Genomic DNA, 116928 nt, shown 5'->3' with positions numbered 1-116928 from the left:
TTGTGTCACTGACGTCCATCTCTATTTGTTTAGATGATGACATCAATTTCTTCACTTCAGGACCTACACTTCTCCTTCTCCCCCCTGATTTAGTCAGTTTTAGCATTGCTTTAATCATTTCTTTGAACTCTTCAGATTCCAATTTCCTTCATCTTTCAGTACATTTAAACAATTTTAAACATTACTTCAGCCATTGTAACATTTATTCAGCTTTCAGCCTCAAAATTTTGATTTTCCACCTCAACTTGTCATTCAGCCATTAGGCCATTAAACCACATTTACACAAATGTTATTCAGAAAATGGAATTTCTTTCCTCCATATTTTAGACACTTAGTTAATGCGTTAGCCGCAAAATTGTCAACATGATGTCATACAATGTCACATTGGCAACATCTTATCACAAATTTGTTTGTTTCTAGAGTTGCAGCTAATACTTCTTCTTACTTAATTCCCTTTGTTGATTAACTTGCTGACATCTTCAAATGTTTTGTTGAAGCAACAGTCCAATATTTAGTTTTCATTTAGAAAAATCAGATAGAAACAAGAGTGTGCAATCTTCAAGCAGACAGCTGTTGTTGTTTTTGATCAGAAATTACCCAAAAGATCAATCACTGGTCAAAATGGTTGCATGTCAACTTAAGAAACCACTGTCCTCATTGCTCACTTCTTGACCACCAGATGGTGTCAGAGTACTGCTTAGACTGAGTTGAGTTGCATATTTCTGTACTCATCACACCTCCCCCTTGATTCCCTCTCAACACTTACAGACTCTTTCTTTTTCTCTCTTGCTGTCTGAAACAACCCACATGCTTTTTGACTGAGGAGAATATTGCATAATCATGGAGTGATGCTGTGACATCTATTCAATTCTAATCTAAACTGACTGTGGATTGCCCAACGATCAAGCTGCCTCTCAGGCTGATTCAAAGCTACTAGTGCTCTAAATCTAAATCAGTGATGGATTATCAAGCAAAAGGTCATGTGCAGGCTAGAAAAGCACACACACACACACAGATAAACAAACAAACAAAGACATGCACTTTTCCATTGCTTATTGGGGCCAGAGTCTTTCCAGTGCAGTTCACTTCGCAAGAACCAGAGGAAGAGGAACACAGCAAAAATATATAGCTCTTAAAAAAGAGAAAGAGAGCGTTGAAGAGTACATGGGAGAGAGAGAGAGGTCATAGAGACAAGAGGATAGTGAGGGAGAAAGAGAAGGGCAGACAGAATGTGTATCTAGGGGAGTTGATGTTGGGGGTGTTGAGGACATAAAATCGAGTCCATTCTTGCTTTATGTCCTCTGGATTCATTGCTTATTTATCAGTTGTTATATAGAGACAGAGATGGTGGGGATGAAAAATTCAGACAGGAGGCATGGACTTTTCTCCTTTTAGAAATCAAAGATTATATACACTGGGCAGTAATAGCTCCTGCATGCAATCGTGTGTGCAAGACAGATTTGTCGAGAATGGCTGCTTTTCTCTAACTGTGACACAGCAATAATCCCATGTTACTCGACCACAGATTCTGAATGCATGATATACAGCAGTTCAGAGAGTTTTGGTAACTGTTAAAATAATTTTTTTTTCCAGTTTTGAAAAATGTCCTAATCTCCCTGCTGTAATGTTAGGGATTGTTGTTTTATAAATTGTCATACGTTGTGCATATGTTTGTGAAGTGAGTCCTGTTTACTATAGCATCCTATAGCATCCTAATGTACAACCACACTTTCAAACTTTTTGCTGTCTGTGTTTAATTTGGGCAGTCTGGGTGATGTCCATATCCGCATCATTACAGAAAATTGTGTACTTGAACTGTATAAAAGAGCTGCTGAATGAAGACAATTATTATATATAATTATGTTATGCTCTCAACTTGCAATCTACAAGTTGTTTTTTTTTTTTTTTTACAATTACAATCGTAAAACCACAAGTCTCAGTAATAATATTAATGCATCCATTCTACTGAAGTATCTCAGGATGTCATGACAGTTTGACAGTGAGCCAGGGCCCTGAAACTGAAGCAGCTAAAATAAATTAAGCCTTTACTCATTTTTATTCACCACCAATGTATTTCCTGTGACACCAAAATCTCTACAGTGAAGAATGTGTATGGTGGGTATAAAAGTGTCTGTGTGAACTGCTTAGGGTACCTTTGCAGTGGGTATTTTTCAGTAATGAAGCCTGCATTGAATCCCAAATTGATTTACATAAAAGCAAAAAATAACAACAACATGAATGTTACTTCTGAAACTCTCTGTGGAAGGCAATGAAGTGTGTTCAGAATCTCTGGTAATTTAGAGCAAATTGACTTGAAATTGAGTTACTGTAGTCAGATTTTGGCTGACTGTCAAACACAAATTAACTACAATTGCCAATTTCAACATGGTCCTATATTCGCAGTGAAGAGCATTAAAACAGCATATTAGCAGCCACAATGCCTTTTTCATTGAATTAATATATTGCTATTCCACAATGCTTGAGCATGAAAAAGTATGTTTTGTCTCTTAATTTTTAAGTGAGTCAGATTAGAATTATTGATGTGAGAACAGACATGAGTAGTGAGAAAGTGAAGTAAGGGAATGAGTGGTCGGACTAGGCCAGACTGTTGAAAGAGCAGCACAACAAGGGGAAAGTAGAATAGGGATAGGAAGCTTTGGTTTGTAATATTAGTTGGAAAGCCCCCTATATATCATGTTCATAATTCATGGAAACCAAGCTGCTCCTCCGTGCTGCATCTAAACTCCATTGCTGGGGAATTACGGTCAAGACCCATAAAACACATGCACACACAAACACACACACACTCACACACACAGCACATAATACTGGAAATGAGGGAAAAGACTGTAAGGGATGCAGTGGATGGACAGTGAAAGTGAGCACACAGCTACAGGGTGTTAGGGGAGATGAGAAGGATGATTCAAAGCATGTCATGAAACATCAATACACCTCTAAAGGCCATGCTGCCAGCTCTGCTCACACTGCGGGTGATTATGCCCCTAAATAATTCATTTAGCCTAAGCAAGTGCTTATTCATAGAAAACACGGTGAAAACACTTCATGCAAAAGACCAGAAGACAGACAAAAGTACACTTGAAAGATGTTTACTCCTGATATGCATGCATGCTAGGAGTAAGAAAGTTCAAATGTTAATTTGCGTCAGATTGTTTTAGTTAAAAGGCTTATGTCAGCACTGATGGACGGATACGGTCTTTTTTCACCAAACTGGTAGACATCTTTCTCAACATCTGCATGATACTGATTCCGACACTCTTTGATGCATGCTAAATTTGTTCTGGGCCTGAAAAGGTGATGTAATGTACTTTGTAAAACTGTATTTCTGTCTTGTCTGAGAAGATCATAAAAGCTGGATACAAAATGACACCTTCACTGACACCTTACTCCTGCAACTTATATTTCCAGCCTTCAGTGGTTTTACAGGGGGGTATCACAATACGACAGCATAGTGGTTGGTGTTGTTGCCCCACAACAAGAAGGTGGGTTCTTTCAGTGTGGAGTTTACATGTTCTTCCCGTGCCTGTGTGGGTTTCCTTCCACCGTCCCAAGACATCACATTTGGGTTAACTGGTGACTCTAAATTGTCTGTAGGTCTGAGTGTGAGTGGTTGTTGGTCTCTGTCTGTCTTTGTGTGTTGGCCCTGTGATGGATTGGTGGCCTGTCCAGGGCGACCCTACCCTCACCCAGTGTGAACTGGGACTGGCTCAAGCGCCCTGCAACCCGGAAACAGCTAAGCGGTTGAAGATGAAAATGGAATGAATGAAATTACACAGGCTGTAAAGAGAACAAACAAATACATTTTGAACCAGTTTATTTTGTGGGCGGAATGCTAGTGTGACAGTAATTCCCTGTTACGGTACTGGCAATTCATGTGGAAATCAGTGGGAGTTTGAATATATCCACATCAAAGGGAATCCATCATAATCTGAAAGGATTTTTGTTGTTTTTGAAGTGGTGCTGTTGTATTAATGCCATCGCAAAATGGCTATTCATGTCTCTGCCAGGGAGGCCTCGGTTGATATCAGCTCCTCTACGCCTCTATCTGTCTGTGTGTTCTGGGGTATGTGCTATTTCCAATTCATTAGCTCTGACTCATCTGTCTAATAACTACCTCTATTTCCTCTCTGAAATAGCGTTCTGTTGTTTGTCTGTTGTATGATTAGTTGCCTTTCCTCTTTGACTCACTTGGTTTATTGTCAGAATAAAGCTCCCTGTTTTCACCGTTGAGCCTTCCGGTGATCATCTCCTTACGTCTGTCAGAGTGGTCTATCATCACACTTGAGTTGAGCTTCCCATTCTTGTTTATTTTTCTTACCGGTTTGCGGTTTTCCCATATCAACTTTTTATCCTTATATTTACTTTTATCCCATTTTCAGCGTACAGTACAGGCCAAAAGTTTGGACACACCCTCTCATTCAAATGAATAGGAAAGTCTGTCCAAACCATTGGCCTGTACTGTAAGTTTCATCAACATGAAATAGCTAACATATGCACAAAATAAAGCAAAATTAAATGCTGTTTTCATTCTGGAATGAGACAAAATTTTCTTGCAAAAAAAAAAACAGTCTGCTACTGCTACTGTAATAAGTTAAAGCAAACTACTCAAACTTTCATGTCTAACAACAATTTTATCACAGACTTTGCAACAATGCAAAACCCAGGGAAAATACATTTCATTGGACTCCTGGAGCCCACCCAGAGAACCAGAGAAAAATGTTGTATGTAGGAAATGTTGCAACTCTGATGTTTGTGGTTCGGTAGTCTGAGCTAGCTGTTGTTTATAGGCAGTTTACAGTTCACTAAATAACATAATCCAGGATGATGCACCATGCTTCTAGCTGAAATCACTGTTCACCACTTGGCAGCCATCTGACAAATGTTCCTGCCCGGGGAATACACATCTTCATAAGAGCAAATGTCCATTGATTACCATGAGTCCTCACCATAGACATTTAATCACTTTAAACATTCAAAACAAATCTGTAAAATGCCTGAACTGATAGAATAACTTCCCCTAAGTTTGTACATGAATTTTGAAGCGCTTGATGTGTACAGCAACTATAAAACAGATCAGAATGATTTTCACACCATTTTATTAGCAACAATGTGTCTGTTAGTTATACATTAGAAACAAGGACAGAAATATTTCTGCTGTACTGTACTGAGTCTGAAAAAACAGCTGGCTCATAAATCAAGTAATTCAAATACTTTAGGTAAAAGCAACACTGCATTTGAATATACACTGGTAATAATAATAATAATAATATATTTCTCTCATAATTCTTTATGGCACTAAACTTTCTGTGCAACTGTAACATAGTTTCAGTTTCAAAAATAAGGAAAGCATAGCGTTGAGAACTATCTCTAGTGTATCTGCAGGAAAGCACGTGTCACAAGAGGAAAAACATAAGTCAGTTACTGTGTCACCCTTTTGGAAAATAAAAGAGATGATTACTGATAAAATCAGCAGAGAAACTGAAAGAGACAGCAAGAGAGAGGCAGACAGTCAACAGCATTTATCTAAGAGGAACAATCCACTTTTAAACTCCTCACACAACCACCAGTAGAGAATTTCATTCATCAAATGTGTGTCCTGTGTTCATAAAACTCAGTTGCTGCTCCTCCAGTCAGAATATCAGCCCAGCAGCCAAAACACTCAGCCAAGTACAGAAAACAATCCAAACAAGGAGCTCTTGGCGTACAGTACAGGCCAAAAGTTTGGACACACCTTCTCATTCAAATGAATAGGAAAGTGTGTCCAAACTTTTGGCCTGTACTGTACCTTAGAACAAGAAAAAACATTCCTCAGTCCAACGAGTCACGATAAGAGAGACACTGCAGTGTATGCTATGGCCCGTTAAATATTTATAGACATGGCTTCAAAGTCGAATACATTTTTTGCCCATGAATCCATAGATCAACAAATCGGAGACAACGAAAGGAATGCAGTGAAGAGTTCACGAACTGAAACGTCAGTGAAGAACTAGAACAAGTATCACATTTGTAAAGTTAAAAGTGTTGCCATAAAAACCTTTTGCCTCTGACAGCCAATTACATCTTGAGCCTGTGTCACGGCATTATAATAAACATTTCTAATACTTTTGCGCACTCAGTTTGAGTTTGCATTATCAATGTTTGAGTTATTCTTTGCATCACCATGAATTTAGGGTAAAGTGGAACATGGAGACTTAATCTCAGAATTCACCCCTTACAATAATTGTTAAAAATGTTATTGCAACCCACCACTGGTTTCAGCATATTTAGGGATAATAGATAGTATTCAATTGTATGGAATATGAATTCTAGTATAACAATTGATTAAGTTATACACACACACACACACACACACATGCATGCAGGCACGCTCACACATATGCACACAAATGCAAGAACCTGGCCCCCTTTGGCACTTAGTCCACCCTACCCACAGGAACACAGAGGCTGTTGTCTGTTTATGTGTTCACTACTGTATATACACTTTGTGTTGTCAGTCTTCTGTCAAACTGGAGAGCTCTATGAAAGGATGTGGGGAAACAACCAGGGATTTTTACGTCTTCTGTAAGCCCTTTTTGTCTTAAAATATTATGGCCTAAGTTAAGTCTATCTAAAATGCCTGTGGGTGGCAGCTAAAACATGACATCCGTTGGCATTCGTTCTCTGGTCTTTCCACTGGTGGTGATTGACATTTATAATCTCTATTATCTGTGGATGGAGGAACAGACAGAACATCCCATCATAGAAGAGGGAAACATTGGATGTCTCCTAATCATATTTATATATATATACACATATATATGTGTGTGTATATATATATATATATATATATATATATATATATATTTTTTTTTTTTTTTTTTTAAGCAGCTATGGCAGAGAGAAAATCCCTGCCGATTATATCATTTTGACATGGCAGGAATCTGTCTGTTTTTTAGGCCATTGGTAGGAGAGTCCAGGGGGAGTAGGACTAAACTAATTTTTTATCAAATTCCATTTTTGTTGAAAAAGAAAAAGAACTATTCAAAACAATTTCATGTCATTGACAATTTAACATTTTTTAAATATTTATAGTCGTATATACACCCAAGTGTGAGGTCCTCGACCTGAGCGTAGTACTTTTGAAAATGCTGTCCTGAGAGCCATACGAGTCCTCCATTCTGCAAGGGATGACTAGAAGAATGAGACAAGACCACATTGAATAAGACTAGACTGGACTAAACTGGCCAGGATGACATAAACAAAGTCTGACTCAAGGTCAGTCCAGCCTAGGCCTTTCCATTCCAGTTAAACAGAATCCTAAACCAAGTTTCAACTCCACACAGCTAAACATCAGTGCTGATGCTACAGCTGCGTGTGAACATGTCCCTCATGGTGACTGAACGGGCGAGGTTTGGTTTGCGATAGTTTGAAATGTTCACAGGCACTGGCAGGTCCAGATCTTGTTGCTGGACGCTGCGGTAGCTGATCCGGTCACCTCCATTCCTCAACCCATCTGATTGGTGGTGGATCTGCGGCTGAGGCGGCTGGAGGTAGAAAGGCAGCTCATAGTGTGTACAGGATGGACAGAAGGTCTGTGAACGTGTCAGTTTCCTTGCCAGTGGAGGGGTAGAGAAAAGGGCAGGGCCATTAGGGATAGAGGAGGCGGCGGCTGTTGCCGCCACAATGTTGTGATTGGAGTGGACAGGTGGGATACGGGATGTAACTGCAAAGTCTGGCTCCTCCTCCTCCGACTCGGACTCTTCCTTCTTACAGCAGTAATACTGATAATAGGATGAGATAAAACAAATAAAGACACCATTAATATATCTGCACATCTATCAACAATGCCACTACCTATGGTTTGCATACTATAGACAGAAATTAGATTTACTCAATGCTATAATGTCTCTCAAAATCTAACTCCACTTTCCTCTATAAAGTGTTGAAGCCTTTAACACATCTGACTGCAGAACTGATCAGTATTTGTTGCATCAGACCAGTATGAAGCCATCATTTGAAGATTGAGTTTCATTTTACTCTGAAATATAAGAATTATTAGAAGTCTAGAAGTCTTCAGGTCTGAGCAGAACAGATTATCAGCTTGTTGTAATATTCTTCTTTTAACCATGAAACCATATTTTTGATCTTAACATTCAACAAGATTATTTCTTATCTTAAATTATTTCTGGTATAATTTTCCACTAAAAACTAAAAATAAATCCCACTTTATAATTTTTAATATTCTAAGCATATTTTTCCACTGTGAGATTAGGCAGGAATTTGAATTTCTGTGATGAGATTTTTATTAAGGTCCCTCAAGGAAAAAGTATGTGTAAATTTATTAAAATATGTCTAGAAATATTAACATATGCCTAGACTTACAGAAAGTGGTGAAATTCCTAGCTGCTAGTTGTCGAGAGTTAAATTTAGTGTAGATAAAATGTAAAGAAATAGCAGCATTTTATGATTGAGACATGAACACAATAACAAGAGGAAAACCGGTGTCATACATATTTTCTCTAGCTTGATGTGATGTGAATCACAGTATTTAAAATGCGCATGATGGTAGCGAAATTTCAGTCTTTCTTAGGCCTGTTGTTAAAAGCCTCTCAATTGTTTCGTGTGAGTCTGATTTGTGTGGTTGACTTTTTGGGCTTTGATGTCCTGAGGTCCTACTTGTACAATGCAGTGTGCTGAACTAAATGTAAATCGGCATCATATGACGTTTATAATGACAATGCTGACTGTCTTTGCCAGTTATATACAGTATCAAGTTTTCAAGTCTGTGTTCCAGACTTTCTTCCACTTCAGTCATGAAGTTTAAAAAAATGACTTTGATTTATGATTGATGTTACCATCATTATTTTTTGTTTGAGGATGAATTGAAAGGGAGAACAATCATCTAAACTAATTATTTTTGGCACATCGCTACCTTCATTTTTCAGAGCTGGAGATTGTAAAATTGAAAATGTACCAAACTGTACAGTTAATAAAAAGCATATATACATTCAGAAAGCCCAAGTAATTTTCATTTCACACAAGAAAGTGGGAAGGGAAAACGTGTTAACGCTCAGCTTGCATCAGCATATCTGCCACAGTGTCTCCGGTCTGAAGCAAGTCTTCTCTAGAAATTTTCTTAAAGTTCAGTTAATCTACTCTTTGATCCTTATCTCACATTAGTTGGGTAACACATTTACTTTCCTACTGAGGAAATTCCATCCTGTTACACTTCTCAAGCCATCTTTATCGTTTTCAGATAACTGGCCTTAGTCAAGGGCTCTGTATCGAGTCAGAATAAAATGAAAATGGCCAGGTGAGACAAACGGATTCGTGTTTTTATGCTTGACAAACTTGTGTCAGGTTGAAACTTAATACAAATAACACCACCAGAGAACATTCCTGCAGTTTGTGAATTGCGATTCTATGATGTGGATTTGTTTCTATTTTACATCATAACCTTTATCTTACATTGGACAAAACCCTCCAGCTGCTTTGACAGCAGTGAAGCAGTCACTCCCTTTTGAACATGGAAAAAGTTCAACATTTTGGCGAATATGCTTATACACTTTTATGGCTGAGGTCAATGAGATGATGGATAGGGTTTCAACCCATCTTTTATAGATCACTAATAACCATAAATATGGCAATACACTCTTTTAGGGATGATTATTTGAAGTGTACGTTTCCAGAGTTCCTGCTGCTAATTTGGTGGTGCTTTAGTGACCTTGCAGATGAATGGTACCCATATTAACTTTGACATTTTACCTAAAAGTGACACTTTAGCAATATGATTAAATGGTTAAATGGCTGGAACTCAATCGTTAAGAGAGTCACTCAATATTCACCCTTGTGAATCCCTAATACTCTTGAACAGGCTCTTGAAGTCCTCCAAAAACCATTACTGCCCAAATAGTATGACAGTCTATCACTGACTCTGGATGTGATAGTGAATGCAGCTGTGGAGAGCAATAAATAAATAAATAAATAGCATTCTCTATTTAAAATAACAGACTTAGCCAATTCTGCAACCTTGGCAGTTGTGCAGAAGCAGAAAGCCACTCGACACAGAAACTAAGATATTTTGTTGAAAGAAAGATTTTATCATGCATTGTAACTGTGTCAAAAACACAGTGAAAGATTAAAAAGCTGCTGCACAGCCATTTAATACAATGCTATGACTATCAGCAACTAGACAAGGTTATCACTTACCTGCAGCTCCGAAAACTCAAAGAGAAAAGCCCTGAATGTAACAAGCCTGAATGCAGCATCTGGCCTCACCTGCAGTCTGCAGTAGCACAGTACTGCAATGATAAGGAGTAATATAACTGTAGCAAGAATTCCACCGGTGATGACCACTGTCCCGGCTGTCATTCGAATGGCTCTCCATCAACACCCTGCAGAGAGGGAGAGGAGGGAGAAAAGACAGGCAAGGGAAGGAGGCAGGAGCAAAGGATGGTAGGGAATGAGTGAATGGCCAAATGAAGAAGAAGAAAGCACACAATTCATCTGTACAGTGGCTTCATTAAATAGATTATAACTGTGTATCATCATCTCAATGGTGCTTATTGAATTATCCGGCAGTTAGAAGACATGTAATCGAATCATCCTACAAACGCTGTTCATAATATAGACGGGATGTCAGCCTGGATTACACAGAAAAACAAGAGGTATGAGAAAAAAGATGAGATATTGAAATGACAGGAGAGCTAAGATGTAAATGGATGGTGGGAGTGAAGAGAGTGGAGAGGATAGAAATAAAGATGGAATGAGCAATGAACTGACACAGAGCAAACAGGAGAAAAAGATGTTGAGATGAACTGAGCAAAAGCAAGTGATAGCAAGTGATTTGATGAATCGAAATTTCACGGGATGATGCACGATGGAGGGGATGGTAAACTGATTTATAGGGGTGACACGCAAATCAAGGGCCTATGGAAATTAAGAAAAGTGGATGGGAGAAAGAGGAAATTGAAGAAGGGATGATGAGAAATTAATAAAAACACTGATTGCATAACTAGAAGGTGAATAGAAGAGTAATAGAATAAATATGAGAAGCAATTTCCTTATATTTAGGTTTATGAAACATACATGAAAACATGGTTGAATAAATCAAATCAGTTTATTTATATCGCACTTTACACACAGAGCAGGTCTAGACCAAACTCTTTATGGAGTTGTTCAACTTCCTTTAAGAGGCAGAAACCTTGGGCAGAACCAGGCTCAGGGATGTTTCCAGACATAGAGTAATACAGAACCGCATATACCAAAACATTCAATGAGCACGTGGAGAGGATGTCTTGCTTAGCAGTTGTCTCTTTGCATCTGATGCATTGGATGTCAGGAACACAGCCAGTACGTGCCAGCCAGTATTGATGCATGAAGACAGTGAATGTTTTCGGACACCCCTGAAGGTTTTTCAAAGTCAGAATGAAACAGCATTTTTACAGCATCGCTTCCTTAATTGGATTCCCCACCTGGTGAACACTGGATTAGGTGAAGTATAGACCAAAGGAATCTCATATGAAGAAGAGAAAAATATGAGGGTGCCAGCTGTGATTCAACAATGAGCAGAAAGAAAGGTTAGAGAATGGGCTAAAGCACAGAAAGAGATAACGACCTTTGTTGCATTATTCAGTGGGAAACAGCTGGGTGGGTGAACTCTGACCTTAAATCAGAGGTCAAAACAAAGACATGTTGAAATGTGACGCTGAGCTTTGAGTTCATTCTGAAAGCAGAATCATATAAAGTTACTGTCTGCAGTATATCTATCGTGTCCATTTGATTGTTTCCTTTGTTAACTAATTTGATTTGCATTTCTATATAATATTTCTATATAATATATAATAATATAATATAAGTAGTGTAATGTAGCGGTGGATTTGTTATCTGAGGCACTACCTTTCTTATCAACCATAATTTATATGAGAAACACAGGGAAATGTTGTCAAACAGTGGTTTCACATGTTGGATAGTAAAACATGGGGGGTTAATGCTGCAGTCCAGAATAAGAACATTTTAAGCAGTAAGATTGACTTGAGGCTGCACTGACCCCATTCTCAGTTTCGTAGATCAATGGTTTTCTTTAATTACCTCTTTTTGGTCTCTACAGCAGCTGGATTACCATAAGATGATTTAGGCCTACAGGCTGTGAATATTAATTTTGCCCCTTGTAAGTATTGTACATTAATCACAGAACATTTGTCACCGAGATTGCCAAAAGTATGTCCTTGATTTTTTTTTTTTTTTTTTGTTGTAAAGTAATAAAGTGGCAGCAATTCATTCAACTGTCATGCAAACTTCACTGGAAGACATAATACAGACAGGAGGTAACAGCAACGTTGCATTCCATCTTTAAAGCTTTTGATGAGGCGCCAAAATTTAATGCTGAACTTGCAAAGTTTCTTCCTAACTTGCAAGTAAACAGCTGTGGCTCATTTTGGCTGCGTAGTTAAACATATAAAATAGCTTCTTCAAACAGGAGCACCATTCCTATAGAGAATCCTGCATGGTCAGGTGTGGTATGCTTGGTTGGCTAATGACATTTAAATCACATTAAAATTTAATACATTCAACTACACAATTTTCTAATATCGCTGCAGCAAAATCTGCACTGCACTAAAAATGGGATCATTATTGATCTTATTCTTTTAACATTCCCTGGAGTATTTATGGAAAAAAAAAATTACAAATCAATAATGCCTCAAGAACTCAAGGTTTTTCTTTTCATACTTTTTAGTCCTTTTTCTATATTTTCAAATTATATAGTATATGGTTTTGAAAAAACAGAAATAACTTCAATGCAAAACTGCCATCAAACTTTGATAAAAAATTCTACAAAATTCTGGATTCTTTTAATATTTTGATGACATATAATTTTTGGTGCAACAATATGACCCTGAATTGTCTGTCATGTCGTCTTGCTGTAGTAACTCGCGTTTCTTACAATTTCTTACAAAATACTTTATTTGTGGCTCTTTGCACAGTTGTCACCACTGTCACTTCTGAAGAAAAGAGAAAAACTAAGAAAATAGAAAAAGCTGTCTCTCAGTTTCCGAGATAAGTCACGTCTCTATAATTTTGAGGAAAAACCCTGCGGATACTTCAGCGAAGTGGGTGTAGACCTTCTCCCTTCATTACAGCCACAATCTGGAAGTGTCATAGGACAACACAATCTCACTGCAATGTTGATAATTGCCTGAAACTAAAAATAGGCCAGCAGCCTTGTTGCTAAGCTATGACTCAATGGTGCAAGCCATTATCAGCACCAAGCACGCAGCTTAACTGTGACATGGACACACCCTAAAATAGAACTACAGGGAAAAAAAGAAAATTCATTCATGCTGACTTCATCACACAAAATATGGTGATGGGAGAAACAGCAGAAATGCTCTGCTATAAATGCTGTAATGCTACGGATACAGTGACGGTTCCACACCCCAGGCAAACAAAGCTCTCCATCAGCTGTGCTGTCGGCATGCACTTCACTGCAAGACAATGTGTGCTACCCACTAATTGACCGACAACTTTGACATTCTGACCCTGAAAAGCATCCGAAGAACGCTGAATTCCTTTGTGGGTAACTTTTCTAAACCATGGTAGCTTTCATGCTGATATGCCCCTCCAGAGATGCTCAATACAGTTAGAATGGATCAGACCGTGTCTACAGCAGCCATCAGCCCTGTCTACAAACGCAGCTGCCCTCCCCTCAAACTGCAATACAGCTGGACCCTAATCCAATCTGCAGGCCACACAGTCCACCAACCAAACCAACATAAAAGAACAACAAGAACAGAGCACATTGGCCCTAAAGGATTACACATACATTCAGGATGGATGTCAGCAGATCAAGTCTTTGCTTAGTGAGTTATCGCTTTATTAAATATTAATAAGCTTTCTATTGACAACTCAGGATGTAAATGGGAATAAATTAATCTTATGTTATCAGTGGATCAAATGACTCTGTAGGTAAAATGTGAAAGATCTCACAGGTACTGACAGAAAAACATCCCTCAGTAACTCTACATTTCCCCTCAGCTCTATGGAGAGTTTTAATGTGTTCCAGCTTCATTTTTATGGTCCACAAGTTCACTGTTTTGGTTTACACTCCATGCTCTTATCATTGTTGTTCCCGACCGCAGCAGGCAGCTGTTTTCAGAGAAAAAGCTTTGGGAAAGCCCACTGTGCACTACCTCCCCAGCACATCAGACAGACGGCGAAGAAAGTGGAAGATTAATCTGCTAAAGAGCCTGCTATTTTTCTGGAGTTGCTAGGGACTACAATGAACACTGGTACCAGTACATGGTAATGCTTCTGGTGCTGATATTGCAAACAGACATACACGAGCAAACAAGCAAGAAATGACTGTGTTCATGCAGATGACATTTCAAAACTTCTGGGCTATTTCATTTCTATCTATATTATTTAACACACTCAGAACAGAATTTCCAGTGCAGTTGTGTTTTAATGTTGCCTTCAAGACAATCTTTAACATGTATAGCCATTAATATCTGGAATCTATAAATATACACGTTTATTTCAGAAATATAACTGCTAGATACAACATAATTGTGGAGTTCACTGTTGACTGGGGGTAGCCTTTAAAGAAATAACACAGTTAAAGTAAGAGCTGTGTGTGAGAACAGCCTCGGAATATAGGCAATAACCATGGGACCAGGTGGAAAATGTCTTATATGTCGTACCACTAACTTTGGATATACATTTCTCTACAAGACAGATATCATTAAACAAAACTCCCAGTTTTGTTCAGAACAGTTCTTTTAACCTTTAAAAACGTTCTGAGAATAATCTTTTTTGCAGCTGCTGAAGCAGTAAGAATTATAATTTTTCCTGAATATGACGGTATAGCATTTGTGTTATGACTAATGTTTATAATTTATAATTATTTATAATCATAAATTATAATGTTTCAATAACATGAACCCAGGGAGATTTGACAGGAACACAATCCGAAAAACATATGCATTACAGTTGTGAGTTTAATTTAGTTCAGATCTGTTCTTTGTTCCTATAGGACCTGTCACTTTCACTAAGATCAGTGAACCTCATTACAAAACTGTCTGGCCATGTAAAGTACACTCTGTACAAACTTAAAGGGAATCAGCTGAAAAGCAAGAAATCTAATCTAAAAAAACCCAACACAGCAAGACTAAGACTAAACTTGACTGTCCTCTAAGGGAAATTTGTCTTTGGCACTGTACGAAATGCCTGATGATTATGTCTGGTGATAATGTGATAATGGTGATCATGTATATGCATTACTTTTATAAACAAAAACAAACACAAAACTATCTTGATTTATAACTGGCATCAAATGTGTCATATATATAGATTGTTGTTGGGGTTTTAACCAGATTTTGCTTATATTGTGTATTTATACATCTCTAGATGAGGAGGGAGAAGAAGGCTGTTGTTACTTGCTGATGGCTGCCGTCTCACAATTGCATCAACACTTGTGTTGAATATGGTCGACGTGCATTCCGAAACCACATCCAGAGGTGGTTCGGCCAGTCAGATCGCTATCCATCCCTCAAAGCATCTTTTATATGGTCGAGCACTATCCAATTGCAATTTGATCACCAAAAATGTTTTATAATGGCAGATGTGAATTGGCTAAACGTCTTGACAAGCTTACAACCACCATTATGCACACAACTAACGGCACAGGAAAAGTCAATACCCATGTGTACACACACAGTGTCTTCACCGTCCTCACACATAGACGCGTACAGGCAGCATTAATCATTGTGCAGAGTAGGGAGACGGTGTGTGTCTCCTGGGGCTCCCTCAATCAGATCAGTGTGTGAGGGATGTGTTGCAGTAATGTGACAAACAGTGTTAATTATTTAGCCACACACACGTAAACACGAGACTCCATTGTGAAATAGTACTGGAGGCAGGCAAACTTGTCCGCTCAGCTCCTTTTGCTGGTATTCGTCCACAGAAATGACAAGTGGGTTAGGGTGAAAGAAGAGCAGCAGAGGGCACACACACTCACACTCACACTCACGCACACAGACACACACACAAACACAAACACAAAAACACACAAGCACTCAAATGCAATAATTTTAGTACTGGCTAACATGCTCAGACAGTGGGCTTTGGAATAAATTGCCATGCTGCGATGAAACATGGCAGGGATCACAGCAGAGGTTCTGCTAGGAATAATGGCTGTTGACAGGTTTTCAATTCAACAGGGGAGAAGTACACAGTAGGTGGTGGGTTTGAGTCATATTCAAGGGACAATAACGTGCCCTGAGAACAATGGAATGAGCTTTGTTACAACTGCAGCCATCAAAGTACAATTTCACTGCACACACACGTTTCGAGCCATTTAAAAAAGACACAGACACGGGCACACAACAGTTCTTGAAGCAGATAAGACAATCTGTGATGAAAAAATGTATTCAGTAAAAAAGCTCCACATCTGCAAACACAAAGGACACTCTGACCAAAGTGTCATCATGAAGTCTGTTTGATTACAGCTTTTTGTCCTCCATTAGTCATTTTTTTCCATCTCATGAACTGTACAATCAGTGATACCTAAAATCTTTTGGCAGCTTACATAATATCCACCTACTATTTCATCTGAGGACATTAAAATTAAGTCAGATTTTCACTATTCAACATGAATCACATCCACCATCATTTAGGAAGTACTGATGTGCAGTACATACTGTACCATCATGAAGATATTGAAGCGACACTCTGATGAATGAAAACAACCCATACCACACTAATGCGAGGTTGTTCTGACCCTGAGTGTGGCATCACTTCACTTTCCCTCTGAGGCTCTTTGCTCACCCTGAACCAATATAAAATGTCACAACACGCACAAAACTTCCTTTGCTGCTGTTTCATTGTGTCTCTGCAGCTGGACTGACCTCCAAGAATAACGGCAACACAGAGATAGCCTCAGGCAAAGCTCACAACCTCATCATCGTGGTGAGAGGCAATGAGCAACTTGGCTGCTGCACAACTCTGACCTTGAATTGGCCATGGGGCCAGCCTAAAGGGTGTCAAGGGAGAGAGAGCAAAGAGAGTCTGGGGTTGTTGGCAGAGGAAAGATAAACTGGTTTCAGCCATGACCTAAGCAAGACATAGTTTTTATCACTCTCATGTGTCCTCACATTACATAGGCAACGTTCCCTTAATTAGTGCGCCTCTGTGAACAATATATCATAGAAATGGCCCTTGGCCGGTATGAATATAGCACCATGAGGACATTTAAAAAAAAAAAAAAAACTTAACTATGACTTGGGGGTCTTAATTTAATTATACGAAATGTCTCTCATCCATCTGAATGACCTTGCTGAGTTGTTTGCCCAGTTCATATTGCATGCTGACATAAACCTCCCATTTTTAAAGGAGGAAATCTCAGATGAAAGGAAAATATTGTTTAAAATTGACTTTTTTGATCTTTCTTTTAAAACTCTCTCAGGTATAAATCTAAATCAGATTACTATGCATAAGCATGGAAAATCAATATGGGCCTACTGTAAATGTCACCTGTGTTCACCTTATTCCACAAAGGAAGCAGTTCACTGAAGTATTTTATAATGAAATGCAGCAGATCATGAATAGTTAATGCTTACCATGTCCATCAGGTAAAGGCTGACACCATGTCCAAACAATGTAAGAGCAACAGTTTCCTGTCTGTTTGTTGTCGTTTGATTTGTTTGTTTTTTTCAAATACAGATGGAGAAAGAACTAGTAAAAGAAATTATCTTTAACTCTCAAATCATCTCAAAATAATTACATATAATTACAATTGTCAGTCACTGCTTTTGCCACTGCTTTTCCTGCTCCTCCCCTCTGAAATGCAATGCTCTACTCACTGCTGTGCAAATAATACCACCTGTCTGTGTGCAACAGGCTGTAATCTTGGCACCAGTAGGAGCTGAGGTTGGCGCAGAGATACTACACATCTTTGAATCTCACTGTTGATGGACTGCTAACAGTTCTTTGCCCTGAGACGATGTGAGTGATGCAAGCAGTGAAAAGCTATCCGCTAGTGGACTTCAACTCTTATCATTAAAATATCTGGCACGTCGAACAAGTTCAAGCTTTTTAAGGTTTGGTGTATTGTTGTATTCCTCACTTTCGGTCTTAAGTAAAAAGCTAAATTCATCAATTACATACACAGAGCTCATACGTTGGTCTTAGATTTAAAGACCCAAATAGGTCAATGGGAATTTGGATACATAAATTTATCTTGATGGACTGCTGCAGGGAACAATTGACGCCCCAAACAAAAACGATAGTTGTTGGATTTTGAGGTATTTTACCCGTTATAGGTCTTATACAGTACAGGCCAAAAGTTTGGACACACCTTCTCGTTCAAATGAATATGAAAGTGTGTCCAAACTTTTGGCCTGTACTGTAAGTCTGATGCATACTATCTCACTGACAGCACGTTGCTGCTGATACAACATGCTCAATCAGCCGCTGATGAGGCATGACTAGTGCCAGCAGTGCTGAACACACAGTGGCACAAGGATATAGCTCAGAGGCACAAGATGGATCAACAGCAGCTTGGTTTGACAGGAAACCACTGCAACCGGCACTTTTAGAAAAACAAATTTTCCTGATAGTATAGACCAAACTTTTGTGCATATTTGTGCGTGTAGCTCCTTTTTTTCCAAGTCATAGAGGAGGCAAGCGCCCCTAGAGCTTTGAGTCTGTGTACAAGGACCTGAATGCAATCTTTTACATGTAGAGAAAGAACGAGATTTGACAACGTGGCGCAAACAACTGTGCCTTTTTCTAACTCACACTTAATCACCAAATTCATTCACACACCTCAAGCAAATTGATCATAATAACACAAGCAGGAGTTTCTGTTTCTGTTTAGTGCAGCATAAATACAGCAGGCAAGAGCAGAGCTATCGCACAGTGAAGTCTCGTGGACACTGTAGAAATGAACTGCTGCTTGTGATAAAGCATCAGCCTGTTGATAAGTAGTTATCAACACTCATCTTAAAGAATAACAACAATCATAACGAAAGTCACAAGCCAAATCGCAGCCCATTTCCCTCACCTTCAGCAATGCAATCTTTGTATTTGTGTGTGAGCAGTTGTTTCTATTCTAACACTGGGCAGGACACTCTGTACCCCATTAGGACCCCTTGGTGTGAAAAATGTTAGCCATGCAAACACACCAGCCGAGCAGATTCTGAGGTGAATCTCCCTCTATGACAGGTTAATATATTAATGCAAAATACTCAAAAATACAGACATTGGGTAAGGACACACACACACAACTCTGCCCTCTGGTTACATGGTCCCAGGATTATTCACTGCCCTCAAATAAATTTTATTCTTTTTCCTCTTCCTGAATTAGATAAGACACCATTAAATTACATTTGCTCCTTGACACTTCACAATGAGATCTTTCCAATTTTAGCCTTTTTTCCTTACTCTCCCTCTTCTCCCCAGGCAACAGCGTGGTATGTAGATTTTAAGCCCTGGGATGGGGACCAGTTATCTTAGTAGGTTTGAGCTTCCTTGGGTAACATGATGTGGCAGCTTTGACAGTAATGTGTGACACCCAACAACCCTTCAATGCCACCTGCTGCATTCAAGCAGATTAAGTTCAGATAAAATCTTGCATTGCAAAAAAAATAATAATAAAAAAAAAAAATTCTCAGTTCTCTCTCCCTCTTAGGCACACTCCTCAGTCCTTCCATCCTTCAGTGTCATTAATTCACCTTCAACACCGGATCCAGCTATCCTTCCTTTCTCCAAGTTTGGAGCCAGTCAGCTCAGAAACGCAACTATCCACAGGAGGTCAACTCAGTTCACAGGTAATGGCAGCTTTCCTCATCCATCTTGTTTACTGCTGTTTGTGCAAATCTCGTCTTGTGAACAGCTGCCATGAGTGGTCACCCCCAGCGTGTGATCATCTGTCAGCTTGTAAGACAGTCATGTGGGGCCAAAAAACAAGTATTAATCCATGTAAGTATAATATTTTTACAGCATTTCTGTATTTTTAAGGTGAATTGAGATTTAGGGCGACGCTCTATAAAAATCTGTTCTTCTAAATCAGAGGACTGCTACCACCATCTGTCAGAGGAGAGAAGAATGAAAGACAAGATGCTGTTTTTAGCAGACCGTGTGTGACTGTGTGTGAGTCCTTAGCTCATGTTAAGTCAAGGGCATGTAACCTGATCAGTCATAACGTTCTCAGATTGGATCATGAATATTTAATCCGATATTCAATCTAGAATTGTGCATTAAAATGCTGAGCATTGAGCACCTACAGTGTACAGAGACAGAGACACACACAGTAAATGTAGTGAAACAAGAGGTGGTACAATGAAGGTCAGGTCGCACAATGGTATGATAACGTGATTATCACAGCACTCCCTGCAACTTAACCATACTTGCTGTGGTTAATGCACACATTTGACAAAGATGGGGAGGAGAAGAGTCAGTTTCTTCTTTGTTTGTGGAAGCAAACTTTACCAGAGTCAAGCATTTTTTAGAAATGCTTTAGAGCCCTGCTGTTGAATCTTTACCTCTTTGTGTCAAAAAGCTTCCTGTGTGAGCACCAGCCTCTCCTTCTTCATCATTTCATAGGTTCATCCAGTGTTTGGCACTCTGCCTGATGTCATTCATTTTTTGTCATCTATCCCTTTCTTCAGTTTTCAGCTCTACCTGCTCTCATGCTTTCCGTTTTCATGTGGTCTGTCTGTTTATTTTGTATTTCCTTCCATTCGCTTTGCTGTCTATGTCTGCCACTCTGCTCTCCACAACTTTCACTCCCTCTGTCTGTTTAGCAGATGTAAAGCCGCCTGTAGGAACGCAGGCAGGTCTTTGTTTTTTGAGCAGTAGTGCCACTCATGAGCAAAGACAGTGCATCTGACACAGAGGTGGATAGATCCTGCTGTGTTTCACTTTGCATATTCAAAGCAGGGTTTCTCAGGCACACATGCTATTTACAAGAAGTTACTCAGCTCAGAAGAGTCTCAGGAGAGTGGGAAATTACTACGCATCTGAGGCACTGATGAAATCATCATACTGCGGTGACATGGAGCAAAATGCACTGTGGAAATGTTGTCTACTGCTACACCCTAAAATGCACACATACACAATATTGTATATTAAAAAGAGTACTTTGCATTCTTCAGAAAGTTCTTTTGCGCATTTTCTTACTCAACCTGAACAGGACAGTGGATATTCTCCCTCTGATTGTCCCCTGACCTGCTCTAGTGTCCAGTGTCAGCATTATTTTAGTGATACTGGATGGAGGCCATGAAGCTCAGTGAGTGCAGTTTATAGGTTACCTACTCCAAGAAGGTGCACAGCAGAAAACACTTAATCTACATTAAGCACATAATGCAGCCGTCTTCGACAGAGCTCAGCTTCATACCTTGTACCGTTAGCTAAATGGGCTTAAATTAAAGTTAACACTTATTCTCCTGGAGTGTAGCAGGTGTGTACTTTACATGGCCAGACAGTTTTGTAATGAGGTTCACTGATCTTAGTGACAGTGACAGGTCCTATAGGAACAAAAAAACTGCCCATTCAAAATTTACTGATTTGAATAATTGGTCAGCATACCTCAAGCTGATTCTTCGCTGTTATATCACCATCACTCTTTCAGGAGTGTCATAATTTAAAAGGCTGCAAAAATAAATGATTATAGAGTGTGGGCCGTTACTGACAGTAGAAAGAATAAAAAAAAAAGGTAAACAATAGCATTTGTTGTTTTTGTTTTTTCAAACGACAAAGACCTCTTGTGACTACACAAAATTATCATGTGATGTTCTACCATCGCTAAAGGCCTGTATGCTTCAACGCAAATACTTTTCAGATGGTTGAACAGCACCTGAAATCTGTTTTCTAGCACCAGATTGGAGCAGGCTGCGTTTGACATTTTCTATAACTCTCCGAGACCAGTGGTCTGACATTTACACCCACTTCATGCAGTGACTGGCAAAGGTGTGATTTTTCTCTTAAGTCCTGTTTTTTCAATTATATGATTATAGGGAATTTTAAATAACAATCACATTAGCCCCATCCTTTTGTTATGACAGCAGGTTTTTCACTCCACTTTGGATTGTGGCCACTCATTACAATTATGATCTGCTCACATGGCACGTGGCATGAATTGGTTCTTTTGGAACAAACCCTGGTGCAACCGTCAGATTCCCATCCCTTTTGTACCAAGTGCCTATTTCTGGAAAATGAATAAAACAATAACACTGAAAAAGGATTTTTTGGGCAGCAAGTAGTAATGCTAATTGGTAAACTTTCTTGAAATGTGAACAATGCTTTATGTTTGTCATGATTCAATTGTGACAAACATAACATAATAGACTGCTCCCATCCCTGTTAAACATCATAGGAAGGAGATTTTTGCCTGGACAAATTTTATCCTTTTGCGTGCACAGTAAGTGACATAAAGAGCGAATCAGAGAGAGAGAGTCAATAAAACATCGCATGTGGGAGACTTCCTGTGTTTCCAGTATTTTGTTTGCTGTATCTGTTTACATTAGCCTCCAAAAGTCTAAGGGTCGATACAGGAGCGGCACAACACATATAACTACATTTTGGAAGCAATAAAGGAGGTAGGTATGGCAAGAAATGTCCAAGATGAAAGGAACATAGGATGATGGAGATTAGCAACAGTCACGAAAGAACACAGGCATGGTAAGAGAGGAGAGGAAAATGTAGAAATAAGTGACCCACAAAGAAGAAGAGTAGGCAGCAGAGGGCACCTTTGAGAGGATAGATGGGCACATGTCTTCCATGAGATGTGAAGATAATTGAAGGTAATGTGTTAAAAGCTCAAGGCTGATGGTTGCTTGATTGTTAACACTAATGGTCAGTGCTAAAGAAGCAGTGCGTATAAATGTGCAAACAGGTCCTTGGTTACCATGGCAACGGAGCTATCACAGAATGACATTTTACCATTGGCTTTTCTGTTGTTTTGAGTGGGCGGCTTATGCTTATAAGCTCTGGTCTGGTTGTTGTTACTTGCTACTTGAACAAACTTTTCCCACCTAACGTGATAAAAGCGCGGCACAATGCAGTCTGGCAGAAATGCAGAGATGCATAATAAGATTAGAGACATCACATCATTCAATTTTTGGATGAGAAACGTTCATCCCATGCTCATGCTTACTGCCACAAAGTGCAACGCGACCTTGCTGAGCTATCTTGTTCTTAAATTCTTTTCGCTTCATCACTTTCCAAAAGCAGCATGTTGACGTTTGCAACTTTTCAGGCTCAGATTTAATATTGTGCAGCTACACTTGTTGATCCTGTACTGAGCTCATAGGCTTTGAGGACACACAGGTGTGCCGGCCTGTGCAAATAAAATAATATATATTTTTAAAATTCGCTTTACATATTTAATGCTGAGATTTGTGGACAAAGCAACAATATGGTGGATTAAAAAAACATAACATGGACAATGACTTGTGCTTAAATGTGTTATTGATGAACTTGGAACCCAAGAAAAACATAAGCAGCAACCTTGAGTCCACAGGAGATCCACTGGCACTTTGTTACCAGATATAAATACAATTAAATGAACAAAATCAGCTACATTAATTTAATACCCCATGTTGTTTTGGTGTGAATATTCTGTGAATTATAAATGCAATCTATGATTTCCAGACTGAAGTTTCACTCAAATTCTAGTAATTAAAATTTCAACACCATGACATAAATGTAACATAACTGTGAAGTCAGTCTAATGATGTCATCCTGTCTTCAGAACACAGCAATTTATGCTCTTTATACCTATAGGAATGAAGGTGAAAACAACTGAAAACATGGCCTATAGTGGAAGCAAAAAAAAAAAAAAAAAAAAATTATATTAATAATTTCATTACACGGAAAAAGACTATTTCTGCTTACCGTGTAATTAATACAATTATTGACACCATTCTATCATATGTGTATGTTAATTCATCCAGGAAGGACACGTAGAGTGAAGCAGTATGTTTTCCCCTGCTGCTGTTTCTGCTCAGCCTCTTCCTGTCTCTCTCCCCCCCCCCACCGTCTCCATTCTACTCCTTGGAATGAGCTTCAGCTTTTTTTTTACAATCACTCATTGGGATGAGGCCAACTGGCCAAATGACTTGTGCGCATGTGTGTGTGTGCATGCTGGTCATTTTGGTGTCTGTGCATGAGCATAATGTGTGAGCATGTCAGGGTGTAGATGTGAGGGGGAGGGGAGGAGAGACGGGTGGAGGAAGGGAGGAACGGGTGGTGACTGTTTAACATGATCACGGAGCAGCCGTATTCCCTTCCCCCAGTCTCCATCCATCCACTCCACCTCTCCTCTTCCCTCTTTATCTCGACCACACCGGATTTATCATAATTTCCTCTCCCACTAGTGTATTTTAAAAGTAATTAGGTTAATAGGTGAGTACTTACAATGCCTTGAAAAAAAGGGCGGTAATGCTGCCTCTGTAATTGTATTCACCCTTTGACTGCCAATGTTTAACCCCCCCATCCCGCTCCTCTTCACACCTTCATCTTGCATGCTTTTCCATCCTACTCATCTGCTTGTCCTTCAACTCTCTCTCTCCTCTCTCCTACTGTAATGTCTTGAGCGGCTGCTAGAGCAGCAGCAGCAGTTAGCAGACAAGTAGCACACAGTCACTTATAGTCATGCTGCAAGGGGGACTTGAATCTGTGTGTGTGTGTGTGTATGTGAGAGAGTGTGTATGCAGGAGTATGACTGCTCTTCCAGGGGGCCAAGATTGTTACAAGGGTCACTGATGGAGTCACCATAGGAACACAAGCCCCTCCTTGTCTTTCATTGTTGCTGGCCCTCTGAAAGCACAGTATGCGTGTGAAGCATGTGTGTATGTGTGTGTTCATTTTCAGTTCAGACCATGAATGTAGTTGGTGCTCTCTAGGTTGAGTCTAGGTATTATGATAGATGACGACAGTACTGACATCATAATTGAATCCACTGTAGCTGAATGAACAGCATGTACAGCAGAGGATACCGAGGTATCAAAGACCGGTGGTCCTCTTTCCTGCTGGCTAATTCAGGGAAAACCTCCATGAAGCTTCTAAGGCTGGTGCTGGGCTGCTGTATTACTCTGCTGAAGGGGCGAACACCATCTGTCCAAAAGATTTTCCCTCACTTTCTGTTTTGATGATGACGGTGGAGCGCTCCAAAATATCCCACAGGTGTTTAGTTAGTTGGCTTGAGATATGGTGACTTTACTGTCAGTGCCCCCAAATGTCCCGTACAGATACGTACAGTCCCGTACAGACTTTTTTCCCCCTTAAATTTGTCAAACCTCTGCATGTGCCAGTTTAATTACATTTTGGGACGTGGTAAGATTTCATTCTTATTACGTGGCTGGGGATAAAGTGAAGAATTTGCATATGAAATCACACAAAGCACATCGGAGGCAAATTAATGTTATATATTCCAGCCATTCTGGATGCTGTCACTACTTTGATACTTTCAAACGGGTCAGTTACCAGTCTGGGCAGGGGGAAATAGAGCCTTTACTGGGAAACATTCAGGTTTTGCCACAATTTTCAAGTCCACCCTTCCACTGTAATACCAAAAAATACCTCTGCTGGCAAGAGGGGAAGGTATCTGATGATAAAATTTTCCTGACTACACGTGTGGGTGCTTTTTTCTGTTGGTTGACTGTTACCTCATCCACCACAGTGTTTCCAGAACATCCAGTAAGGGGTGGATTGCTTCATGTGTGTTCCTTTTCCAAAATATTTTTGACATTTAACCGCATTTAGTGGAATGCCTTTCATGTCTCACAGCTATATAATGCTTCTCAGGATGCATTTCCAATGCCTATGAATATTTGGAGCAAGCCGTTTGGATTAGACCACGGCTAACAGTTGGTGACAGCAGCTCTGGCTCCAAAGCCATGCTGTTTTGCCAGCATGTGGCAAGCCAGCCGGCCAACAAGTCAGTCATACAATACAAAAGCAGCCAACCTTTTCGTCACCTTTACCAATTTCCCTTTGTATAATTCAACCTGCCTAGCACCATGGTTGTATGTAAAGCATGTTTCAGTTAAGGCTCCTGCATACACACTGTGTAACATATATGAATGTTCTGCATGCAGACTATGATCAATTATACATGTTCGGGGTGAAATGGGAGGAAGAGAAGCAGAGTTCTCCATCCATAAAACAAGTCTCACTCTGTCCATGGTGCTGAAATCCAAAAATTCTATCCATGTATCTATCTTTGAACAAGCAGACAACAGACAAATTCTCAATTCTGCCCACGGCATGACTTGACAAGCACACACATCAGTTTCGCTTCCTTTAAAGCCAAAAGCCAGTAGAGACATGAATAAGAACGATGAAACAAAACCAGGCAACGTATGAATGTCAGTCTTTCTAAAACGGTGGGAAATCTTTACCTTCAGAAATAAGAGGAATTCGCCGGGTCACATCTAAGGTAGTGGTGGCTCCTCGGAGCACAGGTCCCGACCTCTGCTGGTTTTGGCTGGTGTGGACCTCAGTCAGAGGACAATGAGAGCCGCTACAAAGAAAGTCCCCAGTGTCATTAAAGTAAAACAAACACAAAAAGGCAGCTTGGGTGCCCACTATAGAAAAACAGAGGGGATTCAAAATAAACTCCCCCGAACTTGATCCTGTGTGGTTGTTAATTAAAAAGAAAACAGCAGATTCGTCCTTTTGCAAAATGTCCACGTCAAATAAATGATTTCTACACTACTTTTCCCGGCACTGCCTTCTCATTCGCATGCAAGACATTTTCTTTGTAAAAATCCAGACTCACAGGAAGAGGGGGGAAAAAAATCCACAGAAGAAAAAAAAAAAAAAAAAATCACCGGGATCCGCGGCTAAGGATAAGGAGGACGGTGTGTTGGGAGCAATCAGTCTGCCTCATGCACACAGTTTCATCCACCGCCCGGCTGGAGTTGTTTGAACAGCAGAGACTGGTTAACCAACGCTGGCCGCAAAATAAAACACTCCTACGCAATCATCATCATCATCATCATCATCACCACCATCGTCATCATCAGCCTCGGCAGCGTGTGTGCTGGAGGAGGAAGAGGAGAAGACGGGATGATCGAAAATCTCGACATCCCCATTTCAACAACCAGGTTTCCCACCGTCAGAGGAGGTCGAGGTCAGGTGCCGGTTTGTAGTTGTGGTCGAGGTTACGCGGCCAATCTGCTCTGTTCTTGGTTTTGTTTTTTTTTGCGTGCACGACTCCTTTTTTCTATTCTCTCTCTCTCACCCTATATATCTACCTCCTCCCTCTCCCGCATGTGTCCCTCAATGCGTCCTACGTTATGCGAGGAAAACAAAAAAACAAGATGACCAGCCGCTCGAAAGGGCTACAAAGTGTCTGCAGCTGGCAAGCGCCACCAAATAAATGGAACTATAGGCTGTATCTGATGCACGGATGCTGGCCCTCTGTGTGACTGCTGATTCCTGCAGAGGGATGCACGGCACTGCGCGGAGACGAGTGAGATGCGCTTGAAATCCAGAGAGGTGGTTCTCCGTGCCAACGGACTCAGTGAGTAAGTGCAGCCTGCGAGATGGCGCTTTAGTCACAGAGCCAGATTGGTTATGGGTACGAGAGAGAGAAAGGGAGAAAGGGAGAGAGAGAGAGAGAGAGGCTAGATGAGGATCTGGTTGGAAAATGTTGTAATGTGGACAAAACGTATTTGAACTGCTCATAAGCTCCACAGTTATGCAGACTCTCATCCAAGCTGCATATAACGTGTCAAAAAAAAAAAAAAAAAAAAGTCCCCATTAACCTACAAGTCTGTGGAGATAACAGAGACTGTACAACGGCAATGTGCTTAAGAGGCAGAGGGAGTATGTGTGTGCGTTTCCTTAAACACACTCTGCCAAATATCACCAGCAGCCATCACACAGCCCACTGTAGCCGAAACCTGAAAGCCAACCTTCACCGTGTCCTATTATGTTGGACACTAGAGGCGACTGCAGCATTTAAAGCAGATTCATTGAACATCCCACTTATGGTCACAGCAGTTTATCACCCAAACTATATGAATATGTGACAGCAAACTCTATAAAGATAATTAAAAGAATTATACCTGTCCCCTGCCCGGGGTTCAGCCAAGGTTTAAAAAACAACCCAGCCCCCTGTCTGGAACAAAGCGTCCATTAAATTCAATTAGGACAACGGACTCAGGATCATTTTTCTCTGTCCTTCCATTCTGCCACTGTCCCCCTGCTTCCTGACTACAAGCCCTATTAGGAAACCTACTATGGATGTGAAAGGCTGTTTTCCAACTTGTTACAATGTGTGATGTGATCCATGCGCTCTTTGCCTCTCTTTGTGCCACAGCACTTCGTTCTTATCAGCCCCTTAACCTGCACTGTTTCTCCTCCGTCTCACTCGCTCTCTCTCCTCTCCTGTCTCAAACTCCTTCGCTCATCGTCTCCTCTAATTATCCAGTCTACCCCGATAACTGCTCACTTCTTCCATTCAGATCAGGCAAGGAGCCAGTTTGAGGGAACGCTAAGAGCAGCAGAGTTGAGTTTTTCTTGTATTCATTACTCAAACTCACAGAAGTGGAGATTTAGGCACTTTGTATGTATGTGCAGCGTTGAAATATTCATATTAGAAGGAAATGAGATGGTTGGATTGATGTTGAGGTGAGTTCTGCTTCTATTCACTTCCTCGTTCTCTTTGTGTGTGTGTGTGTGTGTGTGCACATGCAATCAGGATGAAATGTATCAAAGTGGCTGAAATTCAGATTACTTCATATTCATAGCTTTTTTTTTTTTTTTTTTTTTTTGGTCAAAATAAAATAAGGTTTGATACCAGAATCTAAACTAAGATTTCACAAATTACAGTCCATGAGTTAATGTTAACAACTGCACAATTTATTGCCACTCAGTGATTCAGTGGACACTGCCTACAGAACCAAACTCTTGTAACCAACGGGCTGCTATATTTTAGTAGGTTTGAGCAAACTTGTTAGAAATATGTGTGACTGATGCTAAAGTAGGACTATGCACCATCCTCTCTCAGTTCAATCCACACTACGCTTTTATTTTTACAGCTTTACTTCGTCTGGCTGGTATAACCAGTAAACGTGGTGACTGCATCAGTTAACTGAACCAAACTCGAGATATTGCCGTACTCATATTACTTAAATTTTCAGTTTTTTCAGTCATATATAAAAATCTTATATAGGCTTGTTAAAGTGCAACATAAATTTAAGCAGAGCTTTCATCTTTAGCAAAAAAATTCAAGTTCATCTAATAATACAAATTTTAACCAAAGTCCCAGAAACTTGGAAAAATAAAAGCAAATGAATACTGATATCAAACATGGAGTTGCTTCATCAACAGTTGGTGGTGCCACTGAACCTACTGGTGAAGAACAGGATCATGGAATTAAAATTGTTTCATTCAAACTTAAAATGCTGGAAAACAAAGTGGAAAGTATCAGAAATGCAAATTCTGAATTATGTGGCTCATGCAATGATCTAGTTGCTCCATTTTAATGTTTCGAAGTAAAATCATGTTTCATCAATCACTACAAACTGACTGGCATGCTTTTATTTCTACAGGTTGGTTGTTACGTCTCTGCTCATATAAAACTGTCATGTATACGCTCTGGATCAATTGGAGCATAACTTGCTGGCTATTTTGTTCTATTCCTGTTCTTGCATGTGTCTGCCCCAAACTGACTGCAATGCATGATGATGAAGTTTTGGGGAGTAATATCTGTCTTGTTGCAGGCAGGATAATGTCACATACACCCCCAGGCATCTTGCATAAACACAACCGCGATGTGATTACGCAAAGGCCCATCGTTCTCTCCCTAAATCTGTTCCTCCCCCACCCATCCCCCACGCTAGCCCCTTCTCTCTTCTCTCTTTCCCCGAGGATCCCCGACGACTTTGCAGCATCTCGTCTCATTCTTTTGCTGACACATCAGGAGCAGCTGCAGAAAGATAAGTGTGCATGTAAGGGAAATGAGAAGGCAGGAGAGGAGTGAGTGAATGTGAGAGTGGGCGATCAGTAATAACAGAGAGCAACGTGACAAAGGGCGGGGGGCCGACTTGTTAAGAGATGCAAAAGTGCGATGGTGTAAAAGATAAAAAGAAACTCTTATTGTTCAGATACACAGACACATATAGAGAGACAGACACGATTACAGAGCCTCACGTGATTGCCATTAGAAGGACACACGGATCTCTGTTGGCCTCAGGGACTCTTTATTGCATTAACTGATATAATACCAGCCTTTCTGCTCTGCTCCCTCTCTGTTTTCTGTTAATATCCAAACATTTCTGTCTATGACGCTCCCCCGGAAATCGGTATTCAGTCTTTTGAGATTATGTACAAAAGCTAATCTAACGCACACAGAATTGACAATCACCTCGAAATGCATTTCTAGAAGGGTTTTCCTTCAAATTCAACGAATCCGTCCTATATTAGAAGAAATGTGCGAAATGTACATGAAGTGATACATGACAGTGTTTCTGAAGCACATCTGCGCATCACAGCAACATGGTGCACATTTTACCTATAATTGCTTTGTGTCAAGGTGCTTTCTTTAGCAAAGTCTTGGTGGCGGCAGGCCAAATGTGTGCAGGTTTTAATTCAAACCCAAACCAGCCAAAGCTGATGAACGCCATTCAGGAGAAGAAGTCGTCATCATAGTCACCTGCAGCTGTAAGTAAACCTCCAGTGTGTTGGCTCCCTGTAGTCATTAGACATCTTACATTTTTTCTAATGATGGATTCGTTCTGCTTTGTTGAATATACCCATGTATTTAATTTTGTAAAGAACTCAGTGACATTCATTTTGAGTGCGAACAACTTTTTTTTTTTTTTGCATCACAGTTTATGGAGACATTTATCCCTAGAATAAATGTTTTCATCTGTGCGGATAAAGCGTGTACTTTTGGGAATGAAAGTAAACGAGATGTCCTCTGCCTGTTTGGAGACAGTTGTCAAGGTGAATCTGTCCTCCCCATTTATGTTATTGAACTCCAACTTTTACTGCTTAGCAAAATCTCCTTGCCACCTCCTTAAAAGTACAAGAAGTAATTTTTCTGGCACTGGTAATATAACATGTAAATGTTCCTCGGATCGTGTAAAACTATAAACAGGGAGCGAAGGTTATTACTGTAGATAAAGTGCATAAATAAATTTGAGTAATTACGTCTCCTTGTGTGTGTGTCTGTTGTCTCACTGAGCTCATCGGCACTGTCAAAGCCTAACAAAGATTAACCCCAACCTTTCTATGCGCAAGTCCTGGAAACAAGAAAGCAGGAGGTGCATGCTTGAGTATGTTTTCTACAGCAGTTAATGTTCATAAACTGAAAGTGTAACGTCACCAGGTCTTTGGAGATGTTGACATTTCCAGCTGGTGGAAGGAGGGAGAGCTGCTTTCACTGGAGTTGCCTGACTGGATCTCACCTTATGACTGTGTGGGTATGAAAAAACTACTTGATTGAAAGGCTCCTCACTCTCCTGTCAGCTCCTGGTTTCCACTACAGCCTCAATGTTGAGTGGGTTAAAGAAGACACAGTGACAGCATAGTGGATCTAAAGATTTGGTGTTCGCTTATTTTTCCACATGACGTGGGCACTGGAAGCAAAAACAGAAGAAAGAATATATATATATACTAAATGAAGCAGGGCTTGAAACTCATTTGTTTACAAAGGTAACTATCATTTTCAATACTGAACTTGAGTTCTTGCAACCTGTGGAGTCGCCCCCTGATGGTCATTAGATAGAATGAAGGTTTAATGTTCTTCGTATATGAAAATGGACCTGCTTCATGTGTAATGAAAAATTATAAATACAGTTTAACCAAGATAGCTGATTTATATGGAGAAATCTTAGAGATACTTAAAGTCCAAAACGGGTTGAAAATAAATTGAAAGGGAAGAGAAATTGAACACACAAAAGTATTAATGCAATTGTTTTGTTTAGTAAACCCGACTGGTTCTGTGCAAAAGTGTAACAAACAAACAAACAAACAAACCAAAAAAAAAAAAAAAACAAAAAAAAAAACAAGAAGAAGTAAAGACAAGAAGACAAGGTTTTCTAGGAGCATACATGAAAGGCAATTTTCTTTAACTCACATCAAGATATTGATTCAAAGAATCAAGGTCCCAGAGACCCGGCCCTGGCCTGTTCCAGCATATTTCTATCAGAGTTGCCCTGTAATAGGTTCGGGAAAAAAAAAAAAAAATCTGAACCATAGAAAAAAAAATATAGACCTGCAGTTAAACTAGATAGGCACTGATCCATGCCACCTATGACAACCCTGCTGAACTCTCCATCAAACTTTGATTAATTCCGAAATGTGTGTAGATGGTATTGAAAGGCCAAAGAGCAGTATTTCACAAATCTATTTTGGCCACTCACCCATTTTTTTTTTTTTTTGCAAACGCACAGACAGACACAAACATACACGCCGTTCCAGCAGGGATGTGCTAACCTTTTAAGCCAGCCTGAATGTGTCTCTTTAGCTTTTTGAAAGCCGTAATTGACAGTTTGATTAGGTCCTCTGCAGCCTTGGGCAGTGGCTTTAGGAAAGGGCCAAACGCATTGCTGTGTTTACACCTCCACAAGTGCTTGGTGACCTCTAAATTTGCTTGGAATCAAATACCCGAAAAAGAGAAATATAGTACTTGGAATACATTATGTTAGCAAATATACAAGGTAATGTATGTTGCATGGTCACGCAACAAAAACTGACAGGGACAGAACAAACAATTAAGTTTGGTTAGAGGAAACTGATAGTGATGATGTCCATGGCTGAATTTGGATCACTTAGTGGCTGGCAGATGTGCAGAATCATGGTCGACCCTAGGGGCTTAAAGAATACAATCCAATTTTCCTCAACAAACATAATACTATTAGGCTAGATAAAAGCAGACAACTCAGAAGGGAGGAGTCTCTTAAAAGCCAGTTGAGGGGATAAGAGAGAAAGAGACAGAACAGTCGTTTTGGGAAAGGAGACAATACCCACAAGTGCTTGGAAGAAGAGAAGCCTAGAGATTGTAACCAAAAGAGAGTCAAAGTTTCCAAAGAATTAGGTCCCGAGAGGAAAGAAAACACACAAGGAATAGAACAAACAACCTCACCTGATTGCTGCAAGAGAGATAATGAGTCGACTGTGGCCAAAAAGAAGAGCAGAGCTGGCGAGGCATTAGACACAGCTGAGTTTGGAGAGTTACAGCTTATACACCTACAGCGTTGTCAGGAAAAACTTTTTGGACCTAACTGCAAACCGACTCTGGCAGTTGAGACAAAACAAGTGACAAAACAAGTTTTCCACCACTACTCTGAAGTTGTCTGAGATCTGTCAGTGGGGTTATGAGGGTGTTAAATAGAAACGTTCGTCTTCAGGACGTCACTATCTTGTACCTCACCGCTCTGGCTGCTCTGATGGTCATCTTGGTGGCATCATATCAGGCACCCATTCATGCTGTCGATGTTTTCAGCCTTGAATCAAGCCCCTCCAGCCCTCTCCCACCTCTCCCCATGCCTTTCCGTGTGCCCCTTGACCCCCGTGGGTATCTTCAGTTTGCCTGGAACGTCAGCTACGCCAACCAAGAGGTCTACATGTCACTGAAGGTGAGAGAGATCCAACACGGTGTGGTCCTGGGGATGTCTGATCGTGGGGAGCTGACAAATGCTGACCTGGTGGTGCTTTGGGACTCTGGGACAAAGAGCTATTTTGGGGTAAGTAAGAATCAGAATTGTATTTTTTGTCTCATCCGTCTTCCAAGCGACTGAATTTTAAATACATTGTGTTGAATTTCTAAGAAAATCTGACTGACACAACGGTTGTTTTTTTTTTCTAAAAAGATGTTTCTAAACATAAATAGGAAAATTGTTAATCTTTTCCTTTGTGCTCAGTTGTCAAATAAATTAAAAGAAAGTCTTTAAAAAGTGGAGGTCTCCCACGTTTTCCTGTTCCTCGTTGGTCTGTAGTCCCTGGGGTGTGTGATTGCTGATTTTGCACGAGGAGCCAGATGAGAGTTTGCTTCGTGTTCTCATAGCCACAAAGGATGTTATCTGCTCTTGCAAATTGGAAATCACTCAAACTGCACTAACAGCTGCAGTTAATCTGGGAATCATTAGCAGATAGTTGCATAGGAAAATGTAATCATTTGTTGATTAAGATGTGTAAAATGCCTTATTTTCATTTCGCCATCAATGACTTAACATATCCAATTTAGCTTTCTCATTCTGAAAAAAATCACTAATCATTTCACTTTTCTTTTTTGAAAGAAAACAATCTTGCTATTAATATTCCTTTTGTCTTCCTTTTCATCTGTGTGCATCAATTATAAATCACACAGTATTGCCGTCAACTGATATCAAATACTGTGTTCGTGGAGTTAAAAAAAAAAATAAAAAAATATATGGTCGATGGAGTCCACAAAACAGATATACATTGCAGAAATCACATTGCTTTGACATTTATTGTTGACTGACATCCCATGAATGGAAAATGCATTTCATAAAGAAAACTTTTGTTCTTCTACTTTTTTAAAGGTAACTTTTTTTGAAATATATAAATCGCAACAAAGAAAATCTTTGCCATGATTCCAAAGGGGCATCTTGAGTCAGTCCTCACAGGCAATTGATATCACGAAGAAAAGAAAATTTCTGAAGTTAGGTAATTGGTTTGTTTTCAGTTGTTTGTTTGTTTGTTTGTTTGTTTCTTTCTTTGCATTGATTAGCAAGAAACAGTTATGTAATGTGTGAAAAGTCTGTAGCAGGAAGGAGAAGATGGCTTATTGATAATCAGGAGTATGATCTAGTTCAGCCTTGTTCGCCTTTAGTTACTCAAATGCTGCTGTAGCACATCCCTGCTGTTTAAATTCTCAAACACTCATATCAATGTAAAGTATTTTCTTCTTAAAATGATCTCCCCCTGCTCTGGAACTCTTCTCCTTCCCTTGTTCCGTCGGTCTTACTTCCCTCAGGAAGGACAAATTATCAGCACAGGAAAGGTCGCTGCTGTACTCAGTTATCGCTTTCTGTCTTTGTCTGTCTCTGTCTCATTCACCTTCACACACATACAGCTTTTTCTTAAAAAGCCAAGAAGCCAGGAATATTTCAGATATGCTCCGTAGTTCATGGCCTCCTAAAATCCCTTTATATCAAGCAACTTGAATGGCTAGTTGTGAGCGCATATATACATATATACATAAACACACACACACACACACACACACACACACACACACATACATATATATATATATTATTTCTAAAGATCCCCAGTAGATACTTTATCAAAACTGCTGGCTTAAAAATATTTGCCATTCGTGCAGAACAGTTACATAATAGGGACAGAAAGGGAGACAGAAATAAAGAGAGCGATCTCAGGTGCTATTCTGGACAGATAGAATGTGAGAAACATAACACAGACAGACTGAGCCATCGCAAAGCCTCCTGGCAGCAACGTAGAATCATGTACTCTGGGTTGAGAGGGTTTCAAAGTAGAGACAAACGCACCGATACCTTTTTATTAGCTGCATCATAACCCGAGCCACCAATAAATAAAACACTGCAACTGTAAAAATTATTATATGTTTGGTCAGGTCAGGTCATTATTTTACTCCAGTCTTATTGTTCATTCACATACTAAATTCTAAAACTTGAATCTGAACATGCTCTTTTGCATGGAAAAGAGGTTCAATGGAATTCATTGAGTAACGGTTTTAATGATGAATATATCACAATCAGCTCACACATCCCTAACTTGTTTTTATGATGGAAATTAGATGACTTTGACTGTTTCTACAAACATTAGTCACCACCAATTTAATGACCCATTTCAAATGATGACTAAATGAAATAGATAAAACATGCCAACTGGCTCTTAAGTGCTCTCTTGTCTCAGTTTGGTATTTATTCTATGTGCATATTTTCAATGTATCATATTGTGCGTTTGGTTTCCTCCAGGATGCATGGAGTGACAGTGAGGGTCACGTTTCACTGGACAGCCAGCAGGACTACGAGTTCATTGAAGCCGAACAGAAAGCTGATGGTTTCTACCTGCTCTTCAAACGGCCATTCAGCACCTGTGATCCCAGAGACTACCTCATTGAGGTGTGCAATTTTGGTTCACACTGTGTTTGTCTTTGTATCAGAGGATAATGTGTGACGTAGGGGGGACATAAGAAGTTGGGACATTTTCTCAGACTTCTCTTTGCCACCCGTGGGGTCACCCTCTGATCGTTATTAGATAGATGAAGGTTAAAAAAAACAGCTGAACTGTCTTGTTGGACTGGGAAAGAGGTTTCCGTGCAGGCATGTGTGTAGCCTAAAGCGCATCATACTGTAGTGGACTTTTACTCTGTGTGAACATGGGTGTCCATGTGTGTCTGTGCTGTGATATTTTTATTGCTATCTCACAGACACCTAATAGTTTAAAATGCTCAGAAATTTGGGATCATCAACACAAGTGCAACATTCATCATCATGGCTTTGGTTTCCATGGTACCGCATGAGTAGTTGCAGACAGAAAAACCAATAAAAATCACTATGACGACACATTCCATTTCTCTGTGTTTGCCTTAGTGGAGACCTCAGCCAAATAATAATCACAAATGATGATTCATCTTCTGAAACCCTCAGCCTTGCTGTTCATGTTGTAATTAGTAATTAGAATTACACATCCGCTCTGCAGCCATCCAACTTGTTACCTTTATTTTTTGTTTTGATTGCTCAGGAGGGAACTGTGCACATCATCTACGGCTTCTTGGACCAACCACTTGCCTCGCTCGAACAGCTGAACCTCTCCCGGATACACACAGGGATACAGAGAGTGCTGATGCTGCGCCCTGATACGCCGTCACCCACTCTGCCGCCAGATGTCCAGATGCTGGATGTCGTGGCACCAAATGTCATCATACCAAATCAAGAGACCACCTACTGGTGCTTCATCCAGAAGCTGCCTGAAAACATGCCCAAGAACCATATTGTCATGGTATGAACGTCTTAGAAAATGGAAACATTTACTTGCACAGTGTGGAGTGATCGTTTTAGATCGAGGTCCCGCACAGGCTGCTTCTTGCTTGTCAGCCAAACACAACATGGGACGTATTGTCATTGTGAGAGAAAAACAGAAATCAAAGAGAAAGGAGAACTTATAACAAACATGCTAACTCACATCCTTGTTTTTTCACTACGGGGTTTAGGTTCAGGTTCAGAACAAAGAGCAGGATAAGCTAGATAGTCTGAGGTAATAACAGCAATTGCGGGTTGTTGATGTTGTTGTTGTTGTTGTTTTGTTTCTTTTTTTTTTTAGCAGTAATAACATCTTAAAGAATGTCTGTCTCTTTTTCACTTCTTTCTTCTTCTGTGTGTGTTCCTGTCAGTACGAGTCAGTGATAACACCAGGTAACGAAGCCATTGTGCATCACATAGAGGTGTTTGAGTGTTCTCCGGATGTCCGCGCTGTTCCAGACTACAGCGGCTCCTGCGATGACAAGATGAAGCCGGGGAAACTCAACTTCTGCCGCCATGTGCTGGCTGCATGGGCTATGGGCGCTGAGGTATGATGTGATTGAACCATCAAAACAAAGAGGCATTAGCCCAAATGCCAGCAGAGCAGACTAAACAGATACATGTACATAGTCACATCTTGATAATAACAGGTGTCTAATTGAAAGCCACAGTCGAAATTAAACTTGATTCAGGTCCAGTGGTTGAAACTATTATGAGATAAACAGAAAACATTGCAAAGATGATCCCACACGTAGCACAGAACTATTCAGAGCGCTGAGACGGTCTGTATGTGGGAGGCAAACTTTTACAAACTACTTACACGGGCACTCAAAGACACAGATGAACATGAATGAATTCTCGTGTGCATGCACCATGGCAACAGAGAGCAAAGGGTTACATCATGGCTCTACTCTTTTCACACCTTTTAGGATTTTGTAAAATGTCATTTACTGAAATTGCACTTGAAAAAACTGAACCAGTCATTCAGTCAGTCATTGATCAGGTACTAAATCATCCCCACTTACATTCTATGGCTACCATCCAGCTGGCTGACTAAGCAGGTAAGCAGCCTGCAAGTCACATAAAGCAAAGAGGACAAGGAAGCATGAGCCTGTCACCATATTTCTGTGCTCTGCTCTGCACTGTATCACAGCCAGCGCAGCCCCACTCTGATTGGATTATCTGCCAGCCAAACAAAAACAAGCTGGATGCCTTCTGCGAGCTGTGAGCTGTGAAGACAAGATTAGGTGGGAAGTATTCAGGCCTCTTTCGTCACCTCTTAATAGTGTTGTTTCATTCTCTCCAGCACCACATCAGAAGGTAAACGTGACTTTACAAAAAACACAAAACAAAGGAACAAAAGGAAAGTAAGAGTATGTAAAGTCGAGGAAGTTTGAAAGAAGACAAAGCAATAATGTATGATGTTATCCTCACAGCCAGGTCAGAGGAAAATAGGTGTATGTGTGTTCGTATTTGTGGAGGAGAAAGCTATTTTCTAAGGATCGCACCACTAAACATAAGATCCAGATTACATAAAGCAATTCTTTCTTACATTTCAAACTATATAAGGGGAAATTACTCAATGTTGGCCTCTCTCAGAGTTAGGTGAAGACTCAGATGATGAATCCAGATTTAATAAAGATTTCCATGATGACGGGATGGTTTGAAGCCCACAGGGCCAGAGGTGATTCAGAGATTATTACTTTCTTTCTGTGAAGAACAAAACAATTCAGAAAGCATAGGATGAAAGAGAAGGAGGGCTTTCTGCTTTCTCCTCCTCACAAGTTGACAACTGGCAGCCCGGTGGGTGTATCTTTATGAGAACACAGGCCATAGTCCCAACAACCCCAAAGAAGTCTGAGATTTAAATACATGTGTTCGTGTCTGTTTCCATTTTAAATTCTGTGGGTGGTTTGCAGTTTGTGTGTTGGCATCTTGCTACTTTCAGAACCATGCTATTAATTAATCAATGCAGTTTTGGCAAGAAGGTGAATAAGACATGATATAATAATAACAAAACTATGGGAGAAGAGCGCATCATAAAGTGGACACAAAGAGTGTGTGTCAGTCATGTGTGTTGCAAATCTTTGTAATACAATTTTTTAATCACATCAACATCAAACTTCCTCCTTAGGAAGTTTTAGAAACACCTGTTAAGACTTTAGAAAGGAGAAATATTCCTTCAAAACTTCACATGATCATCGGTGCGTCACCTTTTTTGTTATGCTCTAACAATGTCCACCATGAGCAGAATGGGCAGTGAGACATTTGAACGTTTCTTGCCTCTGGACACTCGCCCTTTAAAGTTTGACTTTGTGATTGCATTTCAGTACCATTTGCTTACAACAACGCTGAAATGCACAAGTGATTTCTGCACTCTGAACTGTTGGACTTTGACCTTGAATCAAAGTGTTTTAGAAATGACAACAAAGCACATCCTGTGCATATCATGAGAGCATTAAATCTGAAAAAGGGGTTTACTCAGCAGCCTAAAATCACATCTATACAATATATGAAGAGTCTTTGCTACAACTTCAAAGCAGCCCTGCAAAAGTGAGCGGAATAATGAATCGGGTGTAATCAGTGAATGTGTGTGTGTTTCTTTGCAGGCTTTTTACTACCCCCCCGATGCAGGGCTGCCTATGGGTGGACCAGGATCCTCAAGGTTCCTTCGTCTGGAGGTCCATTACCACAACCCCCTCCTGATATCTGGTAAATGCAGTGCATATGAAACCAAACGCACCAACGTGCACACATACACACGCTTTCTCTGCAGACACACAAACACGGAAGCTGCGGAATTGTCTCTGTCTTGCTCCAAGAGCCCAAGGCTTATCTTCAACAGAGCGATTCATTTAAAATTTTTCAGATACACTTTTTGATCTCGGCTGTGAAAGTCACTACAGACTTTACTTTTCTCATCCTGATTTGACCTTACGAAACCATCACCTAAATTACCATCCTCTAATTCTCTGCACATCTTTCTGGTTTAGGAGTTGTTTTCTGTTAAGATTTCATAGATCCTCTTACATCCTCCTTCAGAATCCCCTGAGCTAAGGGTTTGCAACAATTTGCCCAACATCTCAACCCCTAAAACCAAAGCCTGATAGTAACAACTGCACACTAGTGTGTCCAGTGATTGATTTGAGTTTGTTTAAAATCATTTAGAAGCATTTTAAGTCTTCGTTAGATTCCCAGCAGGACCTGTGAACTAAGCATCTGGGTCTCCAGGGAACCTCATTGATTTGAATTTTTAAACCAAAATGACCTCTTACCACCTCAGTAAATATTTACAGGCCGCAGTGATGTTTGAGCTTAATATGCTTAAAAACTATCTGTCTGCTGTCTTTCGTGGTCTATGCATGGTAAATGACGGATGATTCAAAATGTGGCAGCACGTGCGCGGATATAGAGCCCATATGCGAAACTCATTACGCTTATGTAATTCTTCTCTGACATTATAATCCCGCTGTGCTTTCTGTCTTCTATAAATGTTCAATTTGTTCCTCTAGAAGAAGAGCAGCAACCAAAATAAACCGATTTAGTCAAAGGCAATTCCGGCTCTTGTGTATTTATGTGATCAACAGACTGAATGCTTAATGTTTTTCAAATTCCATGATGCACACAGGTCATCATGACTCATCGGGGATACGGTTATATTACACCCCTAGCCTGAGGCGCTACGATGCAGGGATCATGGAGCTGGGCCTGGTTTATACTCCAGTCATGGCTATTCCGCCCAAACAACACACCTTCTACCTCAGTGGGTACTGCACTGCCAAGTGCACCCAGACTGTACGTATAAAAGAAATTCTTATACTATAATGATACTATGATATTTATGCTTTAAATGTTTTGAGAGAAATGCTAGGATATCAGCTGCAGACATACATACATATATGCACACAATTTTATAGATTTTCTTTTTTATTCTATGGTGGTGAAAGCTAAAAAACAAAACTAAAAAAAAAGAACCACACAGGAAAAAAAAAAAAAAAAAAATCTTTTTCAGTTTGTGTGCCTGTTTCATCAATCTAGGCTTTGCCACAAGGAGGAATCTATATATTTGCCTCTCAGCTGCACACCCACTTGGCAGGCAATGGGGTGAGGACAGTTTTGGTGAGGGAAGGCAGAGAGCTGGAGGTGGTCCAGGAGGACCAGCACTTCAGTACACACTATCAGGTAAGAAAAAGCAGGGTCGCTTTACCCAGATGACCTCACTACTGTGATCTGCCTTTGTGAGTTGTATCTTTTAGGCTATTGTATTAGACGGCATAAAAGTGAGTTTTACCACTCTTCACTGAGCTGTGAGCCACTGGGGAAGAAATATCAAGAAATGACTGATGCTGCCTCACTCGACCACATCTTTTAATATAAAAACCCTTCTATGACAGTTAAGATTTATTAGGTTTAGTCTTTTATTTTGCACTGGGTGAGCAACATTAGTTGTGCACACACAAGTTGAATATTGCAAGCAAAGGCTTCGGTGCTGGTCAGAGGTTGACTTGTTACAGAAGAATGTGTTTCAATATTGTTTATGACATTGGCAAAGGGACTGGCATTGAAGGTGTTCGGTAGATGTGGGCAAAAAGAAGTAGAGCTACGCCCGCCCAGGGAAAAAAAAAAGCCCTATATTCTCAATATGAAAAAATCCCTTGAACCAATGGTCTTTCATTGTTGAAAGACCATTGGTTCAAGGGATTTTTAAAGAAAGGCAAAATAATTCCCTAAAGCAGCTAGGCATTGTTAGGAATATATGGCCTATTTGGAGCCATACAGACATCGTACTGTGGCAGCTTTTACTCAACATGAAAAACAGAGCCATGTTGTGCATATTGAAGGAACACTGGGCAACATTTTTGGCTCATTTATGTTTTTAACTGTTTTTTGTCCGTGATAGAAGCTCGGTGGCACAGAGGAATGAGAAATATTATTAACTCTATCTGACCTTTGTGGTTCCAAAAGCAGGAAGCAGTTAATGAATGATTAAAATGAATTATAAATCTTTTGTCTTACAAATTAAGAAGTACCTAAACACTTCCATAATTAGGCTATCCCGTGTTCTTTGAAATTTTCCTGACATCATTATTGACCTGACTGTACTTTATAGAATTACAGTGATAAACATCAGATCTCAGGATGAGCCAAAAAAACAAAAAAACTTAAGTCGATCAACATCAAACTTGACAAACAAAATTAACATTGCAGAGAGACAGCAGCTGACATCTGTTGTGTTTTATGTATATGCATTATCCTGAGGCAGATCGACTCTCACAAACAAACACACGGTATGGTGGAGGACATCTGTTGCTCATGTCAGACAACTCTGAGCGTACCTGGGCATTGTTGTTCGAACCCTGCAGCCTCATTAGGCCATTTCACGCACATCAAATGGGAGCTGCCCCTCAGCCCGAAGGAAACACGCCAGAGTTTTATCTCAGCGTGGTGTGTAATAAGGGTATTTTACACAAAGTGTTCTGTTCTGCAAAAAATTATGATGCTAGAGAGGGACATGCAGAGGAGAAACACAGTCTAGTGGAAACAAGGAATTATATTTTTGAGGAATAGGAACAACAAATCACTGTCAGTCACAGATGACAGCGTCAGATGCAGGCCTTTCATGTCCAAACGTAGGAGGAAAAGATCCCAGGAATCCTAAAAATTGATGTTGGATGTATTTTCCCATTAATGTTGTCTCTCTCTTATAATTTCTCTTCTAGACGATCCGAGTTCTGAGAAAAATGGTGAATGTTTTACCCGTAAGTATAAAAAAAGACAACATTGCCTGCATTTTTAAAGGCAATGATGTTTTGATGGTTTTGCTTTCCCTTACAGGTTTACATTCACACTAAAAAGTTATACTATTCTGTAAACTCCTGAACTGTCCCTGATGTATTTTTACCCTCCGTTTCTTATTTCTTATTTAAGTATGTAAATAAAATATGATACTGCTGAATAAGGTGCTTAAACAGGTGCTGTGACAGACAACAAGAACGGTCAGGACAATCCATAGCAGCTAAATTTCCCAAAGCCACTTCATGTTTAACAGCAGACCACTCGTTTAAATTATTTCTTTTTTGTCAGCAAATTTAAATAATCTTCGGCTAATTTTTTAATCTCACAATATGCTGATGTGTTTGCGCTTGATCCTGCAGGGTGACGTCCTCATAACCAAGTGCACTTACAACACTGAAGATAGGAGCAAGCCCACAGTGGTAAACAACACACTATCAACATACAATACTTGTTTCCGCTTTGTTCCCATTGAGCACTGCTGACAAATTGATATTGAAAAGAAACTTTCAACTCACCATGCTTTATCTTTCATACCCCTCTCAGGGAGGGTTTGGCATCATGGAAGAGATGTGTGTCAACTATGTTCATTACTACCCTCGAACTCACCTGGAGCTCTGCAAAAGCCACGTCGACCCAGGATACCTGCAGAAATACTTCAATTTCATTAACAGGTAGCGCATGGAGTAAATTGTTTTCTGCCTCTTACTGAAATCATTTAATTGTCTCTCTTGTTAATTTAACGATTTTTCAGTCACCCCCCGCCGCCCCATCATCATCCAAAGAAGTGATGATTGCTTCTTTTTAATCTCAAGGAACAGATACCTTGTCCTTTTGCAATGAAACTGTGTCATCCTAACATCGTTCCGAGCTACTTTTTTCCAATCTTTTCCTGCTTTTTCAATCTCACTTAGTTACCTCTCTTTTATCAACTCCTCCTCAACCTCGATCTCTATCTATCCTCCCTCCAGGTTCCAGGGAAGTGATCTGTGTGTGTGTGGTGAGGTCAGTGTGACGGAGCAGTATTCTCAGTTACAGTGGGACACATTTACTGGAGAAGTGCTTGACTCTCTTTATAACACAGCCCCCATCTCTATGCACTGCAACCAGTCCACAGCACGTCTCTTTCCGGTGAGCATCCAGCCGTTCACTCACTCTCTATCACACGCACATACGCAACGCAGGATGCTCAGATCAGAGCAAATAAATTAAATCCAGTGCAAAACTATGAATAAGCGTTGATCAAGGCTTTTCAGAAACAACTTCCTCTTTGATTTGCAGTTTTTTAAGTCCACAAATGGTCAAATACAGCTGCATTACTCCGATTTCAGTGTTAAAGAAAATACAAGAGCGTAACCAAAAAGAAATAGTAACTAATTTCAGGCTACATGAAAACAAGTATGCAATTTAAAAGATCAGGCCAATTAAAACATATAGAGATCCTGATTTCATGTTAAGTGGATTCATTTATTACAATGTTATTAACATTAACAGGCGTAGCTCGAGTTAATGGCTGTTCTGGCTGCTCTTGGAAATAGCTTTAGCCATTGTTGACACAAGAGGCTGACCTCAGAGCAGGATGCTGCATTACAAAGTACCAAGACAGTCTTACTGGGCCTGAGGTAGCTGGTTAGCATGCTAACTTAGTAGTAGAGTAGAAGTAGAAGAGAAGACGTGACCTAAATCGAGGTAATCCTTGAATCAGATAGCTTTTGGTACTTTTGGTAAGGAAAGGAATGAACTTTCACAGTTGCAGATGCAGCGATAGCAAAAATTAGGTGTCATGTCATCATAAAACTTAACATGGGACCTCATTACTTTTATTAAGAAGCATCTTGAGAAAATAGGTTTTCAAGGCCTTTAAGCTCACCATTACTTGGTGGCCTTTAAAAAAAGAATACATTTTGAAACGCTGACCATTAATGGTGCCACCACTGGAGGGCATTTTAAAGGCAACCATTTTCAAGATTGCAGGGGAAACCATGCATGAAATAAACTCAAAAAGTGATGCAGCAGTCCAGCTTCAAGTCAACCTCCAGCCTTTGTTATTCCAATACTCCATGTAGAGTAGTAGTAACCTTTGTAAGGGATGATAAGCAATGCATCTGCAGACTTACAACTAACAGGCAAGAAAAATAGGGAGGTTCAGCAAAGACAACTTAAGGCCAAAAGCCACCATCTTCCAGCAGCAGCCACCTACTCTCCCTCTACGCAGAAATGATGGCCTGTTACTTCAACAGCCTGATCTGATGGGAGTCCACCGCCTGCTAAGGTTAGTGGAGGGTGTGCTAGAGAGGCAGAAAGATCATGCAATATTAAAGCAATATTACGATGTTTTTTAGCGAGTGTTGACATTTAAATGTAGCTCTCAGCACACAGAGACACACACAGGCAGACAAAACTCGACCAGCTATCTAACACAGGACAGAACATTTCACCCTCCCCTTATTTGAAAGTATCTTGCGGAAGACCTCTTTTTACTATCAATATACAGTATGATCAAACTATCTTCAACAACATTGTTGTACATCATAACAAAAACCACAGGGGGCCACCGCAATAAAATCTACAGTATTTGGGACAAAACCACACATTGTAAAAAAGCTTGTATTTTGTCGTAATTTTAAGTGATAAAAAAGTGATAAATTAAAAGGCTCCGTGGCACAAACATGTAAATACTGACAAACAGCAGTGTATAAAAGAGTGGAAAGCTGCCAAGTCTTTTTAGCCTTAAATAAAAACCCAAAACAGTGCTCATTAGTACGTTTTCGAAGCTGCACAACAATTATATAAATCTGTTTTCTAAATATCAAGGACCATACTGTTTTTTTATCATTCTTTGAATTTTTTGGGGGGACCCAACAACACGCCATGCCAACTACATCTTATATATTTGTTTCTCCAGGGAGAGTGGGACAAACAGCCTGTACCGGTGGTGACCACCGTGCTTGAAAAACCTCGATATCCCTGCGAGGGAGGAGCTGTATCCAGCAGCCAGCCGCTCACACCACCAGTCTGAACTCAGTCAGGGGCTTGGCAGTACCTAGCTGGGGGCAAAATACACACGATCCTGTAACTTGGCAGAAATGTCATTTTTTTCATGTCCATGTTTGAGGACAGTTGACATCCTTTCATTTGTGTTTTTTGACACCTGCCTAATTGTATGTTTTATAATCATTTACTGTTAGTGTTCTTATGAGCAAACAGAAGTTGATAAAAATCCTAAACAAATGGCAAGCTTCAAAGCAACAGAGATGGCCCTTATTTCTGACACTTGAGATTTGGGACCACTGGGGAATTGTGATATATTAAATCTTTGTGTTGTGTTTTGTTCTCTATTACTCTGTTGATGATGACAAAATGATAAAGATATGCATTATAATGTCATTTGGTGAATAATTGTATTCTATAGTAAACTCTATAATGAATGACTTATTAGGAAATCTTTGTATTTATTTGAAAAGTTATTTGAATTCTTTCTATTACTATTGTTAATCGCTGTAATTTACACTACATACTTTGTTGCCCTCATCATTTTTGTGTGTGTGTTAAATAATAATTGTCACAAAACTTAGAAGTTAGAAGTTAGAAAGACATTTATTTATACATTAATAACTTTGGGCTGAGTCTATCTTAACAACACTTAACATCGTTACATCCTGCCACTGATTCATCATTTTGCTGAAAAATGCAGCAATGAGAAATGTAAACCTTTTGCATTTTACCTGCTTTAATTATCACCTAGGTATTTGTTTTGATAATCTTCACATTGCTCTCTGGGAAGGAAAAAAGTTCAACAAACAGTGTGAAGGAAAACCTTTAAGAACCACTATGGATAGGGTTTATCAGTCTGTTTCACATTTCCCATATAAATCTTGTTATTAACCTGAGCTACTCCTGAAAACAACATTTTCAATGATTAATGGCCTTCTGGGCAGGATCAATGAATCATTCTGCATTAGTAAACATTTTGTGCCGAACAAGAAGCAGCACACATCCGAGATGTGAGTAGTGGTTATGCGCACAACTGCTTTTTGGCTTCTGCTTGCTAGGTGTGTTTGATTGGCTTGTTTTTCTTTGGCCAGAAAAGCACTAATTTGAGTAGATGTAAGCACAGGTGGAAAGTATAATCCATAATCAAATTACTTGTTAAGTGTCATGAAACAGAAACAGAAAAAGTTGATTTGTAAACAAAAAATGAACAGAGCATATTAATTACCTAATGTACCAGTACCACCTGCATTAAAGGCATGAATCGGATACCAATTTAATAATTTCTGTTTTTGCTCTTCAAGTCACATTTTTGTGTGCGTGTGTGTGTGTAAAACACAATTCATATTAGGTTTCTAAAGCACTGTCCTACTATACAATTAACCATTCTACAACACTGAACTTGTAAGATTTCAAAGCTGTGAACCTAACTTGAATTGCTCTACTCTGAAGTAAGTACACAAATTGTTCAGTTTGATTTAACAGCACAAGACAAATGGGAGCTCTTCAGCAGACAAAGAGTTAACAGATAGGCTCATTAAAGAGCAATGTGTCAGTTTAAACACAAAGCCAAGAACACTGAGTTTGCAAACAGCAGTGAGTGTGGATTAAAACTTGGAAAGCTCAGCAACATGGGGACAGACCAGGAAACTGAGGGGTTGTATCTGTTATAAAAGCAGCTTTCCGATAACTGTTCTCTCTTTCTGTCACTCTTCTTCAGCTGTGTTTTCTCCCTGGCTGGCACATTGTGCCTCAGGGTGTTTCTTGCTTTCCCTCCAACTCTGATAAACACTCGGACTATCTGCTTCAGATTTAGATGTGGCACGAGTAATTTAAACTCTCTTTAGTCATTATTATCAGCATGAACATCAGTCACTGTAATCTGGCTCTGTATGGCGAGCGTGCAGCTGAAAATACTCGTGTTCCCATTTAACGTACTGTGGCCTCATAGGATAAATAAGGAAGGAAATATTACTGCACTACATTATTACAGCACTTTCATAACATATAATAACAGCTAGTTTATAATAAGGTTTAGTTTGATAATTAGAGATTCTGGCCACCAACGGAGAATTGATTAAATTGTCCTTGAGTAACACACAAACATGTCATGGTGACTTTTAAACACGTTCGTAGGGTTGTGAGGCAACAGTTGTATATTCTAGCTACTAGCACTCCTTTTAACTTCATTTGATTCATGGAAAGAAGACAAACTGATTTCTTTGCCTTGTAGTTTTACTACTAGTCTTACCCAGAGTGGTCATAAAAATGACCAACAACAAAGCACCTTATCTTGACTCAGATTTTAGACCATCCATAATATACAACATTTGTAATGAGCATATCCACCGTATCATAATCCTAACCTGCATGAAAAAAAAGATGTTGGTTTCTGTTTAAACATTTATTGTCCTGTTCAAACATAGATGCCTTTGACTCGTTTATTCTCATGGTCAAATGGAGATTTGAGGTGGGCCTTGGCCTTGTACGTCACTCCCATCCTCTCCAGGGTAAACTCACCACTCTTTATGAAATCAGCACTCACCTGATAAGGAAAGGAAGAGAGTTACAGGACTAAAAACACTATGAGAAAGAAATGAAGGGACATGAATTAAAGAGCAAGGAGGAGGACATTCAACTTTTTGGAGATGAGGAGCCAGTGGAAATTCAAACAGAAAGAAAATTTAACCATCTCTTAATCCATGTTCTTTGTAAAAGTTGCCTTCTCTAATGTTTTTTTTCTCCCTATTTCCCCATGTTAAACAATTTAAAGGGAACACCACTGTAGTTAAAGACTCAGAAACAAAGCTGCCTTCAAACATCTACGTGACACCAGGAAAGCAAGCACTTTACACACTTCAGTCATCTGAGACCCAAATTCAGATTTGGCTGTGTTGATTGTTCCACTGCAATCCACAAATTTATTGGAAACCCTGTGGCATGCTGATTTCAAATGTTCATTTCAATGTTCATCATACCGTGCACTATTGTTCATTAAATAACAAGCATTTCATTTGTTTTCAATGTCCCTGTGTTAATTCTTCACTGATTTTTCTCCCTCTGGTATTCTTTTTAGCATTAAGCATATGTATTTTACAAAACTCAGAGTCGTTACACAAAAAGGCCTGTTGCATTCATTTTTTCACCCTACATATAATTGTTAGTTTGTGGGTCATAGCAAAAAAAAAAACACAGCAACATTAAGGTAAAATTAGCAATGCAGGAGAGGGAAGTGTGCATGGACGTTGCACAGTAACCGACAGTCTCACATCACATATTCTGCCCCACTTATGGAAGTTATGGAACTTATGCAAGTTTAAGAGGTTCCATCTGCAGTTTTACTGTTGCTCTTAGAAAACTAGTCTTCAATGGAACATTATTATTTGGCAATCCACAATTAACAACCAATACACTATAGCCACTTATTTTCAATAAGCACTGAGAACTTGGTCTGGCAGGCAGTGTAGTCAGGGTAGAAGTTTTAAATGGGGTACTCATTTTCTTGGTTACCACTAAGTCTCAGAAAAGTGAAATAGAGATAATTGTAATGAGCACACATTGCATGTACACACAACACATATACACTAAAGTGTGTCTACTAAGCAGATACTCAGAAACAAAGATCTGATCTAAATATTTCACAGAGGGGTTGTTCAATTTTTTTTTGGTTATGAAAAAAAAATTGCCTTAAGTACATAACTTCAATCAAGTTTGTCTTTTGGTTTTTGTCATCTTTCTGTCTGATGTTCCATCATCTGTTATGGTCTGTGCCTCAGTTTTGTCATCAGGAGAGCAACACACAGAAACACTGCGAACTGGCTGATGCATCTAACCAGCTCGCATTCATGAACTTTGATGGTAAAAAACAAACCACTAACTATTTACTTACCACTCCTCCATCAGGGCTACGGATATATCCATAACCCATGGTTTTGTCAATGAAGAAGCCATAATCAGCACGCCGTAGGTTACCAACAGGAACTCCATTACGGAAAATGGCCTCCAGACCAAACATTGGTACTTTCCTTTAAGTGGGACAGAGAAGGGAAAATTTGGGGTAAACCAAAGTTTTATAGTATCCACTCAGCCCATTTGAGCATGTAATGCTCCAGCTGACTATTAAATATTGATTATGTCAGATTTTCACTAGAAAGGAAATGGTGGAATTAGATCTGAGAATCTACAACGTAAACTATTAATGCCTCATATGTTTCTGGACAAACAGCATAAAAGAAAATGGCTATTGTTTCTGAAAATTCTGTTTGTGAAAATCACAGCAAGGAAATATGATAATATTGCATCAAACTGCTTCTCCACCACGCTTGCAAGAACATCTGTGGCTCAGCTATTCAAACCATATACATGAAAATAAATCTGTTTTACATTTACTCCCTGCACATTTGGCAAATGCATTGATAATCTATCTTCCCTTCTGAGTACCACTTTAATAGTAGCAACAATCTATTGGAGGAACAACTGGCACCATTAGAGGTTTTATTTAAGAAAGTGGTCTTTTAAAATTCCCCACAATATCTGAATCTGCTGTTTTCTTTGTCCATACAGATTTTTTTCTGGTCAACAAAAAATGTCAGGGCAGAGTCTGAACTGACTCGTCAATGGTGAAGCAGACGATGCGCCTCTTTAGCCCCTCCTTCTTCTGTTTCTCCAGCCTGTCACGGCCCTGGAACGGGATTGAACTCTTGAGTTTGCAGGTGAAGGCAAGCCCCGCCTCCAATGGTGTGTCATCAGGACGAAGATCAGCGTGCCAATGTCTGTACCCTATTAAAGAGGAGTGATTAAGAGCCAGACTCACTGAGCAAAAAAAATTGTTAGTATTGTGTCTTTCTCCTGGATTTTTGAGCGTTTAATGAACACAGACACTTTCTATTCTTATCTTGATTTTACATTAATATCACTGGAGGTTCATAAGGTTCATTTAGTTTCATCACTGGCTACATTTCAATTAAATTGTAAAATGAGCTGCGTTCGGATTATTTTTTGTGACTTGAAGGTTACCTTTCTCTATGCTGAGTGAGTCGATGGCTCTGTAGCCTGAGTTGATGATGCCATGCTTTACACCAGCAGCCATGACTGCCTGGTAGACTGGAAGGCAAGAGTCTTTGGGAATGTGCAGTTCCCATCCAAGCTCTCCCACAAATGACAGACGCATAGCCCGTACCTGGTTGAGAGAGGACATAGACAGGAAGCTTAGAGATCTGACAGAAAACTGCACAGAACCAAGGCGCAAAGCCCCTGATTGTGCATGCTCACACACATACACAAATAAAACACCCGTTCCAATTTTCTGAGAAGATATTTACTTGTCATCCATTTTAATACAAACTATGTTTTCCATGTGCTGCTGCTGCAGAAGGGAGAGGAGCAAACGGCAAAAAAGCAGGATGAGAGAATGAGTTGATCCAAGGATAAGATTAGGCTCACAACAGAGGAGAGTGGGCAAGTGCAATCTTGGTTTTAGAAATGAATGTTGTGTCCAAAGTGCTTTAAATCCTGAAAGAGATAAAAACCTAAAGCTTCTCTAGGTGAGAGGTGGAAGTGAAGGAACGAGAGAAATGATGGAGTAAGGTGACAGAGAAAAAGAATAGAAAAGGATACAGCGAAAGTGGACAGATTGAGGTATATATCTGAAAAGCTTTCCAACAACCTCTACCATTCTTTCACTACTTCTATCTCTCTATCTTAGAGAGGGAAAAAATGAAAATTCAGATACACAATGCTTATGCTTTAGTTTTACAGGACAAAGCGCACTCAGCTGCTTCGCTCACATTAATATGGCAGACAAGTCAGCCAGCATGATGGCAGGAGGAGAATATGCCAGATTATGCAGCATGTTGTAACAGCTAGACTTTGGTTCGAAATTATGCCATATAGGCATTACAGGTTATAGGTTAACACCCCAGACTGACATGCACCAGAATGGTGAGGATGCAAAAGGTACACATGAAAATGAAAGTATGGAGAAGAAGAAAAGAAACTTAAGGAAGGGAATGAAAAATGTTAAAAATAAATAAATAAATAAATAAAAAATTTCTTCCAACAGTTTCCCCAGTGGGATGCTGTGACAGCCAGGCCATCTGGCCAGCTCGGGATCATCCTGGGCCCCATATGTACACCATGAAACTCTTGGGAAGACAGTACATGTAAGCTTGTGCTTGTTCACAGCAGACAATCAACCAGATACATAGGCGACAAAGTCTAACGCACAGAAATACATGGATGCCTCACGCACACTGCCACCCATAGATTTGCCAGGCAAACATCAAACATAGAGACACAATACAGAATCCAACACGCAGGCCGGTACACTTGCCTACACTGGCGAGAGAGAGAGTCTAATGAGCTTTGTGGAGAGCAGAGGGCAGAGTGAGAGCTCTGTTCTCGCAGCAGTGCAGCCATTAAAATGTCACCCAGACAAGGCCAGCAACCAGCTGGAATGCAGCACAAGCGATTCACATACACGCACGCACACACAAACACCCCTGGAGGGCTGTGAGAAGACGATGACCGCAGTCTCTGAAGTGTTGCTGTGTTGATGCATGTGCTGGTGCAACATGCTCTTTTTGATTTGAGGTCAGAAACCCTATAGAGGTCAACTCGGGAAGCTTAGAGCGAGCCGAGAATTATTGTTACTGTTATCATAAATGTATAAATATATGAGTTCCCCAGTTCCCACATGCAACAGCACAATTAATTTTGCTTTGATTTTAGAGTTTCTGGACCTAAGAGGCAGTAATGGAAAGAGATGTAGTGGAAAAAGATATAGAAAATCTGCAAAAAATTGGACAACTTTGACATCAAAGGCAGTCACAACAATGCCTTGAGACATGCCATCTGTTCCACACACACACAGTCTATGATCTCTGTTGACTGAACGTTTGAAATAATAAACCAGTTTCACTCAGCATGTGATTTGCATAGAAATACTTAAGATTAAGATTTTAGGTTATTGTGAAGCTGAGAACGGTACCACATCCAGTTACTGCAGAAAGTTGCATCAAGCAAGTGTGTGTTCCCACCTGATGTCCTGCTGCATTGACAACTTTGTGGGTAGAGAAGGGGAATGCTTCGTTGCTCAGGTCTCTGTCTAATACCTCCTGAAGCACCTCTCGACTGCACAGAAAGCAAAAACACAAAAACTGCGTAAGTTATTTAAAAGAAGTCACTACTTATTTTTTTTAATACTTTCAGTTGGTAACTGGTGCGCTTTTTACATCAGTTACATTACATTACAGGTTATACTGCAACTATGAGAAATATTCTTTTTATCTTTATCTTAAATATTTAGAGAAATTATTATGCCAATCTTCAGCAGTATTTGTTACATTTGCTGTAAAAATATACTCTCTCTACTTCTCCCACAAACACACACACACACACTAAAATCAATATTACATAAAGATGAGTCAACAGAAAAAACAACTATGTTTAGCTTACATTGGTACTTGTATTTAAGTGAGTGGGCAGGTAGAGAATACAATGCGTGAGGCTTTTTCTAGAAGATATTTTTGTAAGTGCGGCAAAGAGCCAGGGTTAAAGATATTTGGGGAAGGGTTCGGGTTACATTTGTGTATATTTGTGTAGGTAGGTGTCCTTTTTCTTTTTTTTCTAAAAGGAAGTTGACGTAGTTGCAGTTACATGCAGATTTAAGGATGCAAGCAATGACTAAAACACGAAAAAAAAACCATTGTCTGCAAAAGCATGTCTGCACATGTGTATGTGGGGTGTATGTGTTGTGATAGGCTGATCAATTCTATATGCCGTTCTCCAATTTCTGTCCACCCTCAAGCAAAGTTGTGTTCACCGAACTTTAAAGGGCAAGAATGAGGACAATTCTGCCTGAGTTTGTTTCTGAATGTTTTCTTTCTCTGTGTGTGTATGTGTGTGTTTGTGTGTGTGTGTGTATATATATGTATATATAGAGAGAGAGAGATTAGGCATTTATTTTTCCTTCACTTTCCACTTAAATATGGCTTTCAGCTTTGACACGCACACACCTTGCAGGATATGGATAAACTAAGCAAGCACCAGTTTCACGTTTTGGAGCATGTTGCCAAGCTGTGTGAGAGAGAATCTACACGCTCACTGACTCTCCTACCCACAGTATTTGAAAGACATTTTTGAGAAGGTAAATACAGAGAAATGCATTTTGATAAATCACTCCTCAAGCTTTGAAGAGGTGTATTTCCTATATAAGAACCAAACATTGGAGGGCTGATTTTCTGCCCTCATATGTGGCAGAAACAGTCAGAAGGAGCTGAGAATCATTTCATTGCTGTGCGAAGAGACACCACACACACACACACACACACACACACACACAGAAAGAAAACATTCAGAAGCATACACAGGCAGAAGCCGAGAGCACTTTAGGTGCTCATGAAAACTCAAGAAGCTCCATAATCAATTCTTTTGTGTTTGTGTGTCGGCAGACATACACACATTCAAGCACACACAAACATCTACTGGTGATGCACTGATCTCTGTTTCGGTGTAAGCATTAAAAGCAATGGGGATAGAAACACGACAAAAGGGGAAAAGAACACTGGAAAAAAGGTGGAGTGAGGAGAGAAAAAGATGATACATAACATTGACAGAGATGTGAGGTCTGAGGGAAAAGCAAACTTAAGTGAAAACAAAATAAGAAAGCTTCAAAGAGAAGAAACCAACTAAACCCACACACAAGACAGAGTGGCCTAACGCTGCTGCTTTTAAGAGGGAAGCACAAAGATGGAGGGTGGTGAGGTGCGGAGGAGAAGAGCTGAGAAGGGAGGAAGAGATAAATCAGGGGTTCAGAGAATGAGATTGCTAAGTGGTAAAGGGGGCCTGGATCATTTACTCAGCAAAGAACAAGGGATAACTGTGGGAAGCAAGAATGAACAAGCATGGACTTTCCTTCCTGTGCTCAAATGTGAACCATATAGTTTCTCATCCTTAGATGAAGAAATCAATAGATGAATGTTCTGGAAGAAAAAAGGAATACTGTGGTATTCCAATAGTTACATAATTCAAGTAAAAGTTTAAGTCAAGCTTGTTTTGACATTTTCAAAGAAAATTCCCAGAAAATCAAAACCACAAAACCATGGGCCTAAAATCTGATAAATTCAATAAATTGCTTAATCAGATTATTTGACTTTGAGTCCTTTGCAGTATTTACCCCAGGGAGTGAGTATGGTAGACGGTGCAGTGGAAGAGATGCAACATTATTCATATTGAATGTACCTTACTTGTGTGTCAAGTGAAATGAAGAGCTTCTGGTTTAATTTAAACCAGTATGTACTTGCTCTTTTGTGAAATTACACCTTTGTTTGGATCTAAAGCTGGCTCTAGAGTTTAGTTTTGTTTTTTTTTTTAATAGTTGCACAAGGTTTGAGACATCTAGAATTTAACCATAGTGCAGATTCATATAAAAGTCTAAGTTTCTTTTCCACACGATGTTTCATGTTTTTAAAAGGATGGATCCAACTAGTTTTAGATAATAGTAACTGGTCTTGCCAGGTACAATTTAAACTCTCTAAATTGTTTCTGAGACTGCAACTGCATCTTCTCTGGGAAATCTTGATCATCCTAACTTTGATGCAAATTTTATGTAATTGGATCATTCACAGCATCAAGAAACAGCCAATGGCCACATCAATTTGCAGAATTAACCTTGAATTGTCGCGTTACCAGTGGCCAGTGGCCAAGTCTTCAGAATTGCCACTTAACCTGCTCTTATTGATCCAACAGCTCATCTTTTCAGTTTCCCCACTTTCTATGTGCCGAATGTGAATCATAATCCATCTTCACTGGTCAGTTACCTTCTTCTTTTCTCCCCTGCTCTTCACCAATCTCATTCTGAGTGACTGTCTATTTATTCATAATGTCCTTCCCTCCATTTTTCTTTATCCCACCTCTTTGGTCCCTGGATACTGATCATCCCCATGTTCTCAGAGTGGTCTGTCAGTTGGCAGCGGAAACCTTGGTCCTGAAAAACTGTTCTAATGTGGTTCCAGTTGTGTTCTGCAACAGCACCTCCAATGGCCAGGTAATACACATCACCTGGAGCAAAGGTGGGAGAAGGGGAAAAAAAAGATTGATGGGTGTGGGACAGAAACAATGACACAACAGACACAAATAGAAGACTGTTTTGCTGAATGTTGTCACACTAATTGATAGCGACACAAAAATACAAAAAAGAAACAATGACAGAGATTATGAAATATTGGCTAAATAAGATGAATCGATCATCTTATCTTTTGATTCTATTTGAATCTATTTATTAGTTTTTGGGCTTTTTGGAATAATGAAAAAGCATAGGAAGGGAGTAACAGTGTAGTTGCAAATGACGGATGATGGAATGTAACAGTTAAAAACAACAAGGAAATAATAAAAGAGGAAGGGCAACATTCAGCGCAACACATTTAACAATATAACAGATAAATATAAAAACATAGTTTGATACCATTGGATTCTGGTGCCAGGGGCAGGTTGGCAGCACCAGGCTCCAGTCTGCTCACTGTCAGGTCAGCTTCCACCCCTCCTCTTTTATTCAGCATGCAGGTGTACACAGTGGAGCCTGAAACAGACACATAAACAACTCATTCTCGCAGTATAATTTGTAGGCCAATTAAACTCTCTCTCTAGTCTTTTATAATAGAGTTAGCTGAAATCTTGAAAAAAACAAAAACAAAAGGAACCTAAACCTGAGGTCAATCTCTTGTTTGCAACTGACTGGCTGGGAGCGATCTAGTTTCTGTTTTATGTGCCTGTGTGTGTGTGTGTCTTTTCCTGCACCAAATGTATGATTAGAAAATACAAATTTTAAATACCCACAAGTCTACTTACACCTCATTCACAAGCTTGTGAAAGAACGATTCTAAATCTCTGTCTCCTAGGGCAACACATGCCCTGACGACATGCAAACCTTGTCTTACTAAGCAATAGTTGCCAAGGAAACGATTGAAATGTGAACCCAATTAGAAACTAACGACTAACACATAACAAGGATATTCATAACAAAGACCTCCTCAAAATAATTTACCAGTCAAATGTAAATCAAATCTACAACTACTTACAAGAAACATTATGTGATGACATTACTTTCATCCATTGGCTGAAGGAACTGATGGCTGCAGTGAAATGCTAACATGTGATTGTCACTTAATCATCTTTCATCAGACTGATCTATTGATATAGTTTTATTTGTCACAGGTATCAAAGAGGATAGTGTCTAAATTTGTCACTAATACATGAAATTGCCAGCTAGACCATTAAATATTCTCTGAGCATTCTCAAGAACTACCACTATGCTCTGGTAAAGAGAGACAAAAATGATAAAGTGTAAGGTTGGATAATGTGTCATCTACCATGCTGAAAAGGTTTTGTGAACAACTTCATACGGCCGTTTGATGACAGCAGGTGATCTCAGTGTTAGGAAAAAAAAAGGAGGCTACAGAAATTGATCAAATTTATTTCAACAGTATGCACATTTCTTGTGTAGAAAAAATGTTCGGATGCACTTTCCCACCCACTTGAATAGGTTTATAAAACTGCGTACAAGTTTTATAAAGTATTATAAAGTTTGTTGTCGATATTTTGTTTCTGAATTGTTGAATAGAAACGAGTTATTCCACATTGGAGGTTTCCAAGCAAGAGAAAATACTGGACAAATGTGACATAAAAGTGGTGGGTTTTATGACCGGATTGAATGGTGGATCATCCAAAAAGTTACCGAACAAGAAAAAGAAAAAAGACACAAGCAAGACTCTTCTGTAAACCACCCTGTTTCTCTCATGTACTGGCATCTTTTATAGTGCCCCTGTCCATCTATCTGTCCACTTCATTCTGTCAATTCTTTTTCCCCATCTGTGTGTGCTGAAGCACACACGTGTGTGTGTGTGTGTGTGTGTTTCCATTAGCAGCAATCAGACTGACCTGGCTTCTTGTTGACATCAGCAGTGAACAGCCAATCAGCTGCCTTCTTGGCATCTGGTCCAGTGAGATAGAACTTTCCAAAGTAGGACATGTCAAACACAGCCACACCATGTCTACATGAGAGGCACTCACTCTTAATCTATATTTAAAAAAACAATCACAACACACTCCGATTAACAGAGACTGGGACATGATATAAAAACCTGAAATACAATTTTTGCCATATCTTAGATAACTACATGTCATTTTGTGCTAAAAAGAGACAGGTACTTAAATGAGCATTGGTCAATTCAAGCAAATACATTTACACTTGATTATCTTACCACATCATGATGTGGAGGGAAGTCAAAGGTGTATTCTTTCCCCAGCAGTTCATTGTATTTGTAGTTCACATTTTTCCCTGTGTCATAAGCCCCATAGTAATCATAATCCTTAACCTTTACAAGAGCAGAGGGAAAAAAATAGTTAGAGACTAGTTCATCATGATTGCTTGTCAAATATAGGGAAGGATAAAGCACTGAACTTTTTTTCCTGTCTGTATCTGTAAAGCACTTTGAATTACCCTGGTTACGAATTGCGCTCTATAAATAAACTTACCTTGCCTGGACTTGACACTGCGTCAGTATTGTCGATTGAAAAAAATTTAAATTCTGGACTGTTTTGGTGTTTACTGTGTTTGGCCAAGAGGTTATAGGTGCAAATAAATCATCTGTGTGCATCTGGTTGTGTAAATGGGTCTTACAGGAGCAAGGCCGTCTTTGTTGAACCAGCCAGGTCTCTCCCAACCATGTCTCTCCTGGAACACGCAGCCCTGCTCCATCAGCACCTGAAACAAACAAAGGCAATTTGGTGCAGGCCAAGTAGAGTAGGTTTATCAGAGCTCTCTGTAAACTGCTGTCTTGTGCAATACGAAACAAAGTTAAAAACTTAGCAATTAAGATTAACCGAACCAAAGAACATAGTGGGGCTGAAATGGTCCAAAGAGCTGCAGAGTGAACCGATTAAAATTTGTTTTTGTGTCACTACATTGAAATCTTTCACAGTTTAACTATTTGATCCAATGCTAATATGAAAGGTAATCACTAGTTCTGCTTAAAACCCTATTATGATACAATAATACATAATAATTTGCTTTCCTCAATCTTAAACCATGGAGGCCGCTCTGTTGCAAATATAGTATGCTTGTTAATTTTTGATCTTTTGAACAGTGCTGAAATAAGATATTTCAGTGCTCACCATCCTCCTCCTTAAAATTGACAGTCGCCCACAGGAGGTAGGTATGTTTTGCTTTGCTCCCTCCTAGCAGGCAGCTAGCTGTCTCTTGCCAAAACTTCCCACACTGCGCTATATTTAGCATCAGTGCTAACCGAGGTGGATAAAATGTGTGAGCAGCAATGTCAGAGATGGCCTATTTGGGCTACCAAATAAGCTCCTCAAAGTACTTACATGGGGAATGCTTTCTTGGCCAATCAAACCACGCAAGTACCTCTTAGCCATACCACATTACGTAAGGGAGACGGAACCAATACGATGAACAAAAGCTCATTTCAAATACAATAATTAGTCTTTTCCGCTGTTTTTCCTTCTTTGCTCTGCCACCCCTGCATTTATCTGAGGCATTCCAACAGCAGGTGGTTGCTAGGTGATGGTCCTCGACAGCTGATTAGCAGGGCTCTAATGGTTCTTGTAGCTGAGAGTCAACTTGCTCTCTCAGGAACTGTGCTCATGTTTGAAATTAAGTCTGACCACCTGAAGGTAGGGTCTTTTAAATGCTCGAACACTGTAGTCGTCCAGCAGGCAATCTGATGTCACATTATAATGATCATAACGCTGGTAATAGCTGAACTAGCACTTGTAATTGTGCACATTAAAGATACCTCAAAAAGTGGCATTATGTTCTGATATGGGGAGGAAAATCTTTTTAAAGAACTGACATGGACAGAAGCGGCACAATGTTGCTAATCTGTGCTCATTAACAAATGGTGTGGGTGTATTGTATCAAAATCTTCCTCCCTGGCACGCTGGCATGTTGTTCTCAACAGGTGGAGCTCTGTTTATAATTCGTAGGAGTGAACCCCCTCAATCAATAGTCATACTTTACTGTTAAAAATTGAATTCCCACTTGCATTTCTGTCATGGAAAGACTAAATCAATCCAAAACATTTAAAAAGGATACCCTCCTTTCATTCCAATGCTCATTCAGTCTAAAAAAAAAGCCCTGAGGAAATCTGTTTAATTATGCAGGAAAAGTGTCAAGAAGTTTAATATAATGAGCTCTAAGAAATCCATATACATGACCTACAAAATACATTGACAACACTTTCAATGTAATTTGTGCAATAGAAATCAGTTCTGAAGGAATACCTGCATATGTGACTGGGAATAGAAATTGCAGTTAAACTTTTAACAGTAAACATTCAAAAGGTAGGTAGGAAGACTGCAACAGGAAAATACGGTCATTAAAGTGGGTCATTAATAAATATGGTCCTGTAACACTGCTCAATGATAGCAACACTGGTTTTCTATATATTCCATATATATAAAATGAATATATATAATTTGTATTCAGGATAAAAAAATGACAACCAATTTTAAAACTAATGCAATAACTCCACTAAGAGTGTTTCTGGTTATTTGATTGTTCTCCAAACTCATTGGTGTTCTTAACCAAATTTATCGTTAGACATCCTTTATTTAAAATATGAAAATATGTCTAATAGTTTGAAAGGTTACTAATCAGTGAATTATTCATTCATGATAACTGTCATTGCTTTTCATTATCCTTTATTTAGTAGTAGCTGTAAAGAAAAAGAAAGGGAGATTTCTTTGGATGAAACCTTTGCTGGCCAAACTTAAAATGACTCTTCAAACAAGTTAAATTGGTCCGACTAACTCACAGAGGAAATACAGTGCATTTAGGTTGTTTAATTGAAGTCCTTGACAAACATTCTGTTTAACTGTCTGCGCTGTAGATCAAAACGCTTGTTATACCTGATGGAAAGGGTCTTTCCTCATGTTTCTGCTGGCCAGCGGCTCATCAAAAGGGAACACCACAGAGTAGTTTTTAGCATACGACTCATGGCTCCTCTCTCTGATCCAGCGTTTATTGTCTGTCAGTGAGTTATGGAAACGCCTGAGACGAGAGAAAGACAAATTCAAAAGATGACCATTAAAAGTCATCTGGGCTTCATTATTGTTCTGGCTCCTGGTGTGCTAGTAAAATCTGAAGATCAAAAACATGTTCACCTTTTTAGAGTCACATCAGACCTATGAAACTTCCTGGCTGTAACTGTCGGTGCTTATGGCCTCTGCCTGATTTTGATACAGTCTTTGTGTGGACTGACATACCTAATGTCATATCCATACATATCCTTTTCAGGACGGCCATGTATGATCCAGTGAGCCAGCTCTCGACCACATCCACCCCCTAGCATCATACCTGACAGAAAAAGGATGGCACAGAAACAGTTGTAAAAACCCAATCACTTATGGAAAACACATTAAATACAGCTGAGGAAGTTAGTTAATTATTTATTTTGCAAATTAATCATTATTATTCATGCTAGTTTTAACATCATCAGCTCTTACTTAAAAAAAAAAAAAAAAAAAAACTATATATACTTTTCAATTAAATATCATTGCGCTTTGGTCTGGGGTTACTGGTAAGTCTGTCTTTCATTGATTAATTGCTCAGTTGATTAATTTTTCAAAGCAAAAAATTCTCATCAAATGTTCCCAGAGGACACAGCACTAGTTTAGGACAGTAACTTCATTGGAGGATCAATAAAACTAATTAATGTACAAAAATATACAACTACTTGTCGAACAAGAGAGGAGAGGAAAAGAGAAGTTCTTGTCCTGTGCCACAGCCTCTATATGTCATTTGTCTGGCCTATAGGGCATTGCTTGAACGTTTGTTCCATCACTTGACCCCTGCTCATGGCTGCCCAAAAGCAACTTAATTTCATCAGCTGCACCCATTGACTGCTAAATTTTGTTTATTTCAACTCAACTAAAAAACCTGGCAGTTCAATATTTTATTAATTGAGTCCCAAAACTGCTGGATTAATTAGCTGCTCCATTTTAGCAGCCTCCTTCTTGTGTTCTATTGCTGGTAATTTGCATACATTATATGTCTAGGTGTGTGTGTGTGTGTGTGTGTGTGTGTGTGTGTGTACACATGCACATCTGCATGGGTGTGCACATATACACATCACTGTGAGCTGCTGTGAGCACAATGTCAATACGCAGCGTTTTCGACGAGTGTGTCCTTGCGTCCCTCCTTCACCCCTCTATCTCTACCTCGCAAAACAGCCGTTTTCCCTGCGTGGCTTCACTCATCTATGGACACTGTCACTCTGGGTCAAACCTGAGTGGACGTTTGAACGGCAGGTGGAATGGGTGGATTGATGAGTGCAGTGATGGAGAGGGAGGAAGGGGAGCTGAGGGTGATCCAGCGCTCCCTAGATCAGGTTGATGTGTGAGCATATACCTGCATTTGAACCCTCTTGCTCAGGCTTCCCCTCTTTCACTTTCTATTGTCAATTTGGCATTCCTTCAGTTCTTTTCTGCATTGCTCTCAAAATGTCTTTAGATATCTCCCCTTGCTGTACTTGAATGTGATGTAAGACCAATGTTAAAATGAACTGCAATTCTGTTCTGACAACACTGTAGAGTTTTGAGTTTGTTGTTTTTTTTTACCAAATAATGCAAAGTTATTACATAGTGAATTAATAATTTCTTGCATTATACATGCTGTGAGGTGATTACACATTGCAGCATTATAAAGCATCTGCCAAAAGCATAGACACAAATGTCATTTGTCACTTAAGACTTCAACTCTATGCAACTCTAAAGCCAATCGTCAAACTCTCGACCTTGGCCCTGTAATAATTTTCTCTAATAATAGAAAAAAGCTTTCACTCAACTGCCAAATAATAACAGCGATTACTTTATCCTTTACGCCCCCTCTATTCCTATTTTCCATACTGCTGATATGCTCACATTCCATAGCACTGCATTGTCATTTGTATGTGTATATGTTTGTGCCTGTCCTCTGTGGACCACAAAAACCACTCTATTATTCATTAGTACCTTGAGATTATCCAGGGATTGATGAAACCTGTGTCAAAGTGTCAAATCTTCAACCATTTCAGATTCTTGCTGTTTATTTACCTTCTTTGAAAAGACTGCTGGCCTTTCCAGCTCTATCCTTTCACAGTTTCCTCGAGGGGAAAGCTCTGAACCATTAAATATACAAAGTTTATAGCGATACACTCTGTTATCACACGTCTGATTCTCACTCTCTCTATTCTTCCATTTCTTTAAAAGCCACTTCCCTTTCAATCTTTCTGCCCACACAGCACTTACCCGCACTGTTGAAGCCACATCCCAGGAAGAAACCCCTGACCTCTGGTGCTTCTCCCATCAGGGGCTTATGGTCAGCTGTGAATGATTCTGGAAACAGCAGAGACACAAACTAGTTGGGATATTGTCCATATTAGTGAATCTAACTGAAGTAGCAGCTCTATTGGCATTTATTTCCTCAAGTCTTTAAAAGAAGGGATACATCTAATTCCTTAGAGAGACAGAAAGCTTCAGAAAGTATATATATATATATATATATATATATATATATATATGTGTGTGTGTGTGTGTGTGTGTGTGTGTGTGTGTGTGCTAAGGTTGTGCCACTGAACCTAACTTAAAGAGAAGGTGATACAAGGTCAAGCACTTCATGCAGGAATGCTAAAAATACACAAATGCATTCACTCTATCCAACATATAGTGAAGACAAGCATTTCATCCTTATGTGTTTTGAAGTACATATGAAAACGGTCCTTTGCCATTTTTGGTTGCCTGCCGAAAATGCAAAAAGAAAACATACAATAATACCTTTAACCTTAATCTGTTACCAACCTTTTAGGGAGAAAATGACCAAAACACTGATTTCTTTTAGTCGATCCTTACCACAACTACTCATAATACCAGAATCCTTGTTGAGAGTGCCTCTATATTTTACCACTTTCTTGTCAAGGAAACAGCTGAGGAACAGCTATCAAAATTCATGGCTCACACTTGTGTGCTTCAAATGTAAACACAACATTTAACAATGAAACACATGCTGGCCTGAGAGTGAAGAGCACAGATGGGGAGATGGGCAACAACACCGCATGATTCTCTTATTTTTCTTTTAATTTTCTATCCTTTTCATCCCAATCTGAGCATCACATTTATTGATTTCTGAACCTTTCCATTGTTTTATTAGTGTTTTTCTGCCGTACATCTTTTGCCATTCACCTATCTACCCGAGATGATTTCCATCTGTCCTTCTTTCCCTCTTATATCACTATTCATGTCTCTATCTTTACATTTCTGTTTGTGTTATGTTAAGTTAATATACACCTTCTTTTTGTTTTTGGTGTCCTTGTCTACTGTTCTGTTTTCTGTCTCCAGTCCGTCTAGATATGCATGTGTATTTATGTCAAAGTTTATTTCATATGTTGCACCTTATAAAATCTATCACTTACACGCTACAAACAGCTCAGGTGCATCGCAATATAGTGACGAAAAATCCAATTCCACACTGTAACTTTTCAGGCTGCAGAGCAACACAGTGGCTCACTCAACCAACCAGCATGATATTGCCTGGACAAGGAGTCAGGCTGGAATTAATCACACTATCTCCTCTACAAACATGAAACATGCTCATTTATGTATTCATGAGGATGAGCAGGATGTTTGTTCCCTGCTGTAATGCATAGTTTTAAAATAAATATGCAAGTCCTATGTTTACATGAAGTGTTCTCTGTATGACTATGTGCATGTGAATGTACCTGGTCCACAGACTGTGGACTTGATGCCAGTCTGCTCCAAAGAGGGGACTCTGTTGATTGCGCCCTCAATATGTTGTGTGAATACATCCCAGTCCAGGTCGAACAAACTGAAGGCAAACTTATCAGACACCTGGGAAAGTAAACACAGACATTCTTTTTTTTTTTTTTTTTTCCAATCTGCCAAATTCAAATGTACCAAAAAATAGATGGCCTGTTCCAGGTTGTTGTTAAAGATCATTCTTGTCAGTTTTACGCACTTAACATGTATGATTTTGAAACTCATCTATACACTGACATCAAGATTAAAAGAAAATGTATATCCTACTGCTCTAAGCTAATGTAGGCAGGGCTTTATTTTGATTATTATTTTCATTTAATTGTTGAAACATTCAATAACATTCAAAAATGATAAAAGAACAATGTAAAAGTTCTCAACTGTCGACTCAAGGGGGCAAACATCTACAGTAAAATCACACTTTGCACAGTTAGAGACACAGCCGCAGATGACAGCCCACTTAACAGCAGTCTACAAGAGTGCTGATCCCCATCCTCCTCATCCTCCAACCAGCAGTCCTGTATGACCAGCTGCATTTTTGTGTTGGTACTGTTTGGGTTTTTAGTATGGTAGTCAGGGTGAACTGCCACTTTCGTTGATATTGTTTTCTACTGTGTCTTTCACTTAGGGTGGTAAGTGGCTGTCTTTTGGTCTGTTTATTTCATAACAAGCACTACTCACCAAGTTAGGTTACTCTTGGTTTGCTTTTTAGACCTTGGTTCTCCCTGAAGCCTCCTTTCTTTCAGATAAGAGTCAACAAACACTGGTAATCCAAGTGGGTTCCTTGTTCCAATCCAAGTTCTCTACCCTGGGCATAACAGTTGTATTTACTAATTTGTCTCCCACAAACGCCCCCTTCACTGTTCACAAAACGTTTAACAACACCACAAGTTAAACATGAGACTATAGCCAGTCAGCTGTGTCAGTGAAGTGCGTCAAAGAGTCTGAATCAATTCTTTTACACCAGGAAATCCTTCCCCTTAATTTCTCAAGCTTTAATTTGATCCCATATGGACTTCTCCCTCCCTATGTCTCAGCCAAACCAAAATGCGGCCTTTAGCTACTCCATCTCATGCCATGCCAGAAAAGAACTCATCTCAGACCAAAGTCTACACTCCTCCACTGATCTGGCTGTGCTACATGCTGCCATTTTAATCCCTGACGCATTTCCCTTTATAACCCAACACTGATCTGGTCAGCGGTCAACTGAAACTCTTCTCCATCCTGGCTCCTAGATGCAAAAATACAATTTCTACTTCCTACACAAGTTTTTTCTTGCTTTCAGAGGGTGAGTGCCACATCACTCCGGCAGTTATGTGGCATTAAGCATATTAGGAACTAAATGTCTTAAATATGAGCGTTTCATTGCACTTAAAGTCTCAAGTTAGACAGTGGAGCAAAGGGCATTCTAAAAGCAGCTCCTGACTCTTTTAGTTTTGATTATGACTTGAATGTCACATGGATGTGCAGGCTGACACCAGCAGTTATCAAGCAAACATTGAATTCTGCATTGTTACCGAGCACTGACACTCAACTGGATTATCAGAGAAGCAGCACTCTTTGTCCTAGACATCACACTTCTTGCAATCCCTCCAAAGCCATCGATCCTCCTCATCTTCACTCAGTAGGCATTGCCTATTCTCTCCCTGTCTCCCTACTAATTCTTCTTTCTGTATCTTCTCTCTTTCTTTCTCCATCCGCCCCAAGACATCAAAGCAACACTCAGCTGCAGAATGAGAACAAAAGAAGCTTCTTTTGCACAAAGAAATGTTCTAAAATGTAAAACCACCGAGGAGTCTGTGGACAGGGAGGCAGGCAGCCAGACAAAAAGTCAGGAAATCACTCAGAGGCAGAAAGATATTATCAGTGTCCTACAAAAACCTTGTCTCCTTTGATAGAAACTGAGACTTGATATATGTTTAATGATCAACATTCTATGTCGAAGAAATCCTTCCTTTGCATTTCTGATGCTTGATACTTTCATGATAACAGGTGGATGGCCTAATCTTTAACTTTGAACAGAATGGGTCAAGGATCACATTGGAACAGATCTTAAGGAATAAATAAAAGAAAGCAGAGGGGCGAAACATGCTAGATCAATCTCTAATCTGAGGCTAAACTAAAAGGAATTTTGACAGTAAAGGAGCTAAAAATATTAAGGTTATTAAGGTGCTAAAAAATGGTTATGGGGTCATTAAAATAAATGAGATTATCTAATTTGGAGCATGTAATGTACTCATCTGTCTGCATATTACAATTTAAATATCAAGTATGAAATTAATATGAGAAATGGGAAATTGCTTTAATCATTGATGACACAATACTATTCTGATAACTTAGTGTGAATATGCTTTTCTCTGAAACTATTGTTATATAAAAGCAAATATCCATTAATTGTGTCTTTACACAAGCCATGGAAGAACTTCCAGTATTTGACTTAAGTTGTTAGTTTCATTATTTTTTTGGATTATCAATTAGACAAGGTTTAGACCACATACATTTCAGGTCCATTTCATTGTTAACATGTGAAAGAGACCGACTAGCTATATTCCCTGTTTCCAGGCTTCAAGCTAAGCTAATTCAAACATATCCTGAGTCAAGCTCCAACAAATTATTCAAAATTTTGCGAAATATGCATATTCCCTTTCTTGCCAAGGGTCTAATGACAAGATTGACATCCCACCAACTGTGCACTCTCTAGGCGACAGTTAGAATGAGGGGCCAATTACCTTTGCTGAAAGACTATAAAAAGGATCGAGCTAGGTTGGATAAGGTAAAACACCAGATCCAGATAAATTAGACCCTTTTGTTGTTGATAGCCATTTGTATGGATTAAACCAAAAAGATGCAACATGAAAGGCTAGTTGCATCCTGGCAGAAAAGTATGTAGCACCAATTTTGTCATCTGAACGCTTGCAAGTGAGGAAGTCGACACATTACCCCAAATAGCTAAATGTGACATTAAGTTATAGTTTGATGAAAATTCTCTGCACTTTCATTGTATAAACAGTATGTTCATGTATAAGCGAATACATATACAATTTTGATCATGCAATTTTTCAAGGATCTGAATACTTCTGTCCATCACTGTGAAAAGAAGAATGGAAACACGCAGACACACACACAGGTTTATGAGTGCTGCTGAATACAGTTCGACCTCCAAGCTAATGCAGCAGAAAGTAATGAGGACCAGGAAAACAAAACAGATTAAATAAGAGATGAGGTCACGCTGACAGAGCAAATGAGAAGTATATAAACAGGATTAAAGTTTATTCTGCTACCTAATTGGAGTGTTTAATTTGATGTCACAAAAGACAGACGTTACGTCATGTCTGTCATTCAGCCACGCGCAGTCAATATGTGAGGTTTCTGAGTCACTAAGGTATTAACAGGGAATGAAATGGTTAATCATTAGAGAATAATCAAACTTACCTCATCCCAAAAGATGGGATTCTGTTCATAGCCACCCACAGAGAGAGCATCCCCTTGAAGTCGCAGGTATACTGATGCATCATGGTCCCTAACATTTGGCATGTTCTGCAGAGAGTCAAGAGCAAAGTGAACGCATTAGTAGATTATTAGTTGCATCGCATTTCATTAACATGGACAAAATAACCAGTTATAACATTCTAAAAAGCACTAATAGAAATCATTGCATCTAGGTAGTTTGGACTGTGAGATATTTACTAAAGTTTCTACAGTAGGAGACATAACATCCAGAAACATCAAAACAGCACCAATGGCACATTCCATGACGTGCTAACAAATCATACTGTTTCTTTATGTGTGCTATCACAGTTACTGACAAACCATGAAATGTTTCTTTCAAAACACAGCAGAGCGAAGCATTCAGCCTCCTGCATCCCAGTAGGTAATCTTGTACAAGTGTCTAATGAGTAGTCACACTTTACGTATGTTTTGTCATTTTTTTTTTCATTCTGTCGAGAGTACTTTTCATTCACAAGTCAATTGGTTCTCTGGTTACAAAAGCAAAATATCAGTGAACAAGCTGACATTTGGAAAACAACTCACTGTATTTAGTAAAAGCAAATCTGCTCCTTTCCTCGGTTTACTCCAATTGATCAATACTAGCACTGCAATGCATTCTGTTCTTCATCTCTTCACACAGATGAAGACAAACACTGGTACGTGTGAGCGAGCCAGCTTTTTTAATTTAAAGGCCCACCAGCCATTCAGGTCAGAAACGCATCAGTCGGCATTTGATGTTTGACCTGAAGTTGCACAACCTGGTGAGTACAAATTCGCTCACAGCGTCTGAGCGGGTCATTTTGTGTGTGGGCTGTCAGTGTACGTGATGAAGCAGTAATGCTGGTTAAGCTGCTCTTAAGCTACATAACACTGTAAAGCTCTGACAGCCTGTCTAAAACCACCAGCCTGTAGAAGATGAGCACACTTACGCATGTGTACACTAAACTAAATGTAACCCTCAGAGGACAACACAATGCTCTGTCACAGAGTTACAGTGGATCGTGATCACCAGCTGTGTACTAAAGCTGCACACAGAAGCTTCTGAAAACATGCAAATACATACACATGCACCCAAAATCTACAACAAAAATAATGCAATCTCCCTCTTTTGCTTACACAAAGAAGCACAGGCATCAATTTGAACACAACCTTACAGTTCGGATTATATGCTAAAATCTGTGTGGTCACAGTGCCCCCTGTTGGTCATACAAACCTATTACATATAGATGAAGGAATTTCTTTCTCCACGGGAAAATTAAAAGAACAGTCAAATCTAAATTGGAGCAATACAGGGTGTCCATAAAGTCTGTTTACAATTTTCAAAAAATTATTACAAAGGTAAGTGAAATATCTTAATGAGATTTGTTGTATGTGCTCAGTGGTTATCAAAGTTTTCAGTCACATTGCATTTGTGTCTTTCAGGTACCCTGTTGATGAAATGATAGAGGTCAATGCCCTAACCCTAACCCTTGGAAGGGATGGCCCGATTCCCTGGCCACCTCGTTTACCAGGTATCACTCCCCTGGACTTCTTTCTGTGGGGTTATGCTAAAGATATTGTGTCTCAAACAAAGATACGGGACGTCACTGCCTGATGCAAAAGATCACTGATGCCATTGTGACCACTGATGAGGCTAAGCTACAGCAAACATGGAAAGAAATCGAGTACCATCTTAATGTGCTGGTTGCACTTGGAATGATAGATTGTCAAAGATTTTTGGTGGCCAAGGACACCCAGTGGTGCTTTCAGAGTCCTGAGAAAATAAAGGAGCGGAAATGTCATGATACTTTGGCTCAATTATTTTGCTGGCAAGGTCCACTACTCTAACCAGCTTATTCCTCAGTTTGGAGTTCAAGTAGCTATCCCCATAATTCAAGTGGAATATTAAAAACACTCCAAATCATGGTTGCTGTGGACAATGCCCAATACTGGCTGAGTCACTGAACTTTTTCAGCCCTCTGTGGTGATTAGGCATGTTTTTCTTCAAAGTACATTTAGCATTTTAAGAAATATGCACTGATTTGGCAAACACTATTATCCAAAGCACACAAATACAATAATAAAACTAATAACATGTTATGAAAGGTGACAACATTATATTGCTTTACGTAGTCATAACAATTGAATTTTCTGAAGTAGCTACACTAACAAGCTCTAGAATTTCAACACATCAATGAAGTTTAAGTGACTGTGTATGCCAACAACAAACACACAACCAGAAAATACGGAAGATGGAAAACAGAAGATCACATCTAAATCTAATGAAATTTGGAAAACATCTGCCAGCATGCTCGCAGGACCAACACGTGATAGGTGGCTGTCCTACCTGTATGCCTTCAATTCTCTCTGTCACTACGTAGGCATGGTGCATTGCTATGAGAGGCACCTTGACTCCAGCCATGTCCCCCAGCTTGGTCGCCCACACACCTGCACACAATGGATGGAGAAGTGCGCATTAATAGCCACCTTTCATCCAAGACAAACAACAATTTCAAACTGCTTCAACACGGAAACCATTATTTCAATACTCCTACATACCTCCCTTTCGTCAATCAACATTACCTTATCACAAACACTGCACAGTGTACCAACCATCCTACCCCACTTGTCACCCATGATTGTTCTTATCTTAGAGATGTGTACTTCACTGCTTTTATCAGACTCTCACCTGCACAGTTCACCACACAAGGTGTTTCAATGATCCCATGAGGGGTTTCAACTGCCTTAACCCTCTTCACCCCAATGTCGTCTGTCCGCACTTGAATACCAGTCACAGGGCAGTTCTCAATCACCTTAAAGAGGACATTAATTATTCGCATACAACATAGAGAGATGGTATGTATGTGCTGCTCCACTGTATACGGTATGTATTGTATAAATGTATTTATACTTGTATGCAATGAACAGAGGACCTGTATAGTAAATATAACAAATGATAATCAAGGCACACACACATATATATATATATATATATACACACACACACATATATATATATACACACACACATATATATATATGTGTGATATATCAGTGTTTCCTCTACATTCATTTAGCAGTAGCGGCCCACCACTGCTAAATTATAGCCTCCACACCTTCAAATTTATTTTATTTATTTATTTATTTATTTAGTCACAAATGCACCGCATCTCTCCACCTTCACAGCACAGCCTATGTGATGATGAGCGCAACAGCGGGGAGAGGTGAGGAGAGGGAGGAAGTGGGGTGGTTGGGGGATTTTATTGGAGTGAATTACTCGCGAGAGCGCGGCCTTGAAAGTGACATCACGTCAGGCACCAGGTCAGAGTCAGAGAAGTGTAGTCGTGAGGAATTCAGCAGTGAATTACCGGAGAAAAGGCAGCCAACTCAGTGACGCTAACTTGAGTAAACTAATTGATTGCATTAACTTAATATCTATACGTCATTATGTATTAACTGCTGGCTGCATTTTCAGATTAACTTGTTCAAATATTTCTCTAAGAGGTGGTGGTGTGCTGTGGGCGTGAGGACCCAAATGCAGGGGTATAGGTGGGTATAGGTGAACTTTTAATAGGAAAACCAAAACTACAAAATAACACAAGTGAACAGGCAGGGGTACAGGAAGATCACAGGCAGTGACAACAGACAGGGACAACAGACGGGGACAACAGACAGGGACAACAGGCTCAGATAGCAGACAGGAACAACAGGCAGAGAGACACGGGCAGAGACACAGCCTGAGAGACGTGGGCAGAGACACGGGCAGAGACGCAGGCAGAACAAGGCAGGCCAAAACACTACCAAGAATAAAAGGGACAAGTGACAAGGATCTCACATGGACTAAACAGAAAACAGGACTTCCATACACAGTGACTAGACAAGACGTAGGTGATACACATTAGGGCAGGGAATGCAATCAACAGGGGATAACAACCAGGAAGTAAAGTAACGGGGAGCACGACAGAACCAGGACTTCAAAATGAAACAGGAAGTGACACAGACCAAACACTAGACACCAGACAGAACTGAAAACATGACAGAAAAAAACTCAAACCCCGACATAGAACCAAAAACATGACAAAATTGTACATGGCTGAGATGTATAGGTTGTAGTGGTTGTAAGGGAAAAAGCCATTTTCAACTGGTCAGCCAATAAATAGGTTGTGACAATTAAATCTGCGGTCAAGTGCTGTTTGTTTACTCGGCCAACCCTCCCACCCCCCAGAGAGCCTGCTGCCGCTGCTGAAAAAAATCCCAGAGGAAACACTGTGTGTATATATATATAAAATGTTGTATTGTGCTGGATTTCTGTTCAGCATAATCAACAACTATGTCACTTTTAGATCAAATTACTTGCACTTCCCATCATAAATCATGCAGATCATAGAGGAAAAGTGTTATATTTTCAGAATGACTAACAGCAATTTATGTTTATCTGCACACAATATTATGTTATATCAAACTCAAACAAATTTGCAAAAATTGCATCTAAGAGACAACTGAAGGCATTTTGATTTACCAAAATCACACAGAAGTTAATGCAAAACTGAAATAAAAAATTGCAACTGTATAGGCTTCCAATTGCAATGCTGTGTGGTAAATTTTGGCAAGCTTGATAATTTCTGGGTAAGGTCAGCAATGCTCTGCTAACGGAGTTCTAATGAGTAAGCGATTTTTATTTGGATTACTGGGCCACTATAAGGTCACGGTCTAAAAAGAAAACAACCGGTCACTGCATGTCAGTTCACATTACCGTGGCTCCCCTGGTGGAGGCAGCTCTGGATAGAGTGGTGCAAGTGCCAGCTGGGTCCATGGTGCCATCTTTTGGGACATACAGGGTTCCATAGAGATCATCAACATTCATCAGAGGATAAAGGTCCTTGGTCTCCGCAGGTGAAAGCACATGGGACTCAATACCATAAACTTTACCCAGCTAGAAATGAGGGGATACGACATACTTCAGTTTTTGTGGTTTTGCCGGAGAATGGTTTATTCATCTGAAGCCATCACTGGTTAATGTTCAACTAACTGAGTTCTTACATGGAACTCTGTCAGTTTTCTGAATCGTATTAACATTTAATAGGCTTTTTTCTGACCCCAAAATAATAATGGAACAAGACTCAATACTATCTTTACAAAAAGCAAATTTAGTTTGCAGTCCTTTCCCATTTCCATCATTGTGTTGAATAATTAGAAAGCCAAATATCAATGCTTTAAAGCAATTCAACAAAATGACACACATCATGTTTCAGGTAATGGATTTTTTTATTTTTGCAATAGCTAATTATTTAGAGGCCTACAGACCTTTTTTTGATATAGCACAAATTATTATGAATTTTCACCCTACAGCTTATTTTCTTCCTTTTAATTCTATTCTTGCTTACAAAGATAAACCCTGATGTGTAATGCTCTTTCATCTCACCTGCCTCCGACTTTTCGATCTTGCACAAAGTGTACTTTCATATTAGTGGGCCGAGTAACAACTGTTGCTACAAAAACCATTTTAAACTCAATGATGCAGGAGCGGACCATATAGCATTTCTATACAACAGCTTTTTGTCAAAAACAGCTAGCAGGCAGCATGTTAGTCAGTTCATGATCTCGGTTTGAGTTTTCAAAGTCTGTTCTACAGACTTTAAATTTAATCACAATTAAGAAACACACTAATGACACTAGTTAAAACTGCAACAGAAAATGAAATTGCTTGCATGATTTGTTTATGCAATACTGTTAACTGTCAAGTTAAAACTATAGTAAACAGCCCAATTCTTTCTTCATAAAAAATATGAAATTATGAATTGTTAAATATTATATCTGTCCTGCACTTTACATTTTGCCATTTATCTACATCTTCTTTGTTTGTGTGTCTGCTTTTTGTGTGCACCTACGCAAAGCGTCCTTGAGTACTATGAAATGCACTACATAAATTTGATTTATTATTATTATTACCTCTTGATCTCTTTACCCAACCCATTCAATTACCCTTTTCACAGGTTAGCCAAAACAAAGCCTTTGTTTTTTCCTTTCTTACCGACATGAGGCGCTTGTACTCATCCAGTCTCTGTTTGTTGGAGGCAATGAAGAGTCCTCCATTCTGAATCCAGCCTGTGTGGAGACCCGTTTCCTCCTCCAGGTCTTTGCTAATCACATTTCTAGTATGAGCCAAGAGCTCCACTTCAACATCACTGGGACGAAGCTGCCACAGCAGGCCTATTGAATAGACGGACACATCAGCAGATGCACAAACACATTTTACACATTTTTAAGTAAATATCATTATAATATTGATTTTAAAAATTGTATTTTAATACTTAGCAAGCATTGTGTAAGGCAAATACACACTCCTTACACTGATCTATAGTCCTACAACTTGTTACCTGCAGTGTGCCAAGTGGTGCCAGCAGTTAGTCTGTCTCTCTCCAGCAGAACTACGTTTGTCATACCCATTTTAGCCAGGTGGTAGATGGTTTGACAGCCCAGACTGCCTCCTCCAATTACCACCACATCAGCTGACCTGAGGCAGGTGGCAGAAAACTATATGTGAGTTGAAAATATGACTTTCATTAAAAAGGGTTCGAGACAATGCCACTTAATAATAGAGTTTATTCATTTAAAAAACTCAAATGTAAAATCTGTTGCTAAAGGAATACAAAGTCAACAATATGTTTTCCCCTGAAAAAATGTTCTTTTACATCAAAATTATATGAATATTTTCATTTTCAGACTTTTTCAAGATCTGAGATCCACAGAGTTTCCTCAGTCATCACCATTATACTTCCAGCAATTGGCAATTACCATAATTTCAAAGCACCACTTTCTTATATTGATCTATCACTTAAAAAAAATCAATTTACACAGATGTGTACATCATTATCAAAAGAGAATCTTGTGTTAATGTAAAGGAAATTCATTTAGATTTTCATCACATACTGTAGTACAGTATTCACTCCTTCCAGGCCACTGAGCTCACCTGGGCAAAGGTTTAGTGGGTCCAGAGGAGGCTCCATCCTCTTGTTTGAGCGTCTTATCATAAGGAACACTTTTTTCCTTAGTAAGCTCTGAGCTGTAGGATCTAGCACTTGTCCGGCAGAAAGGAGAAAGAGGGGACCACCCTGCCGACACCACCCGCCGAACTGCGCTCCCTAGGAAGGCCATAGCGCCCTACGGACAGTAACAGAACAGAAAGTTAAAGCGTGGTGCTGCGGAAGCATATGTGTACTGCATTGAGCAAAATATGCTAAGTTTCAGAGGGCGGTCATGTCGACTCAACCAATTTACCCATCCAACCAGTGATGGACAGCTCCACGTTTTTGGGCAGAAAATGACTTTGAAGTAAGCGCTTAGTGTGAAATCTATTGGATGACACAAAGTGCTAGGGGAACAGGTGAAGGAGGGAAGCTAAAATGCACAGGAAGTGCTAATTCAGCAAGTTCACCTGTTTGGAGATAGGGAGACCTCCTTGGCTCTGATCAAGAAACCAGAAATGAGGACAGTCTGGACTGGCAGTGCCTCATGTGCAGGAATAGCAATGCCAGATAATGTTTGCTGGAGAGGTACAGTGGCTATGAGGCACCACAAGTCTATGTAATTGACTTGTAGCCAGATCTGCAATCATCTAGGTTGCAGATCTGGCAGTGACTCTGTAGGCAAATATCTATAACTAATTGATCATTTTCACACCTACTGCATGCTTGGATTATATTTGGCATGCGCTTGATCTGCATCCAAATCCTACGTTTTGCTCCCATTACAACAAATAAAATTCTGCATCATTTTGCACAATATGGTGGAAATGTTTAAGAAAAGCGAGGTAAAACAATTGGTTTGAAATTACGCTGTTTAACTCAGTCAGTTTAGTTCAGTCAACAATACCCTGTTTTGATTTCCCTCGTGGACTTCTACTATCAAAGTTATAAGTCTCCTGTCCACTGCAATCATAAAAAACAAAATTCAACTACAGATATCAAGGTTCAGGGTTTTTCACTATCCCTCAAAAAGATTAGTGGACCCACCAGACTTCAGATATTGTACCATAATAGTGTAAGGCTTTTTTCTTTTGCAGGACGCTTCATCCCTCTTTAACTAGGAAATCATTAAAGGGCATATTGCAGGGTTTGTTTGTTTTTTCAAATTTATACATAATCTTGTCCAAAAAATACCCTTCGAAAAGTTAATGGAGGTTTAAAAAAAAAATAAAAAAAATAAAAAAAATCAAGACATGAGAGTGCAAATTTAGTCCAAAAAGTGCCAGCTTTGAGCTCAGCCTCTTTTTTCAACACCGCGTCATGACGTAGGCAGAGGGAGCTGTATGCTGGGCTCTGCCATCACTCAGTGTGGGAGTAGGTAGTTATGGGTCAGAGAGGTCGTGTAATAGAGAGTCGGTGTGTTTTCAGTAGTGTTGTATTGCATTTTTGGAGGCTGCACAAACTCCAGCTTGTCAGGACATGGAGTCCACAGGTTTCCTAACAGGAAAAAAAAAAACTGCGCTATTTTTTGTGCCTGAGTGTGTTTTGTTCAGCTGAAGCGACGGCTGCATCAGCTAGGACAAACGACCATTTAGACCGGAGAGTTATCAATCAAGCGATATGATGGAGTTCCAACATGGGATGCCGAAGTAAGACCCAGGTGCGACTGACACCGGGTGTGATGCCTTCAGTGCACACAGCCTCCTCAGCTCAATTGTCCGAAGCAGGCTCCGGTTGAGCCGCCGGCACACAATACAGTAATGGAATAATAAAGAGAGTAAAATAACTAAATAGGGGAATTCATTATTTCTGCCCTAAACATAACATACTTGTGTATGCTGGCCTGGAGAGGTCAATGCTCCTGCCTGTAGTGAATGTAGGCTGTCTGAAGCACGGAGGGATTCAGATAGCAAGCATCAAATCCCGGGTGCTGTGTGAAGCTCTGCGCTTGGAGCCTGGGGGTGACATTCTCCACAGGCCCGGTGGGCATCTACCTCTCTGCAGCATATGCTCTCTCCTCGGCTGTGGTCATGGCCTTGCATTTCCCACACAAACACCTATCAAACAAAACGTGGATCACCCAAGTGTTTCTCTCCCGCAGCAGTAGTACAGCGTTATACCTCGTAGTGTTGACGGATAGTACGATTTTGAGACACGTCATCAAGATCATTAATTTTGATTATATTAAGTATCAATATCATGGCGTGAACTCAATATTACATAAGCTAACCCCTCCTGCCCTGCTCTCCGCTGACAGCTCTACCTCTCTCCTCTGACCATTTACTCTCCCCATGGTCTCTCCCTGCTCTCTGGGGTGCATAACAGGCTCGTAGTTATCGGGCTGCAGTCCGTCATATGTGTAATGGTACACATTTAAAGTTTCTTCTGTGTCCTGAGATTGCGATCCATTGTTTTCCTATTGTTCAAGTTCATTGCCACCCTCTGCCTACGTCACTTCCGCTTTAGCTTTTTCAGATGCAGAAGTAAAATTTTCTCACAAAAACGACTCCAGAAGCCTAATTAATTTATTTACCAACATATTTTGAAGAAAGAAAATACTTCCTATATAATTTTTTTTCTGAAATTAAATGGGGTCTCTAACCTGCAATATGCCCTTTAAGTTATCAAAGACCCCCAAACCCAAAAATTTTGTTTTTCAAATTATTAACATGTCTATGTAGTGTTTGGGTTCTGCTACAAGTTATTTCAGCTGTGAAGTGCGCACCATAACTGAGCATTTTAGATTTGAAAATGCAGTTTCAAAACCAAATTTGAAAAAGTTGGATTCAGTTTTTCAGCTCCTCAGTTGGATTTCACACGTCACAAATCCTAGCAACCAATCCCGTGGATTTTCTTTCCCAGTTCATTTACATAATATATGCAAAGACTGGAATGCGGGAGAAACGTAAACCAGGCAGCGATGGCAAACGCTTGCTCTGTGTTTGGGTGTGGAGAGGCTAATCGTGATACCAGCCTTCATCTTTTACCAAAGGATCATACCACATACTCATGAATATTCATTAAACCTGGATTTTTCAATGAGGGAGAAATAGTGCATGTGTTTTTAGCCTCTGGGAGCTTTTTTAAACAATTTTTTTGTGGGAAAGCAATTTCAATCCAAAAAAAAAAAAGTCTTAGCAAAGCATTTTTACACATTTAAAATTTTTGGGTCAAGTTTTATGGGTTGTTATAAGGCAGAGCCCTGGGTTTGGACCAGCAGGGAGGTGTAATCTTATTTTCAGTTCTTATTAATATTTTTTATATGATAGGTGTACTAATACAAACTAATAGCTACACAACTGTGTATCTAATAAAACCTGAATCGATTAAACTTGTACATTTTCACAGGTTTTCGTTTTTGTGTGAAGAAACTTATGTTAATATTTAAAAAAACTGTCAGCTATTTTCTTATCTCAAAAGTTACAAATTGCGACATGGGCTTTAAATACCTGCTATCTAGATAGCCTGCAAATAATGTTCAGGTGATGAACTTGGATTTTATTTATTTTTTTATTTTTTTTACCTCAGTTCACATTGTCAGCTTTCAACGTGCACACTTGTGGACCAGGGTGCGGTTGTTAGAGGAATTTGTGTTACTTTGTGTTGAGTTGCTCTGTAGCTGCAGTGTGTTAAAATAATTGGCGTGTCAACCATTCCAGTTTGACAGTTGAGGGCCCAGAACGCAGGGCTGTGATTGGTCCGGCCTTTCTTCTGCGCTCGCTCAGCAGGCGTTGCTAAACGACTGGCATGAACAACTTTTGGTGCAAATCACACAAACAAACACACAAACAAAATGATGCCCACTCGAGGTAAAAATGATTGCTGAGTTCGGGTTAGGGTAAGTACTTCCTCTGCCACATAACTCATGTTTACAGAGGGAGCAAACTTTGCAACATTTACAAATCCGACATCTGCGCATATTTGGACTATATGAAGAAAACCAGATTTGAGGGGACATTTGCATGGTCTTCTGAACGACTGCGGACTTCAACCATCTTCACCAAGCATTCATTCATCAATTGACGTTGTAGTTTTAACTTGCAAATATTTTGTCAGTAAGATTTGAAACAGAAAACTGTCGGCAGTTAGTCAACAAACAAATAAATAAACGAGAGAGAGACCATGCGCAAACTGATGGCTCAGGTGCAACAATTTAAACAGCAGTGACTGCTACAAGTATAAGTACAAGTGAAAACAAACATTTTCCAAAATTTCCTAAATTTATCTTCAAACGGTGTTAAAAAAATATTTTTTTATCCCATTTTATCACATTTACAGCAGCATCAAGCATATATATGTATATAAATAAATCTAAATATTAACTGTTGCCCTTAATTGTATAAATTTGAATTTAACTCTAAATCTATAAGTGAAATCTAAATACTTACTAATATTCAAATTCACACTTCCTGCATTGGAAGTTCCAAAATAAAAGCTCGAGATGGCCACGCTGTGTTTATAGAATCAAATAAAGATTTAAAACTAAGTTATCGGGGGAAACAAACACTTGGACATACATTACAATGATACTAACTACTTAAAATAACAAATAAAATAAAAAAAATAAATAAAACAATGTTTGGATTTTATTTGACATGCACTTTGAGGTTTGAAGTGTCCCTTCTACTGCATGGACCGGTTATTTTCTCCATGCTCACACTGCTTGCTAAAATGTCAACATGCCCAGCGATTTAGCTGAAAACATCTGAAGGGCCTTACTGGCGGCAATACAGAATTAAAACTGTGCACGTCACGGAGTATGTTCAGGTGTAATCCCCTATTTGAATCTGCAAATACAGTCTGAGCATCTCGAGCTTTTATTTTCGTACTTCCGGGAATCGGTAGTGTGAATTTGCAAGACCACCGAATATTTAGTTTCACACATTAGATTTAACATTTAATAGTTTAGATCAAACATTTAGAATTGAACTTACATTTGTTCTAAGTCAACAACTATGGCTGTACACGTGGTGAAATTTGATAAAACTCACCACTTTTTTTTAAAAACGCTGAAGCTAAATGTTGATGTTATTTTCAGCGTGAGCAATTTCACAAAACACATCCTGCGCTGTAAAATCATCAGCGCAATAAATACATCGTGTCAGTTTATTGTAAGTGAGAATAAACGACAACATGGTCTCCCTTACAGCAGCCGCTTGGCCGTGAACGCCACGTACCGTCCAGATAAAATGAGCCTGAGCAGCAGCAGCTGCTGTAAGCAGTTACGTGGCATTAAACCCCGCATGTGATCCCACTCAGATAAACTATGACTGCAAATGGCCGAAACCGTAAACAGCTTCATGCAGCAAATGCTGCGTGAAAGCTCCGTTGGTATCCACATGCACACTTACGTTGGTCGCAGAACTGTGCCGGGCACACTCTGTGCAAGATCCGAAAAGGTGGGGGGAAAAAAAAAAAAAACTGGTAAGGGGGTAAAAAAATAAAATAAATAAAGTTAGCAGAGGGAAGGGGGTCGGAGTCACGGGGAAATGACTGCTTTAAAGTTTGGCACGGTGGCTGCAGCTCGGTTAAGTGTCAGATCATGGAAGCTGCAGCCAAAGTTCGTGCCTTGAATCCGTCTCCGCCCAGAGGAGTTAGTCCACAGTCACAGTGTAGACACGCTCGTGTGTAAACGCTTTGGAGGGCAGGTTTGTTGTCGACTCACAAATAGGAAAATCAAGCGGAATCAATATTTCAAAGCCCAGCCAAAGTGCAGGATATGAACTAAAGGCCATTTTATTAAAACCACTAAACCTCCTATTTGTTTAGGAAATGGAGAATGTACATGTAAATACAATGTGTTGGTAAAACCTGCACGAGTAACGGTCGTTCAAAAGACCAAAAAAAGTGCATGGATGAGGGCTTACATAGGGTTAGTGTTAACCTACAATACACACTTTTGTTGTATTTATATTGCAATGGAACATTTTTTTTTACATTTGCTTGCATTTTGATAGCCAATAACAAAATACAATTTTACAAATGGAAGAACAAAAATGAATATAATCTGTCACCACTTTCAGAAATACCATTGAGCGACCACAAATGTTGAACTGTGTTGAAATGGTACTCTGATACTTTGTATAAGCTTGGACTGTTTCTCAAATGTGTCTGTTATGTTCTGTTCTACTTGTTCTGTCAATATTTTCTCCCATCTGTCTGTGTGTGTGTGTGTGTGTGTGTGTTGGGGGTTGTCAGTGTGGTTGCGGAAGTCCTCAGGCCCAGAGACGAGACCTAGTGGAAGTGGAACATTTAAATCATGTTTAAAGAGTCTGTAGGAGTTTAGTAAACTATAGTTAGTACAGTTAATTTGCAGTGGGGACTATATAGTGAGAAGAGAAAACTATTTAAGCCAAAAAAAAAAAAACAAATACATTGCCTACATAACTGCATTATGAAACATTTCGCTCTGGGACAGGTGCAATTCCTCTGCCTTCCAAGTTGACCTCCAAAAACCCCACCTCCACACAGGGAGCCAATCAGGTGCTGAGGCCTCTGCCCTGTCACAGAGGGTCCTCTCCGGTTCACACAGCTTTGAACTGGCAACAAGATGAATGTAGAAGCTGCAGCCAATCCCCCAGTTTTTAACTGGGTTTGTGGGTGTGTACATGATTATGTATGTGGGTGTGTGTGCACACTGCTGGAAGGCTGAAACTGAGCTACTTGTCAGCAGCAAGAACTTCATCTGCTTTTCATGTGGTTAAATTAGTTTCATAAATGCAGCATGGCAATGACACACATTCAAAGGGTATGTGTGTGTCTTTATATGTGCTTACTATCCAATCAGTAAGTTTATATGCAAATAGGTTATATCTTGTGACACATCATTAGCTATGTTTTGCCCACTCTCATTTGTGGCGTAGTGCTCCAGAGAAAATTAGGTATTAGGGTCACATAAAATAAATGGATCATTGCATGTGCTGACAACTGTGGCATGCCCAAAGCTAAATGTGAGCACTTTCATCCAGCCATATGTGTGTGTGTGTGGAAACCAAAACATAACTAAGGATGTGGCCAACCTGTAAATATATGACAATTTAAGACAATAACCCTTTATTACTCCCTCGGATGGGGAAATTCGCATGTCACTGCAGCAAAGAAAATAGAAAAAAAAATAAGGAGGATAAAGCACAAATACGAAATTGACTGATAGAAATATATAAATATACAAGAACAAGTTCTAACCAGCAAATCTGTACATTCATATGGACTAATGAATATGCATAATGCAAGAAACTGAGGTAAACTTTGTTGTTTCTCAAATTCTGTTTGATAAGTGTATCGTTCTTATTGTACCATCCGTGAACACATGAAATGATGAAGACAACTGAATACAGAAGTGATAATCTTGTTTGAGTTTTTTTTATACTTGGAGACATAATTTCTTCCCAGAAATGTAGCATATAGAAATTAAAATTAGAGACTTCTAATGAAATGCTCCCACAAACATTTACACTGGCTTGACCAAGGATTGAAATTCTATTTCCGCTTATTTTTAAAGCAACTAAAATCAGATGTTTGAAACATATATATAATGCTTAAACTGACTTGCTATCATACAGATAGAATAGTTGACAAAATAAAAATCTAATGAAATTTTTATCACAGATACAGTGTGAGCATTTTCTTTCAAGACTTTCACCAAACCCAGGGAAATATTACCATCGTGTGGAAGATGTCGGTCAGTACAACATGTGGTTGTACTTCCACTCAAATTAGTAAAAACCTTGACCACCAGAGCTTGTGAATGAATAGGATCCATAACGACATCCAACAACAAAAAAAAAATATTTTTATTAACATCTGAAAAATCTGCTACATATTCATCCTAAGCGTCTGTTTTCTAACATATGAGTATAGATTTATTGCTCAGACAGCGAGAGAGGCCTTTGGTTGGAAAGCCATTGCACTTTGCCTGTTGTACATCATGTTGAATGAATCATCTGTCAACCACATTGAGAGAGACACCACCAATAAATTAAGACATATGGAGGAAAAGCAGCACACTTAATGACGGCAAATGATACACCATCATTAACACAAAAGCACATGTAGTCTAAGTTTAGTGTAATTTGATCAGTGTAATTTCTGTCCACGTGGAACATGAGAATGACAGCACTTACTTTTTTTGCAACCCTGTGGAAACAGTCCTAAAATGAAAAGCCCTATTAGGATACATGTGGGCTACTTTTTACTTCAACACCATATGTTGTATAAAAAAAGGTAATAAATGGAGCTCGGATAAAAAATTGAACACTGCAAAAAAAAAAAAAAAAAAAAAAAAAAACTGGAAGCAATGTCTTAGCTGCAGATATCCATGTCTCAGGCAGAAGTAGCAGTAACTGCTAATAAATGTAATGACAATTCAGATTAAAACACATACCCGCATTTCGTTCAAAGTCGAACTGGTCAAACTGGGAGAACACTGGCGTTTTGACAAAGATAATCACTGTTTCAATCACTTCAGAGTAATAGCAGATATACTTGCTGTATACTCTCTATGGTTGGTGAAGTTAAAATTATTATGTATGGTTTTGCTTAACTATTGGATAAGGTTTTGTGGTTGATATAAATATACGTTTCTCTTTTTTTATGCGTGGAAAAAAGATGGTCCAGACGTCACACCCTCTCCGAACATGAAGTTCAATTTGAATGGCAAAATATTCAGCCAGAGAGTAGAAAGTCATACAATAAGTCAATGTGATGTCAATCCTGGTAATGAATTTGAATTAAGTTAAATTTATTCAAATGCAAACCTTCAATGTTTAAATTTCACTAACAAAATACCTCCTGCATAGAATCTTCTGCTAATGACACAGTTTCTTTACTGTCTGTGGAAACCCTGAGGTATATCATCTTTAAAACTGTTCGCGAAATCAAAGGAAATATTAATCAGGGTCAGTCTGGCTTTGTGCCGTTTCTCTTGACAATCCCCGGACAAGATATGAAGAAATTGATAAACAGGAAGACAGACACAATGGGACGATCAAAAGAAATAAACAGTTTCAGGGTTGTGTCCAAACTTGCCAAGAGTTGTGAGCAGTGCAGCAACTTGAGCACCAGTCTGCAGTTATCACAAAGTCACTGAGAAGCCAATCTCCTTTTAAAGTTCTCTAACTAGCATCAGAAGCACACACACTATTGCAAGCATACAGTTGAACAAAGTGTTCTTGACATACAAATTGTATAAACTCTCATCTATAAAGATGTCCGAATTAAGTAAAAAAATCTAAAGGGTTGATAGGTCTTGAGAAAGATCTGTTGTGCAAGTTCAAACATCAGATATGCTAAAGTTCACACAAGTATCGATTTTTTTTTTTACATACATTTTACATAACAGCCTAAACAGAAGAACTGTCAGCAAAAAATTCACTTTGCACCGCACATTTGATAACACACTAACATGAAAAAAAAACAAACAAACAAACAAACCACAGTCCAGGTTAAATGACACTGAGCATGTCTGTGGTCTGACACTGTGGGCCGAAACAAAGTCTGAGAGCAGCTCCTCATCTCAGCATCTGTCTCTCTGACCTTGTGGCCTTCTGACCTGTAGGTTCTCCGCAGCTACACGAGCTACAAACTAAAGTTCATCCCTGTAGGCAGCTGACAGCATCTCTGATGGCGGTGAACCTTTGAGGGTCTTGTGGGAACCCCTCCAGTCAGTGCGTACCGAGTCGTCGTCCCACAGAGTGGATGTTTCCGTGTCGCTCACCCACTTGGGCTCACCAGCATAGTGACATGGCTGAACCAGGAGGGGGCGCGTACTGAAGGCTTGTAAGTTTCTGTTGAGGAAATGGGACTTGTAGTCGTCACTGAGGAAAGAGAGAATGACAATTAGAGATCACATACAGATGTTTCGATTTATTTTAGGCTCCAGCACATCTCATATGTCACAATAAAATAAAGAAACTCCAAATAACATTGCAGAAAAGTTAATCAGCAATTTAATAGTACACTTTTCGCAATATTTCCTATCCTTCAATCATAAATCGATAATATGTGTATTTTGAGACCAATTTGAAACACATCTATTTCCCAGTGGCTGATTTTCTGTTACTCTTAGCATGGAGGGGGCGACAGCAGGACTAATGTGTGGTGTGCAGTCGTTGTGCATTCATAGCAAACCAGTCAAGCATAACAAATTAGAATCACAGAGGTGAGGGAGAGGGAGAGAGAGGGAAAGTGGGTTGGCATTAAGCCAGTTTTCCACATATGATGAAGCACAGAGACTAACCTTCTGGTTAACAGGCCCTTCGGCCCAAAGTCCACTTTATCTCTTAAAGCCAGCACTGCATGTGTGTTTCATTTACTCGTCTTACTCATTACTCATTACTCATTATAAAGAAGTTGTCTGGTTAGGTTCAGGCACATAACAAACAACATAACAAAACAGTTTGAAGCACACCTGTTTTGAAGGTGTTGAAACAAATGCAAACCGCATCTTTATAATGAACTGCAAACAAGCACAGAATGCATTTGGGATAACGGAGTCATAAGACAGAGGAGGCATCAGTTAAGGAAAACAAAGAAGCATAATAGTGATATAATAGTGCTGGAAGAAACAAAATGGTGTGCTGTGTTTAGGAAAAGTTTTAAGCTAGTAACATGGCAAGGTGCTTATGAAGACAATATGAATTTGCTGATGCTTAGGTTGTAAAATGTTTACCGCACTCACAGTCCTAGTTTAGCATGTAAATACGCTGATTGCTGATTACCACTAAACTCAAAGTGCAGCTGTGTTGAGTTAGCAGAGAGATTTCAATTTAAACCTCATGGTGGCGCAAATTGTGAAAGAACAAAAGGTTTATCTTTTCGAAGCTCACAACAAACCCGGCTGTTTGAGTCTGCTGGGGAGCCTCACTGCGCCTAAAGTGGTGGTCCATGCTCCACACACTCAATTCCAGAGAGAGATACTATAAGGAGGTCTGTGTATCATCAAAAGCAAAATGTTCTGATGGACTAAAGATTTATGCAGAACGTCATATTAAACTGTCAATAGTATCGATAAAGGCCATTGCTGAACAAATTTCTAAAGACACTCAGAATTAAAGCCACAGACTTCACTATATATAAAGTTTACACAGAAGTTTGGCATTGAGAAGATTATTGGCTTCATTTATGAGGTCTGTTTTAACTTTGTGTTCCTGACCAGAACAATGCTGGAAGTTTCAGTGAAAGACATTTCTGAACATGAGCATATAATTTAAATCTATTCAGTAGTATCACAGATCCTAAAACAACGAAAGCATAAAGGTGTGCATAGACGGGAAAGAACAAGAAAGGAGCACATTTGTGCCAGTGGCGTCAGCGCTGATGTCGTACATACTTGGGATGTTTGTCATACATGATGGGAAGGAACTCATCGACCGGCAGCATCTTGGAAAGCGGCTCAGCATTAAGCAGTTTTTGAGCTCCCTGTAGGGAGATGGCATAAGACAGCGTCCAGTATGAGTAGTCCGCTACCACCAAGTTCCGAACACTCTCCACTGCCTCCTCGTTCGCAGGATTCACCTGCTTCCTACCGAAGTATCTGTGGCAACAGAAAACCACAATGAGAGAGAGAAAAAAATAAAAAAAAATGAGCGATAAAGGAGCAAACGTCTAAAACAAATGAAATCTATTGCTACCTTTTGCTGCCAAACGGTTTGGAAAGTATTTCTCTCTTTTCCTTTTTTTTTTTTGTTTGGAATATTTGTTCTGCACATGTGTCTGATCACTTTCTGAGAGAGTCATGGAAACTAAAACAATACCAATAAGACACTGGTCCACATCCCACTTTCTTTCAAATACTTCAGTATTTGTCTGAAGTTTGTTTCCATGTTTTTTACAGCCTGGACAGGCCTGCATTGGTATGCAGAGCCACACGAGGGAATATTTACACCCTGACGCTATTCAACACTATTTAAATAAGCCCTGAATGATGTGTGCTGAATTCCTGAGTGTGGATTTTCTTTTCTGACTTTTTCACACTTTCCTCAACACACACCCCCCCCCAACACACCCAACATAGTTTTTTTGAGGATACTGTATTGACTTAACCTTCCCCCTCCCCGTCTACCCTCCTTGGGTTTAACTTAACCCCAGTCAAAGCAGAAACCATGGGAATAAGAGCACTGTCTTACATTAGGTCCCAATCCAGCTCCACCTGCTCCACTTCCTCCATCAGCCTGATTACTCTTCGTTTGAAGTTGGACTGGAAACGAACATCATCTTCAAACACTAACGCTTTATCCATCTGCTCGTCCACCATCTGTGGAGATAAAGGAAAACTTTTTTGTTTCTCATTAGGTCCCAACTTTTCAAATCAAATCTTTTATGTAAGAAATAAAAGAAAAAGAATCACTTTGTTATTTCGCAAGTGACTTTGCAAGTTTTGAGTCTTGTATCTATGAATTTCAGTCTGTATCATCAATCTGTTTTAGTCATCTAAAACTTACTTAAGCTTAGAAACAGTATAAATTGCAGCGAATACAATAAAGTAAATCTACATATATTCACGAGGCATTTGGAAGAGTTTTTATTTGACAGATGGATTTGATTCTTATTCATACACAAGCCAGTCTGAGCAGTCCCCACTGGGTCACCTGAATTTATCCTCTTTATGAATTTTTTCTCTATGAAAAAGATTCTCACGTATAATTGTTTGTCCTCTCACCTCCTTCCAGATGTAGTAGTGGCTCAGGAAGCAGCCCACTTCTCCCTTTGTCAGGGTCCGTCCAGAGAATGGGTCGTAATACCCCGGAAGCAGGTCAACACCCAGGATTTTAATGTCACTGCTGTTCAGTGCACTACATGTACACACACACAAACACACACGCATTATATGCATTTCCATAACAGCACTGATTTTTTACCCCTTTAAAAAAAAAAAAAAAAAAAAAAAACTTCCGTCATAATTGCCTTCTTTCAGATTTACTCCAAATGGGATTATAAATAAACCTACTGTACCTACTGTAACAGCAAAAATCCTGAGCTGATACAGTATGTTTGAATCTCCTATCAGCCATTCCTTATCTACATTTCCTTTCAGTAGCTGCTTTTTTTTGTATAGATTTTCTCCTGGAAGCATTAAAAAACACACTTTCCATCTAAGGAAGTTTATTGTTTAGAGGGCTCCACTTACTTTCCATCTACAGCATCCACCACCTTAACATCAATCTCCAGCTCATTCAGAGAGAACAACATCCGGTCTCTACGGTCAGGACGGCGTCGCAGATTTATCAAATATATCTAAGGTGAGAAGAACAAAATATTTAGCTACAGGTCATATGTGTCATTCATATAGTTAATTTCAGATGTCTATGTTGACATTCAAATCCACATTTTATTCTCTACTTTTTTCGACCTTGGTTTATTCACGACTAACTATTCAGTACAGAAACACTTTCTCTATGATGCTAAAAATAAATAAATAAATAAATAAATCATGAAATTCTCATGAAATGGCCAAGTGTGTATAATACTTTTGTAAAGATTAAGATAATCTAATTTAAAGCCAGTTACAAGGGGTTTCAATAATGCTAAAGAATAAGTAAAAATATGTTTTCCTCTCAGACAAAAACCGTCTTACCTCGTCAAAGCCCATAAGGTCTCTCTGTTTGGGGAACATGTGGACAAAGCGAGACGGGTACATGGGAGGACCATCAACTTTTGGACAAGCAGGTGACATTATAGTTAGAAGATAAAAAGAAAAGACGAAATAAATTAGCGAAATAATAATTATGATTAAAAACATTTTCTTCTCATATTTTATTTTTAGTTTGGGTATCTGTTTGATTTTTTTCTTTTATTAACACAAAGTGAATATAGTCTGGTCTTACTTATGGACTCCAGGTGGACATGAACAAAGTTGAGGCGATCATCTTCCAGGGTGTGGTGAGGTTTGGCTGGGACGTTCAGATAGCCATAGCGCTCCTTGTTACACAGGTACATTTGTATCTCTGAGCAACAACAAAAATAAATCACCTGCTGAACAAATTTATGAACAAGACATTAAATGTGTCAAGCTGCCTGGCACATAAACAAGCACCGACAAACCTGCTGCCCGACAGGAGAAGGCGAACACAATGATGTCGTCATAGGGCCACGAGTAGTCCTCGTGTGGAGGGTAGAAGGCCAGATTCTTCATGCCCTCCTTCCTTAAATCCAGCAGCATGGTGGAGTGGACCATGGGCACTGGGAAGCAACCCAGCCTGTGACGGTGACGGGTGGGAAAATACTCTGCTGTTCGACGATAATATCCCTAAAAAATAAGCACACAAATACAAGGGCGTGTTTACTTTCAATATTAGTTTGATATCTAACGCAAGTGCAAAGACGGATTTGCCATGAACAAAACAAGTTCACAGTGTGTTGCTCACCTGGGGAGTGATGCCACACCAGTAGTTAGAGTATGCTCCTGGAGAGTCTAACATTGGAGCGATCACTGACTTGTTCTCTGCTATCAGCAGGTTGATGGTGTCTGGGTTGGTGAGGATATTGTCTGTGTCAGCATACTGAAGCAGACAAAGGACACAACAGAGACAACAGAGTAAACACTTTGTATCGTCTTGTCTCACTTCAACAATGGATGAAATAACAGCAGCAAAGGTGGACCACATTTCATCGGACGGATCGAGGTAGGTACTGATATGAATCTTACACTGCTGTGTCAAGTGAGATTATTTTACAACGTACCAAAATGTAGTCAGCCCAGCGTTTCTTGGCAAAGTTAAGTGCGGCCTGCTTCAGCTTCATCACATATTCATATCTGCTGTTGGGCCAATGCTTAGGACCAAGCTCGCCTGCGTAGGACCTAAGACAGACAGAAATACAAAGACCATATACAGTTCTTGGAATCTTTTTCTCATGTCGTATTTTTGAAACTCCGGCTGATCTTTCTGTAACAACCTACCCTTTCCAAATAAATGACATAAGGGGTGTGCTTAAGTATTTTGCACCATTACAAAACTCTCAAAAACTAAGATATAAACACAAACATAAACACCAAAACACAAATTGTAACGTACATGAATTTATGTGGATGGATTGCCCAATAAATTTTGTATACTGTATAATAAACACAGTGTATATTTGTATAGGGCTTAAAATACAGTTAGAGTAACACAATTTAAAAGTTCCGTGACTGTGAACAGGAGAGTAGACTTCTTATGCATGCACAACTAATTTCCACTGATGGCCTCCTCTGCTCAGGCAGAAGTCCACACAGAGAAACATGTATGGACAAGAAGAGGCGTGCAGCATTATTCTCATTTATGTTGATTATCTCAAGACTCCACACAGACCTGAGGCTATAAATGACAGAATGAGCAGGACCATCGGCGAGGCGGTTGAAACTAGACGTTTTATACATGAATACATTGTATTTGAACTTACGTGGGCTGCTCCATTGGTCTCCACTCAACATAATGGTAAAATTTCTGCGTGACAGTCAGCCACTCTTTGAGTATAGCTGTGGTGTTGTCTAAGTTGTGATCTGTGGCAGCCCTGAGGAGAGAGAAAGCAGATGGCAAAGTGAATACATCTTTCGAAACTTGGTGAAGATGAGCGCGAGACATTGTTTTAAGGGTTGCTGCTTAAATGGAGGGTATATGGATATAAATCCAACAGCGTTGAAGATCTTCATGTGACACGTACTGAGAAAGCTGTTAAAAACAAACAAACATTAAAAACCACCAAACAGCAGTAAAGTAGACACCAGATCCTGGGTATCAAGATCAAGATTATACTGTGCATGCATTTTAAAATCTTTCAGCATTAGTGATCTGTCTACTACTTCAGATTTGCCCCACCAAGGTTTTACTTGAGGAATAACTCTGCGTAGACAACATTTTTTTGCGACCTGGGCAGTGCAACTTCAGCTTTTCTGTTCAATTTAGACCGTACAGGACTCAAACATGAATCTGTTTGAGGAAGTTCTCTCTGCATTTATACTGCACTTTGGCATGATGTTTTACATTAATGTGATAATTGATCAAATGTGTTCAATGTGATCTGGAAGAAATTTGCAGGGCATTTCATTTGCTGGATGAGCGCCAACCAATGTCTCATCCATGAAAAACTCAATTTTCAGGAAATGTACTGTTTGCAGGTTTATTGTGACGCCAACCTTCAGGCTGTAGAAGAAATAAACGAAGACTGCTGTAAACACATTGGTACCTGTCACATTTGTAGAAATTACAAATGCTTCATATTTTTATATTGGTGCCAGGTGACTACAGCAGCTCTATTGTTGTTATTGTTGCTGTTAAATAAGTCAGCAATAGTTCATCTTCTTTCTTATAGATCCAGTTTGATCAGATCCGACCTTTAACATACGAGCAGTACACGCATTTAAACGAAGTTCTCTTGAACTACTCACATCGGAGTTACACATATTATATTCAAACCACTGTTGAGAAAGGTTATCAGATGGAGTGGATTCTGGATTCATGCGAGCAGAAGACAATGACGGACTGAAAGGCACGGCGAAGTGAAGAGGAGGAAGAGGAGAGGAGAGGAGATGAAGGGGGGGGGGGGGTGACGGCTGCTGCTTTCACGGACTCATTTAAATGCCAATGACCTTTTGAACGGCTGCTATGGTCGAATAGAAACAAGCCGAGCCCGGGGGAGCAGGCAGACCCCGAGGATCCATGCAGGACACCCACCACACTGAGATGCGATCTTTGGGGTAGTTGAGTCTCTCCAGAGCTCCGAGGTAGTACGGCAGAGAGTGGGCTGCGTTCCGGGCTATGATCGCCACCACCACGGTGGGCGGCTGCATTTTGGACTCCTCCGGATACTTTTCCTCGGAAAAGTAACCCTGCGCCTGGAAAAGCGAGGCCGCCAAGGCGAGAAAGTGAAGTAACATGGTGGAGAGGCTGAGCGGATCCTGCCGGAGCTTCAGCAAAGAAGCTGCACGTATCCGCCGCTGGACGCGTCAGCAATCCAAGAAAAAAAAAAAAAAGGGCTTTCCCAAAATAACAACCCCCCCCCACTTCAACTTATTAAACAAGCTGCTTCGCTTTTCCTTTTCCTCCCTCCTTCAGGAGCAAATCCAAATCCAATCCGAGAGATCATTCAGTCACAACTTCCGCTGCAGGCTTTAGGAAAGTGTGATTTCCTCATCCAAAAGGCGTGCTGTGGTCAGAGTGTAGTAAAGCACTGACACATCCTGTTGGAAAGAAGGGAAAATATGACGTTCAGCAGCTGCCATGCACTTATCCAGACATTCATGTCCCGAGGCATTTCATTTATTTCCTGGAAAAATCTCATACCTCAAACACAATACGCACTAACCACTGTCAGACAGATGCTCTCCTTCACTTCATTCTCATGTTTATTCAGCAGATTAATTAAGTTACTTGGACTGCAGTGTAGGTGTTTACATCTAAATGCGCAGTAAGTTTTCAAATAATTCTAATGTTTTATATTGTGATATTCTAGCCCTAACCCCTAAATGACATACATTTAGCCTCAAATGTTAAAGCAACATTAGGCTGTAGTGAACAGCAGAAAGTGTTTACTGTGGCAGCAGTTTCTGATGATGGCCAGCAGAGGGAGGTTTTGATCCAAGAGAAAGAAGCACAAAACGTCAAAAATGATAACAATTATAAAGGCAAAGAGGAGAAAAAGGACACACATGTCAAAGAGGCTTTGGTGTTACAGAAAGAACTTTTTTTGTGTGGAAAAGAAGATTGTGAGTACAGGGACTATTTTTCACAAGTACTGAAAAGTACTCATAAAATACAAAGCTTTGCTATAGAATAAACAACAAAAGTAAATGAAATCTTCAAATCTGCCAAAATAACATGTTGAATGTTGGTTTCTAGGAAGGCAAACTTACATACAAGAAACCATAAAGAGAAATGAGTACAAATATATACATTTTGCTGATAATATGTATATATAGAGTTAGATAGATATTTGCTCAGCCGAATGAAACTTCGATTTGCAGCAGCAGCTATTACATTGTATTTTTGATAATTTTATTGAAGCAAAGTATCAGAATTCTGCTTCCATCACTGGCCCATTTATACACTCAAAACAGGCCACTAAAAAAACCTTCAACCTGATGCTGATGGTGTAGAGGCCATCCAGGGGGTCACGATGTCTCCTTTAGGAAAAGATGAGCACTAAATACACAAGACCTGATCAGGGATAATTAAAAAGGATGTTCAGCCTAATATTCATGATGCTGTTTGGAAAACATTTTTGTAATTCTTCAAATTAAAATGAGGATGAGCTCAAACTGAGCTTTGGAGAGGGACTGATCACTGAGGGTGACTCTGAGCAGGAGCTTCTGGCATTTAGCCATGAGAAGCGTAAAAAATTTTAATGCAACTTGAAATCTGCAGATGGGTGCACTCTGGTTTGATTTTAGGAACGTGATGAGTTGTGAACAGGCTGGAAGATTAAAAAAAAAAAAAAAATCGATGTTGTCCATCATGTGTTTCGGGTCATTTACTGTTGGAACAGTACCATCTGACCTACATTTATGATATTTGTCAATTTGAGGGTCAACAAAGTTTTCTCATTTTCTTATCTAATGAGGTCATAACTACAAGGTGAGTGCATCCTCAGTCGTTTCCTCTGTGGTGTGCAATGTGCTGGATTAAAACAAGTGTTTACATAAGATTTTTGCCACCTTGAACCTCTTCATTGACCCCCTAGAAGTCCCTGGGGCCTATTTCAAGAAACTTGTCCAACAGCTGTTGTCAGGACTGTTTTCAAAACACATAAAGAAACTCATGATCTTATTCAATTGTTGGTTTTTGTCTTGGCAGGTTTATATCATCTTTAACCAGTTTGTTGGGAAGAGAACATTGTAGTGCAAATTATGAATGGAGCATAACCTGAACCAATCATCTAAATTAGACACAATATCATTAACATCTAAATAGAGATCTGTAAAATTCATCATTTCCTTTTACAGCCACACTCTTACTGTCTCCACACCTAGGTGTACATGCACACAGCTTAAAACAGTTCAGGGGAATATTATACAGAACAGAAGAAACATTTAAATACTAACTTTAAGTGAAAAATGATGGATGGATGCTGGCACTCATGCATAAACTACTCCAACCTCAAGTGAAAATTCAAGATCAGAAGATGAGGGCCACAGGACAGAAGCTGTGCAAAGAGCAAAAAGAGGAGTGATGGGAACAGGAGAGAGAGATTTGTGAAGAAAGAAGAGGTGAGGAGAGGCATAAATATGGGTGGAAAATAATAAGCAAAGTGGTATATAGTGAATTTTGGCTCTTTTGGCGGGCTCTGTGAACAAACTAAAGCAGTCACCACAAACAATAGCAGCCTTGGGTTAAAGGCATCATTTGTGTGGACAGGTCAGGGGGTTGAGGGTCAAATCCCTCCTATTCATAACACCCCAAGTGTTTCCACAGTCACACACAAACACACTCGGACACACACATATATATATATATATATATATGTGTGTGTGTATGTCAGGGGCACTTTCCCAGCGTTTGTGACTAAGGCCAACCTGGGAGAGTTCAACCTCGGGTGCATTAACTTTTCACTGTGAGGTCAAGGGTGGAGATGGCGTTTGTGTGTGGGGGTGTGTGAATGAGAAGCAGAAGGTTGTAGGAAAGAAAGCAATGAAGGGAGAAAAAAGACAAAGAAAATTTCTATTTTGTTTTGACCAGATTGCAAGGACAGAGTGAGAGAGAAGAAGTGGATAAACTGGAGTTATATGATGATGGCATATGTGCAGCGGGGATTCATTTGACTCACGTAAATGGTCTTCTCAAAACTGGAAAAATATATTACATCAAGCCAGATTTTTGCAAGATATAGAAGCCAGAGATTTCCAGCTACCATCTCAGTATAATAGAGGCAAATGAAATCTTAAGTGCTCACATGATTGTTTCTATTCCTCTGGATAATCCACAGACTTGAGGGTGATTAAATGTCATTGAAACTTAATAGTTCCTTTTTAAACTGTTGACAAAATTCTCTGTGGATCTTCCCGATCAACAGTAAATGATTCTGGTGAGACTGGAGTGTTTATATAAATGTTTTAAATGTGATTTTTCCTCCTGGATAGATGGACCACCAATGAAATTCCCTTTACTACCTTTGTGCAGTTTAAGCAGACATTTCAACAGTCAAGCAAATAAATCCAAAATGATCAGCATGTAAATATGTTTTCTGGAATCTGGGTTGGCCCTTTAAAGCACAGCAGGGGGTCCAGTCAAGGGCCCACTGATCATCCAAGTCACCCAAAAAGCACATCTTAGGCACTCACTATGCAATCCATCTCTCTTTCATCTTTTCTTTCTCTGGCCGAAACGCTGAAGTTAGCGTGAGAGAATGAGTGGCCGTAGGTTAGGATGTGTCAGAGCCAAAGTGTTTGTGTCTTTGTGTTTGTGTGTTGGGACAGGAGCTGGTAGGCAGCAGAGAGTTGTGGCATTCTCACAAGCTTCCGGGACCTTTATTGCTGTGGCAATAATCAATAGCGTTCCCACAGAGACGTCTTTTGGCTGGGCGGTCAATACCTGTCACTCAGGGTCTGAGCTGTGGCACATACCCTCTTACTCAGCAGCTACAGCAGCTTCCCTCTGTCTGCTGCACGCCTCTGATGTCATTCTATATGTATCTCAGGAGTGTAATGGTTTCACAATTTAAGGAGTTGCATGTTTTATTTGAACTCCAACTGAGCCACAGCATCAGTGCCTCTCTTTTTCTTTGCACAGTTTTTGAGAAAATGTACTGACTCCAATGGAATGAAGAGGACTAATTCATCATTAGATTATAAATCTGTTTATTTCAAACGCAATGCTGCTCTACATGAGATGACATTAACCTGAGGAAAGCAACAAAAATGTGTGTGTAAGATGTTTTCTCTTGATAAATAGCTTAAACAATCACTCCATTATGAACATGATATCAATTAATAGTCTGTCATTCTGGTTAATCCTTTCAGCAATAAACTCCACTTGTGGCTATTTGTGATTTCTTGCTAACTGAATGGTTTCGGTGATGAGCAGTTCAGAAGACTGCGAACAGCTCATTTGGAAATCACAAGGATTGTTTTGACTTTGTATCAAGCAGCAGTTTCTCGTGTAGATATTTCCTGTAGCTGTGTGAAATCAAATACTCAAGTTTACAGACAAGATGCTTCGTATTACAGTGATTTGAGGAGGGGATGTGGTGCAGCTGACAGCAATATGGATAAATTGATATCCTGGCCAGTGGGCTGGGTGTGTATGTGTGTGTGTGTGTGTGTGTTTTTTGTTTGTTTTTTTTAAGTCAAGCACTTAAACAGAATTGCTTCAGTAAAAAATAACCTATGTACATTAAGTCCAGTCTTCACATGACACTACTTAATCAGCACAAGGAAACTGATGCGCAGACTAAATGCTCTGGAAATGGCTGAAATAATGAGATTATGGGGTCAGTGACGCGGGTACATTTTCATTATCTGATCTCATGAATATGAAACAGATAATCATCAAAATGTTTAAAATGTTCAACTTCAGGTTTGATCAATATACTGAATTTCAAAGTTAACAAATGCATTTATTGCCCAGTATATGATTTTTCTTCATAGCAGATGATGAGTTTTATGATGACAGTGAGCCGGACTGTGCAGTGCAGATATTTTAAGTGGGCTCTAGATAATGAGATGTTCTCTTTGGGTCTTTATGTTGCTATATCTTAGAGTCAGTTTATAGATTTCTATTGCAGTGGCCAGATTTAGGAATGTCAGCTATTGTGACAAAAAAAAAGGGCAATTTTAAATCACACACTTTTTTTTTCAAAGGTGGATTTGCTTTTGTATCTTTTAGTCTTGAAAACACTGATTTGCACTAACAACTGGTGAGATTAGTGGAGACTTCTCTGCTTCTCATCTTCTCTGTTACTCCCTGGATGACGCTGTCCGTCGCCCTGTTGCCAAGCAACACCGCAGCCACTGTCAAAGAATTCTGGGGGATGTTTAGGCAGCAGCATGCTTTCGTGGGGGGGGGGGGGGGTTGTGACGGTGGCAGAGGGTGAGGAGTGTGTACTGAGTAGCAGGACATACTAAATGTATATTTTTAAGAATTCTTTCTTGTAAGTTGTCCATCACCGATGATTTTTTGACATGTTTTTTTTTTTTTTTTTACAGTCCAGCCTCCCATCATAGTTAAGTACACAACTTTTCTCACACCAAGAAAAACTCCCTTCTTTTTGCATCGTAGTTTCACAAAATGTGAAGCACTGTCTTACCACTTTGAGCAAATATCAGTTAAGTGACAACATGAGATTTGTTTTCCCACTGAAGCTCCGCAAACATAACATCACAGCTTGGAAACACACATATAAGGTGAAAAAAAAAAAAGAAGCATGTTCAGAGAAATGAATTTACAATGAATCCTAAAAGTGTATCTCCTGTGGATCATGGCCTGAAGACTTGAAAAGAACTTCTATGTCTCTCTGTAATTCGCTCCTGCATTTGCTTCTGTCTGCTTTAATGCCCCTGGTTGTACATCATATATTTCTCCACTTTGATCCACTAAATTTTGCAAGCAACCAGTGCAGAGGAGCAGGTCCTACTGCTTTAATGCTTGCTGGATGAAATTAGTGTACCACTGCTCCTTTATAAAGATTGTTCCAGAAAATACAGTGCTTTAGCAGGAAAGGTCACGGATAGGGGAATTGTGTTTGTCCACTGACCCTGTTCAGAATCTCTCCTCTCAATTTACCTCTTTGTCCATTTGACTCCATGCCCTGTCTTTCCTTAACATCCCACTATAAATTTCAATGACATTCCCTGCCACATAGTTGCCTCTCTCTGTAACCCTCTCCTCTGCTCTCCATCCTCTGTAGCTGTGCCCCAGCAGCAGGGAAGAGATGCCTTCACCAGAGGAGGTTTATTTTAAGGATTCCCCTGTTCCCTTTGTCCTCTCTCTCCTCTCCATCTCTCAGCGGCATGGTTTCATAGCCCACCCCACCGACTGGGCCTCCCTCTCCCCTGCCAGGCCTTTTAGCCAGCGGGTTAAACATTGATTTGTGAATGGAGGGAAGCACAGTGGCCCCTGTGTGGAGTGCAGCGGTTCCCTACTGTTTCTGTGTGTACACACAAACACCCCTACTATACACCACCAAGACTAACAGCCGACATGAAAGCAACTGAGCTAAAAGGCCTTAATTCAACAACTGAAGTTGGTCGATAGTTTTTTACAGTATTTTACGTTGCTATTTACTCTGTAAAAATGGAATGAGGTTTTTAAAACTGCAGAGTCAGATACTTTTTTTTATGAGTCGTACGCAAATTCAAAACTTAGTTGTACGTCAGTAAATGCAATGTGCATCACTTGTTGAGCTGTTTAGTAACAGAACAAACTTCTGTTCGAGATGTCTGGGATTTTTACCACACTGCATGTTGGGGGACAAACAAACAAACAAACAACCAAACAAAGCTATTTCTGCGCTTGTCCACTGTATAAATTGCATCCATACAAATCTGAGCAGCTCAAGTTAGGTATGTCAAGGTGAGAGTGAAAGTGGACCCACTTGACTTGCTGGTTTTCCCGCCTCTGGAAGAGTTAGGGTATGAAAAAGCAAAGCGAGAGAGGGAGCGGAGTGGAGATGGTCGGGTATGCTTTTCAGCACTCCAAAAAAAAAAAAAAAAGAAGAGAAAAAGAAAAAAAGAGCAATGAATGAGTGACTGGTTGAATGAATGAGAGGCGGGCTACGGCTGAGGGGCTCTAGTCCTGTGGATCAGCAGAGGTTAACTCGGCTTCTTCAGAGGGATGAAAAGGGAAAAAACGGATTGAGCTTTAAAGAGGAGGACCCCCTGCGCCTGGGGCGGGATCAGTCAGGATGATTTATTAGAGAGAGAGTGAGAGCGAGAGGCAGAGAGACAGCGAGAGAGAGCGGAGGGGGTGTTTGTAAGCATCAAAAAGCTGCAGCGCGAACGCAGCATCTGCAAGTGCTGATATGCACATGAGGATGGGTTTGACTCCGACCAGTGTTTCTACTGGGGGGGGGGGGGCACGCATCTCCTGTTTAAAAATGACAACCGCATATTAGGTCGCACACACGAAACAGTTTTAAGCCTGAACACAATAAAATGTCACCCTGGTTGGATTTTTTTTTTCAAAGTGCTTAGAATTCCGTTATATTTGCAAACAAATAAAAAATGTTTTTAAACAGTGAAACGTTTAATTCGCTTGGGAATTTTGTATTAGTCTGTTTTAAAGTTTGTAAGGAATACTTACTTAATCTGATCTCATCAGGCAGGGTGTTCATGATTTCAGCAAATGTGCCGAAAGGCTAAAAGCTTTAACCTTGACATTTTGAAATGAAATAAAAGAAAACCTGCACAAATGCAAAATGATGGGAATTTATCGCGCGACATGTGCAACACAAAAGGCTCGTTGCACTTTTGCACACTCTTTTAGGGTTTACTGAATCTTTCTGTGAGGGATGCGTTCTTCAAATCGAGATGTATCTTATTCAAAGTGGGAGACAACACGGTCTCTGTCGACCCATCAATCGTGTGTCACATAAACGCCATATAATCGTCTCATTTTCTGTCACTTCGGACAACACTTTCCTCAGAGGCCTACAGTAGGCTGCCCTTTCTGCAGCAGAATGGCTGCACATGGCGCTGAAGGCACCGCTTTATGTCCAAGTGCCTGGTTACAGCGTTGCACTAGTTTGCTCACACAAGAGAGGGGGCACAAGAGAAACACTAAACGTCATGCAGTGCAGTCAGAGAGTAAACAGTGTCGGGATTGTAATCTCTTTTTGGGTAGAAAATAGGGCTGTTGTGTCTTTAAGAGAGGCTGCTGGTCTCTCATCGCAGCTGCTGGCGAGTGTGAGTGTGTGTGTGTGTGTGTGTGTGTGTGTGTGTGTGTGTGTGTGTGTGTGTGTGAGCGTATGTGTGTGACATAGAGGACAGCGGAGATTCATTACTTAAGCAGTACAATGGACATTTATCACCCCGTGGTGTTATTCAAATTCAGTACCAAGCGAGGAGCCTCTCCACTCCTCACTCCGCCTTGCGTCGTGGCCGCGCCGTTTATTGTTGGAGCCGCGCAAAGAAAAAGCCAGGAGAGCAGAGAGGCATCTATCCAGTCAGTCAGTCAGCCATCCAGGCAGGCAGACCGTGAGGCTCGTAAAGGACGGATGCAAAGGAAGGAAGGAGCGTCTGTCCGGAGAGTAGGAGCCCGCCGCTCCGCCGCTCCTCAGCCTCTTTTTGTCACCATCCTCCGCCGCTCGCTGGGGGGCTTTTGGACAGAGCTCCGAGCCGGAGAACTCACACCGTGGGAAAGGAACCAAGGACGCACCTAAAGGAACTAAGAACTATAAGGGGCTTTATTATTATTATTATTATTATTATCATCATTATTATTATTATTATCATTATCATTATTATCAGACATGAAACACCACAGAGAAGAAGATAAACGCTGCAAGTATTTTTCCTCAAATAGGAGATTTTTTTTTTATTCAATTTTGTTTTATTTTTAATCTTACATCAGTGGAAGGAAAGGCTTTGTGCTTCTTGAGGCTCCAGAACTGAACAGTGTTTCCTTAAATCGATGACAGAAACACAGGTGCAGAAATGGCGTTTTCCCGGCGTTCTCTATTTGGACTTTAAAATGAAAGAAAGTCTAGTTGAGCTATTTTGATTCCAACCTGTTTTCTCTCTTCTGACACACTTCAGAAGTCAAACTGGCGAACCAAAGGAGAGATGACATTTTACTTTAGAATGCAAAGGCCATTCAGCCATCTTAAGGCCCGAAAGATGTGGACAGACCTGGTGTTAACTTTACAACTACCAACCAGTGTTGTAACGTGGAGAGATAATGGAAACTAGAAGAGACGGGGGGCTGGGAAAAGTCACAGTCATTGCAGTTTATGTTTGGAAAAAAGGAGAGAGAGAATTATATTATGGCGATCAGTAAAACTTGTCTGGCATTTAATAAGTGGATTTGGATGAAAGTTGCACCACATGCTGTATTTAAAGGTGCGGAGGTTTGGTGCAGCAGCTCGGGGTTGGAAAAGCACAGGGAAGAAGAGCAGGTTTTTTCAAAAAGGAAAAACGAATCCAAGAGCAATTCTGTGCAGCGAGGTTGTCAAAAATAATGCTCTGTGTTGCAACTCCCCCCCACCCCCCCCCCCCAAAAAAAAAAAAAAAAAAGGAAAGGCAAGCAGTTTCAGTAGGCCATCAGACACAGCCAATACTGTCAAAGGGCATTTAGGCAGCCGAGGCAGGTGCACCCGTGGGCCTGTCCACTGTGCTTTCACCGTGGTTTCCATTTATTCTTTCCGTCTTGGCAGAGGATACAGACGAGAGTCTCCAGCGACTGATTGTCCAAACGCAATTCTTGAGTAAACTCAAAATTCAACCCCAAGAATTGTGTATGGACATCTGTTGCTGCAGACTCACATTCATCTCCGCTGCCTTTCGCCAAACGCCACATGATGACTGTAGGCCTCCAAGCCGCAAAGGAGGCTATAGGAAGGCCTGTGGCCCCCTTTTGTGTCGTATCTGTCTCGGTTCAGGTAAGATGCACATCAGAGTTTTTGCATGTTATGACGCGGGACTGGGCCAATAAAGTGGAGGAAACCTCACTCTGCCTCATGTAATGTGTTTTTCGGGGTCTGCGCTGTGGGCGCCCCGATTGGTATTTACATTTTGTCGAAGATCTAATGAAGACTGTTTGTTTTAAATGGCAAATATCGACGGGAAGCATTGATGTATCGACTGTGTTTGGCAAACAGTAGAAAGCAGTAAGATGAAAGATCACACGCGGCACACATGCATGTTGTGGAGAGATGAGCCAAGTTAAAAAAAACAAAACAAAAAAACAAAAACAAAACAACAACAACAACAACAACAACAACAACAAAACTGGACCATACCAGCAGACAGGCCACATGGAGTAAGGGGGGGGGGGGCAGATTAAACCAAGGTGGAAATAGGGTTCATTAACAGCTAAAATAGGCTAGAAAATGTTTATTCGGGTTAGGGTTATTATTAAACTACTAAAACTCAAAGCGCCTCATGCAGCATGGCACCGGGCCACAGACAGATATTTAAATGTAAGAACCGTGTTGTATTTATTTCTTCTAAACATCCAAATCAAATCAAAGGCAGACTAATAAATGTAAAGATGTTAAAGTATCATAAAAACACAAAGCAGAGCAAAGCAAAGAGAGCAGCAGAGGCCCTGGGAAGGATGCTGCCACAATTCCGAAGCCAAACAGCGTTACTAATAAATCACGTGGAACAATTTTTGGCCAATGATTTGTTTAACTCCGCTCTCCTCTTCACTATTTAAAATACCAATAGTTAGAATAATTTTACGGTTTTAAATCATTCGGATTCATTGATAATTTCCATTTACATTGAGACTAATATTAAAATTTGATCATAAATAATGAAAAACGACTTTTTAATTTTGTTTATTAATTTGTTTATTCGTCACATTTTCGGCGTTTAAGTTTAGTGCAGAAATATTTAAAATATTTTGGCTCTCAAGGAAGTTCGCTCATTTAAAATACGTTTTAAAATGTGTTAATTGTGCTTTCAGTTACAGACTCACTAATTAATGCAGACACACACACACACACACAGAGTCAGCGTGTGTGTTGCTGAACAGTAAAGACTAACCTTTCCTAAATCCAGAGGATTACAGCATCATGTTACATGTATGCCTTTCGCAGAAATACATCCGTGTTCAGTAGACTATACACAACCTTTGGACACGTTAACTGTTTATTTTTTTAGCGTTTATTTTTTATTTTTTTAACTGCATATTAGTAGCTTCAAAATTAACCTTTTTTTAACAGTTTTAATATTTGAATATATTTTTTCACACATGTATGCTGTTCTTTCCGCCTGTTATCCATAAGCACCTGCAGGTGTTTTTCTAATAATAATAATAATAATAATAATATAGAATGAACAGAAGGTTTACATGGTAACATCACAAAGGCTCAGTAATAACCTCAGGTTTCAGATTGAGTTGTACATTTCTAGCTACAGTGTTTTAACGTCAAACTATACAACATATATAACATACCAACATTGAGGCTTAGCACAGGATTCACTGCAGGTTTGTATGGGGGCCCATAGGTGCACCAGCAAAACACAATGCACTGCAAATTTGGCAAAACATATAAGAAGCATGCCAGGTGTCGTTTCAGTTAATAAACAATACCAAATTAAATATGAAAACGGGTTAGAAACGTTTTAAAATTTCCCAGCATATATTAGGGTTAATATACTTTACTAGGATATATTTCCAGGATGTTATAGATAAAGCAATTTCATAAAAGTACCATCTTTTCAGGCTATATGTATAGAGAAACACTAAATCGATGTTATTATGTATAATCATAGTCTGGTGTTTTATTTTTATTGGCTGCTAGTGACTTTATGGCCATTCACCTCAGACTGGAGATTACAGGCGCTTCTTCTTTTTATTCCCACTGCTGTAACCTGAGCATCTGAGGCTGTTGATGGTACACGTGTGTGATCTGATGGTGATTGCCAGGTCCATCCTCTCACCAGCAGCATCGTCTCCATGTCTCCTGTAGAGCAGTCAGCCAGTCAGTGTGCAGCATGTGGACAGTGTCAACAGGCCCAGGTAATAGTCCAGACCCAGCAGGACTGATGGGGAAAACCGCCTTTGTTCATTACTGAGAGAAAATAAGATGCCGATGGGAGCTGAAAGGGAATCCAAACCTCACCAATAGAGAAGAAGTTAAATATACATATATAGAAGGACTTACAGCCAACAGCTGACATGAACTTTACAGTCTATTGTGTTCTTCATGTTTAGAATAAATAATCACACGTTGGCTGGTGAAAGGCACCGAGCCAACAGATAAATGTTGACCACATTCACACAGTATCCTGGATCTGCACTGGCTGACACAGAGCTCCACTTTCTCTTCTCCAACCTCCTCGCAGCTTCATTAGCATTTCCTTTCTACCGGCCATTATCGGCCAGTTTCCCGTTGCAAATCGGACTCCACACCCGAGAGAAGGTTTTAGGTCGCCCCAGGCGTTCAGGGGAGGACAGCCCGGAGGCTAGACCTCGACCTCCCGCAGTGTTCCTGTATTCCACACCCCCACCCCACCCACCATACACACGCGCGCGCGCGCGCACACACACACACTTCCCTTATGAATATTCCATCTGAGTGGGACTATAGGACTGTACAATCTCTCCAAAGTGTCGCCTAATCAGCCTAAAACTGCAGTGTGATCACAGATCTGAGCTTAAATCGATCAGGTATAAACTATTACCACGAATTATCGCAGCGTGCATGATGCAAAAGCCCTCAGAGAGGAAAACGTGTGGCTGCAGGCCTCTGTGTGTGGTACAAGGGGGGGGGGGGGGGGGGGGGGTCTGTACAGCTACAGTCGGAAGTTGTGGTGACAATGTTCACAGAGATTAAATTAATACATAAAACTGTCCTGGAATTTAGAGACCAGTAACCTTTACATTAGATCAACATTAACATTGATATTTAACATATAGCATGCAGAGGAAATTTTTAACAAAGAGAATAATATAAATTAGACCAGCGAGAACATGAGAATCAGGCTGTATTTGCATTATCTTCTATATATATATATATATATATATATATATATGTATATATGTCTTTCTTGTCAGGATTGTGGTTAAAACTAAAACTATACAAGTGAAATAATAAAATAATAAAATAATAAATAGATAATTACTATAAATACATTTTTGAAATCTATTTTGATGACAGCAGAAACTGAGTTGATTTTTCCATAATTGCAATTGAATTGAATTGAATTCCAAAAGTTGTCGTGCAAAAGCCATTCACGCTAAATCGTCAATAAATACAAACAAACTAAGAAACGCTTGATCTTTTTTCAAGAATATCAAAAGCAATTAAACTTTACAAAATTACATGTCAAAAACGCTTGGGTTAAAAAAAAAAAGGAATAAAGTGTTTTTTAAATGTATAAGAATCATATAAACACTGCCACAACACACTATAATCCAACTGTATGAAAGAAAAAGTATATTTTTAGGTGTTTATAATAATAATAAATTTTATTTAAAGGCGCCTGTCTTGACACTCAAGGTCACAGTTTATTAATGTATTCATTACTTATCCCCACCTGTGAAGCTTCCATCAGTGGTAGTTGGTGTACAAACACAGAATTAAATGGCTGAGACCTACAGCTAACAAAGCTGTGGTCTATAAAATATGTATGTGAGAAGTACTTGTTGATAAATCAATTATGAAACCCTTAATGTATCAAATCTGCATGCAACTTTGTTATAGTGTGAACAATTTATTGAATGTTTATATGCAGTATATAAATGCTAATTAGAGAATGCTGTAAAGTGTTAACTTTTATTTACTATTCAATTGACTAGATCTCAAGATAAGGTCATTTTCTAATTGATGGTTACACTGAAAGTGACATTCCACAGTAATCAAGGCAGAGACACCATCTGTAGGTATTTACCCTCATACCTGTGAGCTGAGCAGTACAACCACAGCTTCATATGACAGCCCTCAGCCAGTCCAGCATGATTAAAAAAAAAAAAGGTATTTACAAAAAGGTCTGCAGAGGTCCTGTCTCACAGCTTCCACATTCTTCTCAGTAACCATCTTTAAACTCCCATTCTTTCCTGCAGACTAACATCAATCACCTCAATCATCACGGTGCAGGTTGACAAGTTTCATGGCATCCAATGGGGTGACGTGTTGTTGGGATGTGGGGGAAAGAGTGAAGAGTGCGGATGAAAGGCTGTTACAGAGATGTCAAGGATGTTTGCCTTCCTGACTCATTTTCTATCCTCCATGAAGAGTAGAAATAAACACAATGTTGTCTTGGTCTTGTAGTTTGTAATCCAGCTCCCCCTAAGGTTTAGAAAACACACAACATTTTCAATATTTAAACATCTGTACGTGTCAAAGGAGAAGTATATGTCTTTACCAATACAAATATGCATATTACTCCTGTGTTCCCTTTGGGGTCCAATCAATAGCAAACTTCTCACTTCATTTAGATCCTAAGTTGAGTCCTATAATTGAATCAATGGATTCAAATTGAAACATTCACATTGTTTGTCCATGTAAATATGTGTTCACGTGTGAGACCCCAAGGACAAACTTGTCTTGCAGCTGCTTCTACATCATATAAAACATTAACTGAGTCAGAGAAAATGGGATATCTCAGTACGCGTGCTCAAACAGGCTAACCTTCGTGAACACAAGCACTCCTCCTGATTCTGCTTTAGAAATCCTTGGCACATGTTATGGGGATCTGCTGCATGCATTTGCTCTTAACACTGAACATTGCATTAGGATTTCCGTAAGATAATTTAGATTAAAAGCCGTATAAGCATCAAACTTTTTCACTCACACATATCACCTGACTTGTAAAGTGTACTCTCAGTGCTCACCATTAGCTCCCAGTCTGCATCATTGATGAGCACCAAGATCCCAGGTCTCCTGTGGGGCAAGACATCGTTTTGAGTGAAATGCATTTCCCACAGGCGTCACATTCAAACATATGGACACATTCATTTAAAAAGCTGTGAAATAATGCAAAAAGCTCTCACAAATAAACACAAAAACAAAATTTGTCGGGATAACTAAAAAAAAAATAAAAAAATCCTTAAAAAATATTTTGAAATTGTTTTTGAAAAAAAAAAAAACAACACAAAAAGACAGAAAATGCAGTTAAAGAAGAACAACTAACAACATTTAAATGATCAATAAAGGGGAAATAGAAAAAAAGCTTAAACCTTTGGCATGAGAATGACATTTTTTTATCTTAATGTCAGTTCGCCAAATTGCACCATATACCAACTACTGCTAATTAAATTCCTCCTAATTCTTACTAATTACAGTTTTGTCTTTTCAGGGTGGAAGATTGCAAGAAAGGGATAATTTCTTTTAAAACACTGCTTGACATTAATCAAATTAATGCAGTAGAAAAACAGATAAGTGATAAACATATCTAAATGTGGCGGGGAAAAAAACTGAATAAAAATAAATACATATATATGGCATAAACATATTATAATTAAACTGTACCCCAAACGAAAAAAACGAAATTGAATCCAGTGTTTTAATTTTCAACACGTCACAGTATAAAATTAATAGACATGCTTTCATGCTTGAGAAATACTGGTAATTACATGCTAATAAATGTATTAGTGCAAATGATTGCATGTGTGCTTTTCTGGGCCTTATGTTAATGTTACAACTCATAAAAGATCATGCATTGCTGCTAATTTTATGCAATTTAAAGTGTTCCATTTACACACATATATATAAAGCAACACTGTTACCGATGACAATTACAAATAACTATTGTTTTCTGGCTAACAAGGAATGAACATAATAGTGATTTTTCTTTCAGTAAGCGGTTAAGGGAAAAGAATAGTAAGAAAAACCTGGAAAAACAAGCTGTCTCTGGATATTAACAGAGGCCAAAAAATAAAATAAATACACATGAAGCTGTGGAAAAAAATAAAAAAATAAAAAAATAAAAAATCCCCAGTCTTCGAGAGAGGACAATGGGGGAGGGTAACAACAGACACCTTTGGGTGCAATTTTAACAGATGCTTGTATTCGGTTCTGAAATCCAGAGAGTACAGTGGATGCAGATGATGATGAGATTATGCCTGAAACAGACACTGATGCTTCTCATATAGCTCAAACTGGTTTATTTTCAGCTTGTAGATACTTCATGACGCCAAGGAGAAAGGCCAATGTGAGAGGAACCCTGAGAGAACAAATGTCTCGGCATAAACCAAAACACATACACATGAACAGAACCGTGCTGAGAAAAAACACAAAAGATTGTAAACTTAACACACACAACACACATAGATCCCTTTAAAAGATAATGAGGGAACACCTTGATGATGGTTTGTTCAAAAACTGTGTGTGCTGCCAACAGAGAGCACACACAATAACACACATCTAATCTATAAGGTTTATAGGTAGCTCTGCTTTTTCCCCATTCATTAGGTAGTGCTATAAATAGTCCTGCACAAAGGCAGCTGTAAAAGTCAGCCAGTCCTATAATACTGCCGTGAGCCATGGACCCCCACCCACACACACACGCACGTACATACAAACCACAAACTCTTGTGTACACACACACCCTTGAACACAGGTAATCATCTTACTGAAATTTATAACCTGCAGGCTAGACAGTTTTTTTCCCCCAACATTTCAGCAGTTTTAAACTGCAGGGAAAATTTGTCAGAAAGACCCACAATCTGGTTCAGTTTTATTAGATGTTCAAAACACTGAAAGCTGTCTTAAAATCAATATTATAAAATTCTACAGTGCCAGCAGCAGAGTGATGTGTAACATGTCCTGTGAGATTATATTATTGCACACTGACCAAGTGTGTGTCAAGTGCACACACACTCACACAGAGTCTCCTTGGACAAAGAGTTCAGGCCGTTCCTTGAGCAGGTTCTGTTGGATCCAGACCAGCAGCTGCTTTATGTCCCCTAAAAACACAGACACACAAAAATACACACAAACACACCCCCACACCCGCATCCACACACAAAGCCATACACAGACAGACAACAGAGGTCACAGGTTAGGGGTTAAGGGTCAAGGTGCAGGTTTCCAGCCCTCTGGTCGATGTGACGCGACAGAAGCGCCAGGCGGGATGAGGCTGTGCAAGTGTGTGTGCATGTGTGTGTGTGTGTGTGAGTCGGTGTGCATGTATATTTATGAGAGTATGTGTATGTTTGGGGGTGCACTGGACTTTGGGGGAGGAGTGACATCTGGACATGCGGTTTTAAATGTTACAATGTGGATAAAAATCAAATATTGAGGCTGGCATTTTCCAAAATCATGTAGACTTTGAAAAGATATAAATACAATCATATTTCTCTGTGGTCTTGTACGAACGTTTTCCATGCAGGTTTAATGGAACAAGCAGTAAAAATCCTATTTCAGAAAAATTATTTCCTTTGTTAGTCCCACATTGAATGCCTGTGCTTGAATATCAGGGATGCTTGAATTTTCTATGAGTCTGACCTCTTGAACAATCAGATTGACCTTGTCTCAACAATAGGTTGAGCCTCACTCAGGCCGAATGACAGCCACAAAGGCAACGACAATGAGAGGTTTTAGGATAAATCCGCACTAAACATCTAACAATGAATATATTACAGTTATAGGTATCATTAACAATGAGACTGAAGTTATTTCAAAAGCCTTTGAGTGTTTGTATGTGTATGTAAGTGATTGCTGTGTTTCTTATATCTTTTATGTTGTTATGTGGACACACATTAGCTGAATGCAATAACAACACACATGTTTTCTTGTCACCGTTTCCTGACTGTTTGTCTACATGTGTTTGATCACAACTGTATGCTTAATGTACACTTGCATGACAACTGCCAACGCTGGCAGCGATAGCTCAAGCGCTCTCTCACTCACACACACACACACACATATGCGCGCGGTCGGTTAGCACCAGCCTCCATCACCAGTTTACACAGAACTGAAAAAACCAATGAAGTGCAGAAATGTGGAAGGAGAGTGTGAATAAATAGAGGAGAGACAGAGAAAATACACTATAGTAGAGCACGAAGAGAGCATCAGCAGCTGGAACAGAGATGAAGGTACAAAGGACGACATAGACGCATCCAAAGCCAGGTGTGGGAGAGCAGTGAGGCTTTAGCAGGTAGGCGTCGAACCACTCAGGGATTCAGGGGTTCAGCTGGATCAAAGGCAGCGCTAATATCACACAATGACAGTACACAGGCTCAATGTAACCAGAAATACACAAAGAAAATGCAGAAGAAGATTATTTTGTGCTAAATAGGATTTTGCTTTATGTTTCAAATTAATTATACAGAGGCTTTTTCTCTCAATCTAAAATTACAGAAACATCCTTGTTTCTGCAACTGTCCAAACGTTCCCCAAACATCTTCCACAGTTTCAGATCATGAAATTACATGGGTGTAGGTGGGTCACTTTAAGACTGGGTCTACAAAACGAAAATTAACAGCATCTGCCTAGTCGCTGTGATTATGAGGGCATCAAACTATATGGATGATGTGTGTTGTAGAGTGTGTGTGTGTGAGCATGTTCTTTTCCACACGCACCTCCAAGCCTATGTGGATGGTGTCGCAGTTAATTGCAGTGCTGTTGGCCAACTCAGTAGTGTAATGATAGTGCTAGTTTTCTATGGTTCCAGGCCTCCATATAAAAAGAGACAAACACCTCCCCGCACGCGCACACACACTACTGGGCAGTGAATATTGACCTGCACCTCTGCAGGGCTAAAAACAGAACTAATCACTACAGTAGTCATAACTCCTTCTTTGCAGTGACTCCTTTCTTTTCTCTCTCTCTGCCTTTGACTATTGGTATTTTTCTCCACCATTACCCCTTATTCGCTCTTTCATCCTCTTGTCCATTTACTTTTTCATTTGTTCTGTCACCGACACACACTGTCATTCTCTCACAAAACCTACTCTTTGTTTCTCCTTCTATCTTTTGCCTTGTCTCGAAACACAAATACAGCTAGTACTAATTCAAACTTTCAATAATTTAATTTTTTATAGAAGAAACAGTCATCTGACGGTGCCCTCTTAGTTTTTTCCCTGTAAAAGGTTACAAAGGTCTGGGAATTTAAATCACCATGGTCAAAAACAAAAAGTCAAGTTTGTACATCGATCAGCTAAAACATCAAAAGAGGTAATTGGTTTTAATATTGTGGTTGATCAGTCCCTATAAACGAACTGTGTAGAAGGTAAAAGTCAATGCAAAGAGAAAGGGGAAATGCGTCACAGGCTCTTAATGCATCCTGGTGTAGCAGCATTGCCTCGGTGGAAAAGCAGAAATGGAGGGAGGTGAGAGAAATGGCGCCATTTTAACGCTGATTCAAAACCATGCCTGCGTTCCTTTTGAGCCCGCAGCTTTTTCCGCCTTCTTTTACTTTTCTGTCTTCATGCAATTATGATCGTCATGTGAGGGGGTGGGGTGGAGGTGTTCTGAGGGGGGGTGAGCTATCCATCTTTCTGCTGATACGAGAGGCAAAATCTGTGTGATCCTTAGACCACAGGGGTTTTGTTGTGTGTATGGGAGAGGGAGAGAGGGAGAGTTAGATAAAGAAGAAGGAAGAGAGAGAAAGAGTGGGGGTGGGGTCATTCAGTCGAGGGTCATCAATCACTGGCTGGGGTCAAAGAGAAATACGAAGGATTCAGAACCAATTATATCTGCCTTCAGTGCACCCCCTCTGAAATACTCATATGAACGAACACACACACACACGCGCACGCACGCATATGCTCACACAATGATGTGTAAGGGGAAAGCAGCATTTTCAGGATTGCAAAACCAGGATTCAGCCAGGAAAATGTATTATCAGAATTCTGTGTTCCTGTGCCATTTACATTATTAACTTGGTACACTCCATGGCAAAATTGCAGGTTTTCTAGTACTCTTCTTGCAAACACACACACACACACACACATATTTCTTGGCTTGTGCAGCAATGTCATATCTGGCTGACATTCCCTTTTCTAGTCAACTTTCGTCTTTTTGTTGTCAGGGACATATCAGCACCATGGATGACCACCCTTTGTTTAGTAAAATACCAAAGAAACATTTATTCTTATCTATTTTATTTACAAACTCTTATTTGCTCTTTTATACCACACATGCACACCCAAACACACGTACATGTAAAATGACAGAATACTTTGACATCCAGGCAGCTGTAATTCACAGTCTACATTTCACCTCTGCTTGTTTTGTCAATGACCTGGGTCCGGATTCTATAGGTTTTGGAAATAAAATCAGTCTGCAGGGAGGCTTTTCCTCCTCTACGCTTAGTTAGTGACCCATGTATGAGGGAGCCTCAATCCCTTGGCAAAATAAAATCTGATCGGTTTGGACCCTGAGGTGGAAAACTTTTTTTATAAACTGAGAAATTAACTTGTTCCCAGAGTCAATGAGAATGGTCTGAGACAAAAATTACTTGAGTCCTCACAGCCCCTCGTTTTCAACTCACAGAGGCAAAATAAACTGTAACCCCCTTTCACCTCCTCACTTCAAACATTTACATGCGTCAGTATTAGCACACACTGGGCTGGCCAACCAGGGATACCGTCACAACTGGATAAAAAGGCAGAACATGCAGCCACACAGATGTAAATGAAAGAAATGCAGGGTGTAGCGAAGTGATGGAAAGATATATGTAGGCAGAGAAATGATATATGTAGGCAGGGAAATTTACACAGTTTTCCTTTTTTCCCTTTGTTTTAATGCCAATGAAAGGTACTGCATTCACACTAAACAATGACCAGTATTGGTCACCTGTTTGCAGAAGCACTGGTCTGTTCCTTTTTAAAATGTAATGTAAATTAAGTATAAATATAATGCACATCAATAGCACAATATTTACACAAAGGAATAAATACTAGACTCATTAGGCCACAAATAAGCATTGACGAAAGTTGGCAGGTGATACTCACAAGGCTCTGAGTGGCTGGGAAGAGTCACATGATGCTCCTTCACACCATTGAAAAGCAGTTCTGCTCCTCCACTACACAACGAAAGGTCAAAGATATAATAAACATGGCTGTTTTGACATACAATTAGAGTAAGTCAGCACTGGGTGTTCTGATATTTGTTTCTATACTGATGCCAACCAACTCTCACAAAAAGCAGCAAGATCACATAAAAAAAGTAACTTCTCATGTCTCTTTATGTGCCTACCATCAGAACAGAAGCAGTATTTAACACCAAATGCAAATTGAATTTGGCTGAACAGATTGTTGGATTGAATATGTAAATCTAATTTAACCATAGTTTCCAAAACTATGAGCCCGGGGCAGTGTGGTCAGACAAGGAGAAAGGTTTTGTGTGTTATGTGTGTCTGGCTGAAGAAACAAGTAGGACAAAGTAAGATTACAAATCAAAATGTAAGCCAACTCTGTTTTAAACATGTTCTGTGAAATGAATTTCTTACAAAGACTAAGATTATTAAATATTCATTTCATGTGTTGACTATGCACAGCTAAGATTGGGTGATATGATTATACAGATGACATTGAATTAACTGTCTTGAATTTTTGGTAATGACTTACCAATAATTTTATATTTGAAAACAATTATGATACACACTGGATTTTTTTTTTTTAATTTTCAATCAATGGGAAAAAATTTTTCGATTTGTGTGCTTTAAATAATTAATGATAGCATGGCAAGAGTTTAGTTTGAACTGTGAAACCATGTGTGAGGAAGTGTGTTTGGCTGTTAGTTATTATTATTATTTATTTTGTTGTTTTTTGTTTCTCATTATTCAACCTAACTGTTTTCAGCTCTTAAGACTAAAAGTAATGCACAATCACGGCAATGACGGTCAAATCAGGGTTTTGTTCTTCATTTCATGATTCCAAACTTAAGAGTCTAAGGTCTGCAAATGTTTATCAGGCTGCAAAGAGTCAATCGGTCAGCTGCTCCTCCTCTGTAGCTAACATGCAGCACCTCGGTCTCCATCCTCGGCTCGGAAGATCAAGCGAAAACACGGTGCAGATATTTCAGTCACAAACTCCTGGCTACATCGGTAGAGCAGCGTTCCGTGTCGGCACAGCGGCTGGGAGACAGCTCACACAAGCACAAGAAGCTACGATAAAAGGGTTTTTAATTGGCCTACCCAAACTCCAGGTGAATCGCTATGGGCGCTGCCATATTGTCGGCACTGTCAGGAAGTAGCTGCGTCGATATCCGGAAGTGACGCAATACACGAACGCCTTTTTCTCATTGGTTGAAAAGAGGATAACGGAATAAAGCCAGACTAATGTTTGAAGTAATATTATTATAAAATGATGTCATTTAATCGATCATTTTCACTTCTTTATTTGTTATGGTCTCACCATTTACTGCTGTCAACATAATCATAAGACAGTTCTGCTAGCATATTGCATTCCGTTTGCATTGTGGTCAAAATATTTTAGAAAAAACTACATGCAAAAGTATAAAATAACAAGATGAATAAATTAATACATTTATCAGAAACAGTTAGTCGGTCTTATTTTATACAGTCATGTTCACTTGAAATTTTTCCAAAACGTATAAATATTCTTGTTGTATTTTAATGCATGAAACATCTGGTTGGTCACTTTAATTTAAAGTTTGGGCTGTGTCTTCAAGGAAATTAAATGCAGTCAATATGAACAACCTGTGAGCACATTCATAGAATTTGAAAGCACTTTGAGAACTTGAACATGTAAGCACAAAATAGATGCTTACATGTTCAATGTGAGCATCTATTCTTCCTGGCCAGAGAAAAATTATCTGAGGCCCTTGTTTCATGGCCAAAATTTCTGCAATTAGAATGTCATTTGGTGGTGACTTCATTTAGGAACTGCTATCCCCTTGAACTTGACTTTATTTAAAGGAAATCATTATATTGGAAAAGTATACATGCAGCACACTCTCTCATGCAGACTTTTGTGTTGTGCATGTCTGCATGTATTTGAATTGTGCCCATCAATATAAAAATGAGCAAAGGCATGGCATAAGTGTGTGAATGCACATCTGTCTCTCTCGATCCTTCTCTCCCTCCTTACATGCTTCCTCAATCATAGTGGTGACAGTTCAAGTCACAGTATACAGGGCTGGGAGGATGAGGTGGGGGTGTGAGGGGTCAGTATGAGGTTTGAATTGCAAATCCATTGCCTTCTGTTGGCGTCCAAGCCTTAGCAGGCCCTTCCCTGTCTTCATTCATGTGTTAATGAGGAGTCAGTGCAGGGGAAGATAGACAGATCGACCAGGGGCCTGGTGGGGGTGAGGAGGCAGGCGGGAAAATGAGGATGTTGGTAGAGGCAACACTTGAAGTTCTGAAAGATAATAAAGACATGATGAGCACAGTTATTGGTTACAAACTTTCATCTCAGCTTGGTTGAGGTGTGTTTCCTCAGAGGTGAAAACAGTCAAGGGTTGAGCTCAGGGGGAGACAGGGAGGCAGAGAGGGGTGTGGGATGTGGGTGGGATTTTTATGTCTGCAAGTTTTATGGTTATGGAGTTATTTATCCAGGAATGATCACAGCATGACAGGGTGTCATAATATTTGCTAAGCTGCTTTGAGGGTCACAAACTGCTGTTATGCATAGTGCACCACACTTCTGTTGTATTCTGATTGTCTATTCTGATCATTTACTTGCTTTTGATAAGTGTACACAAATTATTGCAATAGACATATTTGTTATTCAGGCTGTTGTGTTTTAAATGTTTTAAAGTTGCAAATGCACCAATTTAATTTCAAACCTTTCTCTTTTGCCATATTTTAGTATTTAAAAAATAAGAATCTAATTTAAGATGTGAAATTGCTGTCCATCTTAACTTTTGAGGAACTGCAATGCAATCAAATGAACATGATTTTGTGTAAAAATTTGGAAGCAAAATTGCCTGTTGAAATCATCTGCAAATATGTATAAGCCATTTAAATTACTTTTGATTTACCTTTTATGGTTTGGAACAGTCAAAATAGAATTCACTCCCTAATAGACAAGAGCAAGCTTTTTCTTTTTCTTTTTTTTTTTTTTTTTTGAATGACAAATGCTGTCTTTTTTGCCTTTTATTTTGTACACATTCAAAGACATGTTAAGGGTAGGGCTTACACATTCAAGTCAAAATTCAGTCATACTAGCATCAGCCTCACAGTCTGATGTGATTTTAAACATTTTTGAAATGAAGAAATCCCACAATCAAGCAAATGTATTGCTTCACTCCTACGAGTCCAGCTTTGACCGCTAAAACCGATATGGGGTTATAGATGGAAGTCAAAAGTCAAAGCTACACTGCCAGGGACCAGCTATAGAGCAACCGAGGTCACACATGATCAGATGACAATGACCAACACAATGGATTAGCTATAAAAGAGCTGGGGGGAGAGATTAGGGGTGAATTGATGATGGTTGGTTGGCTGGCAGGCAGGCAGGCAGGCAGGCCTGGGAGATCTTGGGTCTGTTTCAATGAGGAACATAAAGAGCTGAAATTAACATGTACCATGATACCAAGCAGAGAGAATCCTCTTAGAGATTACATCCATAACATGCTACGCCTATGGAACTGCATGGGAAGGGGAGACAAAGAGCCGAGTGGATAATAATTTTCTATTGTTGATTGTGGGGGATCCCATTCAGCCTTGTTCTGTTGGAATCTATTATATTGTGTGTTGTTTTGTTCTTTTCTGTTCTAAATTACAGTTAATTTCATTCTTCCACTTTTTGATTTTTTTTTTTTTTTCTCCAGGGAATATTTCACGTGGTGTAAACTTGCAACGCCCCCCTCAGCATAACAGATGCCAAGCCAGGCTGCGCTGATGCCTTCCTCTTGAAAGGGGGTAAACAGCAAGACTAACAGCAGTACTCCTGCAACATCTGTACTGAGGCACACACACGTTGACAGAAACACACACTGATACACAAACACATGCAACCACAAACAGAAAAACACACACTCACGCATGTAAAGATTCACACTCCCACATACACACACTGTCCATCTGTCATTGTCTCCCTCCCACTGCCATCACCATGGGTCTGTCTGCAAAACAATGTGTGCTTCATACAACACGCATGCTCAGTTCACCTCATACTGTGTGTTTCCTGTGAAAAAAGAAAGACTGACTTGAATATTTTCATGCACAACATATAAGCCAGAAATAGAGAATTCGGGAGGGTGCGCAGCCCATGAAATGCACAACAAAAAGTGCATAAACTGCTGGAAGTCACGAAGTAGTGCTCTGCACAGCCACTTGGCATGGACCAGGAATCAGGATGCTCCTCACTGTGAACTGCTAAAGGATGACTGCACACTGTGAAGCCTGTGAGATGGAGGTCAGTTTAGGGTGGACAGTGAAATACTGTCCCCTATTGGTTATAAGTCTGAAT

At 39.7% G+C, this 116928-nt stretch overlaps 5 protein-coding genes across 7 annotated transcripts; 1 reads left to right on the top strand and 4 right to left on the bottom strand.

The window, feature by feature from the left end:
* Positions 1-7340: 7340 nt before the first annotated feature.
* fam163ba (family with sequence similarity 163 member B, genome duplicate a) lies at positions 7341-10368 on the bottom strand. Its single transcript, XM_029516466.1, has 2 exons — positions 10276-10368; positions 7341-7778 (listed from the first exon to the last, which is right to left on the bottom strand). Exons 1-2 carry the CDS (start codon positions 10366-10368, stop codon positions 7341-7343), a joined length of 531 nt encoding a protein of 176 aa, XP_029372326.1.
* Positions 10369-33329: 22961 nt separating this feature from the next.
* dbh (dopamine beta-hydroxylase (dopamine beta-monooxygenase)) lies at positions 33330-45795 on the top strand. Its single transcript, XM_029515635.1, has 12 exons — positions 33330-33698; positions 35937-36083; positions 36706-36963; positions 37355-37531; positions 39593-39695; positions 40612-40778; positions 41022-41165; positions 42704-42742; positions 43139-43198; positions 43323-43450; positions 43748-43907; positions 45682-45795. The coding sequence occupies exons 1-12, from the start codon at positions 33330-33332 to the stop codon at positions 45793-45795; spliced, it is 1866 nt and encodes a 621-aa protein (XP_029371495.1).
* Positions 36852-80405, bottom strand: sardh (sarcosine dehydrogenase). 3 transcript variants are annotated; one of them, XM_029515633.1, is made up of 23 exons: positions 80377-80405; positions 75031-75221; positions 74438-74574; positions 74092-74270; positions 72814-72993; positions 70750-70873; positions 70408-70508; positions 68025-68129; positions 64538-64667; positions 63072-63158; positions 61050-61140; positions 60693-60834; positions 58444-58527; positions 58025-58138; positions 57702-57840; positions 56230-56343; positions 55679-55826; positions 52805-52898; positions 50784-50946; positions 50378-50546; positions 49657-49792; positions 48288-48312; positions 45690-45823 (listed from the first exon to the last, which is right to left on the bottom strand). In XM_029515633.1, exons 2-23 carry the CDS (start codon positions 75213-75215, stop codon positions 45798-45800), a joined length of 2673 nt encoding a protein of 890 aa, XP_029371493.1. In that variant the 5' UTR covers positions 75216-75221; positions 80377-80405; the 3' UTR covers positions 45690-45797. The 3 variants fall into 3 exon arrangements, with proteins under 3 accessions (XP_029371494.1, XP_029371493.1, XP_029371492.1); XM_029515634.1 differs by lacking the exons at positions 45690-45823; positions 48288-48312 and adding an exon at positions 36852-36931; XM_029515632.1 differs by lacking the exon at positions 45690-45823 and having other exon boundaries at positions 46404-48312.
* Positions 80406-82794: 2389 nt separating this feature from the next.
* Positions 82795-91982, bottom strand: cercam (cerebral endothelial cell adhesion molecule). Its single transcript, XM_029515502.1, has 12 exons — positions 91675-91982; positions 90404-90514; positions 89705-89822; positions 89389-89523; positions 89066-89270; positions 88849-88968; positions 88599-88675; positions 88152-88258; positions 87684-87816; positions 87151-87278; positions 86355-86558; positions 82795-84840 (listed from the first exon to the last, which is right to left on the bottom strand). The coding sequence occupies exons 1-12, from the start codon at positions 91875-91877 to the stop codon at positions 84609-84611; spliced, it is 1773 nt and encodes a 590-aa protein (XP_029371362.1). The 5' UTR covers positions 91878-91982; the 3' UTR covers positions 82795-84608.
* A 13008-nt stretch (positions 91983-104990) lies between these two features.
* Positions 104991-113726, bottom strand: urm1 (ubiquitin related modifier 1). The gene is made up of 5 exons (XM_029516269.1): positions 113688-113726; positions 112504-112574; positions 108429-108510; positions 106438-106486; positions 104991-105892 (listed from the first exon to the last, which is right to left on the bottom strand). Exons 1-5 carry the CDS (start codon positions 113720-113722, stop codon positions 105824-105826), a joined length of 306 nt encoding a protein of 101 aa, XP_029372129.1. The 5' UTR covers positions 113723-113726; the 3' UTR covers positions 104991-105823.
* Between the last annotated feature and the right edge of the window lie 3202 nt (positions 113727-116928).

The sequence above is a fragment of the Echeneis naucrates genome, chromosome 12, assembly GCF_900963305.1.
Source record: "Echeneis naucrates chromosome 12, fEcheNa1.1, whole genome shotgun sequence".
NCBI lineage: Eukaryota > Metazoa > Chordata > Actinopteri > Carangiformes > Echeneidae > Echeneis > Echeneis naucrates.
This window is presented reverse-complemented; position numbering and strand designations above follow the sequence as displayed.

Excerpts from the sequence above, each read along its gene's own strand:
- fam163ba (XM_029516466.1), bottom strand. The coding sequence starts at position 10,368 with ATGACAGCCGGGACAGTGGTCATCACCGGTGGAATTCTTGCTACAGTT. Across the intron at positions 7,779-10,275 it reads TGTGCTACTGCAGACTGCAG|TATTACTGCTGTAAGAAGGA; the intron begins GTGAGGCCAGAT and ends TCCTATTATCAG.
- dbh (XM_029515635.1), top strand. The coding sequence starts at position 33,330 with ATGAGGGTGTTAAATAGAAACGTTCGTCTTCAGGACGTCACTATCTTG. Across the intron at positions 39,696-40,611 it reads CAACCCCCTCCTGATATCTG|GTCATCATGACTCATCGGGG; the intron begins GTAAATGCAGTG and ends TGATGCACACAG. Across the intron at positions 43,451-43,747 it reads TACTTCAATTTCATTAACAG|GTTCCAGGGAAGTGATCTGT; the intron begins GTAGCGCATGGA and ends TCCTCCCTCCAG.
- sardh (XM_029515632.1), bottom strand. The coding sequence starts at position 75,215 with ATGGCCTTCCTAGGGAGCGCAGTTCGGCGGGTGGTGTCGGCAGGGTGG. Across the intron at positions 74,575-75,030 it reads CCCACTAAACCTTTGCCCAG|GTCAGCTGATGTGGTGGTAA; the intron begins GTGAGCTCAGTG and ends CACCTGCCTCAG. Across the intron at positions 50,547-50,783 it reads CTCACTCAGCATAGAGAAAG|GGTACAGACATTGGCACGCT; the intron begins GTAACCTTCAAG and ends CCTCTTTAATAG.
- cercam (XM_029515502.1), bottom strand. The coding sequence starts at position 91,877 with ATGTTACTTCACTTTCTCGCCTTGGCGGCCTCGCTTTTCCAGGCGCAG. Across the intron at positions 89,271-89,388 it reads GGTGTGGCATCACTCCCCAG|GGATATTATCGTCGAACAGC; the intron begins GTGAGCAACACA and ends CTTATTTTTTAG. Across the intron at positions 88,259-88,598 it reads ACCTTATGGGCTTTGACGAG|ATATATTTGATAAATCTGCG; the intron begins GTAAGACGGTTT and ends TTCTCACCTTAG.
- urm1 (XM_029516269.1), bottom strand. The coding sequence starts at position 113,722 with ATGGCAGCGCCCATAGCGATTCACCTGGAGTTTGG. Across the intron at positions 112,575-113,687 it reads GCGATTCACCTGGAGTTTGG|TGGAGGAGCAGAACTGCTTT; the intron begins GTAGGCCAATTA and ends TTCGTTGTGTAG. Across the intron at positions 106,487-108,428 it reads TTTGTCCAAGGAGACTCTGT|GAGACCTGGGATCTTGGTGC; the intron begins GTGAGTGTGTGT and ends CTTGCCCCACAG.